Here is a 136507-nt window from a genome sequence, read left to right as displayed (position 1 = left end):
AGATGCTGTGGGGCCCAACTCGCCCTTTGGAAAGAAGCCTGCACGTTGTGCCTTTCAGCTCTAGGGCAAAGTAGCACACCCAGAGCACAAGTCCTACTTCAGCCAGATCAGGCCTGCAAAGAAACTGCGTTTCACAGGCCTTTGGAAGAGATCTTCCCACTAGGCTGTAAGAGCACTGTGCAGAGCGAGTTGTTTCTTAGCTTCCCAAAGAGATGGAAGCAAGATGCTGTGGGGCCCAACTCGCCCTTTGGAAAGAAGCCTGCACGTTGTGCCTTTCAGCTCTAGGGCAAAGTAGCACACCCAGAGCAGAAGTCCTACTTCAGCCAGATCAGGCCTGCAAAGAAACTGCGTTTCACAGGCCTTTGGAAGAGATGTTCCCACTAGGCTGTAAGAGCACTGTGCAGAGCGAGTTGTTTCTTAGCTTCCCAAAGAGCTGGAAGCAAGATGCTGTGGGGCCCAACTCGCCCTTTGGAAAGAAGCCTGCACGTTGTGCCTTTCAGCTCTAGGGCAAAGTAGCACACCCAGAGCAGAAGTCCTACTTCAGCCAGATCAGGCCTGCAAAGAAACTGCGTTTCACAGGCCTTTGGAAGAGATCTTCCCACTAGGCTGTAAGAGCACTGTGCAGAGCGAGTTGTTTCTTAGCTTCCCAAAGAGCTGGAAGCAAGATGCTGTGGGGCCCAACTCGCCCTTTGGAAAGAAGCCTGCACGTTGTGCCTTTCAGCTCTAGGGCAAAGTAGCACACCCAGAGCAGAAGTCCTACTTCAGCCAGATCAGGCCTGCAAAGAAACTGCGTTTCACAGGTCTATGGAAGAGATGTTCCCCGTAGGCTCTAAGAGCACTGTGTAGAGCGAGTTGTTTCTTAGCTTCCCAAAGAGCTGGAAGCAAGATGCTGTGGGGCTCAACTCGCCCTATGGAAAGAAGCCTGCACGTTGTGCCTTTCAGCTCTAGGGCAAAGTAGCACACCCAGAGCACAAGTCCTACTTCAGCCAGATCAGGCCTGCAAAGAAACTGCGTTTCACAGGCCTTTGGAAGAGACGTTCCCGGTAGGCGGTAAGATCACTGAGCAGAGCGAGTTGTTTCTTAGCTTCCCAAAGAGCTGGAAGCAAGATGCTGTGGGGCCCAACTCGCCCTTTGGAAAGAAGCCTGCACGTTGTGCCTTTCAGCTCTAGGGCAAAGTAGCACACCCAGAGCAGAAGTCCTACTTCAGCCAGATCAGGCCTGCAAAGAAACTGCGTTTCACAGGCCTTTGGAAGAGATGTTCCCACTAGGCTGTAAGAGCACTGTGCAGAGCGAGTTGTTTCTTAGCTTCCCAAAGAGAAGGAAGCAAGATGCTGTGGGGCCCAACTCGCCCTTTGGAAAGAAGCCTGCACGTTGTGCCTTTCAGCTCTAGGGCAAAGTAGCACACCCAGAGCAGAAGTCCTACTTCAGCCAGATCAGGCCTGCAAAGAAACTGCGTTTCACAGGCCTTTGGAAGAGATGTTCCCGGTAGGCTGTAAGAGCACTGTGCAGAGCGAGATGTTTCTTAGCTTCCCAAAGAGCTGGAAGCAAGATGCTGTGGGGCCCAACTCGCCCTTTGGAAAGAAGCCTGCACGTTGTGCCTCTCAGCTCTAGGGCAAAGTAGCAGACCCAGAGCAGAAGTCTACTTCAGCCAATTCAGGCCTGCAAAGAAACTGCGTTTCACAGGCCTTTGGAAGAGATGTTCCCACTAGGCTGTAAGAGCACTGTGCAGAGCGAGTTGTTTCTTAGCTTCCCAAAGAGCTGGAAGCAAGATGCTGTGGGGCCCAACTCGCCCTTTGGAAAGAAGCCTGCACGTTGTGCCTTTCAGCTCTAGGGCAAAGTAGCACACCCAGAGCAGAAGTCCTACTTCAGCCAGATCAGGCCTGCAAAGAAACTGCGTTTCACAGGCCTTTGGAAGAGATGTTCCCACTAGGCTGTAAGAGCACTGTGCAGAGCGAGTTGTTTCTTAGCTTCCCAAAGAGCTGGAAGCAAGATGCTGTGGGGCCCAACTCGCCATTTGGAAAGAAGCCTGCACGTTGTGCCTTTCAGCTCTAGGGCAAAGTAGCACACCCAGAGCAGAAGTCCTACTTCAGCCAGATCAGGCCTGCAAAGAAACTGCGTTTCACAGGTCTATGGAAGAGATGTTCCCCGTAGGCTCTAAGAGCACTGTGCAGAGCGAGTTGTTTCTTAGCTTCCCAAAGAGCTGGAAGCAAGATGCTGTGGGGCCCAACTCGCCCTTTGGAAAGAAGCCTGCACGTTGTGCCTTTCAGCTCTAGGGCAAAGTAGCACACCCAGAGCAGAAGTCCTACTTCAGCCAGATCAGGCCTGCAAAGAAACTGCGTTACACAGGCCTTTGGAAGACATGTTTCCGGTATTCTGTAAGAGCTCTGAGCAGAGCGAGTTGTTTCTTAGCTTCCCAAAGAGCTGGAAGCAAGATGCTGTGCGGCCCAACTCGCCCTTGGGAAAGAAGCCTGCACGTTGTGCCTTTCAGCTCTAGGGCAAAGTAGCACACCCAGAGCAGAAGTCCTACTTCAGCCAGATGAGGCCTGCAAAGAAACTGCGTTTCACAGGCCTTTGGAAGAGATGTTCCCACTAGGCTGTAAGAGCACTGTGCAGAGAGAGTTGTTTCTTAGCTTCCCAAAGAGAAGGAAGCAAGATGCTGTGGGGCCCAACTCGCCCTTTGGAAAGAAGCCTGCACGTTGTGCCTTTCAGCTCTAGGGCAAAGTAGCACACCTAGAGCAGAAGTCCTACTTCAGCTACATCAGGCCTGCAAAGAAACTGCGTTTCACAGGCCTTTGGAAGAGATGTTCCCACTAGGCTGTAAGAGCACTGTGCAGAGCGAGTTGTTTCTTAGCTTCCCAAAGAGCTGGAAGCAAGATGCTGTGGGGCCCAACTCGCCCTTTGGAAAGAAGCCTGCACGTTGTGCCTTTCAGCTCTAGGGCAAAGTAGCACACCCAGAGCACAAGTCCTACTTCAGCCAGATCAGGCCTGCAAAGAAACTGCGTTTCACAGGCCTTTGGAAGAGATGTTCCCGGTAGGCTGTAAGAGCACTGTGCAGAGCGAGTTGTTTCTTAGCTTCCCAAAGAGATGGAAGCAAGATGCTGTGGGGCCCAACTCGCCCTTTGGAAAGAAGCCTGCACGTTGTGCCTTTCAGCTCTAGGGCAAAGTAGCACACCCAGAGCAGAAGTCCTACTTCAGCCAGATCAGGCCTGCAAAGAAACTGCGTTTCACAGGCCTTTGGAAGAGATGTTCCCGGTAGGCTGTAAGAGCACTGTGCAGAGCGAGTTGTTTCTTAGCTTCCCAAAGAGCTGGAAGCAAGATGCTGTGGGGCCCAACTCGCCCTTTGGAAAGAAGCCTGCACGTTGTGCCTTTCAGCTCTAGGGCAAAGTAGCACACCTAGAGCAGAAGTCCTACTTCAGCTACATCAGGCCTGCAAAGAAACTGCGTTTCACAGGCCTTTGGAAGAGATCTTCCCACTAGGCTGTAAGAGCACTGTGCAGAGCGAGTTGTTTCTTAGCTTCCCAAAGAGCTGGAAGCAAGATGCTGTGGGGCCCAACTCGCCCTTTGGAAAGAAGCCTGCACGTTGTGCCTTTCAGCTCTAGGGCAAAGTAGCACACCCAGAGCAGAAGTCCTACTTCAGCCAGATCAGGCCTGCAAAGAAACTGCGTTTCACAGGCCTATGGAAGAGATGTTCCCACTAGGCTATAAGAGCACTGTGCAGAGCGAGTTGTTTATTAGCTTCCCAAAGAGCTGGAAGCAAGATGCTGTGGGGCCCAACTCGCCCTTTGGAAAGAAGCCTGCACGTTGTGCCTTTCAGCTCTAGGGCAAAGTAGCACACCCAGAGCAGAAGTCCTACTTCAGCCAGATCAGGCCTGCAAAGAAACAGCGTTTCACAGGCCTTTGGAAGAGATGTTCCCACTAGGCTGTAAGAGCACTGTGCAGAGCGAGTTGTTTCTTAGCTTCCCAAAGAGCTGGAAGCAAGATGCTGTGGGGCCCAACTCGCCCTTTGGAAAGAAGCCTGCACGTTGTGCCTTTCAGCTCTAGGGCAAAGTAGCACACCCAGAGCAGAAGTCCTACTTCAGCCAGATCAGGCCTGCAAAGAAACTGCGTTTCACAGGCCTTTGGAAGAGACGTTCCCGGTAGGCTGTAAGAGCACTGTGCAGAGCGAGTTGTTTCTTAGCTTCCCAAAGAGCTGGAAGCAAGATGCTGTGGGGCCCAACTCGCCCTTTGGAAAGAAGCCTGCACGTTGTGCCTTTCAGCTCTAGGGCAAAGTAGCACACCCAGAGCAGAAGTCCTACTTCAGCCAGATCAGGCCTGCAAAGAAACTGCGTTTCACAGGCCTTTGGAAGAGATGTTCCCGGTAGGCTGTAAGAGCACTGTGCAGAGCGAGTTGTTTCTTAGCTTCCCAAAGAGCTGGAAGCAAGATGCTGTGGGGCCCAACTCGCCCTTTGGAAAGAAGCCTGCACGTTGTGCCTCTCAGCTCTAGGGCAATGTAGAACACCCAGAGCAGAAGTCTACTTCAGCCAGTTCAGGCCTGCAAAGAAACTGCGTTTCACAGGCCTTTGGAATAGATGTTCCCGGTAGGCTGTAAGAGCACTGTGCAGAGCGAGTTGTTTCTTAGCTTCCCAAAGAGCTGGAAGCAAGATGCTGTGGGGCCCAACTCGCCCTTTGGAAAGAAGCCTGCACGTTGTGCCTTTCAGCTCTAGGGCAAAGTAACACACCCAGAGCAGAAGTCCTACTTCAGCCAGATCAGGCCTGCAAAGAAACTGCGTTTCACAGGCCTTTGGAAGACATGTTCCCGGTAGGCTGTAAGAGCACTGTGCAGAGCGAGTTGTTTCTTAGCTTCCCAAAGAGCTGGAAGCAAGATGCTGTGGGGCCCAACTCGCCCTTTGGAAAGAAGCCTGCACGTTGTGCCTTTCAGCTCTAGGGCAAAGTAGCACACCCACAGCAGAAGTCCTACTTCAGCCAGATCAGGCCTGCAAAGAAACTGCGTTTCACAGGCCTTTGGAAGACATGTTCCCGGTAGGCTGTAAGAGCACTGTGCAGAGCGAGTTGTTTCTTAGCTTCCCAAAGAGCTGGAAGCAAGATGCTGTGGGGCCCAACTCGCCCTTTGGAAAGAAGCCTGCACGTTGTGCCTTTCAGCTCTAGGGCAAAGTAGCACACCCAGAGCAGAAGTCCTACTTCAGCCAGATCAGGCCTGCAAAGAAACTGCGTTTCACAGGCCTTTGGAAGAGATGTTCCCGGTAGGCTGTAAGAGCACTGTGCAGAGCGAGTTGTTTCTTAGCTTCCCAAAGAGCTGGAAGCAAGATGCTGTGGGGCCCAACTCGCCCTTTGGAAAGAAGCCTGCACGTTGTGCCTTTCAGCTCTAGGGCAAAGTAGCACACCCAGAGCAGAAGTCCTACTTCAGCCAGATCAGGCCTGCAAAGAAACTGCGTTTCACAGGTCTATGGAAGAGATGTTCCCCGTAGGCTCTAAGAGCACTGTGCAGAGCGAGTTGTTTCTTAGCTTCCCAAAGAGCTGGAAGCAAGATGCTGTGGGGCCCAACTCACCCTTTGTTAAGAAGCCTGCACGTTGTGCCTTTCAGCTCTAGGGCAAAGTAGCACACCCAGAGAACAAGTCCTACTTCAGCCAGATCAGGCCTGCAAAGAAACTGCGTTTCACAGGCCTTTGGAAGAGACGTTCCCGGTAGGCTGTAAGAGCACTGAGCAGAGCGAGTTGTTTCTTAGCTTCCCAAAGAGCTGGAAGCAAGATGCTGTGGGGCCCAACTCGCCCTTTGGAAAGAAGCCTGCACGTTGTGCCTTTCAGCTCTAGGGCAAAGTAGCACACCCAGAGCAGAAGTCCTACTTCAGCCAGATCAGGCCTGCAAAGAAACTGCGTTTCACAGGGCTTTGGAAGACATGTTCCCGGTAGTCTGTAAGAGCACTGTCCAGAGCGAGTTGTATCTTAGCTTCCCAAAGAGCTGGAAGCAAGATGCTGTGCGGCCCAACTCGCCCTTGGGAAAGAAGCCTGCACGTTGTGCCTTTCAGCTCTAGGGCAAAGTAGCACACCCAGAGCAGAAGTCCTACTTCAGCCAGATCAGGCCTGCAAAGAAACTGCGTTTCACAGGCCTTTGGAAGAGATGTTCCCACTAGGCTGTAAGAGCACTGTGCAGAGAGAGTTGTTTCTTAGCTTCCCAAAGAGAAGGAAGCAAGATGCTGTGGGGCCCAACTCGCCCTTTGGAAAGAAGCCTGCACGTTGTGCCTTTCAGCTCTAGGGCAAAGTAGCACACCTAGAGCAGAAGTCCTACTTCAGCTACATCAGGCCAGCAAAGAAACTGCGTTTCACAGGCCTTTGGAAGAGATGTTCCCACTAGGCTGTAAGAGCACTGTGCAGAGCGAGTTGTTTCTTAGCTTCCCAAAGAGCTGGAAGCAAGATGCTGTGGGGCCCAACTCGCCCTTTGGAAAGAAGCCTGCACGTTGTGCCTTTCAGCTCTAGGGCAAAGTAGCACACCCAGAGCACAAGTCCTACTTCAGCCAGATCAGGCCTGCAAAGAAACTGCCTTTCACAGGCCTTTGGAAGACATGTTCCCGGTAGGCTGTAAGAGCACTGTGCAGAGCGAGTTGTTTCTTAGCTTCCCAAAGAGCTGGAAGCAAGATGCTGTGGGGCCCAACTCGCCCTTTGGAAAGAAGCCTGCACGTTGTGCCTTTCAGCTCTAGGGCAAAGTAGCACACCCAGAGCAGAAGTCCTACTTCAGCCAGATCAGGCCTGCAAAGAAACTGCGTTTCACAGACCTTTGGAAGACATGTTCCCACTAGGCTGTAAGAGCACTGTGCAGAGCGAGTTGTTTCTTAGCTTCCCAAAGAGCTGGAAGCAAGATGCTGTGGGGCCCAACTCGCGCTTTGGAAAGAAGCCTGCACGTTGTGCCTTTCAGCTCTAGGGCAAAGTAGCACACCCAGAGCACAAGTCCTACTTCAGCCAGATCAGGCCTGCAAAGAAACTGCGTTTCACAGGCCTTTGGAAGAGATCTTCCCACTAGGCTGTAAGAGCACTGTGCAGAGCGAGTTGTTTCTTAGCTTCCCAAAGAGATGGAAGCAAGATGCTGTGGGGCCCAACTCGCCCTTTGGAAAGAAGCCTGCACGTTGTGCCTTTCAGCTCTAGGGCAAAGTAGCACACCCAGAGCAGAAGTCCTACTTCAGCCAGATCAGGCCTGCAAAGAAACTGCGTTTCACAGGCCTTTGGAAGAGATGTTCCCGGTAGGCTGTAAGAGCACTGTGCAGAGCGAGTTGTTTCTTAGCTTCCCAAAGAGCTGGAAGCAAGATGCTGTGGGGCCCAACTCGCCCTTTGGAAAGAAGCCTGCACGTTGTGCCTTTCAGCTCTAGGGCAAAGTAGCACACCCAGAGCAGAAGTCCTACTTCAGCCAGATCAGGCCTGCAAAGAAACTGCGTTTCACAGGCCTTTGGAAGAGATCTTCCCACTAGGCTGTAAGAGCACTGTGCAGAGCGAGTTGTTTCTTAGCTTCCCAAAGAGCTGGAAGCAAGATGCTGTGGGGCCCAACTCGCCCTTTGGAAAGAAGCCTGCACGTTGTGCCTTTCAGCTCTAGGGCAAAGTAGCACACCCAGAGCAGAAGTCCTACTTCAGCCAGATCAGGCCTGCAAAGAAACTGCGTTTCACAGGTCTATGGAAGAGATGTTCCCCGTAGGCTCTAAGAGCACTGTGTAGAGCGAGTTGTTTCTTAGCTTCCCAAAGAGCTGGAAGCAAGATGCTGTGGGGCTCAACTCGCCCTATGGAAAGAAGCCTGCACGTTGTGCCTTTCAGCTCTAGGGCAAAGTAGCACACCCAGAGCACAAGTCCTACTTCAGCCAGATCAGGCCTGCAAAGAAACTGCGTTTCACAGGCCTTTGGAAGAGACGTTCCCGGTAGGCGGTAAGATCACTGAGCAGAGCGAGTTGTTTCTTAGCTTCCCAAAGAGCTGGAAGCAAGATGCTGTGGGGCCCAACTCGCCCTTTGGAAAGAAGCCTGCACGTTGTGCCTTTCAGCTCTAGGGCAAAGTAGCACACCCAGAGCAGAAGTCCTACTTCAGCCAGATCAGGCCTGCAAAGAAACTGCGTTTCACAGGCCTTTGGAAGAGATGTTCCCACTAGGCTGTAAGAGCACTGTGCAGAGCGAGTTGTTTCTTAGCTTCCCAAAGAGAAGGAAGCAAGATGCTGTGGGGCCCAACTCGCCCTTTGGAAAGAAGCCTGCACGTTGTGCCTTTCAGCTCTAGGGCAAAGTAGCACACCCAGAGCAGAAGTCCTACTTCAGCCAGATCAGGCCTGCAAAGAAACTGCGTTTCACAGGCCTTTGGAAGAGATGTTCCCGGTAGGCTGTAAGAGCACTGTGCAGAGCGAGATGTTTCTTAGCTTCCCAAAGAGCTGGAAGCAAGATGCTGTGGGGCCCAACTCGCCCTTTGGAAAGAAGCCTGCACGTTGTGCCTCTCAGCTCTAGGGCAAAGTAGCAGACCCAGAGCAGAAGTCTACTTCAGCCAATTCAGGCCTGCAAAGAAACTGCGTTTCACAGGCCTTTGGAAGAGATGTTCCCACTAGGCTGTAAGAGCACTGTGCAGAGCGAGTTGTTTCTTAGCTTCCCAAAGAGCTGGAAGCAAGATGCTGTGGGGCCCAACTCGCCCTTTGGAAAGAAGCCTGCACGTTGTGCCTTTCAGCTCTAGGGCAAAGTAGCACACCCAGAGCAGAAGTCCTACTTCAGCCAGATCAGGCCTGCAAAGAAACTGCGTTTCACAGGCCTTTGGAAGAGATGTTCCCACTAGGCTGTAAGAGCACTGTGCAGAGCGAGTTGTTTCTTAGCTTCCCAAAGAGCTGGAAGCAAGATGCTGTGGGGCCCAACTCGCCATTTGGAAAGAAGCCTGCACGTTGTGCCTTTCAGCTCTAGGGCAAAGTAGCACACCCAGAGCAGAAGTCCTACTTCAGCCAGATCAGGCCTGCAAAGAAACTGCGTTTCACAGGTCTATGGAAGAGATGTTCCCCGTAGGCTCTAAGAGCACTGTGCAGAGCGAGTTGTTTCTTAGCTTCCCAAAGAGCTGGAAGCAAGATGCTGTGGGGCCCAACTCGCCCTTTGGAAAGAAGCCTGCACGTTGTGCCTTTCAGCTCTAGGGCAAAGTAGCACACCCAGAGCAGAAGTCCTACTTCAGCCAGATCAGGCCTGCAAAGAAACTGCGTTACACAGGCCTTTGGAAGACATGTTTCCGGTATTCTGTAAGAGCTCTGAGCAGAGCGAGTTGTTTCTTAGCTTCCCAAAGAGCTGGAAGCAAGATGCTGTGCGGCCCAACTCGCCCTTGGGAAAGAAGCCTGCACGTTGTGCCTTTCAGCTCTAGGGCAAAGTAGCACACCCAGAGCAGAAGTCCTACTTCAGCCAGATGAGGCCTGCAAAGAAACTGCGTTTCACAGGCCTTTGGAAGAGATGTTCCCACTAGGCTGTAAGAGCACTGTGCAGAGAGAGTTGTTTCTTAGCTTCCCAAAGAGAAGGAAGCAAGATGCTGTGGGGCCCAACTCGCCCTTTGGAAAGAAGCCTGCACGTTGTGCCTTTCAGCTCTAGGGCAAAGTAGCACACCTAGAGCAGAAGTCCTACTTCAGCTACATCAGGCCTGCAAAGAAACTGCGTTTCACAGGCCTTTGGAAGAGATGTTCCCACTAGGCTGTAAGAGCACTGTGCAGAGCGAGTTGTTTCTTAGCTTCCCAAAGAGCTGGAAGCAAGATGCTGTGGGGCCCAACTCGCCCTTTGGAAAGAAGCCTGCACGTTGTGCCTTTCAGCTCTAGGGCAAAGTAGCACACCCAGAGCACAAGTCCTACTTCAGCCAGATCAGGCCTGCAAAGAAACTGCGTTTCACAGGCCTTTGGAAGAGATCTTCCCACTAGGCTGTAAGAGCACTGTGCAGAGCGAGTTGTTTCTTAGCTTCCCAAAGAGATGGAAGCAAGATGCTGTGGGGCCCAACTCGCCCTTTGGAAAGAAGCCTGCACGTTGTGCCTTTCAGCTCTAGGGCAAAGTAGCACACCCAGAGCAGAAGTCCTACTTCAGCCAGATCAGGCCTGCAAAGAAACTGCGTTTCACAGGCCTTTGGAAGAGATGTTCCCGGTAGGCTGTAAGAGCACTGTGCAGAGCGAGTTGTTTCTTAGCTTCCCAAAGAGCTGGAAGCAAGATGCTGTGGGGCCCAACTCGCCCTTTGGAAAGAAGCCTGCACGTTGTGCCTTTCAGCTCTAGGGCAAAGTAGCACACCTAGAGCAGAAGTCCTACTTCAGCTACATCAGGCCTGCAAAGAAACTGCGTTTCACAGGCCTTTGGAAGAGATCTTCCCACTAGGCTGTAAGAGCACTGTGCAGAGCGAGTTGTTTCTTAGCTTCCCAAAGAGCTGGAAGCAAGATGCTGTGGGGCCCAACTCGCCCTTTGGAAAGAAGCCTGCACGTTGTGCCTTTCAGCTCTAGGGCAAAGTAGCACACCCAGAGCAGAAGTCCTACTTCAGCCAGATCAGGCCTGCAAAGAAACTGCGTTTCACAGGCCTATGGAAGAGATGTTCCCACTAGGCTATAAGAGCACTGTGCAGAGCGAGTTGTTTATTAGCTTCCCAAAGAGCTGGAAGCAAGATGCTGTGGGGCCCAACTCGCCCTTTGGAAAGAAGCCTGCACGTTGTGCCTTTCAGCTCTAGGGCAAAGTAGCACACCCAGAGCAGAAGTCCTACTTCAGCCAGATCAGGCCTGCAAAGAAACAGCGTTTCACAGGCCTTTGGAAGAGATGTTCCCACTAGGCTGTAAGAGCACTGTGCAGAGCGAGTTGTTTCTTAGCTTCCCAAAGAGCTGGAAGCAAGATGCTGTGGGGCCCAACTCGCCCTTTGGAAAGAAGCCTGCACGTTGTGCCTTTCAGCTCTAGGGCAAAGTAGCACACCCAGAGCAGAAGTCCTACTTCAGCCAGATCAGGCCTGCAAAGAAACTGCGTTTCACAGGCCTTTGGAAGAGACGTTCCCGGTAGGCTGTAAGAGCACTGTGCAGAGCGAGTTGTTTCTTAGCTTCCCAAAGAGCTGGAAGCAAGATGCTGTGGGGCCCAACTCGCCCTTTGGAAAGAAGCCTGCACGTTGTGCCTTTCAGCTCTAGGGCAAAGTAGCACACCCAGAGCAGAAGTCCTACTTCAGCCAGATCAGGCCTGCAAAGAAACTGCGTTTCACAGGCCTTTGGAAGAGATGTTCCCGGTAGGCTGTAAGAGCACTGTGCAGAGCGAGTTGTTTCTTAGCTTCCCAAAGAGCTGGAAGCAAGATGCTGTGGGGCCCAACTCGCCCTTTGGAAAGAAGCCTGCACGTTGTGCCTCTCAGCTCTAGGGCAATGTAGAACACCCAGAGCAGAAGTCTACTTCAGCCAGTTCAGGCCTGCAAAGAAACTGCGTTTCACAGGCCTTTGGAATAGATGTTCCCGGTAGGCTGTAAGAGCACTGTGCAGAGCGAGTTGTTTCTTAGCTTCCCAAAGAGCTGGAAGCAAGATGCTGTGGGGCCCAACTCGCCCTTTGGAAAGAAGCCTGCACGTTGTGCCTTTCAGCTCTAGGGCAAAGTAACACACCCAGAGCAGAAGTCCTACTTCAGCCAGATCAGGCCTGCAAAGAAACTGCGTTTCACAGGCCTTTGGAAGACATGTTCCCGGTAGGCTGTAAGAGCACTGTGCAGAGCGAGTTGTTTCTTAGCTTCCCAAAGAGCTGGAAGCAAGATGCTGTGGGGCCCAACTCGCCCTTTGGAAAGAAGCCTGCACGTTGTGCCTTTCAGCTCTAGGGCAAAGTAGCACACCCACAGCAGAAGTCCTACTTCAGCCAGATCAGGCCTGCAAAGAAACTGCGTTTCACAGGCCTTTGGAAGACATGTTCCCGGTAGGCTGTAAGAGCACTGTGCAGAGCGAGTTGTTTCTTAGCTTCCCAAAGAGCTGGAAGCAAGATGCTGTGGGGCCCAACTCGCCCTTTGGAAAGAAGCCTGCACGTTGTGCCTTTCAGCTCTAGGGCAAAGTAGCACACCCAGAGCAGAAGTCCTACTTCAGCCAGATCAGGCCTGCAAAGAAACTGCGTTTCACAGGCCTTTGGAAGAGATGTTCCCGGTAGGCTGTAAGAGCACTGTGCAGAGCGAGTTGTTTCTTAGCTTCCCAAAGAGCTGGAAGCAAGATGCTGTGGGGCCCAACTCGCCCTTTGGAAAGAAGCCTGCACGTTGTGCCTTTCAGCTCTAGGGCAAAGTAGCACACCCAGAGCAGAAGTCCTACTTCAGCCAGATCAGGCCTGCAAAGAAACTGCGTTTCACAGGTCTATGGAAGAGATGTTCCCCGTAGGCTCTAAGAGCACTGTGCAGAGCGAGTTGTTTCTTAGCTTCCCAAAGAGCTGGAAGCAAGATGCTGTGGGGCCCAACTCACCCTTTGTTAAGAAGCCTGCACGTTGTGCCTTTCAGCTCTAGGGCAAAGTAGCACACCCAGAGAACAAGTCCTACTTCAGCCAGATCAGGCCTGCAAAGAAACTGCGTTTCACAGGCCTTTGGAAGAGACGTTCCCGGTAGGCTGTAAGAGCACTGAGCAGAGCGAGTTGTTTCTTAGCTTCCCAAAGAGCTGGAAGCAAGATGCTGTGGGGCCCAACTCGCCCTTTGGAAAGAAGCCTGCACGTTGTGCCTTTCAGCTCTAGGGCAAAGTAGCACACCCAGAGCAGAAGTCCTACTTCAGCCAGATCAGGCCTGCAAAGAAACTGCGTTTCACAGGGCTTTGGAAGACATGTTCCCGGTAGTCTGTAAGAGCACTGTCCAGAGCGAGTTGTATCTTAGCTTCCCAAAGAGCTGGAAGCAAGATGCTGTGCGGCCCAACTCGCCCTTGGGAAAGAAGCCTGCACGTTGTGCCTTTCAGCTCTAGGGCAAAGTAGCACACCCAGAGCAGAAGTCCTACTTCAGCCAGATCAGGCCTGCAAAGAAACTGCGTTTCACAGGCCTTTGGAAGAGATGTTCCCACTAGGCTGTAAGAGCACTGTGCAGAGAGAGTTGTTTCTTAGCTTCCCAAAGAGAAGGAAGCAAGATGCTGTGGGGCCCAACTCGCCCTTTGGAAAGAAGCCTGCACGTTGTGCCTTTCAGCTCTAGGGCAAAGTAGCACACCTAGAGCAGAAGTCCTACTTCAGCTACATCAGGCCAGCAAAGAAACTGCGTTTCACAGGCCTTTGGAAGAGATGTTCCCACTAGGCTGTAAGAGCACTGTGCAGAGCGAGTTGTTTCTTAGCTTCCCAAAGAGCTGGAAGCAAGATGCTGTGGGGCCCAACTCGCCCTTTGGAAAGAAGCCTGCACGTTGTGCCTTTCAGCTCTAGGGCAAAGTAGCACACCCAGAGCACAAGTCCTACTTCAGCCAGATCAGGCCTGCAAAGAAACTGCCTTTCACAGGCCTTTGGAAGACATGTTCCCGGTAGGCTGTAAGAGCACTGTGCAGAGCGAGTTGTTTCTTAGCTTCCCAAAGAGCTGGAAGCAAGATGCTGTGGGGCCCAACTCGCCCTTTGGAAAGAAGCCTGCACGTTGTGCCTTTCAGCTCTAGGGCAAAGTAGCACACCCAGAGCAGAAGTCCTACTTCAGCCAGATCAGGCCTGCAAAGAAACTGCGTTTCACAGACCTTTGGAAGACATGTTCCCACTAGGCTGTAAGAGCACTGTGCAGAGCGAGTTGTTTCTTAGCTTCCCAAAGAGCTGGAAGCAAGATGCTGTGGGGCCCAACTCGCGCTTTGGAAAGAAGCCTGCACGTTGTGCCTTTCAGCTCTAGGGCAAAGTAGCACACCCAGAGCACAAGTCCTACTTCAGCCAGATCAGGCCTGCAAAGAAACTGCGTTTCACAGGCCTTTGGAAGAGATCTTCCCACTAGGCTGTAAGAGCACTGTGCAGAGCGAGTTGTTTCTTAGCTTCCCAAAGAGATGGAAGCAAGATGCTGTGGGGCCCAACTCGCCCTTTGGAAAGAAGCCTGCACGTTGTGCCTTTCAGCTCTAGGGCAAAGTAGCACACCCAGAGCAGAAGTCCTACTTCAGCCAGATCAGGCCTGCAAAGAAACTGCGTTTCACAGGCCTTTGGAAGAGATGTTCCCGGTAGGCTGTAAGAGCACTGTGCAGAGCGAGTTGTTTCTTAGCTTCCCAAAGAGCTGGAAGCAAGATGCTGTGGGGCCCAACTCGCCCTTTGGAAAGAAGCCTGCACGTTGTGCCTTTCAGCTCTAGGGCAAAGTAGCACACCCAGAGCAGAAGTCCTACTTCAGCCAGATCAGGCCTGCAAAGAAACTGCGTTTCACAGGCCTTTGGAAGAGATCTTCCCACTAGGCTGTAAGAGCACTGTGCAGAGCGAGTTGTTTCTTAGCTTCCCAAAGAGCTGGAAGCAAGATGCTGTGGGGCCCAACTCGCCCTTTGGAAAGAAGCCTGCACGTTGTGCCTTTCAGCTCTAGGGCAAAGTAGCACACCCAGAGCAGAAGTCCTACTTCAGCCAGATCAGGCCTGCAAAGAAACTGCGTTTCACAGGTCTATGGAAGAGATGTTCCCCGTAGGCTCTAAGAGCACTGTGTAGAGCGAGTTGTTTCTTAGCTTCCCAAAGAGCTGGAAGCAAGATGCTGTGGGGCTCAACTCGCCCTATGGAAAGAAGCCTGCACGTTGTGCCTTTCAGCTCTAGGGCAAAGTAGCACACCCAGAGCACAAGTCCTACTTCAGCCAGATCAGGCCTGCAAAGAAACTGCGTTTCACAGGCCTTTGGAAGAGACGTTCCCGGTAGGCGGTAAGATCACTGAGCAGAGCGAGTTGTTTCTTAGCTTCCCAAAGAGCTGGAAGCAAGATGCTGTGGGGCCCAACTCGCCCTTTGGAAAGAAGCCTGCACGTTGTGCCTTTCAGCTCTAGGGCAAAGTAGCACACCCAGAGCAGAAGTCCTACTTCAGCCAGATCAGGCCTGCAAAGAAACTGCGTTTCACAGGCCTTTGGAAGAGATGTTCCCACTAGGCTGTAAGAGCACTGTGCAGAGCGAGTTGTTTCTTAGCTTCCCAAAGAGAAGGAAGCAAGATGCTGTGGGGCCCAACTCGCCCTTTGGAAAGAAGCCTGCACGTTGTGCCTTTCAGCTCTAGGGCAAAGTAGCACACCCAGAGCAGAAGTCCTACATCAGCCAAATCAGGCCTGCAAAGAAACTGCGTTTCACAGGCCTTTGGAAGAGATGTTCCCGGTAGGCTGTAAGAGCACTGTGCAGAGCGAGATGTTTCTTAGCTTCCCAAAGAGCTGGAAGCAAGATGCTGTGGGGCCCAACTCGCCCTTTGGAAAGAAGCCTGCACGTTGTGCCTCTCAGCTCTAGGGCAAAGTAGCACACCCAGAGCAGAAGTCTACTTCAGCCAGTTCAGGCCTGCAAAGAAACTGCGTTTCACAGGCCGTTGGAAGAGATGTTCCCACTAGGCTGTAAGAGCACTGTGCAGAGCGAGTTGTTTCTTAGCTTCCCAAAGAGCTGGAAGCAAGATGCTGTGGGGCCCAACTCGCCCTTTGGAAAGAAGCCTGCACGTTGTGCCTTTCAGCTCTAGGGCAAAGTAGCACACCCAGAGCAGAAGTCCTACTTCAGCCAGATCAGGCCTGCAAAGAAACTGCGTTTCACAGGCCTTTGGAACAGATGTTCCCACTAGGCTGTAAGAGCACTGTGCAGAGCGAGTTGTTTCTTAGCTTCCCAAAGAGCTGGAAGCAAGATGCTGTGGGGCCCAACTCGCCATTTGGAAAGAAGCCTGCACGTTGTGCCTTTCAGCTCTAGGGCAAAGTAGCACACCCAGAGCAGAAGTCCTACTTCAGCCAGATCAGGCCTGCAAAGAAACTGCGTTTCACAGGTCTATGGAAGAGATGTTCCCCGTAGGCTCTAAGAGCACTGTGCAGAGCGAGTTGTTTCTTAGCTTCCCAAAGAGCTGGAAGCAAGATGCTGTGGGGCCCAACTCGCCCTTTGGAAAGAAGCCTGCACGTTGTGCCTTTCAGCTCTAGGGCAAAGTAGCACACCCAGAGCAGAAGTCCTACTTCAGCCAGATCAGGCCTGCAAAGAAACTGCGTTTCACAGGCCTTTGGAAGACATGTTTCCGGTATTCTGAAAGAGCTCTGAGCAGAGCGAGTTGTTTCTTAGCTTCCCAAAGAGCTGGAAGCAAGATGCTGTGCGGCCCAACTCGCCCTTGGGAAAGAAGCCTGCACGTTGTGCCTTTCAGCTCTAGGGCAAAGTAGCACACCCAGAGCAGAAGTCCTACTTCAGCCAGATGAGGCCTGCAAAGAAACTGCGTTTCACAGGCCTTTGGAAGAGATGTTCCCACTAGGCTGTAAGAGCACTGTGCAGAGCGAGTTGTTTCTTAGCTTCCCAAAGAGAAGGAAGCAGGATGCTGTGGGGCCCAACTCGCCCTTTGGAAAGAAGCCTGCACGTTGTGCCTTTCAGCTCTAGGGCAAAGTAGCACACCCAGAGCAGAAGTCCTACTTCAGCCAGATCAGGCCTGCAAAGAAACTGCGTTTCACAGGCCTTTGGAAGAGACGTTCCCGGTAGGCTGTAAGAGCACTGTGCAGAGCGAGTTGTTTCTTAGCTTCCCAAAGAGCTGGAAGCAAGATGCTGTGGGGCCCAACTCGCCCTTTGGAAAGAAGCCTGCACGTTGTGCCTTTCAGCTCTAGGGCAAAGTAGCACACCCAGAGCAGAAGTCCTACTTCAGCCAGATCAGGCCTGCAAAGAAACTGCGTTTCACAGGCCTTTGGAAGAGATGTTCCCGGTAGGCTGTAAGAGCACTGTGCAGAGCGAGTTGTTTCTTAGCTTCCCAAAGAGCTGGAAGCAAGATGCTGTGGGGCCCAACTCGCCCTTTGGAAAGAAGCCTGCACGTTGTGCCTCTCAGCTCTAGGGCAATGTAGAACACCCAGAGCAGAAGTCTACTTCAGCCAGTTCAGGCCTGCAAAGAAACTGCGTTTCACAGGCCTTTGGAATAGATGTTCCCGGTAGGCTGTAAGAGCACTGTGCAGAGCGAGTTGTTTCTTAGCTTCCCAAAGAGCTGGAAGCAAGATGCTGTGGGGCCCAACTCGCCCTTTGGAAAGAAGCCTGCACGTTGTGCCTTTCAGCTCTAGGGCAAAGTAACACACCCAGAGCAGAAGTCCTACTTCAGCCAGATCAGGCCTGCAAAGAAACTGCGTTTCACAGGCCTTTGGAAGAGATGTTCCCGGTAGGCTGTAAGAGCACTGTGCAGAGCGAGTTGTTTCTTAGCTTCCCAAAGAGCTGGAAGCAAGATGCTGTGGGGCCCAACTCGCCCTTTGGAAAGAAGCCTGCACGTTGTGCCTTTCAGCTCTAGGGCAAAGTAGCACACCCACAGCAGAAGTCCTACTTCAGCCAGATCAGGCCTGCAAAGAAACTGCGTTTCACAGGCCTTTGGAAGACATGTTCCCACTAGGCTGTAAGAGCACTGTGCAGAGCGAGTTGTTTCTTAGCTTCCCAAAGAGAAGGAAGCAAGATGCTGTGGGGCCCAACTCGCCCTTTGGAAAGAAGCCTGCACGTTGTGCCTTTCAGCTCTAGGGCAAAGTAGCACACCCAGAGCAGAAGTCCTACTTCAGCCAGATCAGGCCTGCAAAGAAACTGCGTTTCACAGGCCTTTGGAAGAGATGTTCCCGGTAGGCTGTAAGAGCACTGTGCAGAGCGAGATGTTTCTTAGCTTCCCAAAGAGCTGGAAGCAAGATGCTGTGGGGCCCAACTCGCCCTTTGGAAAGAAGCCTGCACGTTGTGCCTCTCAGCTCTAGGGCAAAGTAGCACACCCAGAGCAGAAGTCTACTTCAGCCAGTTCAGGCCTGCAAAGAAACTGCGTTTCACAGGCCTTTGGAAGAGATGTTCCCACTAGGCTGTAAGAGCACTGTGCAGAGCGAGTTGTTTCTTAGCTTCCCAAAGAGCTGGAAGCAAGATGCTGTGGGGCCCAACTCGCCCTTTGGAAAGAAGCCTGCACGTTGTGCCTTTCAGCTCTAGGGCAAAGTAGCACACCCAGAGCAGAAGTCCTACTTCAGCCAGATGAGGCCTGCAAAGAAACTGCGTTTCACAGGCCTTTGGAAGAGATGTTCCCACTAGGCTGTAAGAGCACTGTGCAGAGCGAGTTGTTTCTTAGCTTCCCAAAGAGCTGGAAGCAAGATGCTGTGGGGCCCAACTCGCCCTTTGGAAAGAAGCCTGCACGTTGTGCCTTTCAGCTCTAGGGCAAAGTAGCACACCCAGAGCAGAAGTCCTACTTCAGCCAGATCAGGCCTGCAAAGAAACTGCGTTTCACAGGTCTATGGAAGAGATGTTCCCCGTAGGCTCTAAGAGCACTGTGCAGAGCGAGTTGTTTCTTAGCTTCCCAAAGAGCTGGAAGCAAGATGCTGTGGGGCCCAACTCGCCCTTTGGAAAGAAGCCTGCACGTTGTGCCTTTCAGCTCTAGGGCAAAGTAGCACACCCAGAGCAGAAGTCCTACTTCAGCCAGATCAGGCCTGCAAAGAAACTGCGTTTCACAGGCCTTTGGAAGACATGTTTCCGGTATTCTGTAAGAGCTCTGAGCAGAGCGAGTTGTTTCTTAGCTTCCCAAAGAGCTGGAAGCAAGATGCTGTGCGGCCCAACTCGCCCTTGGGAAAGAAGCCTGCACGTTGTGCCTTTCAGCTCTAGGGCAAAGTAGCACACCCAGAGCAGAAGTCCTACTTCAGCCAGATGAGGCCTGCAAAGAAACTGCGTTTCACAGGCCTTTGGAAGAGATGTTCCCACTAGGCTGTAAGAGCACTGTGCAGAGAGAGTTGTTTCTTAGCTTCCCAAAGAGAAGGAAGCAAGATGCTGTGGGGCCCAACTCGCCCTTTGGAAAGAAGCCTGCACGTTGTGCCTTTCAGCTCTAGGGCAAAGTAGCACACCTAGAGCAGAAGTCCTACTTCAGCTACATCAGGCCTGCAAAGAAACTGCGTTTCACAGGCCTTTGGAAGAGATCTTCCCACTAGGCTGTAAGAGCACTGTGCAGAGCGAGTTGTTTCTTAGCTTCCCAAAGAGCTGGAAGCAAGATGCTGTGGGGCCCAACTCGCCCTTTGGAAAGAAGCCTGCACGTTGTGCCTTTCAGCTCTAGGGCAAAGTAGCACACCCAGAGCAGAAGTCCTACTTCAGCCAGATCAGGCCTGCAAAGAAACTGCGTTTCACAGGCCTATGGAAGAGATGTTCCCACTAGGCTATAAGAGCACTGTGCAGAGCGAGTTGTTTATTAGCTTCCCAAAGAGCTGGAAGCAAGATGCTGTGGGGCCCAACTCGCCCTTTGGAAAGAAGCCTGCACGTTGTGCCTTTCAGCTCTAGGGCAAAGTAGCACACCCAGAGCAGAAGTCCTACTTCAGCCAGATCAGGCCTGCAAAGAAACAGCGTTTCACAGGCCTTTGGAAGAGATGTTCCCACTAGGCTGTAAGAGCACTGTGCAGAGCGAGTTGTTTCTTAGCTTCCCAAAGAGCTGGAAGCAAGATGCTGTGGGGCCCAACTCGCCCTTTGGAAAGAAGCCTGCACGTTGTGCCTTTCAGCTCTAGGGCAAAGTAGCACACCCAGAGCAGAAGTCCTACTTCAGCCAGATCAGGCCTGCAAAGAAACTGCGTTTCACAGGCCTTTGGAAGAGACGTTCCCGGTAGGCTGTAAGAGCACTGTGCAGAGCGAGTTGTTTCTTAGCTTCCCAAAGAGCTGGAAGCAAGATGCTGTGGGGCCCAACTCGCCCTTTGGAAAGAAGCCTGCACGTTGTGCCTTTCAGCTCTAGGGCAAAGTAGCACACCCAGAGCAGAAGTCCTACTTCAGCCAGATCAGGCCTGCAAAGAAACTGCGTTTCACAGGCCTTTGGAAGAGATGTTCCCGGTAGGCTGTAAGAGCACTGTGCAGAGCGAGTTGTTTCTTAGCTTCCCAAAGAGCTGGAAGCAAGATGCTGTGGGGCCCAACTCGCCCTTTGGAAAGAAGCCTGCACGTTGTGCCTCTCAGCTCTAGGGCAATGTAGAACACCCAGAGCAGAAGTCTACTTCAGCCAGTTCAGGCCTGCAAAGAAACTGCGTTTCACAGGCCTTTGGAATAGATGTTCCCGGTAGGCTGTAAGAGCACTGTGCAGAGCGAGTTGTTTCTTAGCTTCCCAAAGAGCTGGAAGCAAGATGCTGTGGGGCCCAACTCGCCCTTTGGAAAGAAGCCTGCACGTTGTGCCTTTCAGCTCTAGGGCAAAGTAACACACCCAGAGCAGAAGTCCTACTTCAGCCAGATCAGGCCTGCAAAGAAACTGCGTTTCACAGGCCTTTGGAATAGATGTTCCCGGTAGGCTGTAAGAGCACTGTGCAGAGCGAGTTGTTTCTTAGCTTCCCAAAGAGCTGGAAGCAAGATGCTGTGGGGCCCAACTCGCCCTTTGGAAAGAAGCCTGCACGTTGTGCCTTTCAGCTCTAGGGCAAAGTAGCACACCCACAGCAGAAGTCCTACTTCAGCCAGATCAGGCCTGCAAAGAAACTGCGTTTCACAGGCCTTTGGAAGACATGTTCCCGGTAGGCTGTAAGAGCACTGTGCAGAGCGAGTTGTTTCTTAGCTTCCCAAAGAGCTGGAAGCAAGATGCTGTGGGGCCCAACTCGCCCTTTGGAAAGAAGCCTGCACGTTGTGCCTTTCAGCTCTAGGGCAAAGTAGCACACCCAGAGCAGAAGTCCTACTTCAGCCAGATCAGGCCTGCAAAGAAACTGCGTTTCACAGGCCTTTGGAAGAGATGTTCCCGGTAGGCTGTAAGAGCACTGTGCAGAGCGAGTTGTTTCTTAGCTTCCCAAAGAGCTGGAAGCAAGATGCTGTGGGGCCCAACTCGCCCTTTGGAAAGAAGCCTGCACGTTGTGCCTCTCAGCTCTATGGCAATGTAGCACACCCAGAGCAGAAGTCTACTTCAGCCAGTTCAGGCCTGCAAAGAAACTGCGTTTCACAGGCCTTTGGAAGAGATGTTCCCACTAGGCTGTAAGAGCACTGTGCAGAGCGAGTTGTTTCTTAGCTTCCCAAAGAGCTGGAAGCAAGATGCTGTGGGGCCCAACTCGCCCTTTGGAAAGAAGCCTGCACGTTGTGCCTTTCAGCTCTAGGGCAAAGTAACACACCCAGAGCAGAAGTCCTACTTCAGCCAGATCAGGCCTGCAAAGAAACTGCGTTTCACAGGCCTTTTTAATAGATGTTCCCGGTAGGCTGTAAGAGCACTGTGCAGAGCGAGTTGTTTCTTAGCTTCCCAAAGAGCTGGAAGCAAGATGCTGTGGGGCCCAACTCGCCCTTTGGAAAGAAGCCTGCACGTTGTGCCTTTCAGCTCTAGGGCAAAGTAGCACACCCAGAGCAGAAGTCCTACTTCAGCCAGATCAGGCCTGCAAAGAAACTGCGTTTCACAGGCCTTTGGAAGACATGTTCCCGGTAGGCTGTAAGAGCACTGTGCAGAGCGAGTTGTTTCTTAGCTTCCCAAAGAGCTGGAAGCAAGATGCTGTGGGGCCCAACTCGCCCTTTGGAAAGAAGCCTGCACGTTGTGCCTTTCAGCTCTAGGGCAAAGTAGCACACCCAGAGCAGAAGTCCTACTTCAGCCAGATCAGGCCTGCAAAGAAACTGCGTTTCACAGGCCTTTGGAAGAGATGTTCCCGGTAGGCTGTAAGAGCACTGTGCAGAGCGAGTTGTTTCTTAGCTTCCCAAAGAGCTGGAAGCAAGATGCTGTGGGGCCCAACTCGCCCTTTGGAAAGAAGCCTGCACGTTGTGCCTTTCAGCTCTAGGGCAAAGTAGCACACCCAGAGCAGAAGTCCTACTTCAGCCAGATCAGGCCTGCAAAGAAACTGCGTTTCACAGGTCTATGGAAGAGATGTTCCCCGTAGGCTCTAAGAGCACTGTGCAGAGCGAGTTGTTTCTTAGCTTCCCAAAGAGCTGGAAGCAAGATGCTGTGGGGCCCAACTCACCCTTTGTTATGAAGCCTGCACGTTGTGCCTTTCAGCTCTAGGGCAAAGTAGCACACCCAGAGAACAAGTCCTACTTCAGCCAGATCAGGCCTGCAAAGAAACTGCGTTTCACAGGCCTTTGGAAGAGACGTTCCCGGTAGGCTGTAAGAGCACTGAGCAGAGCGAGTTGTTTCTTAGCTTCCCAAAGAGCTGGAAGCAAGATGCTGTGGGGCCCAACTCGCCCTTTGGAAAGAAGCCTGCACGTTGTGCCTTTCAGCTCTAGGGCAAAGTAGCACACCCAGAGCAGAAGTCCTACTTCAGCCAGATCAGGCCTGCAAAGAAACTGCGTTTCACAGGGCTTTGGAAGACATGTTCCCGGTAGTCTGTAAGAGCACTGTCCAGAGCGAGTTGTATCTTAGCTTCCCAAAGAGCTGGAAGCAAGATGCTGTGCGGCCCAACTCGCCCTTGGGAAAGAAGCCTGCACGTTGTGCCTTTCAGCTCTAGGGCAAAGTAGCACACCCAGAGCAGAAGTCCTACTTCAGCCAGATCAGGCCTGCAAAGAAACTGCGTTTCACAGGCCTTTGGAAGAGATGTTCCCACTAGGCTGTAAGAGCACTGTGCAGAGAGAGTTGTTTCTTAGCTTCCCAAAGAGAAGGAAGCAAGATGCTGTGGGGCCCAACTCGCCCTTTGGAAAGAAGCCTGCACGTTGTGCCTTTCAGCTCTAGGGCAAAGTAGCACACCTAGAGCAGAAGTCCTACTTCAGCTACATCAGGCCAGCAAAGAAACTGCGTTTCACAGGCCTTTGGAAGAGATGTTCCCACTAGGCTGTAAGAGCACTGTGCAGAGCGAGTTGTTTCTTAGCTTCCCAAAGAGCTGGAAGCAAGATGCTGTGGGGCCCAACTCGCCCTTTGGAAAGAAGCCTGCACGTTGTGCCTTTCAGCTCTAGGGCAAAGTAGCACACCCAGAGCACAAGTCCTACTTCAGCCAGATCAGGCCTGCAAAGAAACTGCCTTTCACAGGCCTTTGGAAGACATGTTCCCGGTAGGCTGTAAGAGCACTGTGCAGAGCGAGTTGTTTCTTAGCTTCCCAAAGAGCTGGAAGCAAGATGCTGTGGGGCCCAACTCGCCCTTTGGAAAGAAGCCTGCACGTTGTGCCTTTCAGCTCTAGGGCAAAGTAGCACACCCAGAGCAGAAGTCCTACTTCAGCCAGATCAGGCCTGCAAAGAAACTGCGTTTCACAGACCTTTGGAAGACATGTTCCCACTAGGCTGTAAGAGCACTGTGCAGAGCGAGTTGTTTCTTAGCTTCCCAAAGAGCTGGAAGCAAGATGCTGTGGGGCCCAACTCGCCCTTTGGAAAGAAGCCTGCACGTTGTGCCTTTCAGCTCTAGGGCAAAGTAGCACACCCAGAGCACAAGTCCTACTTCAGCCAGATCAGGCCTGCAAAGAAACTGCGTTTCACAGGCCTTTGGAAGAGATCTTCCCACTAGGCTGTAAGAGCACTGTGCAGAGCGAGTTGTTTCTTAGCTTCCCAAAGAGATGGAAGCAAGATGCTGTGGGGCCCAACTCGCCCTTTGGAAAGAAGCCTGCACGTTGTGCCTTTCAGCTCTAGGGCAAAGTAGCACACCCAGAGCAGAAGTCCTACTTCAGCCAGATCAGGCCTGCAAAGAAACTGCGTTTCACAGGCCTTTGGAAGAGATGTTCCCGGTAGGCTGTAAGAGCACTGTGCAGAGCGAGTTGTTTCTTAGCTTCCCAAAGAGCTGGAAGCAAGATGCTGTGGGGCCCAACTCGCCCTTTGGAAAGAAGCCTGCACGTTGTGCCTTTCAGCTCTAGGGCAAAGTAGCACACCCAGAGCAGAAGTCCTACTTCAGCCAGATCAGGCCTGCAAAGAAACTGCGTTTCACAGGCCTTTGGAAGAGATGTTCCCGGTAGGCTGTAAGAGCACTGTGCAGAGCGAGTTGTTTCTTAGCTTCCCAAAGAGCTGGAAGCAAGATGCTGTGGGGCCCAACTCGCCCTTTGGAAAGAAGCCTGCACGTTGTGCCTTTCAGCTCTAGGGCAAAGTAACACACCCAGAGCAGAAGTCCTACTTCAGCCAGATCAGGCCTGCAAAGAAAGTGCGTTTCACAGGCCTTTGGAATAGATGTTCCCGGTAGGCTGTAAGAGCACTGTGCAGAGCGAGTTGTTTCTTAGCTTCCCAAAGAGCTGGAAGCAAGATGCTGTGGGGCCCAACTCGCCCTTTGGAAAGAAGCCTGCACGTTGTGCCTTTCAGCTCTAGGGCAAAGTAGCACACCCACAGCAGAAGTCCTACTTCAGCCAGATCAGGCCTGCAAAGAAACTGCGTTTCACAGGCCTTTGGAAGACATGTTCCCGGTAGGCTGTAAGAGCACTGTGCAGAGCGAGTTGTTTCTTAGCTTCCCAAAGAGCTGGAAGCAAGATGCTGTGGGGCCCAACTCGCCCTTTGGAAAGAAGCCTGCACGTTGTGCCTTTCAGCTCTAGGGCAAAGTAGCACACCCAGAGCAGAAGTCCTACTTCAGCCAGATCAGGCCTGCAAAGAAACTGCGTTTCACAGGCCTTTGGAAGAGATGTTCCCGGTAGGCTGTAAGAGCACTGTGCAGAGCGAGTTGTTTCTTAGCTTCCCAAAGAGCTGGAAGCAAGATGCTGTGGGGCCCAACTCGCCCTTTGGAAAGAAGCCTGCACGTTGTGCCTCTCAGCTCTAGGGCAATGTAGCACACCCAGAGCAGAAGTCTACTTCAGCCAGTTCAGGCCTGCAAAGAAACTGCGTTTCACAGGCCTGTGGAAGAGATGTTCCCACTAGGCTGTAAGAGCACTGTGCAGAGCGAGTTGTTTCTTAGCTTCCCAAAGAGCTGGAAGCAAGATGCTGTGGGGCCCAACTCGCCCTTTGGAAAGAAGCCTGCACGTTGTGCCTTTCAGCTCTAGGGCAAAGTAACACACCCAGAGCAGAAGTCCTACTTCAGCCAGATCAGGCCTGCAAAGAAACTGCGTTTCACAGGCCTTTGGAAGAGATGTTCCCGGTAGGCTGTAAGAGCACTGTGCAGAGCGAGTTGTTTCTTAGCTTCCCAAAGAGCTGGAAGCAAGATGCTGTGGGGCCCAACTCGCCCTTTGGAAAGAAGCCTGCACGTTGTGCCTTTCAGCTCTAGGGCAAAGTAGCACACCCAGAGCAGAAGTCCTACTTCAGCCAGATCAGGCCTGCAAAGAAACTGCGTTTCACAGACCTTTGGAAGACATGTTCCCACTAGGCTGTAAGAGCACTGTGCAGAGCGAGTTGTTTCTTAGCTTCCCAAAGAGCTGGAAGCAAGATGCTGTGGGGCCCAACTCGCCCTTTGGAAAGAAGCCTGCACGTTGTGCCTTTCAGCTCTAGGGCAAAGTAGCACACCCAGAGCACAAGTCCTACTTCAGCCAGATCAGGCCTGCAAAGAAACTGCGTTTCACAGGCCTTTGGAAGAGATCTTCCCACTACGCTGTAAGAGCACTGTGCAGAGCGAGTTGTTTCTTAGCTTCCCAAAGAGATGGAAGCAAGATGCTGTGGGGCCCAACTCGCCCTTTGGAAAGAAGCCTGCACGTTGTGCCTTTCAGCTCTAGGGCAAAGTAGCACACCCAGAGCAGAAGTCCTACTTCAGCCAGATCAGGCCTGCAAAGAAACTGCGTTTCACAGGCCTTTGGAAGAGATGTTCCCGGTAGGCTGTAAGAGCACTGTGCAGAGCGAGTTGTTTCTTAGCTTTCCAAAGAGCTGGAAGCAAGATGCTGTGGGGCCCAACTCGCCCTTTGGAAAGAAGCCTGCACGTTGTGCCTTTCAGCTCTAGGGCAAAGTAGCACACCCAGAGCAGAAGTCCTACTTCAGCCAGATCAGGCCTGCAAAGAAACTGCGTTTCACAGGCCTTTGGAAGAGATCTTCCCACTAGGCTGTAAGAGCACTGTGCAGAGCGAGTTGTTTCTTAGCTTCCCAAAGAGCTGGAAGCAAGATGCTGTGGGGCCCAACTCGCCCTTTGGAAAGAAGCCTGCACGTTGTGCCTTTCAGCTCTAGGGAAAAGTAGCACACCCAGAGCAGAAGTCCTACTTCAGCCAGATCAGGCCTGCAAAGAAACTGCGTTTCACAGGTCTATGGAAGAGATGTTCCCCGTAGGCTCTAAGAGCACTGTGCAGAGCGAGTTGTTTCTTAGCTTCCCAAAGAGCTGGAAGCAAGATGCTGTGGGGCTCAACTCGCCCTATGGAAAGAAGCCTGCACGTTGTGCCTTTCAGCTCTAGGGCAAAGTAGCACACCCAGAGCACAAGTCCTACTTCAGCCAGATCAGGCCTGCAATGAAACTGCGTTTCACAGGCCTTTGGAAGAGACGTTCCCGGTAGGCGGTAAGATCACTGAGCAGAGCGAGTTGTTTCTTAGCTTCCCAAAGAGCTGGAAGCAAGATGCTGTGGGGCCCAACTCGCCCTTTGGAAAGAAGCCTGCACGTTGTGCCTTTCAGCTCTAGGGCAAAGTAGCACACCCAGAGCAGAAGTCCTACTTCAGCCAGATCAGGCCTGCAAAGAAACTGCGTTTCACAGGCCTTTGGAAGAGATGTTCCCACTAGGCTGTAAGAGCACTGTGCAGAGCGAGTTGTTTCTTAGCTTCCCAAAGAGAAGGAAGCAAGATGCTGTGGGGCCCAACTCGCCCTTTGGAAAGAAGCCTGCACGTTGTGCCTTTCAGCTCTAGGGCAAAGTAGCACACCCAGAGCAGAAGTCCTACTTCAGCCAGATCAGGCCTGCAAAGAAACTGCGTTTCACAGGTCTTTGGAAGAGATGTTCCCGGTAGGCTGTAAGAGCACTGTGCAGAGCGAGTTGTATCTTAGCTTCCCAAAGAGATGGAAGCAAGATGCTGTGGGGCCCAACTCGCCCTTTGGAAAGAAGCCTGCACGTTGTGCCTTTCAGCTCTAGGGCAAAGTAGCACACCCAGAGCAGGAGTCCTACTTCAGCCAGATCAGGCCTGCAAAGAAACTGCGTTTCACAGGCCTATGGAAGAGATGTTCCCACTAGGCTATAAGAGCACTGTGCAGAGCGAGTTGTTTCTTAGCTTCCCAAAGAGCTGGAAGCAAGATGCTGTGGGGCCCAACTCGCCCTTTGGAAAGAAGCCTGCACGTTGTGCCTTTCAGCTCTAGGGCAAAGTAGCTCACCCAGAGCAGAAGTCCTACTTCAGCCAGATCAGGCCTGCAAAGAAACAGCGTTTCACAGGGCTTTGGAAGAGATGTTCCCGCTAGGCTGTAAGAGCACTGTGCAGAGCGAGTTGTTTCTTAGCTTCCCAAAGAGCTGGAAGCAAGATGCTGTGGGGCCCAACTCGCCCTTTGGAAAGAAGCCTGCACGTTGTGCCTTTCAGCTCTAGGGCAAAGTAGCACACCCAGAGCAGAAGTCCTACTTCAGCCAGATCAGGCCTGCAAAGAAACTGCGTTTCACAGGCCTTTGGAATAGACGTTCCCGGTAGGCTGTAAGAGCACTGTGCAGAGCGAGTTGTTTCTTAGCTTCCCAAAGAGCTGGAAGCAAGATGCTGTGGGGCCCAACTCGCCCTTTGGAAAGAAGCCTGCACGTTGTTCCTTTCAGCTCTAGGGCAAAGTAGCACACCCAGAGCAGAAGTCCTACTTCAGCCAGATCAGGCCTGCAAAGAAACTGCGTTTCACAGGCCTTTGGAAGAGATGTTCCCGGTAGGCTGTAAGAGCACTGTGCAGAGCGAGATGTTTCTTAGCTTCCCAAAGAGCTGGAAGCAAGATGCTGTGGGGCCCAACTCGCCCTTTGGAAAGAAGCCTGCACGTTGTGCCTCTCAGCTCTAGGGCAAAGTAGCACACCCAGAGCAGAAGTCCTACTTCAGCCAGATCAGGCCTGCAAAGAAACTGCGTTTCACAGGTCTATGGAAGAGATGTTCCCCGTAGGCTCTAAGAGCACTGTGCAGAGCGAGTTGTTTCTTAGCTTCCCAAAGAGCTGGAAGCAAGATGCTGTGGGGCCCAACTCGCCCTTTGGAAAGAAGCCTGCACGTTGTGCCTTTCAGCTCTAGGGCAAAGTAGCACACCCAGAGCAGAAGTCCTACTTCAGCCAGATCAGGCCTGCAAAGAAACTGCGTTTCACAGGCCTTTGGAAGACATGTTTCCGGTATTCTGTAAGAGCTCTGAGCAGAGCGAGTTGTTTCTTAGCTTCCCAAAGAGCTGGAAGCAAGATGCTGTGCGGCCCAACTCGCCCTTGGGAAAGAAGCCTGCACGTTGTGCCTTTCAGCTCTAGGGCAAAGTAGCACACCCAGAGCAGAAGTCCTACTTCAGCCAGATGAGGCCTGCAAAGAAACTGCGTTTCACAGGCCTTTGGAAGAGATGTTCCCACTAGGCTGTAAGAGCACTGTGCAGAGAGAGTTGTTTCTTAGCTTCCCAAAGAGAAGGAAGCAAGATGCTGTGGGGCCCAACTCGCCCTTTGGAAAGAAGCCTGCACGTTGTGCCTTTCAGCTCTAGGGCAAAGTAGCACACCTAGAGCAGAAGTCCTACTTCAGCTACATCAGGCCTGCAAAGAAACTGCGTTTCACAGGCCTTTGGAAGAGATGTTCCCACTAGGCTGTAAGAGCACTGTGCAGAGCGAGTTGTTTCTTAGCTTCCCAAAGAGCTGGAAGCAAGATGCTGTGGGGCCCAACTCGCCCTTTGGAAAGAAGCCTGCACGTTGTGCCTTTCAGCTCTAGGGCAAAGTAGCACACCCAGAGCAGAAGTCCTACTTCAGCCAGATCAGGCCTGCAAAGAAACTGCGTTTCACAGGCCTTTGGAAGACATGTTTCCGGTATTCTGTAAGAGCTCTGAGCAGAGCGAGTTGTTTCTTAGCTTCCCAAAGAGCTGGAAGCAAGATGCTGTGCGGCCCAACTCGCCCTTGGGAAAGAAGCCTGCACGTTGTGCCTTTCAGCTCTAGGGCAAAGTAGCACACCCAGAGCAGAAGTCCTACTTCAGCCAGATCAGGCCTGCAAAGAAACTGCGTTTCACAGGCCTTTGGAAGAGATGTTCCCGGTAGGCTGTAAGAGCACTGTGCAGAGCGAGTTGTTTCTTAGCTTCCCAAAGAGCTGGAAGCAAGATGCTGTGGGGCCCAACTCGCCCTTTGGAAAGAAGCCTGCACGTTGTGCCTCTCAGCTCTATGGCAATGTAGCACACCCAGAGCAGAAGTCTACTTCAGCCAGTTCAGGCCTGCAAAGAAACTGCGTTTCACAGGCCTTTGGAAGAGATGTTCCCACTAGGCTGTAAGAGCACTGTGCAGAGCGAGTTGTTTCTTAGCTTCCCAAAGAGCTGGAAGCAAGATGCTGTGGGGCCCAACTCGCCCTTTGGAAAGAAGCCTGCACGTTGTGCCTTTCAGCTCTAGGGCAAAGTAACACACCCAGAGCAGAAGTCCTACTTCAGCCAGATCAGGCCTGCAAAGAAACTGCGTTTCACAGGCCTTTGGAAGAGATGTTCCCGGTAGGCTGTAAGAGCACTGTGCAGAGCGAGTTGTTTCTTAGCTTCCCAAAGAGCTGGAAGCAAGATGCTGTGGGGCCCAACTCGCCCTTTGGAAAGAAGCCTGCACGTTGTGCCTTTCAGCTCTAGGGCAAAGTAACACACCCAGAGCAGAAGTCCTACTTCAGCCAGATCAGGCCTGCAAAGAAAGTGCGTTTCACAGGCCTTTGGAATAGATGTTCCCGGTAGGCTGTAAGAGCACTGTGCAGAGCGAGTTGTTTCTTAGCTTCCCAAAGAGCTGGAAGCAAGATGCTGTGGGGCCCAACTCGCCCTTTGGAAAGAAGCCTGCACGTTGTGCCTTTCAGCTCTAGGGCAAAGTAGCACACCCACAGCAGAAGTCCTACTTCAGCCAGATCAGGCCTGCAAAGAAACTGCGTTTCACAGGCCTTTGGAAGACATGTTCCCGGTAGGCTGTAAGAGCACTGTGCAGAGCGAGTTGTTTCTTAGCTTCCCAAAGAGCTGGAAGCAAGATGCTGTGGGGCCCAACTCGCCCTTTGGAAAGAAGCCTGCACGTTGTGCCTTTCAGCTCTAGGGCAAAGTAGCACACCCAGAGCAGAAGTCCTACTTCAGCCAGATCAGGCCTGCAAAGAAACTGCGTTTCACAGGCCTTTGGAAGAGATGTTCCCGGTAGGCTGTAAGAGCACTGTGCAGAGCGAGTTGTTTCTTAGCTTCCCAAAGAGCTGGAAGCAAGATGCTGTGGGGCCCAACTCGCCCTTTGGAAAGAAGCCTGCACGTTGTGCCTCTCAGCTCTAGGGCAATGTAGCACACCCAGAGCAGAAGTCTACTTCAGCCAGTTCAGGCCTGCAAAGAAACTGCGTTTCACAGGCCTTTGGAAGAGATGTTCCCACTAGGCTGTAAGAGCACTGTGCAGAGCGAGTTGTTTCTTAGCTTCCCAAAGAGCTGGAAGCAAGATGCTGTGGGGCCCAACTCGCCCTTTGGAAAGAAGCCTGCACGTTGTGCCTTTCAGCTCTAGGGCAAAGTAACACACCCAGAGCAGAAGTCCTACTTCAGCCAGATCAGGCCTGCAAAGAAACTGCGTTTCACAGGCCTTTGGAAGAGATGTTCCCGGTAGGCTGTAAGAGCACTGTGCAGAGCGAGTTGTTTCTTAGCTTCCCAAAGAGCTGGAAGCAAGATGCTGTGGGGCCCAACTCGCCCTTTGGAAAGAAGCCTGCACGTTGTGCCTTTCAGCTCTAGGGCAAAGTAGCACACCCAGAGCAGAAGTCCTACTTCAGCCAGATCAGGCCTGCAAAGAAACTGCGTTTCACAGACCTTTGGAAGACATGTTCCCACTAGGCTGTAAGAGCACTGTGCAGAGCGAGTTGTTTCTTAGCTTCCCAAAGAGCTGGAAGCAAGATGCTGTGGGGCCCAACTCGCCCTTTGGAAAGAAGCCTGCACGTTGTGCCTTTCAGCTCTAGGGCAAAGTAGCACACCCAGAGCACAAGTCCTACTTCAGCCAGATCAGGCCTGCAAAGAAACTGCGTTTCACAGGCCTTTGGAAGAGATCTTCCCACTACGCTGTAAGAGCACTGTGCAGAGCGAGTTGTTTCTTAGCTTCCCAAAGAGATGGAAGCAAGATGCTGTGGGGCCCAACTCGCCCTTTGGAAAGAAGCCTGCACGTTGTGCCTTTCAGCTCTAGGGCAAAGTAGCACACCCAGAGCAGAAGTCCTACTTCAGCCAGATCAGGCCTGCAAAGAAACTGCGTTTCACAGGCCTTTGGAAGAGATGTTCCCGGTAGGCTGTAAGAGCACTGTGCAGAGCGAGTTGTTTCTTAGCTTTCCAAAGAGCTGGAAGCAAGATGCTGTGGGGCCCAACTCGCCCTTTGGAAAGAAGCCTGCACGTTGTGCCTTTCAGCTCTAGGGCAAAGTAGCACACCCAGAGCAGAAGTCCTACTTCAGCCAGATCAGGCCTGCAAAGAAACTGCGTTTCACAGGCCTTTGGAAGAGATCTTCCCACTAGGCTGTAAGAGCACTGTGCAGAGCGAGTTGTTTCTTAGCTTCCCAAAGAGCTGGAAGCAAGATGCTGTGGGGCCCAACTCGCCCTTTGGAAAGAAGCCTGCACGTTGTGCCTTTCAGCTCTAGGGAAAAGTAGCACACCCAGAGCAGAAGTCCTACTTCAGCCAGATCAGGCCTGCAAAGAAACTGCGTTTCACAGGTCTATGGAAGAGATGTTCCCCGTAGGCTCTAAGAGCACTGTGCAGAGCGAGTTGTTTCTTAGCTTCCCAAAGAGCTGGAAGCAAGATGCTGTGGGGCCCAACTCGCCCTTTGGAAAGAAGCCTGCACGTTGTGCCTTTCAGCTCTAGGGCAAAGTAACACACCCAGAGCAGAAGTCCTACTTCAGCCAGATCAGGCCTGCAAAGAAAGTGCGTTTCACAGGCCTTTGGAATAGATGTTCCCGGTAGGCTGTAAGAGCACTGTGCAGAGCGAGTTGTTTCTTAGCTTCCCAAAGAGCTGGAAGCAAGATGCTGTGGGGCCCAACTCGCCCTTTGGAAAGAAGCCTGCACGTTGTGCCTTTCAGCTCTAGGGCAAAGTAGCACACCCACAGCAGAAGTCCTACTTCAGCCAGATCAGGCCTGCAAAGAAACTGCGTTTCACAGGCCTTTGGAAGACATGTTCCCGGTAGGCTGTAAGAGCACTGTGCAGAGCGAGTTGTTTCTTAGCTTCCCAAAGAGCTGGAAGCAAGATGCTGTGGGGCCCAACTCGCCCTTTGGAAAGAAGCCTGCACGTTGTGCCTTTCAGCTCTAGGGCAAAGTAGCACACCCAGAGCAGAAGTCCTACTTCAGCCAGATCAGGCCTGCAAAGAAACTGCGTTTCACAGGCCTTTGGAAGAGATGTTCCCGGTAGGCTGTAAGAGCACTGTGCAGAGCGAGTTGTTTCTTAGCTTCCCAAAGAGCTGGAAGCAAGATGCTGTGGGGCCCAACTCGCCCTTTGGAAAGAAGCCTGCACGTTGTGCCTTTCAGCTCTAGGGCAAAGTAACACACCCAGAGCAGAAGTCCTACTTCAGCCAGATCAGGCCTGCAAAGAAAGTGCGTTTCACAGGCCTTTGGAATAGATGTTCCCGGTAGGCTGTAAGAGCACTGTGCAGAGCGAGTTGTTTCTTAGCTTCCCAAAGAGCTGGAAGCAAGATGCTGTGGGGCCCAACTCGCCCTTTGGAAAGAAGCCTGCACGTTGTGCCTTTCAGCTCTAGGGCAAAGTAGCACACCCACAGCAGAAGTCCTACTTCAGCCAGATCAGGCCTGCAAAGAAACTGCGTTTCACAGGCCTTTGGAAGACATGTTCCCGGTAGGCTGTAAGAGCACTGTGCAGAGCGAGTTGTTTCTTAGCTTCCCAAAGAGCTGGAAGCAAGATGCTGTGGGGCCCAACTCGCCCTTTGGAAAGAAGCCTGCACGTTGTGCCTTTCAGCTCTAGGGCAAAGTAGCACACCCAGAGCAGAAGTCCTACTTCAGCCAGATCAGGCCTGCAAAGAAACTGCGTTTCACAGGCCTTTGGAAGAGATGTTCCCGGTAGGCTGTAAGAGCACTGTGCAGAGCGAGTTGTTTCTTAGCTTCCCAAAGAGCTGGAAGCAAGATGCTGTGGGGCCCAACTCGCCCTTTGGAAAGAAGCCTGCACGTTGTGCCTCTCAGCTCTAGGGCAATGTAGCACACCCAGAGCAGAAGTCTACTACAGCCAGTTCAGGCCTGCAAAGAAACTGCGTTTCACAGGCCTTTGGAAGAGATGTTCCCACTAGGCTGTAAGAGCACTGTGCAGAGCGAGTTGTTTCTTAGCTTCCCAAAGAGCTGGAAGCAAGATGCTGTGGGGCCCAACTCGCCCTTTGGAAAGAAGCCTGCACGTTGTGCCTTTCAGCTCTAGGGCAAAGTAACACACCCAGAGCAGAAGTCCTACTTCAGCCAGATCAGGCCTGCAAAGAAACTGCGTTTCACAGGCCTTTGGAAGAGATGTTCCCGGTAGGCTGTAAGAGCACTGTGCAGAGCGAGTTGTTTCTTAGCTTCCCAAAGAGCTGGAAGCAAGATGCTGTGGGGCCCAACTCGCCCTTTGGAAAGAAGCCTGCACGTTGTGCCTTTCAGCTCTAGGGCAAAGTAGCACACCCAGAGCAGAAGTCCTACTTCAGCCAGATCAGGCCTGCAAAGAAACTGCGTTTCACAGACCTTTGGAAGACATGTTCCCACTAGGCTGTAAGAGCACTGTGCAGAGCGAGTTGTTTCTTAGCTTCCCAAAGAGCTGGAAGCAAGATGCTGTGGGGCCCAACTCGCCCTTTGGAAAGAAGCCTGCACGTTGTGCCTTTCAGCTCTAGGGCAAAGTAGCACACCCAGAGCACAAGTCCTACTTCAGCCAGATCAGGCCTGCAAAGAAACTGCGTTTCACAGGCCTTTGGAAGAGATCTTCCCACTACGCTGTAAGAGCACTGTGCAGAGCGAGTTGTTTCTTAGCTTCCCAAAGAGATGGAAGCAAGATGCTGTGGGGCCCAACTCGCCCTTTGGAAAGAAGCCTGCACGTTGTGCCTTTCAGCTCTAGGGCAAAGTAGCACACCCAGAGCAGAAGTCCTACTTCAGCCAGATCAGGCCTGCAAAGAAACTGCGTTTCACAGGCCTTTGGAAGAGATGTTCCCGGTAGGCTGTAAGAGCACTGTGCAGAGCGAGTTGTTTCTTAGCTTTCCAAAGAGCTGGAAGCAAGATGCTGTGGGGCCCAACTCGCCCTTTGGAAAGAAGCCTGCACGTTGTGCCTTTCAGCTCTAGGGCAAAGTAGCACACCCAGAGCAGAAGTCCTACTTCAGCCAGATCAGGCCTGCAAAGAAACTGCGTTTCACAGGCCTTTGGAAGAGATCTTCCCACTAGGCTGTAAGAGCACTGTGCAGAGCGAGTTGTTTCTTAGCTTCCCAAAGAGCTGGAAGCAAGATGCTGTGGGGCCCAACTCGCCCTTTGGAAAGAAGCCTGCACGTTGTGCCTTTCAGCTCTAGGGAAAAGTAGCACACCCAGAGCAGAAGTCCTACTTCAGCCAGATCAGGCCTGCAAAGAAACTGCGTTTCACAGGTCTATGGAAGAGATGTTCCCCGTAGGCTCTAAGAGCACTGTGCAGAGCGAGTTGTTTCTTAGCTTCCCAAAGAGCTGGAAGCAAGATGCTGTGGGGCTCAACTCGCCCTATGGAAAGAAGCCTGCACGTTGTGCCTTTCAGCTCTAGGGCAAAGTAGCACACCCAGAGCAGAAGTCCTACTTCAGCCAGATCAGGCCTGCAAAGAAACTGCGTTTCACAGGCCTTTGGAAGAGACGTTCCCGGTAGGCGGTAAGATCACTGAGCAGAGCGAGTTGTTTCTTAGCTTCCCAAAGAGCTGGAAGCAAGATGCTGTGGGGCCCAACTCGCCCTTTGGAAAGAAGCCTGCACGTTGTGCCTTTCAGCTCTAGGGCAAAGTAGCACACCCAGAGCAGAAGTCCTACTTCAGCCAGATCAGGCCTGCAAAGAAACTGCGTTTCACAGGCCTTTGGAAGAGATGTTCCCACTAGGCTGTAAGAGCACTGTGCAGAGCGAGTTGTTTCTTAGCTTCCCAAAGAGAAGGAAGCAAGATGCTGTGGGGCCCAACTCGCCCTTTGGAAAGAAGCCTGCACGTTGTGCCTTTCAGCTCTAGGGCAAAGTAGCACACCCAGAGCAGAAGTCCTACTTCAGCCAGATCAGGCCTGCAAAGAAACTGCGTTTCACAGGTCTTTGGAAGAGATGTTCCCGGTAGGCTGTAAGAGCACTGTGCAGAGCGAGTTGTATCTTAGCTTCCCAAAGAGATGGAAGCAAGATGCTGTGGGGCCCAACTCGCCCTTTGGAAAGAAGCCTGCACGTTGTGCCTTTCAGCTCTAGGGCAAAGTAGCACACCCAGAGCAGGAGTCCTACTTCAGCCAGATCAGGCCTGCAAAGAAACTGCGTTTCACAGGCCTATGGAAGAGATGTTCCCACTAGGCTATAAGAGCACTGTGCAGAGCGAGTTGTTTCTTAGCTTCCCAAAGAGCTGGAAGCAAGATGCTGTGGGGCCCAACTCGCCCTTTGGAAAGAAGCCTGCACGTTGTGCCTTTCAGCTCTAGGGCAAAGTAGCTCACCCAGAGCAGAAGTCCTACTTCAGCCAGATCAGGCCTGCAAAGAAACAGCGTTTCACAGGGCTTTGGAAGAGATGTTCCCGCTAGGCTGTAAGAGCACTGTGCAGAGCGAGTTGTTTCTTAGCTTCCCAAAGAGCTGGAAGCAAGATGCTGTGGGGCCCAACTCGCCCTTTGGAAAGAAGCCTGCACGTTGTGCCTTTCAGCTCTAGGGCAAAGTAGCACACCCACAGCAGAAGTCCTACTTCAGCCAGATCAGGCCTGCAAAGAAACTGCGTTTCACAGGCCTTTGGAAGACATGTTCCCGGTAGGCTGTAAGAGCACTGTGCAGAGCGAGTTGTTTCTTAGCTTCCCAAAGAGCTGGAAGCAAGATGCTGTGGGGCCCAACTCGCCCTTTGGAAAGAAGCCTGCACGTTGTGCCTTTCAGCTCTAGGGCAAAGTAGCACACCCAGAGCAGAAGTCCTACTTCAGCCAGATCAGGCCTGCAAAGAAACTGCGTTTCACAGGCCTTTGGAAGAGATGTTCCCGGTAGGCTGTAAGAGCACTGTGCAGAGCGAGTTGTTTCTTAGCTTCCCAAAGAGCTGGAAGCAAGATGCTGTGGGGCCCAACTCGCCCTTTGGAAAGAAGCCTGCACGTTGTGCCTCTCAGCTCTAGGGCAATGTAGCACACCCAGAGCAGAAGTCTACTACAGCCAGTTCAGGCCTGCAAAGAAACTGCGTTTCACAGGCCTTTGGAAGAGATGTTCCCACTAGGCTGTAAGAGCACTGTGCAGAGCGAGTTGTTTCTTAGCTTCCCAAAGAGCTGGAAGCAAGATGCTGTGGGGCCCAACTCGCCCTTTGGAAAGAAGCCTGCACGTTGTGCCTTTCAGCTCTAGGGCAAAGTAACACACCCAGAGCAGAAGTCCTACTTCAGCCAGATCAGGCCTGCAAAGAAACTGCGTTTCACAGGCCTTTGGAAGAGATGTTCCCGGTAGGCTGTAAGAGCACTGTGCAGAGCGAGTTGTTTCTTAGCTTCCCAAAGAGCTGGAAGCAAGATGCTGTGGGGCCCAACTCGCCCTTTGGAAAGAAGCCTGCACGTTGTGCCTTTCAGCTCTAGGGCAAAGTAGCACACCCAGAGCAGAAGTCCTACTTCAGCCAGATCAGGCCTGCAAAGAAACTGCGTTTCACAGACCTTTGGAAGACATGTTCCCACTAGGCTGTAAGAGCACTGTGCAGAGCGAGTTGTTTCTTAGCTTCCCAAAGAGCTGGAAGCAAGATGCTGTGGGGCCCAACTCGCCCTTTGGAAAGAAGCCTGCACGTTGTGCCTTTCAGCTCTAGGGCAAAGTAGCACACCCAGAGCACAAGTCCTACTTCAGCCAGATCAGGCCTGCAAAGAAACTGCGTTTCACAGGCCTTTGGAAGAGATCTTCCCACTACGCTGTAAGAGCACTGTGCAGAGCGAGTTGTTTCTTAGCTTCCCAAAGAGATGGAAGCAAGATGCTGTGGGGCCCAACTCGCCCTTTGGAAAGAAGCCTGCACGTTGTGCCTTTCAGCTCTAGGGCAAAGTAGCACACCCAGAGCAGAAGTCCTACTTCAGCCAGATCAGGCCTGCAAAGAAACTGCGTTTCACAGGCCTTTGGAAGAGATGTTCCCGGTAGGCTGTAAGAGCACTGTGCAGAGCGAGTTGTTTCTTAGCTTTCCAAAGAGCTGGAAGCAAGATGCTGTGGGGCCCAACTCGCCCTTTGGAAAGAAGCCTGCACGTTGTGCCTTTCAGCTCTAGGGCAAAGTAGCACACCCAGAGCAGAAGTCCTACTTCAGCCAGATCAGGCCTGCAAAGAAACTGCGTTTCACAGGCCTTTGGAAGAGATCTTCCCACTAGGCTGTAAGAGCACTGTGCAGAGCGAGTTGTTTCTTAGCTTCCCAAAGAGCTGGAAGCAAGATGCTGTGGGGCCCAACTCGCCCTTTGGAAAGAAGCCTGCACGTTGTGCCTTTCAGCTCTAGGGAAAAGTAGCACACCCAGAGCAGAAGTCCTACTTCAGCCAGATCAGGCCTGCAAAGAAACTGCGTTTCACAGGTCTATGGAAGAGATGTTCCCCGTAGGCTCTAAGAGCACTGTGCAGAGCGAGTTGTTTCTTAGCTTCCCAAAGAGCTGGAAGCAAGATGCTGTGGGGCTCAACTCGCCCTATGGAAAGAAGCCTGCACGTTGTGCCTTTCAGCTCTAGGGCAAAGTAGCACACCCAGAGCACAAGTCCTACTTCAGCCAGATCAGGCCTGCAAAGAAACTGCGTTTCACAGGCCTTTGGAAGAGACGTTCCCGGTAGGCGGTAAGATCACTGAGCAGAGCGAGTTGTTTCTTAGCTTCCCAAAGAGCTTGAAGCAAGATGCTGTGGGGCCCAACTCGCCCTTTGGAAAGAAGCCTGCACGTTGTGCCTTTCAGCTCTAGGGCAAAGTAGCACACCCAGAGCAGAAGTCCTACTTCAGCCAGATCAGGCCTGCAAAGAAACTGCGTTTCACAGGCCTTTGGAAGAGATGTTCCCACTAGGCTGTAAGAGCACTGTGCAGAGCGAGTTGTTTCTTAGCTTCCCAAAGAGAAGGAAGCAAGATGCTGTGGGGCCCAACTCGCCCTTTGGAAAGAAGCCTGCACGTTGTGCCTTTCAGCTCTAGGGCAAAGTAGCACACCCAGAGCAGAAGTCCTACTTCAGCCAGATCAGGCCTGCAAAGAAACTGCGTTTCACAGGTCTTTGGAAGAGATGTTCCCGGTAGGCTGTAAGAGCACTGTGCAGAGCGAGTTGTATCTTAGCTTCCCAAAGAGATGGAAGCAAGATGCTGTGGGGCCCAACTCGCCCTTTGGAAAGAAGCCTGCACGTTGTGCCTTTCAGCTCTAGGGCAAAGTAGCACACCCAGAGCAGGAGTCCTACTTCAGCCAGATCAGGCCTGCAAAGAAACTGCGTTTCACAGGCCTATGGAAGAGATGTTCCCACTAGGCTATAAGAGCACTGTGCAGAGCGAGTTGTTTCTTAGCTTCCCAAAGAGCTGGAAGCAAGATGCTGTGGGGCCCAACTCGCCCTTTGGAAAGAAGCCTGCACGTTGTGCCTTTCAGCTCTAGGGCAAAGTAGCTCACCCAGAGCAGAAGTCCTACTTCAGCCAGATCAGGCCTGCAAAGAAACAGCGTTTCACAGGGCTTTGGAAGAGATGTTCCCGCTAGGCTGTAAGAGCACTGTGCAGAGCGAGTTGTTTCTTAGCTTCCCAAAGAGCTGGAAGCAAGATGCTGTGGGGCCCAACTCGCCCTTTGGAAAGAAGCCTGCACGTTGTGCCTTTCAGCTCTAGGGCAAAGTAGCACACCCAGAGCAGAAGTCCTACTTCAGCCAGATCAGGCCTGCAAAGAAACTGCGTTTCACAGGCCTTTGGAATAGACGTTCCCGGTAGGCTGTAAGAGCACTGTGCAGAGCGAGTTGTTTCTTAGCTTCCCAAAGAGCTGGAAGCAAGATGCTGTGGGGCCCAACTCGCCCTTTGGAAAGAAGCCTGCACGTTGTTCCTTTCAGCTCTAGGGCAAAGTAGCACACCCAGAGCAGAAGTCCTACTTCAGCCAGATCAGGCCTGCAAAGAAACTGCGTTTCACAGGCCTTTGGAAGAGATGTTCCCGGTAGGCTGTAAGAGCACTGTGCAGAGCGAGATGTTTCTTAGCTTCCCAAAGAGCTGGAAGCAAGATGCTGTGGGGCCCAACTCGCCCTTTGGAAAGAAGCCTGCACGTTGTGCCTCTCAGCTCTAGGGCAAAGTAGCACACCCAGAGCAGAAGTCCTACTTCAGCCAGATCAGGCCTGCAAAGAAACTGCGTTTCACAGGTCTATGGAAGAGATGTTCCCCGTAGGCTCTAAGAGCACTGTGCAGAGCGAGTTGTTTCTTAGCTTCCCAAAGAGCTGGAAGCAAGATGCTGTGGGGCCCAACTCGCCCTTTGGAAAGAAGCCTGCACGTTGTGCCTTTCAGCTCTAGGGCAAAGTAGCACACCCAGAGCAGAAGTCCTACTTCAGCCAGATCAGGCCTGCAAAGAAACTGCGTTTCACAGGCCTTTGGAAGACATGTTTCCGGTATTCTGTAAGAGCTCTGAGCAGAGCGAGTTGTTTCTTAGCTTCCCAAAGAGCTGGAAGCAAGATGCTGTGCGGCCCAACTCGCCCTTGGGAAAGAAGCCTGCACGTTGTGCCTTTCAGCTCTAGGGCAAAGTAGCACACCCAGAGCAGAAGTCCTACTTCAGCCAGATGAGGCCTGCAAAGAAACTGCGTTTCACAGGCCTTTGGAAGAGATGTTCCCACTAGGCTGTAAGAGCACTGTGCAGAGAGAGTTGTTTCTTAGCTTCCCAAAGAGAAGGAAGCAAGATGCTGTGGGGCCCAACTCGCCCTTTGGAAAGAAGCCTGCACGTTGTGCCTTTCAGCTCTAGGGCAAAGTAGCACACCTAGAGCAGAAGTCCTACTTCAGCTACATCAGGCCTGCAAAGAAACTGCGTTTCACAGGCCTTTGGAAGAGATGTTCCCACTAGGCTGTAAGAGCACTGTGCAGAGCGAGTTGTTTCTTAGCTTCCCAAAGAGCTGGAAGCAAGATGCTGTGGGGCCCAACTCGCCCTTTGGAAAGAAGCCTGCACGTTGTGCCTTTCAGCTCTAGGGCAAAGTAGCACACCCAGAGCAGAAGTCCTACTTCAGCCAGATCAGGCCTGCAAAGAAACTGCGTTTCACAGGCCTTTGGAAGACATGTTTCCGGTATTCTGTAAGAGCTCTGAGCAGAGCGAGTTGTTTCTTAGCTTCCCAAAGAGCTGGAAGCAAGATGCTGTGCGGCCCAACTCGCCCTTGGGAAAGAAGCCTGCACGTTGTGCCTTTCAGCTCTAGGGCAAAGTAGCACACCCAGAGCAGAAGTCCTACTTCAGCCAGATGAGGCCTGCCAAGAAACTGCGTTTCACAGGCCTTTGGAAGAGATGTTCCCACTAGGCTGTAAGAGCACTGTGCAGAGAGAGTTGTTTCTTAGCTTCCCAAAGAGAAGGAAGCAAGATGCTGTGGGGCCCAACTCGCCCTTTGGAAAGAAGCCTGCACGTTGTGCCTTTCAGCTCTAGGGCAAAGTAGCACACCTAGAGCAGAAGTCCTACTTCAGCTACATCAGGCCTGCAAAGAAACTGCGTTTCACAGGCCTTTGGAAGAGATGTTCCCACTAGGCTGTAAGAGCACTGTGCAGAGCGAGTTGTTTCTTAGCTTCCCAAAGAGCTGGAAGCAAGATGCTGTGGGGCCCAACTCGCCCTTTGGAAAGAAGCCTGCACGTTGTGCCTTTCAGCTCTAGGGCAAAGTAGCACACCCAGAGCAGAAGTCCTACTTCAGCCAGATCAGGCCTGCAAAGAAACTGCGTTTCACAGGCCTTTGGAAGACATGTTTCCGGTATTCTGTAAGAGCTCTGAGCAGAGCGAGTTGTTTCTTAGCTTCCCAAAGAGCTGGAAGCAAGATGCTGTGCGGCCCAACTCGCCCTTGGGAAAGAAGCCTGCACGTTGTGCCTTTCAGCTCTAGGGCAAAGTAGCACACCCAGAGCAGAAGTCCTACTTCAGCCAGATGAGGCCTGCAAAGAAACTGCGTTTCACAGGCCTTTGGAAGAGATGTTCCCACTAGGCTGTAAGAGCACTGTGCAGAGAGAGTTGTTTCTTAGCTTCCCAAAGAGAAGGAAGCAAGATGCTGTGGGGCCCAACTCGCCCTTTGGAAAGAAGCCTGCACGTTGTGCCTTTCAGCTCTAGGGCAAAGTAGCACACCTAGAGCAGAAGTCCTACTTCAGCTACATCAGGCCTGCAAAGAAACTGCGTTTCACAGGCCTTTGGAAGAGATCTTCCCACTAGGCTGTAAGAGCACTGTGCAGAGCGAGTTGTTTCTTAGCTTCCCAAAGAGCTGGAAGCAAGATGCTGTGGGGCCCAACTCGCCCTTTGGAAAGAAGCCTGCACGTTGTGCCTTTCAGCTCTAGGGCAAAGTAGCACACCCAGAGCAGAAGTCCTACTTCAGCCAGATCAGGCCTGCAAAGAAACTGCGTTTCACAGGCCTTTGGAAGACATGTTTCCGGTATTCTGTAAGAGCTCTGAGCAGAGCGAGTTGTTTCTTAGCTTCCCAAAGAGCTGGAAGCAAGATGCTGTGCGGCCCAACTCGCCCTTGGGAAAGAAGCCTGCACGTTGTGCCTTTCAGCTCTAGGGCAAAGTAGCACACCCAGAGCAGAAGTCCTACTTCAGCCAGATGAGGCCTGCAAAGAAACTGCGTTTCACAGGCCTTTGGAAGAGATGTTCCCACTAGGCTGTAAGAGCACTGTGCAGAGAGAGTTGTTTCTTAGCTTCCCAAAGAGAAGGAAGCAAGATGCTGTGGGGCCCATCTCGCCCTTTGGAAAGAAGCCTGCACGTTGTGCCTTTCAGCTCTAGGGCAAAGTAGCACACCTAGAGCAGAAGTCCTACTTCAGCTACATCAGGCCTGCAAAGAAACTGCGTTTCACAGGCCTTTGGAAGAGATGTTCCCACTAGGCTGTAAGAGCACTGTGCAGAGCGAGTTGTTTCTTAGCTTCCCAAAGAGCTGGAAGCAAGATGCTGTGGGGCCCAACTCGCCCTTTGGAAAGAAGCCTGCACGTTGTGCCTTTCAGCTCTAGGGCAAAGTAGCACACCCAGAGCAGAAGTCCTACTTCAGCCAGATCAGGCCTGCAAAGAAACTGCGTTTCACAGGCCTTTGGAAGAGACGTTCCCGGTAGGCTGTAAGAGCACTGTGCAGAGCGAGTTGTTTCTTAGCTTCCCAAAGAGCTGGAAGCAAGATGCTGTGGGGCCCAACTCGCCCTTTGGAAAGAAGCCTGCACGTTGTGCCTTTCAGCTCTAGGGCAAAGTAGCACACCCAGAGCAGAAGTCCTACTTCAGCCAGATCAGGCCTGCAAAGAAACTGCGTTTCACAGGCCTTTGGAAGAGATGTTCCCGGTAGGCTGTAAGAGCACTGTGCAGAGCGAGTTGTTTCTTAGCTTCCCAAAGAGCTGGAAGCAAGATGCTGTGGGGCCCAACTCGCCCTTTGGAAAGAAGCCCGCACGTTGTGCCTCTCAGCTCTAGGGCAATGTAGAACACCCAGAGCAGAAGTCTACTTCAGCCAGTTCAGGCCTGCAAAGAAACTGCGTTTCACAGGCCTTTGGAATAGATGTTCCCGGTAGGCTGTAAGAGCACTGTGCAGAGCGAGTTGTTTCTTAGCTTCCCAAAGAGCTGGAAGCAAGATGCTGTGGGGCCCAACTCGCCCTTTGGAAAGAAGCCTGCACGTTGTGCCTTTCAGCTCTAGGGCAAAGTAACACACCCAGAGCAGAAGTCCTACTTCAGCCAGATCAGGCCTGCAAAGAAAGTGCGTTTCACAGGCCTTTGGAATAGATGTTCCCGGTAGGCTGTAAGAGCACTGTGCAGAGCGAGTTGTTTCTTAGCTTCCCAAAGAGCTGGAAGCAAGATGCTGTGGGGCCCAACTCGCCCTTTGGAAAGAAGCCTGCACGTTGTGCCTTTCAGCTCTAGGGCAAAGTAGCACACCCACAGCAGAAGTCCTACTTCAGCCAGATCAGGCCTGCAAAGAAACTGCGTTTCACAGGCCTTTGGAAGACATGTTCCCGGTAGGCTGTAAGAGCACTGTGCAGAGCGAGTTGTTTCTTAGCTTCCCAAAGAGCTGGAAGCAAGATGCTGTGGGGCCCAACTCGCCCTTTGGAAAGAAGCCTGCACGTTGTGCCTTTCAGCTCTAGGGCAAAGTAGCACACCCAGAGCAGAAGTCCTACTTCAGCCAGATCAGGCCTGCAAAGAAACTGCGTTTCACAGGTCTATGGAAGAGATGTTCCCCGTAGGCTCTAAGAGCACTGTGCAGAGCGAGTTGTTTCTTAGCTTCCCAAAGAGCTGGAAGCAAGATGCTGTGCGGCCCAACTCGCCCTTTGGAAAGAAGCCTGCACGTTGTGCCTTTCAGCTCTAGGGCAAAGTAACACACCCAGAGCAGAAGTCCTACTTCAGCCAGATCAGGCCTGCAAAGAAACTGCGTTTCACAGGCCTTTGGAATAGATGTTCCCGGTAGGCTGTAAGAGCACTGTGCAGAGCGAGTTGTTTCTTAGCTTCCCAAAGAGCTGGAAGCAAGATGCTGTGGGGCCCAACTCGCCCTTTGGAAAGAAGCCTGCACGTTGTGCCTTTCAGCTCTAGGGCAAAGTAGCACACCCACAGCAGAAGTCCTACTTCAGCCAGATCAGGCCTGCAAAGAAACTGCGTTTCACAGGCCTTTGGAAGAGATGTTCCCGGTAGGCTGTAAGAGCACTGTGCAGAGCGAGTTGTTTCTTAGCTTCCCAAAGAGCTGGAAGCAAGATGCTGTGGGGCCCAACTCGCCCTTTGGAAAGAAGCCTGCACGTTGTGCCTTTCAGCTCTAGGGCAAAGTAGCACACCCAGAGCAGAAGTCCTACTTCAGCCAGATCAGGCCTGCAAAGAAACTGCGTTTCACAGGCCTTTGGAAGAGATGTTCCCGGTAGGCTGTAAGAGCACTGTGCAGAGCGAGTTGTTTCTTAGCTTCCCAAAGAGCTGGAAGCAAGATGCTGTGGGGCCCAACTCGCCCTTTGGAAAGAAGCCTGCACGTTGTGCCTCTCAGCTCTAGGGCAATGTAGCACACCCAGAGCAGAAGTCTACTTCAGCCAGTTCAGGCCTGCAAAGAAACTGCGTTTCACAGGCCTTTGGAAGAGATGTTCCCACTAGGCTGTAAGAGCACTGTGCAGAGCGAGTTGTTTCTTAGCTTCCCAAAGAGCTGGAAGCAAGATGCTGTGGGGCCCAACTCGCCCTTTGGAAAGAAGCCTGCACGTTGTGCCTTTCAGCTCTAGGGCAAAGTAGCACACCCAGAGCAGAAGTCCTACTTCAGCCAGATCAGGCCTGCAAAGAAACTGCGTTTCACAGGCCTTTGGAAGAGACGTTCCCGGTAGGCTGTAAGAGCACTGTGCAGAGCGAGTTGTTTCTTAGCTTCCCAAAGAGCTGGAAGCAAGATGCTGTGGGGCCCAACTCGCCCTTTGGAAAGAAGCCTGCACGTTGTGCCTTTCAGCTCTAGGGCAAAGTAGCACACCCAGAGCAGAAGTCCTACTTCAGCCAGATCAGGCCTGCAAAGAAACTGCGTTTCACAGGCCTATGGAAGAGATGTTCCCACTAGGCTGTAAGAGCACTGTGCAGAGCGAGTTGTTTCTTAGCTTCCCAAAGAGCTGGAAGCAAGATGCTGTGGGGCCCAACTCGCCCTTTGGAAAGAAGCCTGCACGTTGTGCCTTTCAGCTCTAGGGCAAAGTAGCACACCCAGAGCAGAAGTCCTACTTCAGCCAGATCAGGCCTGCAAAGAAACTGCGTTTCACAGGCCTTTGGAATAGACGTTCCCGGTAGGCTGTAAGAGCACTGTGCAGAGCGAGTTGTTTCTTAGCTTCCCAAAGAGCTGGAAGCAAGATGCTGTGGGGCCCAACTCGCCCTTTGGAAAGAAGCCTGCACGTTGTGCCTTTCAGCTCTAGGGCAAAGTAGCACACCCAGAGCAGAAGTCCTACTTCAGCCAGATCAGGCCTGCAAAGAAACTGCGTTTCACAGGCCTTTGGAAGAGATGTTCCCGGTAGGCTGTAAGAGCACTGTGCAGAGCGAGATGTTTCTTAGCTTCCCAAAGAGCTGGAAGCAAGATGCTGTGGGGCCCAACTCGCCCTTTGGAAAGAAGCCTGCACGTTGTGCCTCTCAGCTCTAGGGCAAAGTAGCACACCCAGAGCAGAAGTCCTACTTCAGCCAGATCAGGCCTGCAAAGAAACTGCGTTTCACAGGTCTATGGAAGAGATGTTCCCCGTAGGCTCTAAGAGCACTGTGCAGAGCGAGTTGTTTCTTAGCTTCCCAAAGAGCTGGAAGCAAGATGCTGTGGGGCCCAACTCGCCCTTTGGAAAGAAGCCTGCACGTTGTGCCTTTCAGCTCTAGGGCAAAGTAGCACACCCAGAGCAGAAGTCCTACTTCAGCCAGATCAGGCCTGCAAAGAAACTGCGTTTCACAGGCCTTTGGAAGACATGTTTCCGGTATTCTGTAAGAGCTCTGAGCAGAGCGAGTTGTTTCTTAGCTTCCCAAAGAGCTGGAAGCAAGATGCTGTGCGGCCCAACTCGCCCTTGGGAAAGAAGCCTGCACGTTGTGCCTTTCAGCTCTAGGGCAAAGTAGCACACCCAGAGCAGAAGTCCTACTTCAGCCAGATCAGGCCTGCAAAGAAACTGCGTTTCACAGGCCTTTGGAAGAGATGTTCCCACTAGGCTGTAAGAGCACTGTGCAGAGAGAGTTGTTTCTTAGCTTCCCAAAGAGAAGGAAGCAAGATGCTGTGGGGCCCAACTCGCCCTTTGGAAAGAAGCCTGCACGTTGTGCCTTTCAGCTCTAGGGCAAAGTAGCACACCTAGAGCAGAAGTCCTACTTCAGCTACATCAGGCCTGCAAAGAAACTGCGTTTCACAGGCCTTTGGAAGAGATGTTCCCACTAGGCTGTAAGAGCACTGTGCAGAGCGAGTTGTTTCTTAGCTTCCCAAAGAGCTGGAAGCAAGATGCTGTGGGGCCCAACTCGCCCTTTGGAAAGAAGCCTGCACGTTGTGCCTTTCAGCTCTAGGGCAAAGTAGCACACCCAGAGCAGAAGTCCTACTTCAGCCAGATCAGGCCTGCAAAGAAACTGCGTTTCACAGGCCTTTGGAAGACATGTTTCCGGTATTCTGTAAGAGCTCTGAGCAGAGCGAGTTGTTTCTTAGCTTCCCAAAGAGCTGGAAGCAAGATGCTGTGCGGCCCAACTCGCCCTTGGGAAAGAAGCCTGCACGTTGTGCCTTTCAGCTCTAGGGCAAAGTAGCACACCCAGAGCAGAAGTCCTACTTCAGCCAGATGAGGCCTGCAAAGAAACTGCGTTTCACAGGCCTTTGGAAGAGATGTTCCCACTAGGCTGTAAGAGCACTGTGCAGAGAGAGTTGTTTCTTAGCTTCCCAAAGAGAAGGAAGCAAGATGCTGTGGGGCCCAACTCGCCCTTTGGAAAGAAGCCTGCACGTTGTGCCTTTCAGCTCTAGGGCAAAGTAGCACACCTAGAGCAGAAGTCCTACTTCAGCTACATCAGGCCTGCAAAGAAACTGCGTTTCACAGGCCTTTGGAAGAGATGTTCCCACTAGGCTGTAAGAGCACTGTGCAGAGCGAGTTGTTTCTTAGCTTCCCAAAGAGCTGGAAGCAAGATGCTGTGGGGCCCAACTCGCCCTTTGGAAAGAAGCCTGCACGTTGTGCCTTTCAGCTCTAGGGCAAAGTAGCACACCCAGAGCAGAAGTCCTACTTCAGCCAGATCAGGCCTGCAAAGAAACTGCGTTTCACAGGCCTTTGGAAGACATGTTTCCGGTATTCTGTAAGAGCTCTGAGCAGAGCGAGTTGTTTCTTAGCTTCCCAAAGAGCTGGAAGCAAGATGCTGTGCGGCCCAACTCGCCCTTGGGAAAGAAGCCTGCACGTTGTGCCTTTCAGCTCTAGGGCAAAGTAGCACACCCAGAGCAGAAGTCCTACTTCAGCCAGATGAGGCCTGCAAAGAAACTGCGTTTCACAGGCCTTTGGAAGAGATGTTCCCACTAGGCTGTAAGAGCACTGTGCAGAGAGAGTTGTTTCTTAGCTTCCCAAAGAGAAGGAAGCAAGATGCTGTGGGGCCCAACTCGCCCTTTGGAAAGAAGCCTGCACGTTGTGCCTTTCAGCTCTAGGGCAAAGTAGCACACCTAGAGCAGAAGTCCTACTTCAGCTACATCAGGCCTGCAAAGAAACTGCGTTTCACAGGCCTTTGGAAGAGATGTTCCCACTAGGCTGTAAGAGCACTGTGCAGAGCGAGTTGTTTCTTAGCTTCCCAAAGAGCTGGAAGCAAGATGCTGTGGGGCCCAACTCGCCCTTTGGAAAGAAGCCTGCACGTTGTGCCTTTCAGCTCTAGGGCAAAGTAGCACACCCAGAGCAGAAGTTCTACTTCAGCCAGATCAGGCCTGCAAAGAAACTGCGTTTCACAGGCCTTTGGAAGACATGTTTCCGGTATTCTGTAAGAGCTCTGAGCAGAGCGAGTTGTTTCTTAGCTTCCCAAAGAGCTGGAAGCAAGATGCTGTGCGGCCCAACTCGCCCTTGGGAAAGAAGCCTGCACGTTGTGCCTTTCAGCTCTAGGGCAAAGTAGCACACCCAGAGCAGAAGTCCTACTTCAGCCAGATGAGGCCTGCAAAGAAACTGCGTTTCACAGGCCTTTGGAAGAGATGTTCCCGGTAGGCTGTAAGAGCACTGTGCAGAGCGAGTTGTTTCTTAGCTTCCCAAAGAGCTGGAAGCAAGATGCTGTGGGGCCCAACTCGCCCTTTGGAAAGAAGCCTGCACGTTGTGCCTTTCAGCTCTAGGGCAAAGTAACACACCCAGAGCAGAAGTCCTACTTCAGCCAGATCAGGCCTGCAAAGAAAGTGCGTTTCACAGGCCTTTGGAATAGATGTTCCCGGTAGGCTGTAAGAGCACTGTGCAGAGCGAGTTGTTTCTTAGCTTCCCAAAGAGCTGGAAGCAAGATGCTGTGGGGCCCAACTCGCCCTTTGGAAAGAAGCCTGCACGTTGTGCCTTTCAGCTCTAGGGCAAAGTAGCACACCCACAGCAGAAGTCCTACTTCAGCCAGATCAGGCCTGCAAAGAAACTGCGTTTCACAGGCCTTTGGAAGACATGTTCCCGGTAGGCTGTAAGAGCACTGTGCAGAGCGAGTTGTTTCTTAGCTTCCCAAAGAGCTGGAAGCAAGATGCTGTGGGGCCCAACTCGCCCTTTGGAAAGAAGCCTGCACGTTGTGCCTTTCAGCTCTAGGGCAAAGTAGCACACCCAGAGCAGAAGTCCTACTTCAGCCAGATCAGGCCTGCAAAGAAACTGCGTTTCACAGGCCTTTGGAAGAGATGTTCCCGGTAGGCTGTAAGAGCACTGTGCAGAGCGAGTTGTTTCTTAGCTTCCCAAAGAGCTGGAAGCAAGATGCTGTGGGGCCCAACTCGCCCTTTGGAAAGAAGCCTGCACGTTGTGCCTCTCAGCTCTATGGCAATGTAGCACACCCAGAGCAGAAGTCTACTTCAGCCAGTTCAGGCCTGCAAAGAAACTGCGTTTCACAGGCCTTTGGAAGAGATGTTCCCACTAGGCTGTAAGAGCACTGTGCAGAGCGAGTTGTTTCTTAGCTTCCCAAAGAGCTGGAAGCAAGATGCTGTGGGGCCCAACTCGCCCTTTGGAAAGAAGCCTGCACGTTGTGCCTTTCAGCTCTAGGGCAAAGTAACACACCCAGAGCAGAAGTCCTACTTCAGCCAGATCAGGCCTGCAAAGAAACTGCGTTTCACAGGCCTTTGGAATAGATGTTCCCGGTAGGCTGTAAGAGCACTATGCAGAGCGAGTTGTTTCTTAGCTTCCCAAAGAGCTGGAAGCAAGATGCTGTGGGGCCCAACTCGCCCATTGGAAAGAAGCCTGCACGTTGTGCCTTTCAGCTCTAGGGCAAAGTAACACACCCAGAGCAGAAGTCCTACTTCAGCCAGATCAGGCCTGCAAAGAAAGTGCGTTTCACAGGCCTTTGGAATAGATGTTCCCGGTAGGCTGTAAGAGCACTGTGCAGAGCGAGTTGTTTCTTAGCTTCCCAAAGAGCTGGAAGCAAGATGCTGTGGGGCCCAACTCGCCCTTTGGAAAGAAGCCTGCACGTTGTGCCTTTCAGCTCTAGGGCAAAGTAGCACACCCACAGCAGAAGTCCTACTTCAGCCAGATCAGGCCTGCAAAGAAACTGCGTTTCACAGGCCTTTGGAAGACATGTTCCCGGTAGGCTGTAAGAGCACTGTGCAGAGCGAGTTGTTTCTTAGCTTCCCAAAGAGCTGGAAGCAAGATGCTGTGGGGCCCAACTCGCCCTTTGGAAAGAAGCCTGCACGTTGTGCCTTTCAGCTCTAGGGCAAAGTAGCACACCCAGAGCAGAAGTCCTACTTCAGCCAGATCAGGCCTGCAAAGAAACTGCGTTTCACAGGCCTTTGGAAGAGATGTTCCCGGTAGGCTGTAAGAGCACTGTGCAGAGCGAGTTGTTTCTTAGCTTCCCAAAGAGCTGGAAGCAAGATGCTGTGGGGCCCAACTCGCCCTTTGGAAAGAAGCCTGCACGTTGTGCCTCTCAGCTCTATGGCAATGTAGCACACCCAGAGCAGAAGTCTACTTCAGCCAGTTCAGGCCTGCAAAGAAACTGCGTTTCACAGGCCTTTGGAAGAGATGTTCCCACTAGGCTGTAAGAGCACTGTGCAGAGCGAGTTGTTTCTTAGCTTCCCAAAGAGCTGGAAGCAAGATGCTGTGGGGCCCAACTCGCCCTTTGGAAAGAAGCCTGCACGTTGTGCCTTTCAGCTCTAGGGCAAAGTAACACACCCAGAGCAGAAGTCCTACTTCAGCCAGATCAGGCCTGCAAAGAAACTGCGTTTCACAGGCCTTTGGAATAGATGTTCCCGGTAGGCTGTAGGAGCACTGTGCAGAGCGAGTTGTTTCTTAGCTTCCCAAAGAGCTGGAAGCAAGATGCTGTGGGGCCCAACTCGCCCTTTGGAAAGAAGCCTGCACGTTGTGCCTTTCAGCTCTAGGGCAAAGTAGCACACCTAGAGCAGAAGTCCTACTTCAGCTACATCAGGCCTGCAAAGAAACTGCGTTTCACAGGCCTTTGGAAGAGATGTTCCCACTAGGCTGTAAGAGCACTGTGCAGAGCGAGTTGTTTCTTAGCTTCCCAAAGAGCTGGAAGCAAGATGCTGTGGGGCCCAACTCGCCCTTTGGAAAGAAGCCTGCACGTTGTGCCTTTCAGCTCTAGGGCAAAGTAGCACACCCAGAGCAGAAGTCCTACTTCAGCCAGATCAGGCCTGCAAAGAAACTGCGTTTCACAGGCCTTTGGAAGAGACGTTCCCGGTAGGCTGTAAGAGCACTGTGCAGAGCGAGTTGTTTCTTAGCTTCCCAAAGAGCTGGAAGCAAGATGCTGTGGGGCCCAACTCGCCCTTTGGAAAGAAGCCTGCACGTTGTGCCTTTCAGCTCTAGGGCAAAGTAGCACACCCAGAGCAGAAGTCCTACTTCAGCCAGATCAGGCCTGCAAAGAAACTGCGTTTCACAGGCCTTTGGAAGAGATGTTCCCGGTAGGCTGTAAGAGCACTGTGCAGAGCGAGTTGTTTCTTAGCTTCCCAAAGAGCTGGAAGCAAGATGCTGTGGGGCCCAACTCGCCCTTTGGAAAGAAGCCCGCACGTTGTGCCTCTCAGCTCTAGGGCAATGTAGAACACCCAGAGCAGAAGTCTACTTCAGCCAGTTCAGGCCTGCAAAGAAACTGCGTTTCACAGGCCTTTGGAAGAGATGTTCCCGGTAGGCTGTAAGAGCACTGTGCAGAGCGAGTTGTTTCTTAGCTTCCCAAAGAGCTGGAAGCAAGATGCTGTGGGGCCCAACTCGCCCTTTGGAAAGAAGCCTGCACGTTGTGCCTTTCAGCTCTAGGGCAAAGTAACACACCCAGAGCAGAAGTCCTACTTCAGCCAGATCAGGCCTGCAAAGAAAGTGCGTTTCACAGGCCTTTGGAATAGATGTTCCCGGTAGGCTGTAAGAGCACTGTGCAGAGCGAGTTGTTTCTTAGCTTCCCAAAGAGCTGGAAGCAAGATGCTGTGGGGCCCAACTCGCCCTTTGGAAAGAAGCCTGCACGTTGTGCCTTTCAGCTCTAGGGCAAAGTAGCACACCCACAGCAGAAGTCCTACTTCAGCCAGATCAGGCCTGCAAAGAAACTGCGTTTCACAGGCCTTTGGAAGACATGTTCCCGGTAGGCTGTAAGAGCACTGTGCAGAGCGAGTTGTTTCTTAGCTTCCCAAAGAGCTGGAAGCAAGATGCTGTGGGGCCCAACTCGCCCTTTGGAAAGAAGCCTGCACGTTGTGCCTTTCAGCTCTAGGGCAAAGTAGCACACCCAGAGCAGAAGTCCTACTTCAGCCAGATCAGGCCTGCAAAGAAACTGCGTTTCACAGGCCTTTGGAAGAGATGTTCCCGGTAGGCTGTAAGAGCACTGTGCAGAGCGAGTTGTTTCTTAGCTTCCCAAAGAGCTGGAAGCAAGATGCTGTGGGGCCCAACTCGCCCTTTGGAAAGAAGCCTGCACGTTGTGCCTCTCAGCTCTATGGCAATGTAGCACACCCAGAGCAGAAGTCTACTTCAGCCAGTTCAGGCCTGCAAAGAAACTGCGTTTCACAGGCCTTTGGAAGAGATGTTCCCACTAGGCTGTAAGAGCACTGTGCAGAGCGAGTTGTTTCTTAGCTTCCCAAAGAGCTGGAAGCAAGATGCTGTGGGGCCCAACTCGCCCTTTGGAAAGAAGCCTGCACGTTGTGCCTTTCAGCTCTAGGGCAAAGTAACACACCCAGAGCAGAAGTCCTACTTCAGCCAGATCAGGCCTGCAAAGAAACTGCGTTTCACAGGCCTTTGGAATAGATGTTCCCGGTAGGCTGTAAGAGCACTATGCAGAGCGAGTTGTTTCTTAGCTTCCCAAAGAGCTGGAAGCAAGATGCTGTGGGGCCCAACTCGCCCATTGGAAAGAAGCCTGCACGTTGTGCCTTTCAGCTCTAGGGCAAAGTAACACACCCAGAGCAGAAGTCCTACTTCAGCCAGATCAGGCCTGCAAAGAAAGTGCGTTTCACAGGCCTTTGGAATAGATGTTCCCGGTAGGCTGTAAGAGCACTGTGCAGAGCGAGTTGTTTCTTAGCTTCCCAAAGAGCTGGAAGCAAGATGCTGTGGGGCCCAACTCGCCCTTTGGAAAGAAGCCTGCACGTTGTGCCTTTCAGCTCTAGGGCAAAGTAGCACACCCACAGCAGAAGTCCTACTTCAGCCAGATCAGGCCTGCAAAGAAACTGCGTTTCACAGGCCTTTGGAAGACATGTTCCCGGTAGGCTGTAAGAGCACTGTGCAGAGCGAGTTGTTTCTTAGCTTCCCAAAGAGCTGGAAGCAAGATGCTGTGGGGCCCAACTCGCCCTTTGGAAAGAAGCCTGCACGTTGTGCCTTTCAGCTCTAGGGCAAAGTAGCACACCCAGAGCAGAAGTCCTACTTCAGCCAGATCAGGCCTGCAAAGAAACTGCGTTTCACAGGCCTTTGGAAGAGATGTTCCCGGTAGGCTGTAAGAGCACTGTGCAGAGCGAGTTGTTTCTTAGCTTCCCAAAGAGCTGGAAGCAAGATGCTGTGGGGCCCAACTCGCCCTTTGGAAAGAAGCCTGCACGTTGTGCCTCTCAGCTCTATGGCAATGTAGCACACCCAGAGCAGAAGTCTACTTCAGCCAGTTCAGGCCTGCAAAGAAACTGCGTTTCACAGGCCTTTGGAAGAGATGTTCCCACTAGGCTGTAAGAGCACTGTGCAGAGCGAGTTGTTTCTTAGCTTCCCAAAGAGCTGGAAGCAAGATGCTGTGGGGCCCAACTCGCCCTTTGGAAAGAAGCCTGCACGTTGTGCCTTTCAGCTCTAGGGCAAAGTAACACACCCAGAGCAGAAGTCCTACTTCAGCCAGATCAGGCCTGCAAAGAAACTGCGTTTCACAGGCCTTTGGAATAGATGTTCCCGGTAGGCTGTAGGAGCACTGTGCAGAGCGAGTTGTTTCTTAGCTTCCCAAAGAGCTGGAAGCAAGATGCTGTGGGGCCCAACTCGCCCTTTGGAAAGAAGCCTGCACGTTGTGCCTTTCAGCTCTAGGGCAAAGTAGCACACCCAGAGCAGAAGTCCTACTTCAGCCAGATCAGGCCTGCAAAGAAACTGCGTTTCACAGGCCTTTGGAAGACATGTTCCCGGTAGGCTGTAAGAGCACTGTGCAGAGCGAGTTGTTTCTTAGCTTCCCAAAGAGCTGGAAGCAAGATGCTGTGCGGCCCAACTCGCCCTTTGGAAAGAAGCCTGCACGTTGTGCCTTTCAGCTCTAGGGCAAAGTAGCACACCCAGAGCAGAAGTCCTACTTCAGCCAGATCAGGCCTGCAAAGAAACTGCGTTTCACAGGCCTTTGGAAGAGATGTTCCCGGTAGGCTGTAAGAGCACTGTGCAGAGCGAGTTGTTTCTTAGCTTCCCAAAGAGCTGGAAGCAAGATGCTGTGGGGCCCAACTCGCCCTTTGGAAAGAAGCCTGCACGTTGTGCCTTTCAGCTCTAGGGCAAAGTAGCACACCCAGAGCAGAAGTCCTACTTCAGCCAGATCAGGCCTGCAAAGAAACTGCGTTTCACAGGTCTATGGAAGAGATGTTCCCCGTAGGCTCTAAGAGCACTGTGCAGAGCGAGTTGTTTCTTAGCTTCCCAACGAGCTGGAAGCAAGATGCTGTGGGGCCCAACTCACCCTTTGTTAAGAAGCCTGCACGTTGTGCCTTTCAGCTCTAGGGCAAATTAGCACACCCAGAGCACAAGTCCTACTTCAGCCAGATCAGGCCTGCAAAGAAACTGCGTTTCACAGGCCTTTGGAAGAGACGTTCCCGGTAGGCTGTAAGTGCACTGAGCAGAGCGAGTTGTTTCTTAGCTTCCCAAAGAGCTGGAAGCAAGATGCTGTGGGGCCCAACTCGCCCTTTGGAAAGAAGCCTGCACGTTGTGCCTTTCAGCTCTAGGGCAAAGTAGCACACCCAGAGCAGAAGTCCTACTTCAGCCAGATCAGGCCTGCAAAGAAACTGCGTTTCACAGGCCTTTGGAAGACATGTTCCCGGTAGTCTGTAAGAGCACTGTCCAGAGCGAGTTGTATCTTAGCTTCCCAAAGAGCTGGAAGCAAGATGCTGTGCGGCCCAACTCGCCCTTGGGAAAGAAGCCTGCACGTTGTGCCTTTCAGCTCTAGGGCAAAGTAGCACACCCAGAGCAGAAGTCCTACTTCAGCCAGATCAGGCCTGCAAAGAAACTGCGTTTCACAGGCCTTTGGAAGAGATGTTCCCACTAGGCTGTAAGAGCACTGTGCAGAGAGAGTTGTTTCTTAGCTTCCCAAAGAGAAGGAAGCAAGATGCTGTGGGGCCCAACTCGCCCTTTGGAAAGAAGCCTGCACGTTGTGCCTTTCAGCTCTAGGGCAAAGTAGCACACCCAGAGCAGAAGTCCTACTTCAGCCAGATCAGGCCTGCAAAGAAACTGCGTTTCACAGGCCTTTGGAAGAGATGTTCCCGGTAGGCTGTAAGAGCACTGTGCAGAGCGAGTTGTTTCTTAGCTTCCCAAAGAGCTGGAAGCAAGATGCTGTGGGGCCCAACTCGCCCTTTGGAAAGAAGCCTGCACGTTGTGCCTTTCAGCTCTAGGGCAAAGTAGCACACCCAGAGCAGAAGTCCTACTTCAGCCAGATCAGGCCTGCAAAGAAACTGCGTTTCACAGGCCTTTGGAAGAGATGTTCCCGGTAGGCTGTAAGAGCACTGTGCAGAGCGAGTTGTTTCTTAGCTTCCCAAAGAGCTGGAAGCAAGATGCTGTGGGGCCCAACTCGCCCTTTGGAAAGAAGCCTGCACGTTGTGCCTCTCAGCTCTAGGGCAATGTAGAACACCCAGAGCAGAAGTCTACTTCAGCCAGTTCAGGCCTGCAAAGAAACTGCGTTTCACAGGCCTTTGTAATAGATGTTCCCGGTAGGCTGTAAGAGCTCTGTGCAGAGCGAGTTGTTTCTTAGCTTCCCAAAGAGCTGGAAGCAAGATGCTGTGGGGCCCAACTCGCCCTTTGGAAAGAAGCCTGCACGTTGTGCCTTTCAGCTCTTGGGCAAAGTAACACACCCAGAGCAGAAGTCCTACTTCAGCCAGATCAGGCCTGCAAAGAAAGTGCGTTTCACAGGCCTTTGGAATAGATGTTCCCGGTAGGCTGTAAGAGCACTGTGCAGAGCGAGTTGTTTCTTAGCTTCCCAAAGAGCTGGAAGCAAGATGCTGTGGGGCCCAACTCGCCCTTTGGAAAGAAGCCTGCACGTTGTGCCTTTCAGCTCTAGGGCAAAGTAGCACACCCACAGCAGAAGTCCTACTTCAGCCAGATCAGGCCTGCAAAGAATCTGCGTTTCACAGGCCTTTGGAAGACATGTTCCCGGTAGGCTGTAAGAGCACTGTGCAGAGCGAGTTGTTTCTTAGCTTCCCAAAGAGCTGGAAGCAAGATGCTGTGGGGCCCAACTCGCCCTTTGGAAAGAAGCCTGCACGTTGTGCCTTTCAGCTCTAGGGCAAAGTAGCACACCCAGAGCAGAAGTCCTACTTCAGCCAGATCAGGCCTGCAAAGAAACTGCGTTTCACAGGCCTTTGGAAGAGATGTTCCCGGTAGGCTGTAAGAGCACTGTGCAGAGCGAGTTGTTTCTTAGCTTCCCAAAGAGCTGGAAGCAAGATGCTGTGGGGCCCAACTCGCCCTTTGGAAAGAAGCCTGCACGTTGTGCCTCTCAGCTCTAGGGCAATGTAGCACACCCAGAGCAGAAGTCTACTTCAGCCAGTTCAGGCCTGCAAAGAAACTGCGTTTCACAGGCCTTTGGAAGAGATGTTCCCACTAGGCTGTAAGAGCACTGTGCAGAGCGAGTTGTTTCTTAGCTTCCCAAAGAGCTGGAAGCAAGATGCTGTGGGGCCCAACTCGCCCTTTGGAAAGAAGCCTGCACGTTGTGCCTTTCAGCTCTAGGGCAAAGTAACACACCCAGAGCAGAAGTCCTACTTCAGCCAGATCAGGCCTGCAAAGAAACTGCGTTTCACAGGCCTTTGGAATAGATGTTCCCGGTAGGCTGTAAGAGCACTGTGCAGAGCGAGTTGTTTCTTAGCTTCCCAAAGAGCTGGAAGCAAGATGCTGTGGGGCCCAACTCGCCCTTTGGAAAGAAGCCTGCACGTTGTGCCTTTAAGCTCTAGGGCAAAGTAGCACACCCAGAGCAGAAGTCCTACTTCAGCCAGATCAGGCCTGCAAAGAAACTGCGTTTCACAGGCCTTTGGAAGACATGTTCCCGGTAGGCTGTAAGAGCACTGTGCAGAGCGAGTTGTTTCTTAGCTTCCCAAAGAGCTGGAAGCAAGATGCTGTGGGGCCCAACTCGCCCTTTGGAAAGAAGCCTGCACGTTGTGCCTTTCAGCTCTAGGGCAAAGTAGCACACCCAGAGCAGAAGTCCTACTTCAGCCAGATCAGGCCTGCAAAGAAACTGCGTTTCACAGGCCTTTGGAAGACATGTTCCCGGTAGGCTGTAAGAGCACTGTGCAGAGCGAGTTGTTTCTTAGCTTCCCAAAGAGCTGGAAGCAAGATGCTGTGGGGCCCAACTCGCCCTTTGGAAAGAAGCCTGCACGTTGTGCCTTTCAGCTCTAGGGCAAAGTAGCACACCCAGAGCAGAAGTCCTACTTCAGCCAGATCAGGCCTGCAAAGAAACTGCGTTTCACAGGTCTATGGAAGAGATGTTCCCCGTAGGCTCTAAGAGCACTGTGCAGAGCGAGTTGTTTCTTAGCTTCCCAAAGAGCTGGAAGCAAGATGCTGTGCGGCCCAACTCGCCCTTTGGAAAGAAGCCTGCACGTTGTGCCTTTCAGCTCTAGGGCAAAGTAGCACACCCAGAGCAGAAGTCCTACTTCAGCCAGATCAGGCCTGCAAAGAAACTGCGTTTCACAGGCCTTTGGAAGAGATGTTCCCGGTAGGCTGTAAGAGCACTGTGCAGAGCGAGTTGTTTCTTAGCTTCCCAAAGAGCTGGAAGCAAGATGCTGTGGGGCCCAACTCGCCCTTTGGAAAGAAGCCTGCACGTTGTGCCTCTCAGCTCTATGGCAATGTAGCACACCCAGAGCAGAAGTCTACTTCAGCCAGTTCAGGCCTGCAAAGAAACTGCGTTTCACAGGCCTTTGGAAGAGATGTTCCCACTAGGCTGTAAGAGCACTGTGCAGAGCGAGTTGTTTCTTAGCTTCCCAAAGAGCTGGAAGCAAGATGCTGTGGGGCCCAACTCGCCCTTTGGAAAGAAGCCTGCACGTTGTGCCTTTCAGCTCTAGGGCAAAGTAACACACCCAGAGCAGAAGTCCTACTTCAGCCAGATCAGGCCTGCAAAGAAACTGCGTTTCACAGGCCTTTGGAATAGATGTTCCCGGTAGGCTGTAAGAGCACTGTGCAGAGCGAGTTGTTTCTTAGCTTCCCAAAGAGCTGGAAGCAAGATGCTGTGGGGCCCAACTCGCCCTTTGGAAAGAAGCCTGCACGTTGTGCCTTTCAGCTCTAGGGCAAAGTAGCACACCCAGAGCAGAAGTCCTACTTCAGCCAGATCAGGCCTGCAAAGAAACTGCGTTTCACAGGCCTTTGGAAGACATGTTCCCGGTAGGCTGTAAGAGCACTGTGCAGAGCGAGTTGTTTCTTAGCTTCCCAAAGAGCTGGAAGCAAGATGCTGTGGGGCCCAACTCGCCCTTTGGAAAGAAGCCTGCACGTTGTGCCTTTCAGCTCTAGGGCAAAGTAGCACACCCAGAGCAGAAGTCCTACTTCAGCCAGATCAGGCCTGCAAAGAAACTGCGTTTCACAGGCCTTTGGAAGAGATGTTCCCGGTAGGCTGTAAGAGCACTGTGCAGAGCGAGTTGTTTCTTAGCTTCCCAAAGAGCTGGAAGCAAGATGCTGTGGGGCCCAACTCGCCCTTTGGAAAGAAGCCTGCACGTTGTGCCTTTCAGCTCTAGGGCAAAGTAGCACACCCAGAGCAGAAGTCCTACTTCAGCCAGATCAGGCCTGCAAAGAAACTGCGTTTCACAGGCCTTTGGAAGAGACGTTCCCGGTAGGCTGTAAGTGCACTGAGCAGAGCGAGTTGTTTCTTAGCTTCCCAAAGAGCTGGAAGCAAGATGCTGTGGGGCCCAACTCGCCCTTTGGAAAGAAGCCTGCACGTTGTGCCTTTCAGCTCTAGGGCAAAGTAGCACACCCAGAGCAGAAGTCCTACTTCAGCCAGATCAGGCCTGCAAAGAAACTGCGTTTCACAGGCCTTTGGAAGACATGTTCCCGGTAGTCTGTAAGAGCACTGTCCAGAGCGAGTTGTATCTTAGCTTCCCAAAGAGCTGGAAGCAAGATGCTGTGCGGCCCAACTCGCCCTTGGGAAAGAAGCCTGCACGTTGTGCCTTTCAGCTCTAGGGCAAAGTGGCACACCCAGAGCAGAAGTCCTACTTCAGCCAGATCAGGCCTGCAAAGAAACTGCGTTTCACAGGCCTTTGGAAGAGATGTTCCCACTAGGCTGTAAGAGCACTGTGCAGAGAGAGTTGTTTCTTAGCTTCCCAAAGAGAAGGAAGCAAGATGCTGTGGGGCCCAACTCGCCCTTTGGAAAGAAGCCTGCACGTTGTGCCTTTCAGCTCTAGGGCAAAGTAGCACACCCAGAGCAGAAGTCCTACTTCAGCCAGATCAGGCCTGCAAAGAAACTGCGTTTCACAGGCCTTTGGAAGAGATGTTCCCGGTAGGCTGTAAGAGCACTGTGCAGAGCGAGTTGTTTCTTAGCTTCCCAAAGAGCTGGAAGCAAGATGCTGTGGGGCCCAACTCGCCCTTTGGAAAGAAGCCTGCACGTTGTGCCTTTCAGCTCTAGGGCAAAGTAGCACACCCAGAGCAGAAGTCCTACTTCAGCCAGATCAGGCCTGCAAAGAAACTGCGTTTCACAGGCCTTTGGAAGAGATGTTCCCGGTAGGCTGTAAGAGCACTGTGCAGAGCGAGTTGTTTCTTAGCTTCCCAAAGAGCTGGAAGCAAGATGCTGTGGGGCCCAACTCGCCCTTTGGAAAGAAGCCTGCACGTTGTGCCTCTCAGCTCTAGGGCAATGTAGAACACCCAGAGCAGAAGTCTACTTCAGCCAGTTCAGGCCTGCAAAGAAACTGCGTTTCACAGGCCTTTGTAATAGATGTTCCCGGTAGGCTGTAAGAGCTCTGTGCAGAGCGAGTTGTTTCTTAGCTTCCCAAAGAGCTGGAAGCAAGATGCTGTGGGGCCCAACTCGCCCTTTGGAAAGAAGCCTGCACGTTGTGCCTTTCAGCTCTTGGGCAAAGTAACACACCCAGAGCAGAAGTCCTACTTCAGCCAGATCAGGCCTGCAAAGAAAGTGCGTTTCACAGGCCTTTGGAATAGATGTTCCCGGTAGGCTGTAAGAGCACTGTGCAGAGCGAGTTGTTTCTTAGCTTCCCAAAGAGCTGGAAGCAAGATGCTGTGGGGCCCAACTCGCCCTTTGGAAAGAAGCCTGCACGTTGTGCCTTTCAGCTCTAGGGCAAAGTAGCACACCCACAGCAGAAGTCCTACTTCAGCCAGATCAGGCCTGCAAAGAATCTGCGTTTCACAGGCCTTTGGAAGACATGTTCCCGGTAGGCTGTAAGAGCACTGTGCAGAGCGAGTTGTTTCTTAGCTTCCCAAAGAGCTGGAAGCAAGATGCTGTGGGGCCCAACTCGCCCTTTGGAAAGAAGCCTGCACGTTGTGCCTTTCAGCTCTAGGGCAAAGTAGCACACCCAGAGCAGAAGTCCTACTTCAGCCAGATCAGGCCTGCAAAGAAACTGCGTTTCACAGGCCTTTGGAAGAGATGTTCCCGGTAGGCTGTAAGAGCACTGTGCAGAGCGAGTTGTTTCTTAGCTTCCCAAAGAGCTGGAAGCAAGATGCTGTGGGGCCCAACTCGCCCTTTGGAAAGAAGCCTGCACGTTGTGCCTCTCAGCTCTAGGGCAATGTAGCACACCCAGAGCAGAAGTCTACTTCAGCCAGTTCAGGCCTGCAAAGAAACTGCGTTTCACAGGCCTTTGGAAGAGATGTTCCCACTAGGCTGTAAGAGCACTGTGCAGAGCGAGTTGTTTCTTAGCTTCCCAAAGAGCTGGAAGCAAGATGCTGTGGGGCCCAACTCGCCCTTTGGAAAGAAGCCTGCACGTTGTGCCTTTCAGCTCTAGGGCAAAGTAACACACCCAGAGCAGAAGTCCTACTTCAGCCAGATCAGGCCTGCAAAGAAACTGCGTTTCACAGGCCTTTGGAATAGATGTTCCCGGTAGGCTGTAAGAGCACTGTGCAGAGCGAGTTGTTTCTTAGCTTCCCAAAGAGCTGGAAGCAAGATGCTGTGGGGCCCAACTCGCCCTTTGGAAAGAAGCCTGCACGTTGTGCCTTTCAGCTCTAGGGCAAAGTAGCACACCCAGAGCAGAAGTCCTACTTCAGCCAGATCAGGCCTGCAAAGAAACTGCGTTTCACAGGCCTTTGGAAGACATGTTCCCGGTAGGCTGTAAGAGCACTGTGCAGAGCGAGTTGTTTCTTAGCTTCCCAAAGAGCTGGAAGCAAGATGCTGTGGGGCCCAACTCGCCCTTTGGAAAGAAGCCTGCACGTTGTGCCTTTCAGCTCTAGGGCAAAGTAGCACACCCAGAGCAGAAGTCCTACTTCAGCCAGATCAGGCCTGCAAAGAAACTGCGTTTCACAGGCCTTTGGAAGAGATGTTCCCGGTAGGCTGTAAGAGCACTGTGCAGAGCGAGTTGTTTCTTAGCTTCCCAAAGAGCTGGAAGCAAGATGCTGTGGGGCCCAACTCGCCCTTTGGAAAGAAGCCTGCACGTTGTGCCTTTCAGCTCTAGGGCAAAGTAGCACACCCAGAGCAGAAGTCCTACTTCAGCCAGATCAGGCCTGCAAAGAAACTGCGTTTCACAGGTCTATGGAAGAGATGTTCCCCGTAGGCTCTAAGAGCACTGTGCAGAGCGAGTTGTTTCTTAGCTTCCCAAAGAGCTGGAAGCAAGATGCTGTGCGGCCCAACTCGCCCTTTGGAAAGAAGCCTGCACGTTGTGCCTTTCAGCTCTAGGGCAAAGTAACACACCCAGAGCAGAAGTCCTACTTCAGCCAGATCAGGCCTGCAAAGAAAGTGCGTTTCACAGGCCTTTGGAATAGATGTTCCCGGTAGGCTGTAAGAGCACTGTGCAGAGCGAGTTGTTTCTTAGCTTCCCAAAGAGCTGGAAGCAAGATGCTGTGGGGCCCAACTCGCCCTTTGGAAAGAAACCTGCACGTTGTGCCTTTCAGCTCTAGGGCAAAGTAGCACACCCACAGCAGAAGTCCTACTTCAGCCAGATCAGGCCTGCAAAGAAACTGCGTTTCACAGGCCTTTGGAAGACATGTTCCCGGTAGGCTGTAAGAGCACTGTGCAGAGCGAGTTGTTTCTTAGCTTCCCAAAGAGCTGGAAGCAAGATGCTGTGGGGCCCAACTCGCCCTTTGGAAAGAAGCCTGCACGTTGTGCCTTTCAGCTCTAGGGCAAAGTAGCACACCCAGAGCAGAAGTCCTACTTCAGCCAGATCAGGCCTGCAAAGAAACTGCGTTTCACAGGCCTTTGGAAGAGATGTTCCCGGTAGGCTGTAAGAGCACTGTGCAGAGCGAGTTGTTTCTTAGCTTCCCAAAGAGCTGGAAGCAAGATGCTGTGGGGCCCAACTCGCCCTTTGGAAAGAAGCCTGCACGTTGTGCCTCTCAGCTCTAGGGCAATGTAGCACACCCAGAGCAGAAGTCTACTTCAGCCAGTTCAGGCCTGCAAAGAAACTGCGTTTCACAGGCCTTTGGAAGAGATGTTCCCACTAGGCTGTAAGAGCACTGTGCAGAGCGAGTTGTTTCTTAGCTTCCCAAAGAGCTGGAAGCAAGATGCTGTGGGGCCCAACTCGCCCTTTGGAAAGAAGCCTGCACGTTGTGCCTTTCAGCTCTAGGGCAAAGTAACACACCCAGAGCAGAAGTCCTACTTCAGCCAGATCAGGCCTGCAAAGAAACTGCGTTTCACAGGTCTATGGAAGAGATGTTCCCCGTAGGCTCTAAGAGCACTGTGCAGAGCGAGTTGTTTCTTAGCTTCCCAAAGAGCTGGAAGCAAGATGCTGTGGGGCCCAACTCACCCTTTGTTAAGAAGCCTGCACGTTGTGCCTTTCAGCTCTAGGGCAAAGTAGCACACCCAGAGAACAAGTCCTACTTCAGCCAGATCAGGCCTGCAAAGAAACTGCGTTTCACAGGCCTTTGGAAGAGACGTTCCCGGTAGGCTGTAAGAGCACTGAGCAGAGCGAGTTGTTTCTTAGCTTCCCAAAGAGCTGGAAGCAAGATGCTGTGGGGCCCAACTCGCCCTTTGGAAAGAAGCCTGCACGTTGTGCCTTTCAGCTCTAGGGCAAAGTAGCACACCCAGAGCAGAAGTCCTACTTCAGCCAGATCAGGCCTGCAAAGAAACTGCGTTTCACAGGCCTTTGGAAGACATGTTCCCGGTAGTCTGTAAGAGCACTGTCCAGAGCGAGTTGTATCTTAGCTTCCCAAAGAGCTGGAAGCAAGATGCTGTGCGGCCCAACTCGCCCTTGGGAAAGAAGCCTGCACGTTGTGCCTTTCAGCTCTAGGGCAAAGTAGCACACCCAGAGCAGAAGTCCTACTTCAGCCAGATCAGGCCTGCAAAGAAACTGCGTTTCACAGGCCTTTGGAAGAGATGTTCCCACTAGGCTGTAAGAGCACTGTGCAGAGAGAGTTGTTTCTTAGCTTCCCAAAGAGAAGGAAGCAAGATGCTGTGGGGCCCAACTCGCCCTTTGGAAAGAAGCCTGCACGTTGTGCCTTTCAGCTCTAGGGCAAAGTAGCACACCTAGAGCAGAAGTCCTACTTCAGCTACATCAGGCCAGCAAAGAAACTGCGTTTCACAGGCCTTTGGAAGAGATGTTCCCACTAGGCTGTAAGAGCACTGTGCAGAGCGAGTTGTTTCTTAGCTTCCCAAAGAGCTGGAAGCAAGATGCTGTGGGGCCCAACTCGCCCTTTGGAAAGAAGCCTGCACGTTGTGCCTTTCAGCTCTAGGGCAAAGTAGCACACCCAGAGCACAAGTCCTACTTCAGCCAGATCAGGCCTGCAAAGAAACTGCCTTTCACAGGCCTTTGGAAGACATGTTCCCGGTAGGCTGTAAGAGCACTGTGCAGAGCGAGTTGTTTCTTAGCTTCCCAAAGAGCTGGAAGCAAGATGCTGTGGGGCCCAACTCGCCCTTTGGAAAGAAGCCTGCACGTTGTGCCTTTCAGCTCTAGGGCAAAGTAGCACACCCAGAGCAGAAGTCCTACTTCAGCCAGATCAGGCCTGCAAAGAAACTGCGTTTCACAGGCCTTTGGAAGACATGTTCCCACTAGGCTGTAAGAGCACTGTGCAGAGCGAGTTGTTTCTTAGCTTCCCAAAGAGCTGGAAGCAAGATGCTGTGGGGCCCAACTAGCCCTTTGGAAAGAAGCCTGCACGTTGTGCCTTTCAGCTGTAGGGCAAAGTAGCACACCCAGAGCAGAAGTCCTACTTCAGCCAGATAAGGCCTGCAAAGAAACTGCGTTTCACAGGCCTTTGGAAGAGATGTTCCCGGTAGGCTGTAAGAGCACTGTGCAGAGCGAGTTGTTTCTTAGCTTCCCAAAGAGATGGAAGCAAGATGCTGTGGGGCCCAACTCACCCTTTGGACAGAAGCCTGCACGTTGTGCCTTTCAGCTCTAGGGCAAAGTAGCACACCCAGAGCAGAAGTCCTACTTCAGCCAGATCAGGCCTGCAAAGAAACTGCGTTTCACAGGTCTATGGAATAGATGTTCCCCGTAGGCTCTAAGAGCACTGTGCAGAGCGAGTTGTTTCTTAGCTTCCCAAAGAGCTGGAAGCAAGATGCTGTGGGGCCCAACTCGCCCTTTGGAAAGAAGCCTGCACGTTGTGCCTTTCAGCTCTAGGGCAAATTAGCACACCCAGAGCACAAGTCCTACTTCAGCCAGATCAGGCCTGCAAAGAAACTGCGTTTCACAGGCCTTTGGAAGAGACGTTCCCGGTAGGCGGTAAGAGCACTGAGCAGAGCGAGTTGTTTCTTAGCTTCCCAAAGAGATGGAAGCAAGATGCTGTGGGGCCCAACTCGCCCTTTGGAAAGAAGCCTGCACGTTGTGCCTTTCTGCTCTAGGGCAAAGTAGCACACCCAGAGCAGAAGTCCTACTTCAGCCAGATCAGGCCTGCAAAGAAACTGCGTTTCACAGGCCTTTGGAAGACATGTTCCCGGTAGTCTGTAAGAGCACTGTCCAGAGCGAGTTGTATCTTAGCTTCCCAAAGAGCTGGAAGCAAGATGCTGTGCGGCCCAACTCGCCCTTGGGAAAGAAGCCTGCACGTTGTGCCTTTCAGCTCTAGGGCAAAGTAGCACACCCAGAGCAGAAGTCCTACTTCAGCCAGATCAGGCCTGCAAAGAAACTGCGTTTCACAGGCCTTTGGAAGAGATGTTCCCACTAGGCTGTAAGAGCACTGTGCAGAGAGAGTTGTTTCTTAGCTTCCCAAAGAGAAGGAAGCAAGATGCTGTGGGGCCCAACTCGCCCTTTGGAAAGAAGCCTGCACGTTGTGCCTTTCAGCTCTAGGGCAAAGTAGCACACCCACAGCAGAAGTCCTACTTCAGCCAGATCAGGCCTGCAAAGAAACTGCGTTTCACAGGCCTTTGGAAGAGATGTTCCCGGTAGGCTGTAAGAGCACTGTGCAGAGCGAGTTGTTTCTTAGCTTCCCAAAGAGCTGGAAGCAAGATGCTGTGGGGCCCAACTCGCCCTTTGGAAAGAAGCCTGCACGTTGTGCCTTTCAGCTCTAGGGCAAAGTAGCACACCCAGAGCAGAAGTCCTACTTCAGCCAGATCAGGCCTGCAAAGAAACTGCGTTTCACAGGCCTTTGGAAGAGATGTTCCCGGTAGGCTGTAAGAGCACTGTGCAGAGCGAGTTGTTTCTTAGCTTCCCAAAGAGCTGGAAGCAAGATGCTGTGGGGCCCAACTCGCCCTTTGGAAAGAAGCCTGCACGTTGTGCCTCTCAGCTCTATGGCAATGTAGCACACCCAGAGCAGAAGTCTACTTCAGCCAGTTCAGGCCTGCAAAGAAACTGCGTTTCACAGGCCTTTGGAAGAGATGTTCCCACTAGGCTGTAAGAGCACTGTGCAGAGCGAGTTGTTTCTTAGCTTCCCAAAGAGCTGGAAGCAAGATGCTGTGGGGCCCAACTCGCCCTTTGGAAAGAAGCCTGCACGTTGTGCCTTTCAGCTCTAGGGCAAAGTAACACACCCAGAGCAGAAGTCCTACTTCAGCCAGATCAGGCCTGCAAAGAAACTGCGTTTCACAGGCCTTTGGAATAGATGTTCCCGGTAGGCTGTAAGAGCACTGTGCAGAGCGAGTTGTTTCTTAGCTTCCCAAAGAGCTGGAAGCAAGATGCTGTGGGGCCCAACTCGCCCTTTGGAAAGAAGCCTGCACGTTGTGCCTTTCAGCTCTAGGGCAAAGTAGCACACCCAGAGCAGAAGTCCTACTTCAGCCAGATCAGGCCTGCAAAGAAACTGCGTTTCACAGGCCTTTGGAAGACATGTTCCCGGTAGGCTGTAAGAGCACTGTGCAGAGCGAGTTGTTTCTTAGCTTCCCAAAGAGCTGGAAGCAAGATGCTGTGGGGCCCAACTCGCCCTTTGGAAAGAAGCCTGCACGTTGTGCCTTTCAGCTCTAGGGCAAAGTAGCACACCCAGAGCAGAAGTCCTACTTCAGCCAGATCAGGCCTGCAAAGAAACTGCGTTTCACAGGCCTTTGGAAGAGATGTTCCCGGTAGGCTGTAAGAGCACTGTGCAGAGCGAGTTGTTTCTTAGCTTCCCAAAGAGCTGGAAGCAAGATGCTGTGGGGCCCAACTCGCCCTTTGGAAAGAAGCCTGCACGTTGTGCCTTTCAGCTCTAGGGCAAAGTAGCACACCCAGAGCAGAAGTCCTACTTCAGCCAGATCAGGCCTGCAAAGAAACTGCGTTTCACAGGTCTATGGAAGAGATGTTCCCCGTAGGCTCTAAGAGCACTGTGCAGAGCGAGTTGTTTCTTAGCTTCCCAACGAGCTGGAAGCAAGATGCTGTGGGGCCCAACTCACCCTTTGTTAAGAAGCCTGCACGTTGTGCCTTTCAGCTCTAGGGCAAATTAGCACACCCAGAGCACAAGTCCTACTTCAGCCAGATCAGGCCTGCAAAGAAACTGCGTTTCACAGGCCTTTGGAAGAGACGTTCCCGGTAGGCTGTAAGTGCACTGAGCAGAGCGAGTTGTTTCTTAGCTTCCCAAAGAGCTGGAAGCAAGATGCTGTGGGGCCCAACTCGCCCTTTGGAAAGAAGCCTGCACGTTGTGCCTTTCAGCTCTAGGGCAAAGTAGCACACCCAGAGCAGAAGTCCTACTTCAGCCAGATCAGGCCTGCAAAGAAACTGCGTTTCACAGGCCTTTGGAAGACATGTTCCCGGTAGTCTGTAAGAGCACTGTCCAGAGCGAGTTGTATCTTAGCTTCCCAAAGAGCTGGAAGCAAGATGCTGTGCGGCCCAACTCGCCCTTGGGAAAGAAGCCTGCACGTTGTGCCTTTCAGCTCTAGGGCAAAGTAGCACACCCAGAGCAGAAGTCCTACTTCAGCCAGATCAGGCCTGCAAAGAAACTGCGTTTCACAGGCCTTTGGAAGAGATGTTCCCACTAGGCTGTAAGAGCACTGTGCAGAGAGAGTTGTTTCTTAGCTTCCCAAAGAGAAGGAAGCAAGATGCTGTGGGGCCCAACTCGCCCTTTGGAAAGAAGCCTGCACGTTGTGCCTTTCAGCTCTAGGGCAAAGTAGCACACCCAGAGCAGAAGTCCTACTTCAGCCAGATCAGGCCTGCAAAGAAACTGCGTTTCACAGGCCTTTGGAAGAGATGTTCCCGGTAGGCTGTAAGAGCACTGTGCAGAGCGAGTTGTTTCTTAGCTTCCCAAAGAGCTGGAAGCAAGATGCTGTGGGGCCCAACTCGCCCTTTGGAAAGAAGCCTGCACGTTGTGCCTTTCAGCTCTAGGGCAAAGTAGCACACCCAGAGCAGAAGTCCTACTTCAGCCAGATCAGGCCTGCAAAGAAACTGCGTTTCACAGGCCTTTGGAAGAGATGTTCCCGGTAGGCTGTAAGAGCACTGTGCAGAGCGAGTTGTTTCTTAGCTTCCCAAAGAGCTGGAAGCAAGATGCTGTGGGGCCCAACTCGCCCTTTGGAAAGAAGCCTGCACGTTGTGCCTCTCAGCTCTAGGGCAATGTAGAACACCCAGAGCAGAAGTCTACTTCAGCCAGTTCAGGCCTGCAAAGAAACTGCGTTTCACAGGCCTTTGTAATAGATGTTCCCGGTAGGCTGTAAGAGCTCTGTGCAGAGCGAGTTGTTTCTTAGCTTCCCAAAGAGCTGGAAGCAAGATGCTGTGGGGCCCAACTCGCCCTTTGGAAAGAAGCCTGCACGTTGTGCCTTTCAGCTCTTGGGCAAAGTAACACACCCAGAGCAGAAGTCCTACTTCAGCCAGATCAGGCCTGCAAAGAAAGTGCGTTTCACAGGCCTTTGGAATAGATGTTCCCGGTAGGCTGTAAGAGCACTGTGCAGAGCAAGTTGTTTCTTAGCTTCCCAAAGAGCTGGAAGCAAGATGCTGTGGGGCCCAACTCGCCCTTTGGAAAGAAGCCTGCACGTTGTGCCTTTCAGCTCTAGGGCAAAGTAGCACACCCACAGCAGAAGTCCTACTTCAGCCAGATCAGGCCTGCAAAGAATCTGCGTTTCACAGGCCTTTGGAAGACATGTTCCCGGTAGGCTGTAAGAGCACTGTGCAGAGCGAGTTGTTTCTTAGCTTCCCAAAGAGCTGGAAGCAAGATGCTGTGGGGCCCAACTCGCCCTTTGGAAAGAAGCCTGCACGTTGTGCCTTTCAGCTCTAGGGCAAAGTAGCACACCCAGAGCAGAAGTCCTACTTCAGCCAGATCAGGCCTGCAAAGAAACTGCGTTTCACAGGCCTTTGGAAGAGATGTTCCCGGTAGGCTGTAAGAGCACTGTGCAGAGCGAGTTGTTTCTTAGCTTCCCAAAGAGCTGGAAGCAAGATGCTGTGGGGCCCAACTCGCCCTTTGGAAAGAAGCCTGCACGTTGTGCCTCTCAGCTCTAGGGCAATGTAGCACACCCAGAGCAGAAGTCTACTTCAGCCAGTTCAGGCCTGCAAAGAAACTGCGTTTCACAGGCCTTTGGAAGAGATGTTCCCACTAGGCTGTAAGAGCACTGTGCAGAGCGAGTTGTTTCTTAGCTTCCCAAAGAGCTGGAAGCAAGATGCTGTGGGGCCCAACTCGCCCTTTGGAAAGAAGCCTGCACGTTGTGCCTTTCAGCTCTAGGGCAAAGTAACACACCCAGAGCAGAAGTCCTACTTCAGCCAGATCAGGCCTGCAAAGAAACTGCGTTTCACAGGCCTTTGGAATAGATGTTCCCGGTAGGCTGTAAGAGCACTGTGCAGAGCGAGTTGTTTCTTAGCTTCCCAAAGAGCTGGAAGCAAGATGCTGTGGGGCCCAACTCGCCCTTTGGAAAGAAGCCTGCACGTTGTGCCTTTCAGCTCTAGGGCAAAGTAGCACACCCAGAGCAGAAGTCCTACTTCAGCCAGATCAGGCCTGCAAAGAAACTGCGTTTCACAGGCCTTTGGAAGACATGTTCCCGGTAGGCTGTAAGAGCACTGTGCAGAGCGAGTTGTTTCTTAGCTTCCCAAAGAGCTGGAAGCAAGATGCTGTGGGGCCCAACTCGCCCTTTGGAAAGAAGCCTGCACGTTGTGCCTTTCAGCTCTAGGGCAAAGTAGCACACCCAGAGCAGAAGTCCTACTTCAGCCAGATCAGGCCTGCAAAGAAACTGCGTTTCACAGGCCTTTGGAAGAGATGTTCCCGGTAGGCTGTAAGAGCACTGTGCAGAGCGAGTTGTTTCTTAGCTTCCCAAAGAGCTGGAAGCAAGATGCTGTGGGGCCCAACTCGCCCTTTGGAAAGAAGCCTGCACGTTGTGCCTTTCAGCTCTAGGGCAAAGTAGCACACCCAGAGCAGAAGTCCTACTTCAGCCAGATCAGGCCTGCAAAGAAACTGCGTTTCACAGGTCTATGGAAGAGATGTTCCCCGTAGGCTCTAAGAGCACTGTGCAGAGCGAGTTGTTTCTTAGCTTCCCAAAGAGCTGGAAGCAAGATGCTGTGCGGCCCAACTCGCCCTTTGGAAAGAAGCCTGCACGTTGTGCCTTTCAGCTCTAGGGCAAAGTAACACACCCAGAGCAGAAGTCCTACTTCAGCCAGATCAGGCCTGCAAAGAAAGTGCGTTTCACAGGCCTTTGGAATAGATGTTCCCGGTAGGCTGTAAGAGCACTGTGCAGAGCGAGTTGTTTCTTAGCTTCCCAAAGAGCTGGAAGCAAGATGCTGTGGGGCCCAACTCGCCCTTTGGAAAGAAGCCTGCACGTTGTGCCTTTCAGCTCTAGGGCAAAGTAGCACACCCACAGCAGAAGTCCTACTTCAGCCAGATCAGGCCTGCAAAGAAACTGCGTTTCACAGGCCTTTGGAAGACATGTTCCCGGTAGGCTGTAAGAGCACTGTGCAGAGCGAGTTGTTTCTTAGCTTCCCAAAGAGCTGGAAGCAAGATGCTGTGGGGCCCAACTCGCCCTTTGGAAAGAAGCCTGCACGTTGTGCCTTTCAGCTCTAGGGCAAAGTAGCACACCCAGAGCAGAAGTCCTACTTCAGCCAGATCAGGCCTGCAAAGAAACTGCGTTTCACAGGCCTTTGGAAGAGATGTTCCCGGTAGGCTGTAAGAGCACTGTGCAGAGCGAGTTGTTTCTTAGCTTCCCAAAGAGCTGGAAGCAAGATGCTGTGGGGCCCAACTCGCCCTTTGGAAAGAAGCCTGCACGTTGTGCCTCTCAGCTCTAGGGCAATGTAGCACACCCAGAGCAGAAGTCTACTTCAGCCAGTTCAGGCCTGCAAAGAAACTGCGTTTCACAGGCCTTTGGAAGAGATGTTCCCACTAGGCTGTAAGAGCACTGTGCAGAGCGAGTTGTTTCTTAGCTTCCCAAAGAGCTGGAAGCAAGATGCTGTGGGGCCCAACTCGCCCTTTGGAAAGAAGCCTGCACGTTGTGCCTTTCAGCTCTAGGGCAAAGTAACACACCCAGAGCAGAAGTCCTACTTCAGCCAGATCAGGCCTGCAAAGAAACTGCGTTTCACAGGTCTATGGAAGAGATGTTCCCCGTAGGCTCTAAGAGCACTGTGCAGAGCGAGTTGTTTCTTAGCTTCCCAAAGAGCTGGAAGCAAGATGCTGTGGGGCCCAACTCACCCTTTGTTAAGAAGCCTGCACGTTGTGCCTTTCAGCTCTAGGGCAAAGTAGCACACCCAGAGAACAAGTCCTACTTCAGCCAGATCAGGCCTGCAAAGAAACTGCGTTTCACAGGCCTTTGGAAGAGACGTTCCCGGTAGGCTGTAAGAGCACTGAGCAGAGCGAGTTGTTTCTTAGCTTCCCAAAGAGCTGGAAGCAAGATGCTGTGGGGCCCAACTCGCCCTTTGGAAAGAAGCCTGCACGTTGTGCCTTTCAGCTCTAGGGCAAAGTAGCACACCCAGAGCAGAAGTCCTACTTCAGCCAGATCAGGCCTGCAAAGAAACTGCGTTTCACAGGCCTTTGGAAGACATGTTCCCGGTAGTCTGTAAGAGCACTGTCCAGAGCGAGTTGTATCTTAGCTTCCCAAAGAGCTGGAAGCAAGATGCTGTGCGGCCCAACTCGCCCTTGGGAAAGAAGCCTGCACGTTGTGCCTTTCAGCTCTAGGGCAAAGTAGCACACCCAGAGCAGAAGTCCTACTTCAGCCAGATCAGGCCTGCAAAGAAACTGCGTTTCACAGGCCTTTGGAAGAGATGTTCCCACTAGGCTGTAAGAGCACTGTGCAGAGAGAGTTGTTTCTTAGCTTCCCAAAGAGAAGGAAGCAAGATGCTGTGGGGCCCAACTCGCCCTTTGGAAAGAAGCCTGCACGTTGTGCCTTTCAGCTCTAGGGCAAAGTAGCACACCTAGAGCAGAAGTCCTACTTCAGCTACATCAGGCCAGCAAAGAAACTGCGTTTCACAGGCCTTTGGAAGAGATCTTCCCACTAGGCTGTAAGAGCACTGTGCAGAGCGAGTTGTTTCTTAGCTTCCCAAAGAGCTGGAAGCAAGATGCTGTGGGGCCCAACTCGCCCTTTGGAAAGAAGCCTGCACGTTGTGCCTTTCAGCTCTAGGGCAAAGTAGCACACCCAGAGCACAAGTCCTACTTCAGCCAGATCAGGCCTGCAAAGAAACTGCCTTTCACAGGCCTTTGGAAGACATGTTCCCGGTAGGCTGTAAGAGCACTGTGCAGAGCGAGTTGTTTCTTAGCTTCCCAAAGAGCTGGAAGCAAGATGCTGTGGGGCCCAACTCGCCCTTTGGAAAGAAGCCTGCACGTTGTGCCTTTCAGCTCTAGGGCAAAGTAGCACACCCAGAGCAGAAGTCCTACTTCAGCCAGATCAGGCCTGCAAAGAAACTGCGTTTCACAGGCCTTTGGAAGACATGTTCCCACTAGGCTGTAAGAGCACTGTGCAGAGCGAGTTGTTTCTTAGCTTCCCAAAGAGCTGGAAGCAAGATGCTGTGGGGCCCAACTAGCCCTTTGGAAAGAAGCCTGCACGTTGTGCCTTTCAGCTGTAGGGCAAAGTAGCACACCCAGAGCAGAAGTCCTACTTCAGCCAGATAAGGCCTGCAAAGAAACTGCGTTTCACAGGCCTTTGGAAGAGATGTTCCCGGTAGGCTGTAAGAGCACTGTGCAGAGCGAGTTGTTTCTTAGCTTCCCAAAGAGATGGAAGCAAGATGCTGTGGGGCCCAACTCACCCTTTGGACAGAAGCCTGCACGTTGTGCCTTTCAGCTCTAGGGCAAAGTAGCACACCCAGAGCAGAAGTCCTACTTCAGCCAGATCAGGCCTGCAAAGAAACTGCGTTTCACAGGTCTATGGAATAGATGTTCCCCGTAGGCTCTAAGAGCACTGTGCAGAGCGAGTTGTTTCTTAGCTTCCCAAAGAGCTGGAAGCAAGATGCTGTGGGGCCCAACTCGCCCTTTGGAAAGAAGCCTGCACGTTGTGCCTTTCAGCTCTAGGGCAAATTAGCACACCCAGAGCACAAGTCCTACTTCAGCCAGATCAGGCCTGCAAAGAAACTGCGTTTCACAGGCCTTTGGAAGAGACGTTCCCGGTAGGCGGTAAGAGCACTGAGCAGAGCGAGTTGTTTCTTAGCTTCCCAAAGAGATGGAAGCAAGATGCTGTGGGGCCCAACTCGCCCTTTGGAAAGAAGCCTGCACGTTGTGCCTTTCTGCTCTAGGGCAAAGTAGCACACCCAGAGCAGAAGTCCTACTTCAGCCAGATCAGGCCTGCAAAGAAACTGCGTTTCACAGGCCTTTGGAAGACATGTTCCCGGTAGTCTGTAAGAGCACTGTCCAGAGCGAGTTGTATCTTAGCTTCCCAAAGAGCTGGAAGCAAGATGCTGTGCGGCCCAACTCGCCCTTGGGAAAGAAGCCTGCACGTTGTGCCTTTCAGCTCTAGGGCAAAGTAGCACACCCAGAGCAGAAGTCCTACTTCAGCCAGATCAGGCCTGCAAAGAAACTGCGTTTCACAGGCCTTTGGAAGAGATGTTCCCACTAGGCTGTAAGAGCACTGTGCAGAGAGAGTTGTTTCTTAGCTTCCCAAAGAGAAGGAAGCAAGATGCTGTGGGGCCCAACTCGCCCTTTGGAAAGAAGCCTGCACGTTGTGCCTTTCAGCTCTAGGGCAAAGTAGCACACCCACAGCAGAAGTCCTACTTCAGCCAGATCAGGCCTGCAAAGAAACTGCGTTTCACAGGCCTTTGGAAGAGATGTTCCCGGTAGGCTGTAAGAGCACTGTGCAGAGCGAGTTGTTTCTTAGCTTCCCAAAGAGCTGGAAGCAAGATGCTGTGGGGCCCAACTCGCCCTTTGGAAAGAAGCCTGCACGTTGTGCCTTTCAGCTCTAGGGCAAAGTAGCACACCCAGAGCAGAAGTCCTACTTCAGCCAGATCAGGCCTGCAAAGAAACTGCGTTTCACAGGCCTTTGGAAGAGATGTTCCCGGTAGGCTGTAAGAGCACTGTGCAGAGCGAGTTGTTTCTTAGCTTCCCAAAGAGCTGGAAGCAAGATGCTGTGGGGCCCAACTCGCCCTTTGGAAAGAAGCCTGCACGTTGTGCCTCTCAGCTCTATGGCAATGTAGCACACCCAGAGCAGAAGTCTACTTCAGCCAGTTCAGGCCTGCAAAGAAACTGCGTTTCACAGGCCTTTGGAAGAGATGTTCCCACTAGGCTGTAAGAGCACTGTGCAGAGCGAGTTGTTTCTTAGCTTCCCAAAGAGCTGGAAGCAAGATGCTGTGGGGCCCAACTCGCCCTTTGGAAAGAAGCCTGCACGTTGTGCCTTTCAGCTCTAGGGCAAAGTAACACACCCAGAGCAGAAGTCCTACTTCAGCCAGATCAGGCCTGCAAAGAAACTGCGTTTCACAGGCCTTTTTAATAGATGTTCCCGGTAGGCTGTAAGAGCACTGTGCAGAGCGAGTTGTTTCTTAGCTTCCCAAAGAGCTGGAAGCAAGATGCTGTGGGGCCCAACTCGCCCTTTGGAAAGAAGCCTGCACGTTGTGCCTTTCAGCTCTAGGGCAAAGTAGCACACCCAGAGCAGAAGTCCTACTTCAGCCAGATCAGGCCTGCAAAGAAACTGCGTTTCACAGGCCTTTGGAAGACATGTTCCCGGTAGGCTGTAAGAGCACTGTGCAGAGCGAGTTGTTTCTTAGCTTCCCAAAGAGCTGGAAGCAAGATGCTGTGGGGCCCAACTCGCCCTTTGGAAAGAAGCCTGCACGTTGTGCCTTTCAGCTCTAGGGCAAAGTAGCACACCCAGAGCAGAAGTCCTACTTCAGCCAGATCAGGCCTGCAAAGACACTGCGTTTCACAGGCCTTTGGAAGAGATGTTCCCGGTAGGCTGTAAGAGCACTGTGCAGAGCGAGTTGTTTCTTAGCTTCCCAAAGAGCTGGAAGCAAGATGCTGTGGGGCCCAACTCGCCCTTTGGAAAGAAGCCTGCACGTTGTGCCTTTCAGCTCTAGGGCAAAGTAGCACACCCAGAGCAGAAGTCCTACTTCAGCCAGATCAGGCCTGCAAAGAAACTGCGTTTCACAGGTCTATGGAAGAGATGTTCCCCGTAGGCTCTAAGAGCACTGTGCAGAGCGAGTTGTTTCTTAGCTTCCCAAAGAGCTGGAAGCAAGATGCTGTGGGGCCCAACTCACCCTTTGTTAAGAAGCCTGCACGTTGTGCCTTTCAGCTCTAGGGCAAAGTAGCACACCCAGAGAACAAGTCCTACTTCAGCCAGATCAGGCCTGCAAAGAAACTGCGTTTCACAGGCCTTTGGAAGAGACGTTCCCGGTAGGCTGTAAGAGCACTGAGCAGAGCGAGTTGTTTCTTAGCTTCCCAAAGAGCTGGAAGCAAGATGCTGTGGGGCCCAACTCGCCCTTTGGAAAGAAGCCAGCACGTTGTGCCCTTCAGCTCTAGGGCAAAGTAGCACACCCAGAGCAGAAGTCCTACTTCAGCCAGATCAGGCCTGCAAAGAAACTGCGTTTCACAGGCCTTTGGAAGACATGTTCCCGGTAGTCTGTAAGAGCACTGTCCAGAGCGAGTTGTATCTTAGCTTCCCAAAGAGCTGGAAGCAAGATGCTGTGCGGCCCAACTCGCCCTTGGGAAAGAAGCCTGCACGTTGTGCCTTTCAGCTCTAGGGCAAAGTAGCACACACAGAGCAGAAGTCCTACTTCAGCCAGATCAGGCCTGCAAAGAAACTGCGTTTCACAGGCCTTTGGAAGAGATGTTCCCACTAGGCTGTAAGAGCACTGTGCAGAGAGAGTTGTTTCTTAGCTTCCCAAAGAGCTGGAAGCAAGATGCTGTGGGGCCCAACTCGCCCTTTGGAAAGAAGCCTGCACGTTGTGCCTTTCAGCTCTAGGGCAAAGTAGCACACCCAGAGCAGAAGTCCTACTTCAGCCAGATCAGGCCTGCAAAGAAACTGCGTTTCACAGGCCTTTGGAAGAGATCTTCCCACTAGGCTGTAAGAGCACTGTGCAGAGCGAGTTGTTTCTTAGCTTCCCAAAGAGCTGGAAGCAAGATGCTGTGGGGCCCAACTCGCCCTTTGGAAAGAAGCCTGCACGTTGTGCCTTTCAGCTCTAGGGCAAAGTAGCACACCCAGAGCAGAAGTCCTACTTCAGCCAGATCAGGCCTGCAAAGAAACTGCGTTTCACAGGCCTTTGGAAGAGATGTTCCCGCTAGGCTGTAAGAGCACTGTGCAGAGCGAGTTGTTTCTTAGCTTCCCAAAGAGCTGGAAGCAAGATGCTGTGGGGCCCAACTCGCCCTTTGGAAAGAAGCCTGCACGTTGTGCCTTTCAGCTCTAGGGCAAAGTAGCACACCCAGAGCAGAAGTCCTACTTCAGCCAGATCAGGCCTGCAAAGAAACTGCGTTTCACAGGCCTTTGGAAGAGATGTTCCCGGTAGGCTGTAAGAGCACTGTGCAGAGCGAGTTGTTTCTTAGCTTCCCAAAGAGCTGGAAGCAAGATGCTGTGGGGCGCAACTCGCCCTTTGGAAAGAAGCCTGCACGTTGTGCCTCTCAGCTCTAGGGAAATGTAGCACACCCAGAGCAGAAGTCTACTTCAGCCAGTTCAGGCCTGCAAAGAAACTGCGTTTCACAGGCCTTTGGAAGAGATGTTCCCTCTAGGCTGTAAGAGCACTGTGCAGAGAGAGTTGTTTCTTAGCTTCCTAAAGAGAAGGAAGCAAGATGCTGTGGGGCCCAACTCGCCCTTTGGAAAGAAGCCTGCACGTTGTGCCTTTCAGCTCTAGGGCAAAGTAGCACACCTAGAGCAGAAGTCCTACTTCAGCTACATCAGGCCTGCAAAGAAACTGCGTTTCACAGGCCTTTGGAAGAGATGTTCCCGGTAGGCTGTAAGAGCACTGTGCAGAGCGAGTTGTTTCTTAGCTTCCCAAAGAGCTGGAAGCAAGATGCTGTGGGGCCCAACTCGCCCTTTGGAAAGAAGCCTGCACGTTGTGCCTTTCAGCTCTAGGGCAAAGTAGCACACCCAGAGCAGAAGTCCTACTTCAGCCAGATAAGGCCTGCAAAGAAACTGCGTTTCACAGGCCTTTGGAAGACATGTTCCCTCTAGGCTGTAAGAGCACTGTGCAGAGCGAGTTGTTTCTTAGCTTCCCAAAGAGCTGGAAGCAAGATGCTGTGGGGCCCAACTCGCCCTTTGGAAAGAAGCCTGCACGTTGTGCCTTTCAGCTCTAGGGCAAAGTAGCACACCCAGAGCAGAAGTCCTACTTCAGCCAGATCAGGCCTGCAAAGAAACTGCGTTTCACAGGCCTTTGGAAGAGATGTTCCCTCTAGGCTGTAAGAGCACTGTGCAGAGCGAGTTGTTTCTTAGCTTCCCAAAGAGATGGAAGCAAGATGCTGTGGGGCCCAACTCGCCCTTTGGAAAGAAGCCTGCACGTTGTGCCTTTCATCTCTAGGGCAAAGTAGCACACCCAGAGCAGAAGTCCTACTTCAGCCAGATCAGGCCTGCAAAGAAACAGCGTTTCACAGGCCTTTGGAAGACATGTTCCCGGTAGGCTGTAAGAGCACTGTGCAGAGCGAGTTGTTTCTTAGCTTCCCAAAGAGCTGGAAGCAAGATGCTGTGCGGCCCAACTCGCCCTTTGGAAAGAAGCCTGCACGTTGTGCCTTTCAGCTCTAGGGCAAAGTAGCACACCCAGAGCAGAAGTCCTACTTCAGCCAGATCAGGCCTGCAAAGAAACTGCGTTTCACAGGCCTTTGGAAGAGATGTTCCCACTAGGCTGTAAGAGCACTGTGCAGAGAGAGTTGTTTCTTAGCTTCCGAAAGAGAAGGAAGCAAGATGCTGTGGGGCCCAACTCGCCCTTTGGAAAGAAGCCTGCACGTTGTGCCTTTCAGCTCTAGGGCAAAGTAGCACACCCAGAGCAGAAGTCCTACTTCAGCTACATCAGGCCTGCAAAGAAACTGCGTTTCACAGGCCTTTGGAAGAGATGTTCCCGGTAGGCTGTAAGAGCACTGTGCAGAGCGAGTTGTTTCTTAGCTTCCCAAAGAGCTGGAAGCAAGATGCTGTGGGGCCCAACTCGCCCTTTGGAAAGAAGCCTGCACGTTGTGCCTTTCAGCTCTAGGGCAAAGTAGCACACCCAGAGCAGAAGTCCTACTTCAGCCAGATCAGGCCTGCAAAGAAACTGCGTTTCACAGGCCTTTGGAAGAGATGTTCCCGGTAGGCTGTAAGAGCACTGTGCAGAGCGAGTTGTTTCTTAGCTTCCCAAAGAGCTGGAAGCAAGATGCTGTGGGGCGCAACTCGCCCTTTGGAAAGAAGCCTGCACGTTGTGCCTCTCAGCTCTAGGGAAATGTAGCACACCCAGAGCAGAAGTCTACTTCAGCCAGTTCAGGCCTGCAAAGAAACTGCGTTTCACAGGCCTTTGGAAGAGATGTTCCCGGTAGGCTGTAAGAGCACTGTGCAGAGCGAGTTGTTTCTTAGCTTCCCAAAGAGCTGGAAGCAAGATGCTGTGGGGCGCAACTCGCCCTTTGGAAAGAAGCCTGCACGTTGTGCCTCTCAGCTCTAGGGAAATGTAGCACACCCAGAGCAGAAGTCTACTTCAGCCAGTTCAGGCCTGCAAAGAAACTGCGTTTCACAGGCCTTTGGAAGAGACGTTCCCGGTAGGCGGTAAGAGCACTGAGCAGAGCGAGTTGTTTCTTAGCTTCCCAAAGAGATGGAAGCAAGATGCTGTGGGGCCCAACTCGCCCTTTGGAAAGAAGCCTGCACGTTGTGCCTTTCTGCTCTAGGGCAAAGTAGCACACCCAGAGCAGAAGTCCTACTTCAGCCAGATCAGGCCTGCAAAGAAACTGCGTTTCACAGGCCTTTGGAAGACATGTTCCCGGTAGTCTGTAAGAGCACTGTCCAGAGCGAGTTGTATCTTAGCTTCCCAAAGAGCTGGAAGCAAGATGCTGTGCGGCCCAACTCGCCCTTGGGAAAGAAGCCTGCACGTTGTGCCTTTCAGCTCTAGGGCAAAGTAGCACACCCAGAGCAGAAGTCCTACTTCAGCCAGATCAGGCCTGCAAAGAAACTGCGTTTCACAGGCCTTTGGAAGAGATGTTCCCACTAGGCTGTAAGAGCACTGTGCAGAGAGAGTTGTTTCTTAGCTTCCCAAAGAGAAGGAAGCAAGATGCTGTGGGGCCCAACTCGCCCTTTGGAAAGAAGCCTGCACGTTGTGCCTTTCAGCTCTAGGGCAAAGTAGCACACCCACAGCAGAAGTCCTACTTCAGCCAGATCAGGCCTGCAAAGAAACTGCGTTTCACAGGCCTTTGGAAGAGATGTTCCCGGTAGGCTGTAAGAGCACTGTGCAGAGCGAGTTGTTTCTTAGCTTCCCAAAGAGCTGGAAGCAAGATGCTGTGGGGCCCAACTCGCCCTTTGGAAAGAAGCCTGCACGTTGTGCCTTTCAGCTCTAGGGCAAAGTAGCACACCCAGAGCAGAAGTCCTACTTCAGCCAGATCAGGCCTGCAAAGAAACTGCGTTTCACAGGCCTTTGGAAGAGATGTTCCCGGTAGGCTGTAAGAGCACTGTGCAGAGCGAGTTGTTTCTTAGCTTCCCAAAGAGCTGGAAGCAAGATGCTGTGGGGCCCAACTCGCCCTTTGGAAAGAAGCCTGCACGTTGTGCCTCTCAGCTCTATGGCAATGTAGCACACCCAGAGCAGAAGTCTACTTCAGCCAGTTCAGGCCTGCAAAGAAACTGCGTTTCACAGGCCTTTGGAAGAGATGTTCCCACTAGGCTGTAAGAGCACTGTGCAGAGCGAGTTGTTTCTTAGCTTCCCAAAGAGCTGGAAGCAAGATGCTGTGGGGCCCAACTCGCCCTTTGGAAAGAAGCCTGCACGTTGTGCCTTTCAGCTCTAGGGCAAAGTAACACACCCAGAGCAGAAGTCCTACTTCAGCCAGATCAGGCCTGCAAAGAAACTGCGTTTCACAGGCCTTTTTAATAGATGTTCCCGGTAGGCTGTAAGAGCACTGTGCAGAGCGAGTTGTTTCTTAGCTTCCCAAAGAGCTGGAAGCAAGATGCTGTGGGGCCCAACTCGCCCTTTGGAAAGAAGCCTGCACGTTGTGCCTTTCAGCTCTAGGGCAAAGTAGCACACCCAGAGCAGAAGTCCTACTTCAGCCAGATCAGGCCTGCAAAGAAACTGCGTTTCACAGGCCTTTGGAAGACATGTTCCCGGTAGGCTGTAAGAGCACTGTGCAGAGCGAGTTGTTTCTTAGCTTCCCAAAGAGCTGGAAGCAAGATGCTGTGGGGCCCAACTCGCCCTTTGGAAAGAAGCCTGCACGTTGTGCCTTTCAGCTCTAGGGCAAAGTAGCACACCCAGAGCAGAAGTCCTACTTCAGCCAGATCAGGCCTGCAAAGAAACTGCGTTTCACAGGCCTTTGGAAGAGATGTTCCCGGTAGGCTGTAAGAGCACTGTGCAGAGCGAGTTGTTTCTTAGCTTCCCAAAGAGCTGGAAGCAAGATGCTGTGGGGCCCAACTCGCCCTTTGGAAAGAAGCCTGCACGTTGTGCCTTTCAGCTCTAGGGCAAAGTAGCACACCCAGAGCAGAAGTCCTACTTCAGCCAGATCAGGCCTGCAAAGAAACTGCGTTTCACAGGTCTATGGAAGAGATGTTCCCCGTAGGCTCTAAGAGCACTGTGCAGAGCGAGTTGTTTCTTAGCTTCCCAAAGAGCTGGAAGCAAGATGCTGTGGGGCCCAACTCACCCTTTGTTAAGAAGCCTGCACGTTGTGCCTTTCAGCTCTAGGGCAAAGTAGCACACCCAGAGAACAAGTCCTACTTCAGCCAGATCAGGCCTGCAAAGAAACTGCGTTTCACAGGCCTTTGGAAGAGACGTTCCCGGTAGGCTGTAAGAGCACTGAGCAGAGCGAGTTGTTTCTTAGCTTCCCAAAGAGCTGGAAGCAAGATGCTGTGGGGCCCAACTCGCCCTTTGGAAAGAAGCCTGCACGTTGTGCCTTTCAGCTCTAGGGCAAAGTAGCACACCCAGAGCAGAAGTCCTACTTCAGCCAGATCAGGCCTGCAAAGAAACTGCGTTTCACAGGCCTTTGGAAGACATGTTCCCGGTAGTCTGTAAGAGCACTGTCCAGAGCGAGTTGTATCTTAGCTTCCCAAAGAGCTGGAAGCAAGATGCTGTGCGGCCCAACTCGCCCTTGGGAAAGAAGCCTGCACGTTGTGCCTTTCAGCTCTAGGGCAAAGTAGCACACACAGAGCAGAAGTCCTACTTCAGCCAGATCAGGCCTGCAAAGAAACTGCGTTTCACAGGCCTTTGGAAGAGATGTTCCCACTAGGCTGTAAGAGCACTGTGCAGAGAGAGTTGTTTCTTAGCTTCCCAAAGAGCTGGAAGCAAGATGCTGTGGGGCCCAACTCGCCCTTTGGAAAGAAGCCTGCAGGTTGTGCCTTTCAGCTCTAGGGCAAAGTAGCACACCCAGAGCAGAAGTCCTACTTCAGCCAGATCAGGCCTGCAAAGAAACTGCGTTTCACAGGCCTTTGGAAGAGATCTTCCCACTAGGCTGTAAGAGCACTGTGCAGAGCGAGTTGTTTCTTAGCTTCCCAAAGAGCTGGAAGCAAGATGCTGTGGGGCCCAACTCGCCCTTTGGAAAGAAGCCTGCACGTTGTGCCTTTCAGCTCTAGGGCAAAGTAGCACACCCAGAGCAGAAGTCCTACTTCAGCCAGATCAGGCCTGCAAAGAAACTGCGTTTCACAGGCCTTTGGAAGAGATGTTCCCGCTAGGCTGTAAGAGCACTGTGCAGAGCGAGTTGTTTCTTAGCTTCCCAAAGAGCTGGAAGCAAGATGCTGTGGGGCCCAACTCGCCCTTTGGAAAGAAGCCTGCACGTTGTGCCTTTCAGCTCTAGGGCAAAGTAGCACACCCAGAGCAGAAGTCCTACTTCAGCCAGATCAGGCCTGCAAAGAAACTGCGTTTCACAGGCCTTTGGAAGAGATGTTCCCGGTAGGCTGTAAGAGCACTGTGCAGAGCGAGTTGTTTCTTAGCTTCCCAAAGAGCTGGAAGCAAGATGCTGTGGGGCGCAACTCGCCCTTTGGAAAGAAGCCTGCACGTTGTGCCTCTCAGCTCTAGGGAAATGTAGCACACCCAGAGCAGAAGTCTACTTCAGCCAGTTCAGGCCTGCAAAGAAACTGCGTTTCACAGGCCTTTGGAAGAGATGTTCCCGGTAGGCTGTAAGAGCACTGTGCAGAGCGAGTTGTTTCTTAGCTTCCCAAAGAGCTGGAAGCAAGATGCTGTGGGGCCCAACTCGCCCTTTGGAAAGAAGCCTGCACGTTGTGCCTTTCAGCTCTGGGGCAAAGTAACACACCCAGAGCAGAAGTCCTACTTCAGCCAGATCAGGCCTGCAAAGAAACTGCGTTTCACAGGCCTTTGGAATAGATGTTCCCGGTAGAATGTAAGAGCACTGTGCAGAGCGAGTTGTTTCTTAGCTTCCCAAAGAGCTGGAAGCAAGATGCTGTGGGGCCCAACTCGCCCTTTGGAAAGAAGCCTGCACGTTGTGCCTTTCAGCTCTAGGGCAAAGTAGCACACCCAGAGCAGAAGTCCTACTTCAGCCAGATCAGGCCTGCAAAGAAACTGCGTTTCACAGGCCTTTGGAAGAGATCTTCCCACTAGGCTGTAAGAGCACTGTGCAGAGCGAGTTGTTTCTTAGCTTCCCAAAGAGCTGGAAGCAAGATGCTGTGGGGCCCAACTCGCCCTTTGGAAAGAAGCCTGCACGTTGTGCCTTTCAGCTCTAGGGCAAAGTAGCACACCCAGAGCAGAAGTCCTACTTCAGCCAGATCAGGCCTGCAAAGAAACTGCGTTTCACAGGTCTATGGAAGAGATGTTCCCCGTAGGCTCTAAGAGCACTGTGCAGAGCGAGTTGTTTCTTAGCTTCCCAAAGAGCTGGAAGCAAGATGCTGTGGGGCCCTACTCGCCCTTTGGAAAGAAGCCTGCACGTTGTGCCTTTCAGCTCTAGGGCAAAGTAGCACACACAGAGCAGAAGTCCTACTTCAGCCAGATCAGGCCTGCAAAGAAACTGCGTTTCACAGGCCTTTGGAAGAGATGTTCCCACTAGGCTGTAAGAGCACTGTGCAGAGCGAGTTGTTTCTTAGCTTCCCAAAGAGCTGGAAGCAAGATGCTGTGGGGCCCAACTCGCCCTTTGGAAAGAAGCCTGCACGTTGTGCCTTTCAGCTCTAGGGCAAAGTAGCACACCCAGAGCAGAAGTCCTACTTCAGCCAGATCAGGCCTGCAAAGAAACTGCGTTTCACAGGTCTATGGAAGAGATGTTCCCCGTAGGCTCTAAGAGCACTGTGCAGAGCGAGTTGTTTCTTAGCTTCCCAAAGAGCTGGAAGCAAGATGCTGTGGGGCCCTACTCGCCCTTTGGAAAGAAGCCTGCACGTTGTGCCTTTCAGCTCTAGGGCAAAGTAGCACACACAGAGCAGAAGTCCTACTTCAGCCAGATCAGGCCTGCAAAGAAACTGCGTTTCACAGGCCTTTGGAAGAGATGTTCCCACTAGGCTGTAAGAGCACTGTGCAGAGCGAGTTGTTTCTTAGCTTCCCAAAGAGAAGGAAGCAAGATGCTGTGGGGCCCAACTCGCCCTTTGGAAAGAAGCCTGCACGTTGTGCCTTTCAGCTCTAGGGCAAAGTAGCACACCCAGAGCAGAAGTCCTACTTCAGCTACATCAGGCCTGCAAAGAAACTGCGTTTCACAGGCCTTTGGAAGAGATCTTCCCACTAGGCTGTAAGAGCACTGTGCAGAGCGAGTTGTTTCTTAGCTTCCCAAAGAGCTGGAAGCAAGATGCTGTGGGGCCCAACTCGCCCTTTGGAAAGAAGACTGCACGTTGTGCCTTTCAGCTCTAGGGCAAAGTAGCACACCCAGAGCAGAAGTCCTACTTCAGCCAGATCAGGCCTGCAAAGAAACTGCGTTTCACAGGCCTTTGGAAGAGATGTTCCTGGTAGGCTGTAAGAGCACTGTGCAGAGCGAGTTGTTTCTTAGCTTCCCAAAGAGCTGGAAGCAAGATGCTGTGGGGCCCAACTCGCCCTTTGGAAAGAAGCCTGCACGTTGTGCCTTTCAGCTCTAGGGCAAAGTAGCACACCCAGAGCAGAAGTCCTACTTCAGCCAGATCAGGCCTGCAAAGAAACTGCGTTTCGCAGGCCTATGGAAGAGATGTTCCCACTAGGCTGTAAGAGCACTGTGCAGAGCGAGTTGTTTCTTAGCTTCCCAAAGAGCTGGAAGCAAGATGCTGTGCGGCCCAACTCGCCCTTTGGAAAGAAGCCTGCACGTTGTGCCTTTCAGCTCTAGGGCAAAGTAGCACACCCAGAGCAGAAGTCCTACTTCAGCCAGATCAGGCCTGCAAAGAAACTGCGTTTCACAGGCCTTTGGAAGAGATGTTCCCTCTAGGCTGTAAGAGCACTGTGCAGAGAGAGTTGTTTCTTAGCTTCCTAAAGAGAAGGAAGCAAGATGCTGTGGGGCCCAACTCGCCCTTTGGAAAGAAGCCTGCACGTTGTGCCTTTCAGCTCTAGGGCAAAGTAGCACACCTAGAGCAGAAGTCCTACTTCAGCTACATCAGGCCTGCAAAGAAACTGCGTTTCACAGGCCTTTGGAAGAGATGTTCCCGGTAGGCTGTAAGAGCACTGTGCAGAGCGAGTTGTTTCTTAGCTTCCCAAAGAGCTGGAAGCAAGATGCTGTGGGGCCCAACTCGCCCTTTGGAAAGAAGCCTGCACGTTGTGCCTTTCAGCTCTAGGGCAAAGTAGCACACCCAGAGCAGAAGTCCTACTTCAGCCAGATAAGGCCTGCAAAGAAACTGCGTTTCACAGGCCTTTGGAAGACATGTTCCCTCTAGGCTGTAAGAGCACTGTGCAGAGCGAGTTGTTTCTTAGCTTCCCAAAGAGCTGGAAGCAAGATGCTGTGGGGCCCAACTCGCCCTTTGGAAAGAAGCCTGCACGTTGTGCCTTTCAGCTCTAGGGCAAAGTAGCACACCCAGAGCAGAAGTCCTACTTCAGCCAGATCAGGCCTGCAAAGAAACTGCGTTTCACAGGCCTTTGGAAGAGATGTTCCCTCTAGGCTGTAAGAGCACTGTGCAGAGCGAGTTGTTTCTTAGCTTCCCAAAGAGATGGAAGCAAGATGCTGTGGGGCCCAACTCGCCCTTTGGAAAGAAGCCTGCACGTTGTGCCTTTCATCTCTAGGGCAAAGTAGCACACCCAGAGCAGAAGTCCTACTTCAGCCAGATCAGGCCTGCAAAGAAACAGCGTTTCACAGGCCTTTGGAAGACATGTTCCCGGTAGGCTGTAAGAGCACTGTGCAGAGCGAGTTGTTTCTTAGCTTCCCAAAGAGCTGGAAGCAAGATGCTGTGCGGCCCAACTCGCCCTTTGGAAAGAAGCCTGCACGTTGTGCCTTTCAGCTCTAGGGCAAAGTAGCACACCCAGAGCAGAAGTCCTACTTCAGCCAGATCAGGCCTGCAAAGAAACTGCGTTTCACAGGCCTTTGGAAGAGATGTTCCCACTAGGCTGTAAGAGCACTGTGCAGAGAGAGTTGTTTCTTAGCTTCCGAAAGAGAAGGAAGCAAGATGCTGTGGGGCCCAACTCGCCCTTTGGAAAGAAGCCTGCACGTTGTGCCTTTCAGCTCTAGGGCAAAGTAGCACACCCAGAGCAGAAGTCCTACTTCAGCTACATCAGGCCTGCAAAGAAACTGCGTTTCACAGGCCTTTGGAAGAGATGTTCCCGGTAGGCTGTAAGAGCACTGTGCAGAGCGAGTTGTTTCTTAGCTTCCCAAAGAGCTGGAAGCAAGATGCTGTGGGGCCCAACTCGCCCTTTGGAAAGAAGCCTGCACGTTGTGCCTTTCAGCTCTAGGGCAAAGTAGCACACCCAGAGCAGAAGTCCTACTTCAGCCAGATCAGGCCTGCAAAGAAACTGCGTTTCACAGGCCTTTGGAAGACATGTTCCCGAAAGGCTGTAAGAGCACTGTGCAGAGCGAGTTGTTTCTTAGCTTCCCAAAGAGCTGGAAGCAAGATGCTGTGGGGCCCAACTCGCCCTTTGGAAAGAAGCCTGCACGTTGTGCCTTTCAGCTCTAGGGCAAAGTAGCACACCCAGAGCAGACGTCCTACTTCAGCCAGATCAGGCCTGCAAAGAAACTGCGTTTCACAGGCCTTTGGAAGAGATGTTCCCGCTAGGCTGTAAGAGCACTGTGCAGAGCGAGTTGTTTCTTAGCTTCCCAAAGAGCTGGAAGCAAGATGCTGTGGGGCCCAACTCGCCCTTTGGAAAGAAGCCTGCACGTTGTGCCTTTCAGCTCTAGGGCAAAGTAGCACACCCAGAGCAGAAGTCCTACTTCAGCCAGATCAGGCCTGCAAAGAAACTGCGTTTCACAGGCCTTTGGAAGAGATCTTCCCACTAGGCTGTAAGAGCACTGTGCAGAGCGAGTTGTTTCTTAGCTTCCCAAAGAGCTGGAAGCAAGATGCTGTGGGGCCCAACTCGCCCTTTGGAAAGAAGCCTGCACGTTGTGCCTTTCAGCTCTAGGGCAAAGTAGCACACCCAGAGCAGAAGTCCTACTTCAGCCAGATCAGGCCTGCAAAGAAACTGCGTTTCACAGGCCTTTGGAAGAGATGTTCCCGCTAGGCTGTAAGAGCACTGTGCAGAGCGAGTTGTTTCTTAGCTTCCCAAAGAGCTGGAAGCAAGATGCTGTGGGGCCCAACTCGCCCTTTGGAAAGAAGCCTGCACGTTGTGCCTTTCAGCTCTAGGGCAAAGTAGCACACCCAGAGCAGAAGTCCTACTTCAGCCAGATCAGGCCTGCAAAGAAACTGCGTTTCACAGGCCTTTGGAAGAGATGTTCCCGGTAGGCTGTAAGAGCACTGTGCAGAGCGAGTTGTTTCTTAGCTTCCCAAAGAGCTGGAAGCAAGATGCTGTGGGGCGCAACTCGCCCTTTGGAAAGAAGCCTGCACGTTGTGCCTCTCAGCTCTAGGGAAATGTAGCACACCCAGAGCAGAAGTCTACTTCAGCCAGTTCAGGCCTGCAAAGAAACTGCGTTTCACAGGCCTTTGGAAGAGATGTTCCCGGTAGGCTGTAAGAGCACTGTGCAGAGCGAGTTGTTTCTTAGCTTCCCAAAGAGCTGGAAGCAAGATGCTGTGGGGCCCAACTCGCCCTTTGGAAAGAAGCCTGCACGTTGTGCCTTTCAGCTCTGGGGCAAAGTAACACACCCAGAGCAGAAGTCCTACTTCAGCCAGATCAGGCCTGCAAAGAAACTGCGTTTCACAGGCCTTTGGAATAGATGTTCCCGGTAGAATGTAAGAGCACTGTGCAGAGCGAGTTGTTTCTTAGCTTCCCAAAGAGCTGGAAGCAAGATGCTGTGGGGCCCAACTCGCCCTTTGGAAAGAAGCCTGCACGTTGTGCCTTTCAGCTCTAGGGCAAAGTAGCACACCCAGAGCAGAAGTCCTACTTCAGCCAGATCAGGCCTGCAAAGAAACTGCGTTTCACAGGCCTTGGAAGAGATCTTCCCACTAGGCTGTAAGAGCACAGTGCAGAGCGAGTTGTTTCTTAGCTTCCCAAAGAGCTGGAAGCAAGATGCTGTGGGGCCCAACTCGCCCTTTGGAAAGAAGCCTGCACGTTGTGCCTTTCAGCTCTAGGGCAAAGTAGCACACCCAGAGCAGAAGTCCTACTTCAGCCAGATCAGGCCTGCAAAGAAACTGCGTTTCACTGGTCTATGGAAGAGATGTTCCCCGTAGGCTCTAAGAGCACTGTGCAGAGCGAGTTGTTTCTTAGCTTCCCAAAGAGCTGGAAGCAAGATGCTGTGGGGCCCTACTCGCCCTTTGGAAAGAAGCCTGCACGTTGTGCCTTTCAGCTCTAGGGCAAAGTAGCACACACAGAGCAGAAGTCCTACTTCAGCCAGATCAGGCCTGCAAAGAAACTGCGTTTCACAGGCCTTTGGAAGAGATGTTCCCACTAGGCTGTAAGAGCACTGTGCAGAGCGAGTTGTTTCTTAGCTTCCCAAAGAGCTGGAAGCAAGATGCTGTGGGGCCCAACTCGCCCTTTGGAAAGAAGCCTGCACGTTGTGCCTTTCAGCTCTAGGGCAAAGTAGCACACCCAGAGCAGAAGTCCTACTTCAGCCAGATCAGGCCTGCAAAGAAACTGCGTTTCACAGGTCTATGGAAGAGATGTTCCCCGTAGGCTCTAAGAGCACTGTGCAGAGCGAGTTGTTTCTTAGCTTCCCAAAGAGCTGGAAGCAAGATGCTGTGGGGCCCTACTCGCCCTTTGGAAAGAAGCCTGCACGTTGTGCCTTTCAGCTCTAGGGCAAAGTAGCACACCCAGAGCAGAAGTCCTACTTCAGCCAGATCAGGCCTGCAAAGAAACTGCGTTTCACAGGCCTTTGGAAGAGATGTTCCCACTAGGCTGTAAGAGCACTGTGCAGAGCGAGTTGTTTCTTAGCTTCCCAAAGAGAAGGAAGCAAGATGCTGTGGGGCCCAACTCGCCCTTTGGAAAGAAGCCTGCACGTTGTGCCTTTCAGCTCTAGGGCAAAGTAGCACACCCAGAGCAGAAGTCCTACTTCAGCTACATCAGGCCTGCAAAGAAACTGCGTTTCACAGGCCTTTGGAAGAGATCTTCCCACTAGGCTGTAAGAGCACTGTGCAGAGCGAGTTGTTTCTTAGCTTCCCAAAGAGCTGGAAGCAAGATGCTGTGGGGCCCAACTCGCCCTTTGGAAAGAAGACTGCACGTTGTGCCTTTCAGCTCTAGGGCAAAGTAGCACACCCAGAGCAGAAGTCCTACTTCAGCCAGATCAGGCCTGCAAAGAAACTGCGTTTCACAGGCCTTTGGAAGAGATGTTCCTGGTAGGCTGTAAGAGCACTGTGCAGAGCGAGTTGTTTCTTAGCTTCCCAAAGAGCTGGAAGCAAGATGCTGTGGGGCCCAACTCGCCCTTTGGAAAGAAGCCTGCACGTTGTGCCTTTCAGCTCTAGGGCAAAGTAGCACACCCAGAGCAGAAGTCCTACTTCAGCCAGATCAGGCCTGCAAAGAAACTGCGTTTCGCAGGCCTATGGAAGAGATGTTCCCACTAGGCTGTAAGAGCACTGTGCAGAGCGAGTTGTTTCTTAGCTTCCCAAAGAGCTGGAAGCAAGATGCTGTGGGGCCCAACTCGCCCTTTGGAAAGAAGCCTGCACGTTGTGCCTTTCAGCTCTAGGGCAAAGTAGCACACCCAGAGCAGAAGTCCTACTTCAGCCAGATCAGGCCTGCAAAGAAACTCCGTTTCACAGGCCTTTGGAAGAGATGTTCCCTCTAGGCTGTAAGAGCACTGTGCAGAGCGAGTTGTTTCTTAGCTTCCCAAAGAGCTGGAAGCAAGATGCTGTGGGGCCCAACTCGCCCTTTGGAAAGAAGCCTGCACGTTGTGCCTTTCAGCTCTAGGGCAAAGTAGCACACCCAGAGCAGAAGTCCTACTTCAGCCAGATCAGGCCTGCAAAGAAACAGCGTTTCACAGGCCTTTGGAAGACATGTTCCCGGTAGGCTGTAAGAGCACTGTGCAGAGCGAGTTGTTTCTTAGCTTCCCAAAGAGCTGGAAGCAAGATGCTGTGCGGCCCAACTCGCCCTTTGGAAAGAAGCCTGCACGTTGTGCCTTTCAGCTCTAGGGCAAAGTAGCACACCCAGAGCAGAAGTCCTACTTCAGCCAGATCAGGCCTGCAAAGAAACTGCGTTTCACAGGCCTTTGGAAGAGATGTTCCCACTAGGCTGTAAGAGCACTGTGCAGAGCGAGTTGTTTCTTAGCTTCCCAAAGAGCTGGAAGCAAGATGCTGTGGGGCCCAACTCGCCCTTTGGAAAGAAGCCTGCACGTTGTGCCTTTCAGCTCTAGGGCAAAGTAACACACCCAGAGCAGAAGTCCTACTTCAGCCAGATCAGGCCTGCAAAGAAACTGCGTTTCACAGGCCTTTTTAATAGATGTTCCCGGTAGGCTGTAAGAGCACTGTGCAGAGCGAGTTGTTTCTTAGCTTCCCAAAGAGCTGGAAGCAAGATGCTGTGGGGCCCAACTCGCCCTTTGGAAAGAAGCCTGCACGTTGTGCCTTTCAGCTCTAGGGCAAAGTAGCACACCCAGAGCAGAAGTCCTACTTCAGCCAGATCAGGCCTGCAAAGAAACTGCGTTTCACAGGCCTTTGGAAGACATGTTCCCGGTAGGCTGTAAGAGCACTGTGCAGAGCGAGTTGTTTCTTAGCTTCCCAAAGAGCTGGAAGCAAGATGCTGTGGGGCCCAACTCGCCCTTTGGAAAGAAGCCTGCACGTTGTGCCTTTCAGCTCTAGGGCAAAGTAGCACACCCAGAGCAGAAGTCCTACTTCAGCCAGATCAGGCCTGCAAAGAAACTGCGTTTCACAGGCCTTTGGAAGAGATGTTCCCGGTAGGCTGTAAGAGCACTGTGCAGAGCGAGTTGTTTCTTAGCTTCCCAAAGAGCTGGAAGCAAGATGCTGTGGGGCCCAACTCGCCCTTTGGAAAGAAGCCTGCACGTTGTGCCTTTCAGCTCTAGGGCAAAGTAGCACACCCAGAGCAGAAGTCCTACTTCAGCCAGATCAGGCCTGCAAAGAAACTGCGTTTCACAGGTCTATGGAAGAGATGTTCCCCGTAGGCTCTAAGAGCACTGTGCAGAGCGAGTTGTTTCTTAGCTTCCCAAAGAGCTGGAAGCAAGATGCTGTGGGGCCCAACTCACCCTTTGTTAAGAAGCCTGCACGTTGTGCCTTTCAGCTCTAGGGCAAAGTAGCACACCCAGAGAACAAGTCCTACTTCAGCCAGATCAGGCCTGCAAAGAAACTGCGTTTCACAGGCCTTTGGAAGAGACGTTCCCGGTAGGCTGTAAGAGCACTGAGCAGAGCGAGTTGTTTCTTAGCTTCCCAAAGAGCTGGAAGCAAGATGCTGTGGGGCCCAACTCGCCCTTTGGAAAGAAGCCTGCACGTTGTGCCTTTCAGCTCTAGGGCAAAGTAGCACACCCAGAGCAGAAGTCCTACTTCAGCCAGATCAGGCCTGCAAAGAAACTGCGTTTCACAGGCCTTTGGAAGACATGTTCCCGGTAGTCTGTAAGAGCACTGTCCAGAGCGAGTTGTATCTTAGCTTCCCAAAGAGCTGGAAGCAAGATGCTGTGCGGCCCAACTCGCCCTTGGGAAAGAAGCCTGCACGTTGTGCCTTTCAGCTCTAGGGCAAAGTAGCACACCCAGAGCAGAAGTCCTACTTCAGCCAGATCAGGCCTGCAAAGAAACTGCGTTTCACAGGCCTTTGGAAGAGATGTTCCCACTAGGCTGTAAGAGCACTGTGCAGAGAGAGTTGTTTCTTAGCTTCCCAAAGAGAAGGAAGCAAGATGCTGTGGGGCCCAACTCGCCCTTTGGAAAGAAGCCTGCACGTTGTGCCTTTCAGCTCTAGGGCAAAGTAGCACACCTAGAGCAGAAGTCCTACTTCAGCTACATCAGGCCAGCAAAGAAACTGCGTTTCACAGGCCTTTGGAAGAGATGTTCCCACTAGGCTGTAAGAGCACTGTGCAGAGCGAGTTGTTTCTTAGCTTCCCAAAGAGCTGGAAGCAAGATGCTGTGGGGCCCAACTCGCCCTTTGGAAAGAAGCCTGCACGTTGTGCCTTTCAGCTCTAGGGCAAAGTAGCACACCCAGAGCACAAGTCCTACTTCAGCCAGATCAGGCCTGCAAAGAAACTGCCTTTCACAGGCCTTTGGAAGACATGTTCCCGGTAGGCTGTAAGAGCACTGTGCAGAGCGAGTTGTTTCTTAGCTTCCCAAAGAGCTGGAAGCAAGATGCTGTGGGGCCCAACTCGCCCTTTGGAAAGAAGCCTGCACGTTGTGCCTTTCAGCTCTAGGGCAAAGTAGCACACCCAGAGCAGAAGTCCTACTTCAGCCAGATCAGGCCTGCAAAGAAACTGCGTTTCACAGGCCTTTGGAAGACATGTTCCCACTAGGCTGTAAGAGCACTGTGCAGAGCGAGTTGTTTCTTAGCTTCCCAAAGAGCTGGAAGCAAGATGCTGTGGGGCCCAACTCGCCCTTTGGAAAGAAGCCTGCACGTTGTGCCTTTCAGCTGTAGGGCAAAGTAGCACACCCAGAGCAGAAGTCCTACTTCAGCCAGATAAGGCCTGCAAAGAAACTGCGTTTCACAGGCCTTTGGAAGAGATGTTCCCGGTAGGCTGTAAGAGCACTGTGCAGAGCGAGTTGTTTCTTAGCTTCCCAAAGAGATGGAAGCAAGATGCTGTGGGGCCCAACTCACCCTTTGGACAGAAGCCTGCACGTTGTGCCTTTCAGCTCTAGGGCAAAGTAGCACACCCAGAGCAGAAGTCCTACTTCAGCCAGATCAGGCCTGCAAAGAAACTGCGTTTCACAGGTCTATGGAATAGATGTTCCCCGTAGGCTCTAAGAGCACTGTGCAGAGCGAGTTGTTTCTTAGCTTCCCAAAGAGCTGGAAGCAAGATGCTGTGGGGCCCAACTCGCCCTTTGGAAAGAAGCCTGCACGTTGTGCCTTTCAGCTCTAGGGCAAATTAGCACACCCAGAGCACAAGTCCTACTTCAGCCAGATCAGGCCTGCAAAGAAACTGCGTTTCACAGGCCTTTGGAAGAGACGTTCCCGGTAGGCGGTAAGAGCACTGAGCAGAGCGAGTTGTTTCTTAGCTTCCCAAAGAGATCGAAGCAAGATGCTGTGGGGCCCAACTCGCCCTTTGGAAAGAAGCCTGCACGTTGTGCCTTTCTGCTCTAGGGCAAAGTAGCACACCCAGAGCAGAAGTCCTACTTCAGCCAGATCAGGCCTGCAAAGAAACTGCGTTTCACAGGCCTTTGGAAGACATGTTCCCGGTAGTCTGTAAGAGCACTGTCCAGAGCGAGTTGTATCTTAGCTTCCCAAAGAGCTGGAAGCAAGATGCTGTGCGGCCCAACTCGCCCTTGGGAAAGAAGCCTGCACGTTGTGCCTTTCAGCTCTAGGGCAAAGTAGCACACCCAGAGCAGAAGTCCTACTTCAGCCAGATCAGGCCTGCAAAGAAACTGCGTTTCACAGGCCTTTGGAAGAGATGTTCCCACTAGGCTGTAAGAGCACTGTGCAGAGAGAGTTGTTTCTTAGCTTCCCAAAGAGAAGGAAGCAAGATGCTGTGGGGCCCAACTCGCCCTTTGGAAAGAAGCCTGCACGTTGTGCCTTTCAGCTCTAGGGCAAAGTAGCACACCCACAGCAGAAGTCCTACTTCAGCCAGATCAGGCCTGCAAAGAAACTGCGTTTCACAGGCCTTTGGAAGAGATGTTCCCGGTAGGCTGTAAGAGCACTGTGCAGAGCGAGTTGTTTCTTAGCTTCCCAAAGAGCTGGAAGCAAGATGCTGTGGGGCCCAACTCGCCCTTTGGAAAGAAGCCTGCACGTTGTGCCTTTCAGCTCTAGGGCAAAGTAGCACACCCAGAGCAGAAGTCCTACTTCAGCCAGATCAGGCCTGCAAAGAAACTGCGTTTCACAGGCCTTTGGAAGAGATGTTCCCGGTAGGCTGTAAGAGCACTGTGCAGAGCGAGTTGTTTCTTAGCTTCCCAAAGAGCTGGAAGCAAGATGCTGTGGGGCCCAACTCGCCCTTTGGAAAGAAGCCTGCACGTTGTGCCTCTCAGCTCTATGGCAATGTAGCACACCCAGAGCAGAAGTCTACTTCAGCCAGTTCAGGCCTGCAAAGAAACTGCGTTTCACAGGCCTTTGGAAGAGATGTTCCCACTAGGCTGTAAGAGCACTGTGCAGAGCGAGTTGTTTCTTAGCTTCCCAAAGAGCTGGAAGCAAGATGCTGTGGGGCCCAACTCGCCCTTTGGAAAGAAGCCTGCACGTTGTGCCTTTCAGCTCTAGGGCAAAGTAACACACCCAGAGCAGAAGTCCTACTTCAGCCAGATCAGGCCTGCAAAGAAACTGCGTTTCACAGGCCTTTTTAATAGATGTTCCCGGTAGGCTGTAAGAGCACTGTGCAGAGCGAGTTGTTTCTTAGCTTCCCAAAGAGCTGGAAGCAAGATGCTGTGGGGCCCAACTCGCCCTTTGGAAAGAAGCCTGCACGTTGTGCCTTTCAGCTCTAGGGCAAAGTAGCACACCCAGAGCAGAAGTCCTACTTCAGCCAGATCAGGCCTGCAAAGAAACTGCGTTTCACAGGCCTTTGGAAGAGATGTTCCCGGTAGGCTGTAAGAGCACTGTGCAGAGCGAGTTGTTTCTTAGCTTCCCAAAGAGCTGGAAGCAAGATGCTGTGGGGCCCAACTCGCCCTTTGGAAAGAAGCCTGCACGTTGTGCCTTTCAGCTCTAGGGCAAAGTAGCACACCCAGAGCAGAAGTCCTACTTCAGCCAGATCAGGCCTGCAAAGAAACTGCGTTTCACAGGTCTATGGAAGAGATGTTCCCCGTAGGCTCTAAGAGCACTGTGCAGAGCGAGTTGTTTCTTAGCTTCCCAAAGAGCTGGAAGCAAGATGCTGTGGGGCCCAACTCACCCTTTGTTAAGAAGCCTGCACGTTGTGCCTTTCAGCTCTAGGGCAAAGTAGCACACCCAGAGAACAAGTCCTACTTCAGCCAGATCAGGCCTGCAAAGAAACTGCGTTTCACAGGCCTTTGGAAGAGACGTTCCCGGTAGGCTGTAAGAGCACTGAGCAGAGCGAGTTGTTTCTTAGCTTCCCAAAGAGCTGGAAGCAAGATGCTGTGGGGTCCAACTCGCCCTTTGGAAAGAAGCCTGCACGTTGTGCCTTTCAGCTCTAGGGCAAAGTAGCACACCCAGAGCAGAAGTCCTACTTCAGCCAGATCAGGCCTGCAAAGAAACTGCGTTTCACAGGCCTTTGGAAGACATGTTCCCGGTAGTCTGTAAGAGCACTGTCCAGAGCGAGTTGTATCTTAGCTTCCCAAAGAGCTGGAAGCAAGATGCTGTGCGGCCCAACTCGCCCTTGGGAAAGAAGCCTGCACGTTGTGCCTTTCAGCTCTAGGGCAAAGTAGCACACCCAGAGCAGAAGTCCTACTTCAGCCAGATCAGGCCTGCAAAGAAACTGCGTTTCACAGGCCTTTGGAAGAGATGTTCCCACTAGGCTGTAAGAGCACTGTGCAGAGAGAGTTGTTTCTTAGCTTCCCAAAGAGCTGGAAGCAAGATGCTGTGGGGCCCAACTCGCCCTTTGGAAAGAAGCCTGCAGGTTGTGCCTTTCAGCTCTAGGGCAAAGTAGCACACCCAGAGCAGAAGTCCTACTTCAGCCAGATCAGGCCTGCAAAGAAACTGCGTTTCACAGGCCTTTGGAAGAGATCTTCCCACTAGGCTGTAAGAGCACTGTGCAGAGCGAGTTGTTTCTTAGCTTCCCAAAGAGCTGGAAGCAAGATGCTGTGGGGCCCAACTCGCCCTTTGGAAAGAAGCCTGCACGTTGTGCCTTTCAGCTCTAGGGCAAAGTAGCACACCCAGAGCAGAAGTCCTACTTCAGCCAGATCAGGCCTGCAAAGAAACTGCGTTTCACAGGCCTTTGGAAGAGATGTTCCCGCTAGGCTGTAAGAGCACTGTGCAGAGCGAGTTGTTTCTTAGCTTCCCAAAGAGCTGGAAGCAAGATGCTGTGGGGCCCAACTCGCCCTTTGGAAAGAAGCCTGCACGTTGTGCCTTTCAGCTCTAGGGCAAAGTAGCACACCCAGAGCAGAAGTCCTACTTCAGCCAGATCAGGCCTGCAAAGAAACTGTGTTTCACAGGCCTTTGGAAGAGATGTTCCCGGTAGGCTGTAAGAGCACTGTGCAGAGCGAGTTGTTTCTTAGCTTCCCAAAGAGCTGGAAGCAAGATGCTGTGGGGCGCAACTCGCCCTTTGGAAAGAAGCCTGCACGTTGTGCCTCTCAGCTCTAGGGAAATGTAGCACACCCAGAGCAGAAGTCTACGTCAGCCAGTTCAGGCCTGCAAAGAAACTGCGTTTCACAGGCCTTTGGAAGAGATGTTCCCGGTAGGCTGTAAGAGCACTGTGCAGAGCGAGTTGTTTCTTAGCTTCCCAAAGAGCTGGAAGCAAGATGCTGTGGGGCCCAACTCGCCCTTTGGAAAGAAGCCTGCACGTTGTGCCTTTCAGCTCTGGGGCAAAGTAACACACCCAGAGCAGAAGTCCTACTTCAGCCAGATCAGGCCTGCAAAGAAACTGCGTTTCACAGGCCTTTGGAATAGATGTTCCCGGTAGAATGTAAGAGCACTGTGCAGAGCGAGTTGTTTCTTAGCTTCCCAAAGAGCTGGAAGCAAGATGCTGTGGGGCCCAACTCGCCCTTTGGAAAGAAGCCTGCACGTTGTGCCTTTCAGCTCTAGGGCAAAGTAGCACACCCAGAGCAGAAGTCCTACTTCAGCCAGATCAGGCCTGCAAAGAAACTGCGTTTCACAGGCCTTTGGAAGAGATCTTCCCACTAGGCTGTAAGAGCACTGTGCAGAGCGAGTTGTTTCTTAGCTTCCCAAAGAGCTGGAAGCAAGATGCTGTGGGGCCCAACTCGCCCTTTGGAAAGAAGCCTGCACGTTGTGCCTTTCAGCTCTAGGGCAAAGTAGCACACCCAGAGCAGAAGTCCTACTTCAGCCAGATCAGGCCTGCAAAGAAACTGCGTTTCACAGGTCTATGGAAGAGATGTTCCCCGTAGGCTCTAAGAGCACTGTGCAGAGCGAGTTGTTTCTTAGCTTCCCAAAGAGCTGGAAGCAAGATGCTGTGGGGCCCTACTCGCCCTTTGGAAAGAAGCCTGCACGTTGTGCCTTTCAGCTCTAGGGCAAAGTAGCACACACAGAGCAGAAGTCCTACTTCAGCCAGATCAGGCCTGCAAAGAAACTGCGTTTCACAGGCCTTTGGAAGAGATGTTCCCACTAGGCTGTAAGAGCACTGTGCAGAGCGAGTTGTTTCTTAGCTTCCCAAAGAGCTGGAAGCAAGATGCTGTGGGGCCCAACTCGCCCTTTGGAAAGAAGCCTGCACGTTGTGCCTTTCAGCTCTAGGGCAAAGTAGCACACCCAGAGCAGAAGTCCTACTTCAGCCAGATCAGGCCTGCAAAGAAACTGCGTTTCACAGGTCTATGGAAGAGATGTTCCCCGTAGGCTCTAAGAGCACTGTGCAGAGCGAGTTGTTTCTTAGCTTCCCAAAGAGCTGGAAGCAAGATGCTGTGGGGCCCAACTCGCCCTTTGGAAAGAAGCCTGCACGTTGTGCCTTTCAGCTCTAGGGCAAAGTAGCACACCCAGAGCAGACGTCCTACTTCAGCCAGATCAGGCCTGCAAAGAAACTGCGTTTCACAGGCCTTTGGAAGAGATGTTCCCGCTAGGCTGTAAGAGCACTGTGCAGAGCGAGTTGTTTCTTAGCTTCCCAAAGAGCTGGAAGCAAGATGCTGTGGGGCCCAACTCGCCCTTTGGAAAGAAGCCTGCACGTTGTGCCTTTCAGCTCTAGGGCAAAGTAGCACACCCAGAGCAGAAGTCCTACTTCAGCCAGATCAGGCCTGCAAAGAAACTGCGTTTCACAGGCCTTTGGAAGAGATCTTCCCACTAGGCTGTAAGAGCACTGTGCAGAGCGAGTTGTTTCTTAGCTTCCCAAAGAGCTGGAAGCAAGATGCTGTGGGGCCCAACTCGCCCTTTGGAAAGAAGCCTGCACGTTGTGCCTTTCAGCTCTAGGGCAAAGTAGCACACCCAGAGCAGAAGTCCTACTTCAGCCAGATCAGGCCTGCAAAGAAACTGCGTTTCACAGGCCTTTGGAAGAGATGTTCCCGCTAGGCTGTAAGAGCACTGTGCAGAGCGAGTTGTTTCTTAGCTTCCCAAAGAGCTGGAAGCAAGATGCTGTGGGGCCCAACTCGCCCTTTGGAAAGAAGCCTGCACGTTGTGCCTTTCAGCTCTAGGGCAAAGTAGCACACCCAGAGCAGAAGTCCTACTTCAGCCAGATCAGGCCTGCAAAGAAACTGCGTTTCACAGGCCTTTGGAAGAGATGTTCCCGGTAGGCTGTAAGAGCACTGTGCAGAGAGAGTTGTTTCTTAGCTTCCCAAAGAGCTGGAAGCAAGATGCTGTGGGGCGCAACTCGCCCTTTGGAAAGAAGCCTGCACGTTGTGCCTCTCAGCTCTAGGGAAATGTAGCACACCCAGAGCAGAAGTCTACTTCAGCCAGTTCAGGCCTGCAAAGAAACTGCGTTTCACAGGCCTTTGGAAGAGATGTTCCCGGTAGGCTGTAAGAGCACTGTGCAGAGCGAGTTGTTTCTTAGCTTCCCAAAGAGCTGGAAGCAAGATGCTGTGGGGCCCAACTCGCCCTTTGGAAAGAAGCCTGCACGTTGTGCCTTTCAGCTCTGGGGCAAAGTAACACACCCAGAGCAGAAGTCCTACTTCAGCCAGATCAGGCCTGCAAAGAAACTGCGTTTCACAGGCCTTTGGAATAGATGTTCCCGGTAGAATGTAAGAGCACTGTGCAGAGCGAGTTGTTTCTTAGCTTCCCAAAGAGCTGGAAGCAAGATGCTGTGGGGCCCAACTCGCCCTTTGGAAAGAAGCCTGCACGTTGTGCCTTTCAGCTCTAGGGCAAAGTAGCACACCCAGAGCAGAAGTCCTACTTCAGCCAGATCAGGCCTGCAAAGAAACTGCGTTTCACAGGCCTTGGAAGAGATCTTCCCACTAGGCTGTAAGAGCACAGTGCAGAGCGAGTTGTTTCTTAGCTTCCCAAAGAGCTGGAAGCAAGATGCTGTGGGGCCCAACTCGCCCTTTGGAAAGAAGCCTGCACGTTGTGCCTTTCAGCTCTAGGGCAAAGTAGCACACCCAGAGCAGAAGTCCTACTTCAGCCAGATCAGGCCTGCAAAGAAACTGCGTTTCACTGGTCTATGGAAGAGATGTTCCCCGTAGGCTCTAAGAGCACTGTGCAGAGCGAGTTGTTTCTTAGCTTCCCAAAGAGCTGGAAGCAAGATGCTGTGGGGCCCTACTCGCCCTTTGGAAAGAAGCCTGCACGTTGTGCCTTTCAGCTCTAGGGCAAAGTAGCACACACAGAGCAGAAGTCCTACTTCAGCCAGATCAGGCCTGCAAAGAAACTGCGTTTCACAGGCCTTTGGAAGAGATGTTCCCACTAGGCTGTAAGAGCACTGTGCAGAGCGAGTTGTTTCTTAGCTTCCCAAAGAGCTGGAAGCAAGATGCTGTGGGGCCCAACTCGCCCTTTGGAAAGAAGCCTGCACGTTGTGCCTTTCAGCTCTAGGGCAAAGTAGCACACCCAGAGCAGAAGTCCTACTTCAGCCAGATCAGGCCTGCAAAGAAACTGCGTTTCACAGGTCTATGGAAGAGATGTTCCCCGTAGGCTCTAAGAGCACTGTGCAGAGCGAGTTGTTTCTTAGCTTCCCAAAGAGCTGGAAGCAAGATGCTGTGGGGCCCTACTCGCCCTTTGGAAAGAAGCCTGCACGTTGTGCCTTTCAGCTCTAGGGCAAAGTAGCACACCCAGAGCAGAAGTCCTACTTCAGCCAGATCAGGCCTGCAAAGAAACTGCGTTTCACAGGCCTTTGGAAGAGATGTTCCCACTAGGCTGTAAGAGCACTGTGCAGAGCGAGTTGTTTCTTAGCTTCCCAAAGAGAAGGAAGCAAGATGCTGTGGGGCCCAACTCGCCCTTTGGAAAGAAGCCTGCACGTTGTGCCTTTCAGCTCTAGGGCAAAGTAGCACACCCAGAGCAGAAGTCCTACTTCAGCTACATCAGGCCTGCAAAGAAACTGCGTTTCACAGGCCTTTGGAAGAGATCTTCCCACTAGGCTGTAAGAGCACTGTGCAGAGCGAGTTGTTTCTTAGCTTCCCAAAGAGCTGGAAGCAAGATGCTGTGGGGCCCAACTCGCCCTTTGGAAAGAAGACTGCACGTTGTGCCTTTCAGCTCTAGGGCAAAGTAGCACACCCAGAGCAGAAGTCCTACTTCAGCCAGATCAGGCCTGCAAAGAAACTGCGTTTCACAGGCCTTTGGAAGAGATGTTCCTGGTAGGCTGTAAGAGCACTGTGCAGAGCGAGTTGTTTCTTAGCTTCCCAAAGAGCTGGAAGCAAGATGCTGTGGGGCCCAACTCGCCCTTTGGAAAGAAGCCTGCACGTTGTGCCTTTCAGCTCTAGGGCAAAGTAGCACACCCAGAGCAGAAGTCCTACTTCAGCCAGATCAGGCCTGCAAAGAAACTGCGTTTCGCAGGCCTATGGAAGAGATGTTCCCACTAGGCTGTAAGAGCACTGTGCAGAGCGAGTTGTTTCTTAGCTTCCCAAAGAGCTGGAAGCAAGATGCTGTGGGGCCCAACTCGCCCTTTGGAAAGAAGCCTGCACGTTGTGCCTTTCAGCTCTAGGGCAAAGTAGCACACCCAGAGCAGAAGTCCTACTTCAGCCAGATCAGGCCTGCAAAGAAACTGCGTTTCACAGGCCTTTGGAAGAGATGTTCCCTCTAGGCTGTAAGAGCACTGTGCAGAGCGAGTTGTTTCTTAGCTTCCCAAAGAGCTGGAAGCAAGATGCTGTGGGGCCCAACTCGCCCTTTGGAAAGAAGCCTGCACGTTGTGCCTTTCAGCTCTAGGGCAAAGTAGCACACCCAGAGCAGAAGTCCTACTTCAGCCAGATCAGGCCTGCAAAGAAACAGCGTTTCACAGGCCTTTGGAAGACATGTTCCCGGTAGGCTGTAAGAGCACTGTGCAGAGCGAGTTGTTTCTTAGCTTCCCAAAGAGCTGGAAGCAAGATGCTGTGCGGCCCAACTCGCCCTTTGGAAAGAAGCCTGCACGTTGTGCCTTTCAGCTCTAGGGCAAAGTAGCACACCCAGAGCAGAAGTCCTACTTCAGCCAGATCAGGCCTGCAAAGAAACTGCGTTTCACAGGCCTTTGGAAGAGATGTTCCCACTAGGCTGTAAGAGCACTGTGCAGAGCGAGTTGTTTCTTAGCTTCCCAAAGAGCTGGAAGCAAGATGCTGTGGGGCCCAACTCGCCCTTTGGAAAGAAGCCTGCACGTTGTGCCTTTCAGCTCTAGGGCAAAGTAACACACCCAGAGCAGAAGTCCTACTTCAGCCAGATCAGGCCTGCAAAGAAACTGCGTTTCACAGGCCTTTTTAATAGATGTTCCCGGTAGGCTGTAAGAGCACTGTGCAGAGCGAGTTGTTTCTTAGCTTCCCAAAGAGCTGGAAGCAAGATGCTGTGGGGCCCAACTCGCCCTTTGGAAAGAAGCCTGCACGTTGTGCCTTTCAGCTCTAGGGCAAAGTAGCACACCCAGAGCAGAAGTCCTACTTCAGCCAGATCAGGCCTGCAAAGAAACTGCGTTTCACAGGCCTTTGGAAGACATGTTCCCGGTAGGCTGTAAGAGCACTGTGCAGAGCGAGTTGTTTCTTAGCTTCCCAAAGAGCTGGAAGCAAGATGCTGTGGGGCCCAACTCGCCCTTTGGAAAGAAGCCTGCACGTTGTGCCTTTCAGCTCTAGGGCAAAGTAGCACACCCAGAGCAGAAGTCCTACTTCAGCCAGATCAGGCCTGCAAAGAAACTGCGTTTCACAGGCCTTTGGAAGAGATGTTCCCGGTAGGCTGTAAGAGCACTGTGCAGAGCGAGTTGTTTCTTAGCTTCCCAAAGAGCTGGAAGCAAGATGCTGTGGGGCCCAACTCGCCCTTTGGAAAGAAGCCTGCACGTTGTGCCTTTCAGCTCTAGGGCAAAGTAGCACACCCAGAGCACAAGTCCTACTTCAGCCAGATCAGGCCTGCAAAGAAACTGCCTTTCACAGGCCTTTGGAAGACATGTTCCCGGTAGGCTGTAAGAGCACTGTGCAGAGCGAGTTGTTTCTTAGCTTCCCAAAGAGCTGGAAGCAAGATGCTGTGGGGCCCAACTCGCCCTTTGGAAAGAAGCCTGCACGTTGTGCCTTTCAGCTCTAGGGCAAAGTAGCACACCCAGAGCAGAAGTCCTACTTCAGCCAGATCAGGCCTGCAAAGAAACTGCGTTTCACAGGCCTTTGGAAGACATGTTCCCACTAGGCTGTAAGAGCACTGTGCAGAGCGAGTTGTTTCTTAGCTTCCCAAAGAGCTGGAAGCAAGATGCTGTGGGGCCCAACTCGCCCTTTGGAAAGAAGCCTGCACGTTGTGCCTTTCAGCTGTAGGGCAAAGTAGCACACCCAGAGCAGAAGTCCTACTTCAGCCAGATAAGGCCTGCAAAGAAACTGCGTTTCACAGGCCTTTGGAAGAGATGTTCCCCGTAGGCTGTAAGAGCACTGTGCAGAGCGAGTTGTTTCTTAGCTTCCCAAAGAGATGGAAGCAAGATGCTGTGGGGCCCAACTCACCCTTTGGACAGAAGCCTGCACGTTGTGCCTTTCAGCTCTAGGGCAAAGTAGCACACCCAGAGCAGAAGTCCTACTTCAGCCAGATCAGGCCTGCAAAGAAACTGCGTTTCACAGGTCTATGGAATAGATGTTCCCCGTAGGCTCTAAGAGCACTGTGCAGAGCGAGTTGTTTCTTAGCTTCCCAAAGAGCTGGAAGCAAGATGCTGTGGGGCCCAACTCGCCCTTTGGAAAGAAGCCTGCACGTTGTGCCTTTCAGCTCTAGGGCAAATTAGCACACCCAGAGCACAAGTCCTACTTCAGCCAGATCAGGCCTGCAAAGAAACTGCGTTTCACAGGCCTTTGGAAGAGACGTTCCCGGTAGGCGGTAAGAGCACTGAGCAGAGCGAGTTGTTTCTTAGCTTCCCAAAGAGATGGAAGCAAGATGCTGTGGGGCCCAACTCGCCCTTTGGAAAGAAGCCTGCACGTTGTGCCTTTCTGCTCTAGGGCAAAGTAGCACACCCAGAGCAGAAGTCCTACTTCAGCCAGATCAGGCCTGCAAAGAAACTGCGTTTCACAGGCCTTTGGAAGACATGTTCCCGGTAGTCTGTAAGAGCACTGTCCAGAGCGAGTTGTATCTTAGCTTCCCAAAGAGCTGGAAGCAAGATGCTGTGCGGCCCAACTCGCCCTTGGGAAAGAAGCCTGCACGTTGTGCCTTTCAGCTCTAGGGCAAAGTAGCACACCCAGAGCAGAAGTCCTACTTCAGCCAGATCAGGCCTGCAAAGAAACTGCGTTTCACAGGCCTTTGGAAGAGATGTTCCCACTAGGCTGTAAGAGCACTGTGCAGAGAGAGTTGTTTCTTAGCTTCCCAAAGAGAAGGAAGCAAGATGCTGTGGGGCCCAACTCGCCCTTTGGAAAGAAGCCTGCACGTTGTGCCTTTCAGCTCTAGGGCAAAGTAGCACACCCACAGCAGAAGTCCTACTTCAGCCAGATCAGGCCTGCAAAGAAACTGCGTTTCACAGGCCTTTGGAAGAGATGTTCCCGGTAGGCTGTAAGAGCACTGTGCAGAGCGAGTTGTTTCTTAGCTTCCCAAAGAGCTGGAAGCAAGATGCTGTGGGGCCCAACTCGCCCTTTGGAAAGAAGCCTGCACGTTGTGCCTTTCAGCTCTAGGGCAAAGTAGCACACCCAGAGCAGAAGTCCTACTTCAGCCAGATCAGGCCTGCAAAGAAACTGCGTTTCACAGGCCTTTGGAAGAGATGTTCCCGGTAGGCTGTAAGAGCACTGTGCAGAGCGAGTTGTTTCTTAGCTTCCCAAAGAGCTGGAAGCAAGATGCTGTGGGGCCCAACTCGCCCTTTGGAAAGAAGCCTGCACGTTGTGCCTCTCAGCTCTATGGCAATGTAGCACACCCAGAGCAGAAGTCTACTTCAGCCAGTTCAGGCCTGCAAAGAAACTGCGTTTCACAGGCCTTTGGAAGAGATGTTCCCACTAGGCTGTAAGAGCACTGTGCAGAGCGAGTTGTTTCTTAGCTTCCCAAAGAGCTGGAAGCAAGATGCTGTGGGGCCCAACTCGCCCTTTGGAAAGAAGCCTGCACGTTGTGCCTTTCAGCTCTAGGGCAAAGTAACACACCCAGAGCAGAAGTCCTACTTCAGCCAGATCAGGCCTGCAAAGAAACTGCGTTTCACAGGCCTTTTTAATAGATGTTCCCGGTAGGCTGTAAGAGCACTGTGCAGAGCGAGTTGTTTCTTAGCTTCCCAAAGAGCTGGAAGCAAGATGCTGTGGGGCCCAACTCGCCCTTTGGAAAGAAGCCTGCACGTTGTGCCTTTCAGCTCTAGGGCAAAGTAGCACACCCAGAGCAGAAGTCCTACTTCAGCCAGATCAGGCCTGCAAAGAAACTGCGTTTCACAGGCCTTTGGAAGAGATGTTCCCGGTAGGCTGTAAGAGCACTGTGCAGAGCGAGTTGTTTCTTAGCTTCCCAAAGAGCTGGAAGCAAGATGCTGTGGGGCCCAACTCGCCCTTTGGAAAGAAGCCTGCACGTTGTGCCTTTCAGCTCTAGGGCAAAGTAGCACACCCAGAGCAGAAGTCCTACTTCAGCCAGATCAGGCCTGCAAAGAAACTGCGTTTCACAGGTCTATGGAAGAGATGTTCGCCGTAGGCTCTAAGAGCACTGTGCAGAGCGAGTTGTTTCTTAGCTTCCCAAAGAGCTGGAAGCAAGATGCTGTGGGGCCCTACTCGCCCTTTGGAAAGAAGCCTGCACGTTGTGCCTTTCAGCTCTAGGGCAAAGTAGCACACACAGAGCAGAAGTCCTACTTCAGCCAGATCAGGCCTGCAAAGAAACTGCGTTTCACAGGCCTTTGGAAGAGATGTTCCCACTAGGCTGTAAGAGCACTGTGCAGAGCGAGTTGTTTCTTAGCTTCCCAAAGAGCTGGAAGCAAGATGCTGTGGGGCCCAACTCGCCCTTTGGAAAGAAGCCTGCACGTTGTGCCTTTCAGCTCTAGGGCAAAGTAGCACACCCAGAGCAGAAGTCCTACTTCAGCCAGATCAGGCCTGCAAAGAAACTGCGTTTCACAGGTCTATGGAAGAGATGTTCCCCGTAGGCTCTAAGAGCACTGTGCAGAGCGAGTTGTTTCTTAGCTTCCCAAAGAGCTGGAAGCAAGATGCTGTGGGGCCCTACTCGCCCTTTGGAAAGAAGCCTGCACGTTGTGCCTTTCAGCTCTAGGGCAAAGTAGCACACACAGAGCAGAAGTCCTACTTCAGCCAGATCAGGCCTGCAAAGAAACTGCGTTTCACAGGCCTTTGGAAGAGATGTTCCCACTAGGCTGTAAGAGCACTGTGCAGAGCGAGTTGTTTCTTAGCTTCCCAAAGAGAAGGAAGCAAGATGCTGTGGGGCCCAACTCGCCCTTTGGAAAGAAGCCTGCACGTTGTGCCTTTCAGCTCTAGGGCAAAGTAGCACACCCAGAGCAGAAGTCCTACTTCAGCTACATCAGACCTGCAAAGAAACTGCGTTTCACAGGCCTTTGGAAGAGATCTTCCCACTAGGCTGTAAGAGCACTGTGCAGAGCGAGTTGTTTCTTAGCTTCCCAAAGAGCTGGAAGCAAGATGCTGTGGGGCCCAACTCGCCCTTTGGAAAGAAGACTGCACGTTGTGCCTTTCAGCTCTAGGGCAAAGTAGCACACCCAGAGCAGAAGTCCTACTTCAGCCAGATCAGGCCTGCAAAGAAACTGCGTTTCGCAGGCCTATGGAAGAGATGTTCCCACTAGGCTGTAAGAGCACTGTGCAGAGCGAGTTGTTTCTTAGCTTCCCAAAGAGCTGGAAGCAAGATGCTGTGGGGCCCAACTCGCCCTTTGGAAAGAAGCCTGCACGTTGTGCCTTTCAGCTCTAGGGCAAAGTAGCACACCCAGAGCAGAAGTCCTACTTCAGCCAGATCAGGCCTGCAAAGAAACTGCGTTTCACAGGCCTTTGGAAGAGATGTTCCCTCTAGGCTGTAAGAGCACTGTGCAGAGCGAGTTGTTTCTTAGCTTCCCAAAGAGATGGAAGCAAGATGCTGTGGGGCCCAACTCGCCCTTTGGAAAGAAGCCTGCACGTTGTGCCTTTCAGCTCTAGGGCAAAGTAGCACACCCAGAGCAGAAGTCCTACTTCAGCCAGATCAGGCCTGCAAAGAAACAGCGTTTCACAGGCCTTTGGAAGACATGTTCCCGGTAGGCTGTAAGAGCACTGTGCAGAGCGAGTTGTTTCTTAGCTTCCCAAAGAGCTGGAAGCAAGATGCTGTGCGGCCCAACTCGCCCTTTGGAAAGAAGCCTGCACGTTGTGCCTTTCAGCTCTAGGGCAAAGTAGCACACCCAGAGCAGAAGTCCTACTTCAGCCAGATCAGGCCTGCAAAGAAACTGCGTTTCACAGGCCTTTGGAAGAGATGTTCCCACTAGGCTGTAAGAGCACTGTGCAGAGAGAGTTGTTTCTTAGCTTCCTAAAGAGAAGGAAGCAAGATGCTGTGGGGCCCAACTCGCCCTTTGGAAAGAAGCCTGCACGTTGTGCCTTTCAGCTCTAGGGCAAAGTAGCACACCTAGAGCAGAAGTCCTACTTCAGCTACATCAGGCCTGCAAAGAAACTGCGTTTCACAGGCCTTTGGAAGAGATGTTCCCGGTAGGCTGTAAGAGCACTGTGCAGAGCGAGTTGTTTCTTAGCTTCCCAAAGAGCTGGAAGCAAGATGCTGTGGGGCCCAACTCGCCCTTTGGAAAGAAGCCTGCACGTTGTGCCTTTCAGCTCTAGGGCAAAGTAGCACACCCAGAGCAGAAGTCCTACTTCAGCCAGATAAGGCCTGCAAAGAAACTGCGTTTCACAGGCCTTTGGAAGACATGTTCCCGAAAGGCTGTAAGAGCACTGTGCAGAGCGAGTTGTTTCTTAGCTTCCCAAAGAGCTGGAAGCAAGATGCTGTGGGGCCCAACTCGCCCTTTGGAAAGAAGCCTGCACGTTGTGCCTTTCAGCTCTAGGGCAAAGTAGCACACCCAGAGCAGAAGTCCTACTTCAGCCAGATCAGGCCTGCAAAGAAACTGCGTTTCGCAGGCCTATGGAAGAGATGTTCCCACTAGGCTGTAAGAGCACTGTGCAGAGCGAGTTGTTTCTTAGCTTCCCAAAGAGCTGGAAGCAAGATGCTGTGGGGCCCAACTCGCCCTTTGGAAAGAAGCCTGCACGTTGTGCCTTTCAGCTCTAGGGCAAAGTAGCACACCCAGAGCAGAAGTCCTACTTCAGCCAGATCAGGCCTGCAAAGAAACTGCGTTTCACAGGCCTTTGGAAGAGATGTTCCCTCTAGGCTGTAAGAGCACTGTGCAGAGCGAGTTGTTTCTTAGCTTCCCAAAGAGATGGAAGCAAGATGCTGTGGGGCCCAACTCGCCCTTTGGAAAGAAGCCTGCACGTTGTGCCTTTCATCTCTAGGGCAAAGTAGCACACCCAGAGCAGAAGTCCTACTTCAGCCAGATCAGGCCTGCAAAGAAACAGCGTTTCACAGGCCTTTGGAAGACATGTTCCCGGTAGTCTGTAAGAGCACTGTGCAGAGCGAGTTGTTTCTTAGCTTCCCAAAGAGCTGGAAGCAAGATGCTGTGCGGCCCAACTCGCCCTTTGGAAAGAAGCCTGCACGTTGTGCCTTTCAGCTCTAGGGCAAAGTAGCACACCCAGAGCAGAAGTCCTACTTCAGCCAGATCAGGCCTGCAAAGAAACTGCGTTTCACAGGCCTTTGGAAGAGATGTTCCCACTAGGCTGTAAGAGCACTGTGCAGAGAGAGTTGTTTCTTAGCTTCCGAAAGAGAAGGAAGCAAGATGCTGTGGGGCCCAACTCGCCCTTTGGAAAGAAGCCTGCACGTTGTGCCTTTCAGCTCTAGGGCAAAGTAGCACACCCAGAGCAGAAGTCCTACTTCAGCTACATCAGGCCTGCAAAGAAACTGCGTTTCACAGGCCTTTGGAAGAGATGTTCCCGGTAGGCTGTAAGAGCACTGTGCAGAGCGAGTTGTTTCTTAGCTTCCCAAAGAGCTGGAAGCAAGATGCTGTGGGGCCCAACTCGCCCTTTGGAAAGAAGCCTGCACGTTGTGCCTTTCAGCTCTAGGGCAAAGTAGCACACCCAGAGCAGAAGTCCTACTTCAGCCAGATCAGGCCTGCAAAGAAACTGCGTTTCACAGGCCTTTGGAAGACATGTTCCCGAAAGGCTGTAAGAGCACTGTGCAGAGCGAGTTGTTTCTTAGCTTCCCAAAGAGCTGGAAGCAAGATGCTGTGGGGCCCAACTCGCCCTTTGGAAAGAAGCCTGCACGTTGTGCCTTTCAGCTCTAGGGCAAAGTAGCACACCCAGAGCAGACGTCCTACTTCAGCCAGATCAGGCCTGCAAAGAAACTGCGTTTCACAGGCCTTTGGAAGAGATGTTCCCGCTAGGCTGTAAGAGCACTGTGCAGAGCGAGTTGTTTCTTAGCTTCCCAAAGAGCTGGAAGCAAGATGCTGTGGGGCCCAACTCGCCCTTTGGAAAGAAGCCTGCACGTTGTGCCTTTCAGCTCTAGGGCAAAGTAGCACACCCAGAGCAGAAGTCCTACTTCAGCCAGATCAGGCCTGCAAAGAAACTGCGTTTCACAGGCCTTTGGAAGAGATGTTCCCACTAGGCTGTAAGAGCACTGTGCAGAGCGAGTTGTTTCTTAGCTTCCCAAAGAGATGGAAGCAAGATGCTGTGGGGCCCAACTCGCCCTTGGGAAAGAAGCCTGCACGTTGTGCCTTTCAGCTCTAGGGCAAAGTAGCACACCCAGAGCAGAAGTCCTACTTCAGCCAGATCAGGCCTGCAAAGAAACTGCGTTTCACAGGCCTTTGGAAGAGACGTTCCCGGTAGGCGGTAAGAGCACTGAGCAGAGCGAGTTGTTTCTTAGCTTCCCAAAGAGATGGAAGCAAGATGCTGTGGGGCCCAACTCGTCCTTTGGAAAGAAGCCTGCACGTTGTGCCTTTCAGCTCTAGGGCAAAGTAGCACACCCAGAGCAGAAGTCCTACTTCAGCCAGATCAGGCCTGCAAAGAAACTGCGTTTCACAGGCCTTTGGAAGAGATGTTCCCACTAGGCTGTAAGAGCACTGTGCAGAGAGAGTTGTTTCTTAGCTTCCCAAAGAGAAGGAAGCAAGATGCTGTGGGGCCCAACTCGCCCTTTGGAAAGAAGCCTGCACGTTGTGCCTTTCAGCTCTAGGGCAAAGTAGCACACACAGAGCAGAAGTCCTACTTCAGCCAGATCAGGCCTGCAAAGAAACTGCGTTTCACAGGCCTTTGGAAGAGATGTTCCCGGTAGGCTGTAAGAGCACTGTGCAGAGCGAGTTGTTTCTTAGCTTCCCAAAGAGCTGGAAGCAAGATGCTGTGGGGCCCAACTCGCCCTTTGGAAAGAAGCCTGCACGTTGTGCCTTTCAGCTCTAGGGCAAAGTAGCACACCCAGAGCAGAAGTCCTACTTCAGCCAGATCAGGCCTGCAAAGAAACTGCGTTTCACAGGCCTTTGGAAGACATGTTCCCACTAGGCTGTAAGAGCACTGTGCAGAGCGAGTTGTTTCTTAGCTTCCCAAAGAGCTGGAAGCAAGATGCTGTGGGGCCCAACTCGCCCTTTGGAAAGAAGCCTGCACGTTGTGCCTTTCAGCTCTAGGGCAAAGTAGCACACCCAGAGCAGAAGTCCTACTTCAGCCAGATCAGGCCTGCAAAGAAACTGCGTTTCACAGGCCTTTGGAAGAGATGTTCCCGGTAGGCTGTAAGAGCACTGTGGAGAGCGAGTTGTTTCTTAGCTTCCCAAAGAGCTGGAAGCAAGATGCTGTGGGGCCCAACTCGCCCTTTGGAAAGAAGCCTGCACGTTGTGCCTTTCAGCTCTAGGGCAAAGTAGCACACCCAGAGCAGAAGTCCTACTTCAGCCAGATCAGGCCTGCAAAGAAACTGCGTTTCGCAGGCCTATGGAAGAGATGTTCCCACTAGGCTGTAAGAGCACTGTGCAGAGCGAGTTGTTTCTTAGCTTCCCAAAGAGCTGGAAGCAAGATGCTGTGGGGCCCAACTCGCCCTTTGGAAAGAAGCCTGCACGTTGTGCCTTTCAGCTCTAGGGCAAAGTAGCACACCCAGAGCAGAAGTCCTACTTCAGCCAGATCAGGCCTGCAAAGAAACTGCGTTTCACAGGCCTTTGGAAGAGATGTTCCCTCTAGGCTGTAAGAGCACTGTGCAGAGCGAGTTGTTTCTTAGCTTCCCAAAGAGCTGGAAGCAAGATGCTGTGGGGCCCAACTCGCCCTTTGGAAAGAAGCCTGCACGTTGTGCCTTTCAGCTCTAGGGCAAAGTAGCACACCCAGAGCAGAAGTCCTACTTCAGCCAGATCAGGCCTGCAAAGAAACAGCGTTTCACAGGCCTTTGGAAGACATGTTCCCGGTAGGCTGTAAGAGCACTGTGCAGAGCGAGTTGTTTCTTAGCTTCCCAAAGAGCTGGAAGCAAGATGCTGTGCGGCCCAACTCGCCCTTTGGAAAGAAGCCTGCACGTTGTGCCTTTCAGCTCTAGGGCAAAGTAGCACACCCAGAGCAGAAGTCCTACTTCAGCCAGATCAGGCCTGCAAAGAAACTGCGTTTCACAGGCCTTTGGAAGAGATGTTCCCACTAGGCTGTAAGAGCACTGTGCAGAGAGAGTTGTTTCTTAGCTTCCCAAAGAGCTGGAAGCAAGATGCTGTGCGGCCCAACTCGCCCTTTGGAAAGAAGCCTGCACGTTGTGCCTTTCAGCTCTGGGGCAAAGTAACACACCCAGAGCAGAAGTCCTACTTCAGCCAGATCAGGCCTGCAAAGAAACTGCGTTTCACAGGCCTTTGGAATAGATGTTCCCGGTAGAATGTAAGAGCACTGTGCAGAGCGAGTTGTTTCTTAGCTTCCCAAAGAGCTGGAAGCAAGATGCTGTGGGGCCCAACTCGCCCTTTGGAAAGAAGCCTGCACGTTGTGCCTTTCAGCTCTAGGGCAAAGTAGCACACCCAGAGCAGAAGTCCTACTTCAGCCAGATCAGGCCTGCAAAGAAACTGCGTTTCACAGGCCTTTGGAAGAGATCTTCCCACTAGGCTGTAAGAGCACTGTGCAGAGCGAGTTGTTTCTTAGCTTCCCAAAGAGCTGGAAGCAAGATGCTGTGGGGCCCAACTCGCCCTTTGGAAAGAAGCCTGCACGTTGTGCCTTTCAGCTCTAGGGCAAAGTAGCACACCCAGAGCACAAGTCCTACTTCAGCCAGATCAGGCCTGCAAAGAAACTGCGTTTCACAGGTCTATGGAAGAGATGTTCCCCGTAGGCTCTAAGAGCACTGTGCAGAGCGAGTTGTTTCTTAGCTTCCCAAAGAGCTGGAAGCAAGATGCTGTGGGGCCCAACTCGCCCTTTGGAAAGAAGCCTGCACGTTGTGCCTTTCAGCTCTAGGGCAAAGTAGCACACACAGAGAAGAAGTCCTACTTCAGCCAGATCAGGCCTGCAAAGAAACTGCGTTTCACAGGCCTTTGGAAGAGATGTTCCCACTAGGCTGTAAGAGCACTGTGCAGAGCGAGTTGTTTCTTAGCTTCCCAAAGAGAAGGAAGTAAGATGCTGTGGGGCCCAACTCGCCCTTTGGAAAGAAGCCTGCACGTTGTGCCTTTCAGCTCTAGGGCAAAGTAGCACACCCAGAGCAGAAGTCCTACTTCAGCTACATCAGGCCTGCAAAGAAACTGCGTTTCACAGGCCTTTGGAAGAGATCTTCCCACTAGGCTGTAAGAGCACTGTGCAGAGCGAGTTGTTTCTTAGCTTCCCAAAGAGCTGGAAGCAAGATGCTGTGGGGCCCAACTCGCCCTTTGGAAAGAAGACTGCACGTTGTGCCTTTCAGCTCTAGGGCAAAGTAGCACACCCAGAGCAGAAGTCCTACTTCAGCCAGATCAGGCCTGCAAAGAAACTGCGTTTCACAGGCCTTTGGAAGAGATGTTCCTGGTAGGCTGTAAGAGCACTCTGCAGAGCGAGTTGTTTCTTAGCTTCCCAAAGAGCTGGAAGCAAGATGCTGTGGGGCCCAACTCGCCCTTTGGAAAGAAGCCTGCACGTTGTGCCTTTCAGCTCTAGGGCAAAGTAGCACACCCAGAGCAGAAGTCCTACTTCAGCCAGATCAGGCCTGCAAAGAAACTGCGTTTCGCAGGCCTATGGAAGAGATGTTCCCACTAGGCTGTAAGAGCACTGTGCAGAGCGAGTTGTTTCTTAGCTTCCCAAAGAGCTGGAAGCAAGATGCTGTGGGGCCCAACTCGCCCTTTGGAAAGAAGCCTGCACGTTGTGCCTTTCAGCTCTAGGGCAAAGTAGCACACCCAGAGCAGAAGTCCTACTTCAGCCAGATCAGGCCTGCAAAGAAACTGCATTTCACAGGCCTTTGGAAGAGATGTTCCCTCTAGGCTGTAAGAGCACTGTGCAGAGCGAGTTGTTTCTTAGCTTCCCAAAGAGCTGGAAGCAAGATGCTGTGGGGCCCAACTCGCCCTTTGGAAAGAAGCCTGCACGTTGTGCCTTTCAGCTCTAGGGCAAAGTAGCACACCCAGAGCAGAAGTCCTACTTCAGCCAGATCAGGCCTGCAAAGAAACAGCGTTTCACAGGCCTTTGGAAGACATGTTCCCGGTAGGCTGTAAGAGCACTGTGCAGAGCGAGTTGTTTCTTAGCTTCCCAAAGAGCTGGAAGCAAGATGCTGTGCGGCCCAACTCGCCCTTTGGAAAGAAGCCTGCACGTTGTGCCTTTCAGCTCTAGGGCAAAGTAGCACACCCAGAGCAGAAGTCCTACTTCAGCCAGATCAGGCCTGCAAAGAAACTGCGTTTCACAGGCCTTTGGAAGAGATGTTCCCACTAGGCTGTAAGAGCACTGTGCAGAGAGAGTTGTTTCTTAGCTTCCGAAAGAGAAGGAAGCAAGATGCTGTGGGGCCCAACTCGCCCTTTGGAAAGAAGCCTGCACGTTGTGCCTTTCAGCTCTAGGGCAAAGTAGCACACCTAGAGCAGAAGTCCTACTTCAGCTACATCAGGCCTGCAAAGAAACTGCGTTTCACAGGCCTTTGGAAGAGATGTTCCCGGTAGGCTGTAAGAGCACTGTGCAGAGCGAGTTGTTTCTTAGCTTCCCAAAGAGCTGGAAGCAAGATGCTGTGGGGCCCAACTCGCCCTTTGGAAAGAAGCCTGCACGTTGTGCCTTTCAGCTCTAGGGCAAAGTAGCACACCCAGAGCAGAAGTCCTACTTCAGCCAGATAAGGCCTGCAAAGAAACTGCGTTTCACAGGCCTTTGGAAGACATGTTCCCGAAAGGCTGTAAGAGCACTGTGCAGAGCGAGTTGTTTCTTAGCTTCCCAAAGAGCTGGAAGCAAGATGCTGTGGGGCCCAACTCGCCCTTTGGAAAGAAGCCTGCACGTTGTGCCTTTCAGCTCTAGGGCAAAGTAGCACACCCAGAGCAGAAGTCCTACTTCAGCCAGATCAGGCCTGCAAAGAAACTGCGTTTCGCAGGCCTATGGAAGAGATGTTCCCACTAGGCTGTAAGAGCACTGTGCAGAGCGAGTTGTTTCTTAGCTTCCCAAAGAGCTGGAAGCAAGATGCTGTGGGGCCCAACTCGCCCTTTGGAAAGAAGCCTGCACGTTGTGCCTTTCAGCTCTAGGGCAAAGTAGCACACCAAGAGCAGAAGTCCTACTTCAGCCAGATCAGGCCTGCAAAGAAACTGCGTTTCACAGGCCTTTGGAAGAGATGTTCCCTCTAGGCTGTAAGAGCACTGTGCAGAGCGAGTTGTTTCTTCGCTTACCAAAGAGATGGAAGCAAGATGCTGTGGGGCCCAACTCGTCCTTTGGAAAGAAGCCTGCACGTTGTGCCTTTCAGCTCTAGGGCAAAGTAGCACACCCAGAGCAGAAGTCCTACTTCAGCCAGATCAGGCCTGCAAAGAAACTGCGTTTCACAGGCCTTTGGAAGAGATGTTCCCGGTAGGCTGTAAGAGCACTGTGCAGAGCGAGTTGTTTCTTAGCTTCCCAAAGAGCTGGAAGCAAGATGCTGTGGGGCCCAACTCGCCCTTTGGAAAGAAGCCTGCACGTTGTGCCTTTCAGCTCTAGGGCAAAGTAGCACACCCAGAGCAGAAGTCCTACTTCAGCCAGATCAGGCCTGCAAAGAAACTGCGTTTCACAGGCCTTTGGAAGAGATGTTCCCGGTAGGCTGTAAGAGCACTGTGCAGAGCGAGTTGTTTCTTAGCTTCCCAAAGAGCTGGAAGCAAGATGCTGTGGGGCCCAACTCGCCCTTTGGAAAGAAGCCTGCACGTTGTGCCTTTCAGCTCTAGGGCAAAGTAGCACACCCAGAGCAGAAGTCCTACTTCAGCCAGATCAGGCCTGCAAAGAAACTGCGTTTCACAGGCCTTTGGAAGAGATGTTCCCGGTAGGCTGTAAGAGCACTGTGCAGAGCGAGTTGTTTCTTAGCTTCCCAAAGAGCTGGAAGCAAGATGCTGTGGGGCCCAACTCGCCCTTTGGAAAGAAGCCTGCACGTTGTGCCTTTCAGCTCTAGGGCAAAGTAGCACACCCAGAGCAGAAGTCCTACTTCAGCCAGATCAGGCCTGCAAAGAAACTGCGTTTCACAGGCCTTTGGAAGACATGTTCCCACTAGGCTGTAAGAGCACTGTGCAGAGCGAGTTGTTTCTTAGCTTCCCAAAGAGCTGGAAGCAAGATGCTGTGGGGCCCAACTCGCCCTTTGGAAAGAAGCCTGCACGTTGTGCCTTTCAGCTCTAGGGCAAAGTAGCACACCCAGAGCAGAAGTCCTACTTCAGCCAGATCAGGCCTGCAAAGAAACTGCGTTTCACAGGCCTTTGGAAGAGATGTTCCCGGTAGGCTGTAAGAGCACTGTGCAGAGCGAGTTGTTTCTTAGCTTCCCAAAGAGCTGGAAGCAAGATGCTGTGGGGCCCAACTCGCCCTTTGGAAAGAAGCCTGCACGTTGTGCCTTTCAGCTCTAGGGCAAAGTAGCACACCCAGAGCAGAAGTCCTACTTCAGCCAGATCAGGCCTGCAAAGAAACTGCGTTTCGCAGGCCTATGGAAGAGATGTTCCCTCTAGGCTGTAAGAGCACTGTGCAGAGCGAGTTGTTTCTTAGCTTCCCAAAGAGATGGAAGCAAGATGCTGTGGGGCCCAACTCGTCCTTTGGAAAGAAGCCTGCACGTTGTGCCTTTCAGCTCTAGGGCAAAGTAGCACACCCAGAGCAGAAGTCCTACTTCAGCCAGATCAGGCCTGCAAAGAAACTGCGTTTCACAGGCCTTTGGAAGAGATGTTCCCGGTAGGCTGTAAGAGCACTGTGCAGAGCGAGTTGTTTCTTAGCTTCCCAAAGAGCTTGAAGCAAGATGCTGTGGGGCCCAACTCGCCCTTTGGAAAGAAGCCTGCACGTTGTGCCTTTCAGCTCTAGGGCAAAGTAGCACACCCAGAGCAGAAGTCCTACTTCAGCCAGATCAGGCCTGCAAAGAAACTGCGTTTCACAGGCCTTTGGAAGACATGTTCCCACTAGGCTGTAAGAGCACTGTGCAGAGCGAGTTGTTTCTTAGCTTCCCAAAGAGCTGGAAGCAAGATGCTGTGGGGCCCAACTCGCCCTTTGGAAAGAAGCCTGCACGTTGTGCCTTTCAGCTCTAGGGCAAAGTAGCACACCCAGAGCAGAAGTCCTACTTCAGCCAGATCAGGCCTGCAAAGAAACTGCGTTTCACAGGCCTTTGGAAGAGATGTTCCCGGTAGGCTGTAAGAGCACTGTGCAGAGCGAGTTGTTTCTTAGCTTCCCAAAGAGCTGGAAGCAAGATGCTGTGGGGCCCAACTCGCCCTTTGGAAAGAAGCCTGCACGTTGTGCCTTTCAGCTCTAGGGCAAAGTAGCACACCCAGAGCAGAAGTCCTACTTCAGCCAGATCAGGCCTGCAAAGAAACTGCGTTTCGCAGGCCTATGGAAGAGATGTTCCCACTAGGCTGTAAGAGCACTGTGCAGAGCGAGTTGTTTCTTAGCTTCCCAAAGAGCTGGAAGCAAGATGCTGTGGGGCCCAACTCGCCCTTTGGAAAGAAGCCTGCACGTTGTGCCTTTCAGCTCTAGGGCAAAGTAGCACACCCAGAGCAGAAGTCCTACTTCAGCCAGATCAGGCCTGCAAAGAAACTGCGTTTCACAGGCCTTTGGAAGAGATGTTCCCTCTAGGCTGTAAGAGCACTGTGCAGAGCGAGTTGTTTCTTAGCTTCCCAAAGAGATGGAAGCAAGATGCTGTGGGGCCCAACTCGCCCTTTGGAAAGAAGCCTGCACGTTGTGCCTTTCAGCTCTAGGGCAAAGTAGCACACCCAGAGCAGAAGTCCTACTTCAGCCAGATCAGGCCTGCAAAGAAACAGCGTTTCACAGGCCTTTGGAAGACATGTTCCCGGTAGGCTGTAAGAGCACTGTGCAGAGCGAGTTGTTTCTTAGCTTCCCAAAGAGCTGGAAGCAAGATGCTGTGCGGCCCAACTCGCCCTTTGGAAAGAAGCCTGCACGTTGTGCCTTTCAGCTCTAGGGCAAAGTAGCACACCCAGAGCAGAAGTCCTACTTCAGCCAGATCAGGCCTGCAAAGAAACTGCGTTTCACAGGCCTTTGGAAGAGATGTTCCCACTAGGCTGTAAGAGCACTGTGCAGAGAGAGTTGTTTCTTAGCTTCCGAAAGAGAAGGAAGCAAGATGCTGTGGGGCCCAACTCGCCCTTTGGAAAGAAGCCTGCACGTTGTGCCTTTCAGCTCTAGGGCAAAGTAGCACACCTAGAGCAGAAGTCCTACTTCAGCTACATCAGGCCTGCAAAGAAACTGCGTTTCACAGGCCTTTGGAAGAGATGTTCCCGGTAGGCTGTAAGAGCACTGTGCAGAGCGAGTTGTTTCTTAGCTTCCCAAAGAGCTGGAAGCAAGATGCTGTGGGGCCCAACTCGCCCTTTGGAAAGAAGCCTGCACGTTGTGCCTTTCAGCTCTAGGGCAAAGTAGCACACCCAGAGCAGAAGTCCTACTTCAGCCAGATAAGGCCTGCAAAGAAACTGCGTTTCACAGGCCTTTGGAAGACATGTTCCCGAAAGGCTGTAAGAGCACTGTGCAGAGCGAGTTGTTTCTTAGCTTCCCAAAGAGCTGGAAGCAAGATGCTGTGGGGCCCAACTCGCCCTTTGGAAAGAAGCCTGCACGTTGTGCCTTTCAGCTCTAGGGCAAAGTAGCACACCCAGAGCAGAAGTCCTACTTCAGCCAGATCAGGCCTGCAAAGAAACTGCGTTTCACAGGCCTTTGGAAGAGATGTTCCCGCTAGGCTGTAAGAGCACTGTGCAGAGCGAGTTGTTTCTTAGCTTCCCAAAGAGCTGGAAGCAAGATGCTGTGGGGCCCAACTCGCCCTTTGGAAAGAAGCCTGCACGTTGTGCCTTTCAGCTCTAGGGCAAAGTAGCACACCCAGAGCAGAAGTCCTACTTCAGCCAGATCAGGCCTGCAAAGAAACTGTGTTTCACAGGCCTTTGGAAGAGATGTTCCCGGTAGGCTGTAAGAGCACTGTGCAGAGCGAGTTGTTTCTTAGCTTCCCAAAGAGCTGGAAGCAAGATGCTGTGGGGCGCAACTCGCCCTTTGGAAAGAAGCCTGCACGTTGTGCCTCTCAGCTCTAGGGAAATGTAGCACACCCAGAGCAGAAGTCTACTTCAGCCAGTTCAGGCCTGCAAAGAAACTGCGTTTCACAGGCCTTTGGAAGAGATGTTCCCGGTAGGCTGTAAGAGCACTGTGCAGAGCGAGTTGTTTCTTAGCTTCCCAAAGAGCTGGAAGCAAGATGCTGTGGGGCCCAACTCGCCCTTTGGAAAGAAGCCTGCACGTTGTGCCTTTCAGCTCTGGGGCAAAGTAACACACCCAGAGCAGAAGTCCTACTTCAGCCAGATCAGGCCTGCAAAGAAACTGCGTTTCACAGGCCTTTGGAATAGATGTTCCCGGTAGAATGTAAGAGCACTGTGCAGAGCGAGTTGTTTCTTAGCTTCCCAAAGAGCTGGAAGCAAGATGCTGTGGGGCCCAACTCGCCCTTTGGAAAGAAGCCTGCACGTTGTGCCTTTCAGCTCTAGGGCAAAGTAGCACACCCAGAGCAGAAGTCCTACTTCAGCCAGATCAGGCCTGCAAAGAAACTGCGTTTCACAGGCCTTTGGAAGAGATCTTCCCACTAGGCTGTAAGAGCACTGTGCAGAGCGAGTTGTTTCTTAGCTTCCCAAAGAGCTGGAAGCAAGATGCTGTGGGGCCCAACTCGCCCTTTGGAAAGAAGCCTGCACGTTGTGCCTTTCAGCTCTAGGGCAAAGTAGCACACCCAGAGCAGAAGTCCTACTTCAGCCAGATCAGGCCTGCAAAGAAACTGCGTTTCACAGGTCTATGGAAGAGATGTTCCCCGTAGGCTCTAAGAGCACTGTGCAGAGCGAGTTGTTTCTTAGCTTCCCAAAGAGCTGGAAGCAAGATGCTGTGGGGCCCTACTCGCCCTTTGGAAAGAAGCCTGCACGTTGTGCCTTTCAGCTCTAGGGCAAAGTAGCACACACAGAGCAGAAGTCCTACTTCAGCCAGATCAGGCCTGCAAAGAAACTGCGTTTCACAGGCCTTTGGAAGAGATGTTCCCACTAGGCTGTAAGAGCACTGTGCAGAGCGAGTTGTTTCTTAGCTTCCCAAAGAGCTGGAAGCAAGATGCTGTGGGGCCCAACTCGCCCTTTGGAAAGAAGCCTGCACGTTGTGCCTTTCAGCTCTAGGGCAAAGTAGCACACCCAGAGCAGAAGTCCTACTTCAGCCAGATCAGGCCTGCAAAGAAACTGCGTTTCACAGGTCTATGGAAGAGATGTTCCCCGTAGGCTCTAACAGCACTGTGCAGAGCGAGTTGTTTCTTAGCTTCCCAAAGAGCTGGAAGCAAGATGCTGTGGGGCCCTACTCGCCCTTTGGAAAGAAGCCTGCACGTTGTGCCTTTCAGCTCTAGGGCAAAGTAGCACACACAGAGCAGAAGTCCTACTTCAGCCAGATCAGGCCTGCAAAGAAACTGCGTTTCACAGGCCTTTGGAAGAGATGTTCCCACTAGGCTGTAAGAGCACTGTGCAGAGCGAGTTGTTTCTTAGCTTCCCAAAGAGAAGGAAGCAAGATGCTGTGGGGCCCAACTCGCCCTTTGGAAAGAAGCCTGCACGTTGTGCCTTTCAGCTCTAGGGCAAAGTAGCACACCCAGAGCAGAAGTCCTACTTCAGCTACATCAGACCTGCAAAGAAACTGCGTTTCACAGGCCTTTGGAAGAGATCTTCCCACTAGGCTGTAAGAGCACTGTGCAGAGCGAGTTGTTTCTTAGCTTCCCAAAGAGCTGGAAGCAAGATGCTGTGGGGCCCAACTCGCCCTTTGGAAAGAAGACTGCACGTTGTGCCTTTCAGCTCTAGGGCAAAGTAGCACACCCAGAGCAGAAGTCCTACTTCAGCCAGATCAGGCCTGCAAAGAAACTGCGTTTCACAGGCCTTTGGAAGAGATGTTCCTGGTAGGCTGTAAGAGCACTGTGCAGAGCGAGTTGTTTCTTAGCTTCCCAAAGAGCTGGAAGCAAGATGCTGTGGGGCCCAACTCGCCCTTTGGAAAGAAGCCTGCACGTTGTGCCTTTCAGCTCTAGGGCAAAGTAGCACACCCAGAGCAGAAGTCCTACTTCAGCCAGATCAGGCCTGCAAAGAAACTGCGTTTCGCAGGCCTATGGAAGAGATGTTCCCACTAGGCTGTAAGAGCACTGTGCAGAGCGAGTTGTTTCTTAGCTTCCCAAAGAGCTGGAAGCAAGATGCTGTGCGGCCCAACTCGCCCTTTGGAAAGAAGCCTGCACGTTGTGCCTTTCAGCTCTAGGGCAAAGTAGCACACCCAGAGCAGAAGTCCTACTTCAGCCAGATCAGGCCTGCAAAGAAACTGCGTTTCACAGGCCTTTGGAAGAGATGTTCCCTCTAGGCTGTAAGAGCACTGTGCAGAGAGAGTTGTTTCTTAGCTTCCTAAAGAGAAGGAAGCAAGATGCTGTGGGGCCCAACTCGCCCTTTGGAAAGAAGCCTGCACGTTGTGCCTTTCAGCTCTAGGGCAAAGTAGCACACCTAGAGCAGAAGTCCTACTTCAGCTACATCAGGCCTGCAAAGAAACTGCGTTTCACAGGCCTTTGGAAGAGATGTTCCCGGTAGGCTGTAAGAGCACTGTGCAGAGCGAGTTGTTTCTTAGCTTCCCAAAGAGCTGGAAGCAAGATGCTGTGGGGCCCAACTCGCCCTTTGGAAAGAAGCCTGCACGTTGTGCCTTTCAGCTCTAGGGCAAAGTAGCACACCCAGAGCAGAAGTCCTACTTCAGCCAGATAAGGCCTGCAAAGAAACTGCGTTTCACAGGCCTTTGGAAGACATGTTCCCTCTAGGCTGTAAGAGCACTGTGCAGAGCGAGTTGTTTCTTAGCTTCCCAAAGAGCTGGAAGCAAGATGCTGTGGGGCCCAACTCGCCCTTTGGAAAGAAGCCTGCACGTTGTGCCTTTCAGCTCTAGGGCAAAGTAGCACACCCAGAGCAGAAGTCCTACTTCAGCCAGATCAGGCCTGCAAAGAAACTGCGTTTCACAGGCCTTTGGAAGAGATGTTCCCTCTAGGCTGTAAGAGCACTGTGCAGAGCGAGTTGTTTCTTAGCTTCCCAAAGAGATGGAAGCAAGATGCTGTGGGGCCCAACTCGCCCTTTGGAAAGAAGCCTGCACGTTGTGCCTTTCATCTCTAGGGCAAAGTAGCACACCCAGAGCAGAAGTCCTACTTCAGCCAGATCAGGCCTGCAAAGAAACAGCGTTTCACAGGCCTTTGGAAGACATGTTCCCGGTAGGCTGTAAGAGCACTGTGCAGAGCGAGTTGTTTCTTAGCTTCCCAAAGAGCTGGAAGCAAGATGCTGTGCGGCCCAACTCGCCCTTTGGAAAGAAGCCTGCACGTTGTGCCTTTCAGCTCTAGGGCAAAGTAGCACACCCAGAGCAGAAGTCCTACTTCAGCCAGATCAGGCCTGCAAAGAAACTGCGTTTCACAGGCCTTTGGAAGAGATGTTCCCACTAGGCTGTAAGAGCACTGTGCAGAGAGAGTTGTTTCTTAGCTTCCGAAAGAGAAGGAAGCAAGATGCTGTGGGGCCCAACTCGCCCTTTGGAAAGAAGCCTGCACGTTGTGCCTTTCAGCTCTAGGGCAAAGTAGCACACCCAGAGCAGAAGTCCTACTTCAGCTACATCAGGCCTGCAAAGAAACTGCGTTTCACAGGCCTTTGGAAGAGATGTTCCCGGTAGGCTGTAAGAGCACTGTGCAGAGCGAGTTGTTTCTTAGCTTCCCAAAGAGCTGGAAGCAAGATGCTGTGGGGCCCAACTCGCCCTTTGGAAAGAAGCCTGCACGTTGTGCCTTTCAGCTCTAGGGCAAAGTAGCACACCCAGAGCAGAAGTCCTACTTCAGCCAGATCAGGCCTGCAAAGAAACTGCGTTCACAGGCCTTTGGAAGACATGTTCCCGAAAGGCTGTAAGAGCACTGTGCAGAGCGAGTTGTTTCTTAGCTTCCCAAAGAGCTGGAAGCAAGATGCTGTGGGGCCCAACTCGCCCTTTGGAAAGAAGCCTGCACGTTGTGCCTTTCAGCTCTAGGGCAAAGTAGCACACCCAGAGCAGACGTCCTACTTCAGCCAGATCAGGCCTGCAAAGAAACTGCGTTTCACAGGCCTTTGGAAGAGATGTTCCCGCTAGGCTGTAAGAGCACTGTGCAGAGCGAGTTGTTTCTTAGCTTCCCAAAGAGCTGGAAGCAAGATGCTGTGGGGCCCAACTCGCCCTTTGGAAAGAAGCCTGCACGTTGTGCCTTTCAGCTCTAGGGCAAAGTAGCACACCCAGAGCAGAAGTCCTACTTCAGCCAGATCAGGCCTGCAAAGAAACTGCGTTTCACAGGCCTTTGGAAGAGATCTTCCCACTAGGCTGTAAGAGCACTGTGCAGAGCGAGTTGTTTCTTAGCTTCCCAAAGAGCTGGAAGCAAGATGCTGTGGGGCCCAACTCGCCCTTTGGAAAGAAGCCTGCACGTTGTGCCTTTCAGCTCTAGGGCAAAGTAGCACACCCAGAGCAGAAGTCCTACTTCAGCCAGATCAGGCCTGCAAAGAAACTGCGTTTCACAGGCCTTTGGAAGAGATGTTCCCGCTAGGCTGTAAGAGCACTGTGCAGAGCGAGTTGTTTCTTAGCTTCCCAAAGAGCTGGAAGCAAGATGCTGTGGGGCCCAACTCGCCCTTTGGAAAGAAGCCTGCACGTTGTGCCTTTCAGCTCTAGGGCAAAGTAGCACACCCAGAGCAGAAGTCCTACTTCAGCCAGATCAGGCCTGCAAAGAAACTGCGTTTCACAGGCCTTTGGAAGAGATGTTCCCGGTAGGCTGTAAGAGCACTGTGCAGAGCGAGTTGTTTCTTAGCTTCCCAAAGAGCTGGAAGCAAGATGCTGTGGGGCGCAACTCGCCCTTTGGAAAGAAGCCTGCACGTTGTGCCTCTCAGCTCTAGGGAAATGTAGCACACCCAGAGCAGAAGTCTACTTCAGCCAGTTCAGGCCTGCAAAGAAACTGCGTTTCACAGGCCTTTGGAAGAGATGTTCCCGGTAGGCTGTAAGAGCACTGTGCAGAGCGAGTTGTTTCTTAGCTTCCCAAAGAGCTGGAAGCAAGATGCTGTGGGGCCCAACTCGCCCTTTGGAAAGAAGCCTGCACGTTGTGCCTTTCAGCTCTGGGGCAAAGTAACACACCCAGAGCAGAAGTCCTACTTCAGCCAGATCAGGCCTGCAAAGAAACTGCGTTTCACAGGCCTTTGGAATAGATGTTCCCGGTAGAATGTAAGAGCACTGTGCAGAGCGAGTTGTTTCTTAGCTTCCCAAAGAGCTGGAAGCAAGATGCTGTGGGGCCCAACTCGCCCTTTGGAAAGAAGCCTGCACGTTGTGCCTTTCAGCTCTAGGGCAAAGTAGCACACCCAGAGCAGAAGTCCTACTTCAGCCAGATCAGGCCTGCAAAGAAACTGCGTTTCACAGACCTTTGGAAGAGATCTTCCCACTAGGCTGTAAGAGCACAGTGCAGAGCGAGTTGTTTCTTAGCTTCCCAAAGAGCTGGAAGCAAGATGCTGTGGGGCCCAACTCGCCCTTTGGAAAGAAGCCTGCACGTTGTGCCTTTCAGCTCTAGGGCAAAGTAGCACACCCAGAGCAGAAGTCCTACTTCAGCCAGATCAGGCCTGCAAAGAAACTGCGTTTCACTGGTCTATGGAAGAGATGTTCCCCGTAGGCTCTAAGAGCACTGTGCAGAGCGAGTTGTTTCTTAGCTTCCCAAAGAGCTGGAAGCAAGATGCTGTGGGGCCCTACTCGCCCTTTGGAAAGAAGCCTGCACGTTGTGCCTTTCAGCTCTAGGGCAAAGTAGCACACACAGAGCAGAAGTCCTACTTCAGCCAGATCAGGCCTGCAAAGAAACTGCGTTTCACAGGCCTTTGGAAGAGATGTTCCCACTAGGCTGTAAGAGCACTGTGCAGAGCGAGTTGTTTCTTAGCTTCCCAAAGAGCTGGAAGCAAGATGCTGTGGGGCCCAACTCGCCCTTTGGAAAGAAGCCTGCACGTTGTGCCTTTCAGCTCTAGGGCAAAGTAGCACACCCAGAGCAGAAGTCCTACTTCAGCCAGATCAGGCCTGCAAAGAAACTGCGTTTCACAGGTCTATGGAAGAGATGTTCCCCGTAGGCTCTAAGAGCACTGTGCAGAGCGAGTTGTTTCTTAGCTTCCCAAAGAGCTGGAAGCAAGATGCTGTGGGGCCCTACTCGCCCTTTGGAAAGAAGCCTGCACGTTGTGCCTTTCAGCTCTAGGGCAAAGTAGCACACACAGAGCAGAAGTCCTACTTCAGCCAGATCAGGCCTGCAAAGAAACTGCGTTTCACAGGCCTTTGGAAGAGATGTTCCCTCTAGGCTGTAAGAGCACTGTGCAGAGCGAGTTGTTTCTTAGCTTCCCAAAGAGAAGGAAGCAAGATGCTGTGGGGCCCAACTCGCCCTTTGGAAAGAAGCCTGCACGTTGTGCCTTTCAGCTCTAGGGCAAAGTAGCACACCCAGAGCAGAAGTCCTACTTCAGCTACATCAGGCCTGCAAAGAAACTGCGTTTCACAGGCCTTTGGAAGAGATCTTCCCACTAGGCTGTAAGAGCACTGTGCAGAGCGAGTTGTTTCTTAGCTTCCCAAAGAGCTGGAAGCAAGATGCTGTGGGGCCCAACTCGCCCTTTGGAAAGAAGACTGCACGTTGTGCCTTTCAGCTCTAGGGCAAAGTAGCACACCCAGAGCAGAAGTCCTACTTCAGCCAGATCAGGCCTGCAAAGAAACTGCGTTTCACAGGCCTTTGGAAGAGATGTTCCTGGTAGGCTGTAAGAGCACTGTGCAGAGCGAGTTGTTTCTTAGCTTCCCAAAGAGCTGGAAGCAAGATGCTGTGGGACCCAACTCGCCCTTTGGAAAGAAGCCTGCACGTTGTGCCTTTCAGCTCTAGGGCAAAGTAGCACACCCAGAGCAGAAGTCCTACTTCAGCCAGATCAGGCCTGCAAAGAAACTGCGTTTCGCAGGCCTATGGAAGAGATGTTCCCACTAGGCTGTAAGAGCACTGTGCAGAGCGAGTTGTTTCTTAGCTTCCCAAAGAGCTGGAAGCAAGATGCTGTGGGGCCCAACTCGCCCTTTGGAAAGAAGCCTGCACGTTGTGCCTTTCAGCTCTAGGGCAAAGTAGCACACCCAGAGCAGAAGTCCTACTTCAGCCAGATCAGGCCTGCAAAGAAACTGCGTTTCACAGGCCTTTGGAAGAGATGTTCCCTCTAGGCTGTAAGAGCACTGTGCAGAGCGAGTTGTTTCTTAGCTTCCCAAAGAGATGGAAGCAAGATGCTGTGGGGCCCAACTCGCCCTTTGGAAAGAAGCCTGCACGTTGTGCCTTTCAGCTCTAGGGCAAAGTAGCACACCCAGAGCAGAAGTCCTACTTCAGCCAGATCAGGCCTGCAAAGAAACAGCGTTTCACAGGCCTTTGGAAGACATGTTCCCGGTAGGCTGTAAGAGCACTGTGCAGAGCGAGTTGTTTCTTAGCTTCCCAAAGAGCTGGAAGCAAGATGCTGTGCGGCCCAACTCGCCCTTTGGAAAGAAGCCTGCACGTTGTGCCTTTCAGCTCTAGGGCAAAGTAGCACACCCAGAGCAGAAGTCCTACTTCAGCCAGATCAGGCCTGCAAAGAAACTGCGTTTCACAGGCCTTTGGAAGAGATGTTCCCACTAGGCTGTAAGAGCACTGTGCAGAGAGAGTTGTTTCTTAGCTTCCTAAAGAGAAGGAAGCAAGATGCTGTGGGGCCCAACTCGCCCTTTGGAAAGAAGCCTGCACGTTGTGCCTTTCAGCTCTAGGGCAAAGTAGCACACCTAGAGCAGAAGTCCTACTTCAGCTACATCAGGCCTGCAAAGAAACTGCGTTTCACAGGCCTTTGGAAGAGATGTTCCCGGTAGGCTGTAAGAGCACTGTGCAGAGCGAGTTGTTTCTTAGCTTCCCAAAGAGCTGGAAGCAAGATGCTGTGGGGCCCAACTCGCCCTTTGGAAAGAAGCCTGCACGTTGTGCCTTTCAGCTCTAGGGCAAAGTAGCACACCCAGAGCAGAAGTCCTACTTCAGCCAGATAAGGCCTGCAAAGAAACTGCGTTTCACAGGCCTTTGGAAGACATGTTCCCGAAAGGCTGTAAGAGCACTGTGCAGAGCGAGTTGTTTCTTAGCTTCCCAAAGAGCTGGAAGCAAGATGCTGTGGGGCCCAACTCGCCCTTTGGAAAGAAGCCTGCACGTTGTGCCTTTCAGCTCTAGGGCAAAGTAGCACACCCAGAGCAGAAGTCCTACTTCAGCCAGATCAGGCCTGCAAAGAAACTGCGTTTCGCAGGCCTATGGAAGAGATGTTCCCACTAGGCTGTAAGAGCACTGTGCAGAGCGAGTTGTTTCTTAGCTTCCCAAAGAGCTGGAAGCAAGATGCTGTGGGGCCCAACTCGCCCTTTGGAAAGAAGCCTGCACGTTGTGCCTTTCAGCTCTAGGGCAAAGTAGCACACCCAGAGCAGAAGTCCTACTTCAGCCAGATCAGGCCTGCAAAGAAACTGCGTTTCACAGGCCTTTGGAAGAGATGTTCCCTCTAGGCTGTAAGAGCACTGTGCAGAGCGAGTTGTTTCTTAGCTTCCCAAAGAGATGGAAGCAAGATGCTGTGGGGCCCAACTCGCCCTTTGGAAAGAAGCCTGCACGTTGTGCCTTTCATCTCTAGGGCAAAGTAGCACACCCAGAGCAGAAGTCCTACTTCAGCCAGATCAGGCCTGCAAAGAAACAGCGTTTCACAGGCCTTTGGAAGACATGTTCCCGGTAGGCTGTAAGAGCACTGTGCAGAGCGAGTTGTTTCTTAGCTTCCCAAAGAGCTGGAAGCAAGATGCTGTGCGGCCCAACTCGCCCTTTGGAAAGAAGCCTGCACGTTGTGCCTTTCAGCTCTAGGGCAAAGTAGCACACCCAGAGCAGAAGTCCTACTTCAGCCAGATCAGGCCTGCAAAGAAACTGCGTTTCACAGGCCTTTGGAAGAGATGTTCCCACTAGGCTGTAAGAGCACTGTGCAGAGAGAGTTGTTTCTTAGCTTCCGAAAGAGAAGGAAGCAAGATGCTGTGGGGCCCAACTCGCCCTTTGGAAAGAAGCCTGCACGTTGTGCCTTTCAGCTCTAGGGCAAAGTAGCACACCCAGAGCAGAAGTCCTACTTCAGCTACATCAGGCCTGCAAAGAAACTGCGTTTCACAGGCCTTTGGAAGAGATGTTCCCGGTAGGCTGTAAGAGCACTGTGCAGAGCGAGTTGTTTCTTAGCTTCCCAAAGAGCTGGAAGCAAGATGCTGTGGGGCCCAACTCGCCCTTTGGAAAGAAGCCTGCACGTTGTGCCTTTCAGCTCTAGGGCAAAGTAGCACACCCAGAGCAGAAGTCCTACTTCAGCCAGATCAGGCCTGCAAAGAAACTGCGTTTCACAGGCCTTTGGAAGACATGTTCCCGAAAGGCTGTAAGAGCACTGTGCAGAGCGAGTTGTTTCTTAGCTTCCCAAAGAGCTGGAAGCAAGATGCTGTGGGGCCCAACTCGCCCTTTGGAAAGAAGCCTGCACGTTGTGCCTTTCAGCTCTAGGGCAAAGTAGCACACCCAGAGCAGACGTCCTACTTCAGCCAGATCAGGCCTGCAAAGAAACTGCGTTTCACAGGCCTTTGGAAGAGATGTTCCCGCTAGGCTGTAAGAGCACTGTGCAGAGCGAGTTGTTTCTTAGCTTCCCAAAGAGCTGGAAGCAAGATGCTGTGGGGCCCAACTCGCCCTTTGGAAAGAAGCCTGCACGTTGTGCCTTTCAGCTCTAGGGCAAAGTAGCACACCCAGAGCAGAAGTCCTACTTCAGCCAGATCAGGCCTGCAAAGAAACTGCGTTTCACAGGCCTTTGGAAGAGATGTTCCCACTAGGCTGTAAGAGCACTGTGCAGAGCGAGTTGTTTCTTAGCTTCCCAAAGAGATGGAAGCAAGATGCTGTGGGGCCCAACTCGCCCTTGGGAAAGAAGCCTGCACGTTGTGCCTTTCAGCTCTAGGGCAAAGTAGCACACCCAGAGCAGAAGTCCTACTTCAGCCAGATCAGGCCTGCAAAGAAACTGCGTTTCACAGGCCTTTGGAAGAGACGTTCCCGGTAGGCGGTAAGAGCACTGAGCAGAGCGAGTTGTTTCTTAGCTTCCCAAAGAGATGGAAGCAAGATGCTGTGGGGCCCAACTCGTCCTTTGGAAAGAAGCCTGCACGTTGTGCCTTTCAGCTCTAGGGCAAAGTAGCACACCCAGAGCAGAAGTCCTACTTCAGCCAGATCAGGCCTGCAAAGAAACTGCGTTTCACAGGCCTTTGGAAGAGATGTTCCCACTAGGCTGTAAGAGCACTGTGCAGAGAGAGTTGTTTCTTAGCTTCCCAAAGAGAAGGAAGCAAGATGCTGTGGGGCCCAACTCGCCCTTTGGAAAGAAGCCTGCACGTTGTGCCTTTCAGCTCTGGGGCAAAGTAACACACCCAGAGCAGAAGTCCTACTTCAGCCAGATCAGGCCTGCAAAGAAACTGCGTTTCACAGGCCTTTGGAATAGATGTTCCCGGTAGAATGTAAGAGCACTGTGCAGAGCGAGTTGTTTCTTAGCTTCCCAAAGAGCTGGAAGCAAGATGCTGTGGGGCCCAACTCGCCCTTTGGAAAGAAGCCTGCACGTTGTGCCTTTCAGCTCTAGGGCAAAGTAGCACACCCAGAGCAGAAGTCCTACTTCAGCCAGATCAGGCCTGCAAAGAAACTGCGTTTCACAGGCCTTTGGAAGACATGTTCCCACTAGGCTGTAAGAGCACTGTGCAGAGCGAGTTGTTTCTTAGCTTCCCAAAGAGCTGGAAGCAAGATGCTGTGGGGCCCAACTCGCCCTTTGGAAAGAAGCCTGCACGTTGTGCCTTTCAGCTCTAGGGCAAAGTAGCACACCCAGAGCAGAAGTCCTACTTCAGCCAGATCAGGCCTGCAAAGAAACTGCGTTTCACAGGCCTTTGGAAGAGATGTTCCCGGTAGGCTGTAAGAGCACTGTGGAGAGCGAGTTGTTTCTTAGCTTCCCAAAGAGCTGGAAGCAAGATGCTGTGGGGCCCAACTCGCCCTTTGGAAAGAAGCCTGCACGTTGTGCCTTTCAGCTCTAGGGCAAAGTAGCACACCCAGAGCAGAAGTCCTACTTCAGCCAGATCAGGCCTGCAAAGAAACTGCGTTTCGCAGGCCTATGGAAGAGATGTTCCCACTAGGCTGTAAGAGCACTGTGCAGAGCGAGTTGTTTCTTAGCTTCCCAAAGAGCTGGAAGCAAGATGCTGTGGGGCCCAACTCGCCCTTTGGAAAGAAGCCTGCACGTTGTGCCTTTCAGCTCTAGGGCAAAGTAGCACACCCAGAGCAGAAGTCCTACTTCAGCCAGATCAGGCCTGCAAAGAAACTGCGTTTCACAGGCCTTTGGAAGAGATGTTCCCTCTAGGCTGTAAGAGCACTGTGCAGAGCGAGTTGTTTCTTAGCTTCCCAAAGAGCTGGAAGCAAGATGCTGTGGGGCCCAACTCGCCCTTTGGAAAGAAGCCTGCACGTTGTGCCTTTCAGCTCTAGGGCAAAGTAGCACACCCAGAGCAGAAGTCCTACTTCAGCCAGATCAGGCCTGCAAAGAAACAGCGTTTCACAGGCCTTTGGAAGACATGTTCCCGGTAGGCTGTAAGAGCACTGTGCAGAGCGAGTTGTTTCTTAGCTTCCCAAAGAGCTGGAAGCAAGATGCTGTGCGGCCCAACTCGCCCTTTGGAAAGAAGCCTGCACGTTGTGCCTTTCAGCTCTAGGGCAAAGTAGCACACCCAGAGCAGAAGTCCTACTTCAGCCAGATCAGGCCTGCAAAGAAACTGCGTTTCACAGGCCTTTGGAAGAGATGTTCCCACTAGGCTGTAAGAGCACTGTGCAGAGAGAGTTGTTTCTTAGCTTCCCAAAGAGAAGGAAGCAAGATGCTGTGGGGCCCAACTCGCCCTTTGGAAAGAAGCCTGCACGTTGTGCCTTTCAGCTCTGGGGCAAAGTAACACACCCAGAGCAGAAGTCCTACTTCAGCCAGATCAGGCCTGCAAAGAAACTGCGTTTCACAGGCCTTTGGAATAGATGTTCCCGGTAGAATGTAAGAGCACTGTGCAGAGCGAGTTGTTTCTTAGCTTCCCAAAGAGCTGGAAGCAAGATGCTGTGGGGCCCAACTCGCCCTTTGGAAAGAAGCCTGCACGTTGTGCCTTTCAGCTCTAGGGCAAAGTAGCACACCCAGAGCAGAAGTCCTACTTCAGCCAGATCAGGCCTGCAAAGAAACTGCGTTTCACTGGTCTATGGAAGAGATGTTCCCCGTAGGCTCTAAGAGCACTGTGCAGAGCGAGTTGTTTCTTAGCTTCCCAAAGAGCTGGAAGCAAGATGCTGTGGGGCCCTACTCGCCCTTTGGAAAGAAGCCTGCACGTTGTGCCTTTCAGCTCTAGGGCAAAGTAGCACACACAGAGCAGAAGTCCTACTTCAGCCAGATCAGGCCTGCAAAGAAACTGCGTTTCACAGGCCTTTGGAAGAGATGTTCCCACTAGGCTGTAAGAGCACTGTGCAGAGCGAGTTGTTTCTTAGCTTCCCAAAGAGCTGGAAGCAAGATGCTGTGGGGCCCAACTCGCCCTTTGGAAAGAAGCCTGCACGTTGTGCCTTTCAGCTCTAGGGCAAAGTAGCACACCCAGAGCAGAAGTCCTACTTCAGCCAGATCAGGCCTGCAAAGAAACTGCGTTTCACAGGTCTATGGAAGAGATGTTCCCCGTAGGCTCTAAGAGCACTGTGCAGAGCGAGTTGTTTCTTAGCTTCCCAAAGAGCTGGAAGCAAGATGCTGTGGGGCCCTACTCGCCCTTTGGAAAGAAGCCTGCACGTTGTGCCTTTCAGCTCTAGGGCAAAGTAGCACACACAGAGCAGAAGTCCTACTTCAGCCAGATCAGGCCTGCAAAGAAACTGCGTTTCACAGGCCTTTGGAAGAGATGTTCCCTCTAGGCTGTAAGAGCACTGTGCAGAGCGAGTTGTTTCTTAGCTTCCCAAAGAGAAGGAAGCAAGATGCTGTGGGGCCCAACTCGCCCTTTGGAAAGAAGCCTGCACGTTGTGCCTTTCAGCTCTAGGGCAAAGTAGCACACCCAGAGCAGAAGTCCTACTTCAGCTACATCAGGCCTGCAAAGAAACTGCGTTTCACAGGCCTTTGGAAGAGATCTTCCCACTAGGCTGTAAGAGCACTGTGCAGAGCGAGTTGTTTCTTAGCTTCCCAAAGAGCTGGAAGCAAGATGCTGTGGGGCCCAACTCGCCCTTTGGAAAGAAGACTGCACGTTGTGCCTTTCAGCTCTAGGGCAAAGTAGCACACCCAGAGCAGAAGTCCTACTTCAGCCAGATCAGGCCTGCAAAGAAACTGCGTTTCACAGGCCTTTGGAAGAGATGTTCCTGGTAGGCTGTAAGAGCACTGTGCAGAGCGAGTTGTTTCTTAGCTTCCCAAAGAGCTGGAAGCAAGATGCTGTGGGACCCAACTCGCCCTTTGGAAAGAAGCCTGCACGTTGTGCCTTTCAGCTCTAGGGCAAAGTAGCACACCCAGAGCAGAAGTCCTACTTCAGCCAGATCAGGCCTGCAAAGAAACTGCGTTTCGCAGGCCTATGGAAGAGATGTTCCCACTAGGCTGTAAGAGCACTGTGCAGAGCGAGTTGTTTCTTAGCTTCCCAAAGAGCTGGAAGCAAGATGCTGTGGGGCCCAACTCGCCCTTTGGAAAGAAGCCTGCACGTTGTGCCTTTCAGCTCTAGGGCAAAGTAGCACACCCAGAGCAGAAGTCCTACTTCAGCCAGATCAGGCCTGCAAAGAAACTGCGTTTCACAGGCCTTTGGAAGAGATGTTCCCTCTAGGCTGTAAGAGCACTGTGCAGAGCGAGTTGTTTCTTAGCTTCCCAAAGAGATGGAAGCAAGATGCTGTGGGGCCCAACTCGCCCTTTGGAAAGAAGCCTGCACGTTGTGCCTTTCAGCTCTAGGGCAAAGTAGCACACCCAGAGCAGAAGTCCTACTTCAGCCAGATCAGGCCTGCAAAGAAACAGCGTTTCACAGGCCTTTGGAAGACATGTTCCCGGTAGGCTGTAAGAGCACTGTGCAGAGCGAGTTGTTTCTTAGCTTCCCAAAGAGCTGGAAGCAAGATGCTGTGCGGCTCAACTCGCCCTTTGGAAAGAAGCCTGCACGTTGTGCCTTTCAGCTCTAGGGCAAAGTAGCACACCCAGAGCAGAAGTCCTACTTCAGCCAGATCAGGCCTGCAAAGAAACTGCGTTTCACAGGCCTTTGGAAGAGATGTTCCCACTAGGCTGTAAGAGCACTGTGCAGAGAGAGTTGTTTCTTAGCTTCCTAAAGAGAAGGAAGCAAGATGCTGTGGGGCCCAACTCGCCCTTTGGAAAGAAGCCTGCACGTTGTGCCTTTCAGCTCTAGGGCAAAGTAGCACACCTAGAGCAGAAGTCCTACTTCAGCTACATCAGGCCTGCAAAGAAACTGCGTTTCACAGGCCTTTGGAAGAGATGTTCCCGGTAGGCTGTAAGAGCACTGTGCAGAGCGAGTTGTTTCTTAGCTTCCCAAAGAGCTGGAAGCAAGATGCTGTGGGGCCCAACTCGCCCTTTGGAAAGAAGCCTGCACGTTGTGCCTTTCAGCTCTAGGGCAAAGTAGCACACCCAGAGCAGAAGTCCTACTTCAGCCAGATAAGGCCTGCAAAGAAACTGCGTTTCACAGGCCTTTGGAAGACATGTTCCCGAAAGGCTGTAAGAGCACTGTGCAGAGCGAGTTGTTTCTTAGCTTCCCAAAGAGCTGGAAGCAAGATGCTGTGGGGCCCAACTCGCCCTTTGGAAAGAAGCCTGCACGTTGTGCCTTTCAGCTCTAGGGCAAAGTAGCACACCCAGAGCAGAAGTCCTACTTCAGCCAGATCAGGCCTGCAAAGAAACTGCGTTTCGCAGGCCTATGGAAGAGATGTTCCCACTAGGCTGTAAGAGCACTGTGCAGAGCGAGTTGTTTCTTAGCTTCCCAAAGAGCTGGAAGCAAGATGCTGTGGGGCCCAACTCGCCCTTTGGAAAGAAGCCTGCACGTTGTGCCTTTCAGCTCTAGGGCAAAGTAGCACACCCAGAGCAGAAGTCCTACTTCAGCCAGATCAGGCCTGCAAAGAAACTGCGTTTCACAGGCCTTTGGAAGAGATGTTCCCTCTAGGCTGTAAGAGCACTGTGCAGAGCGAGTTGTTTCTTAGCTTCCCAAAGAGATGGAAGCAAGATGCTGTGGGGCCCAACTCGCCCTTTGGAAAGAAGCCTGCACGTTGTGCCTTTCATCTCTAGGGCAAAGTAGCACACCCAGAGCAGAAGTCCTACTTCAGCCAGATCAGGCCTGCAAAGAAACAGCGTTTCACAGGCCTTTGGAAGACATGTTCCCGGTAGGCTGTAAGAGCACTGTGCAGAGCGAGTTGTTTCTTAGCTTCCCAAAGAGCTGGAAGCAAGATGCTGTGCGGCCCAACTCGCCCTTTGGAAAGAAGCCTGCACGTTGTGCCTTTCAGCTCTAGGGCAAAGTAGCACACCCAGAGCAGAAGTCCTACTTCAGCCAGATCAGGCCTGCAAAGAAACTGCGTTTCACAGGCCTTTGGAAGAGATGTTCCCACTAGGCTGTAAGAGCACTGTGCAGAGAGAGTTGTTTCTTAGCTTCCGAAAGAGAAGGAAGCAAGATGCTGTGGGGCCCAACTCGCCCTTTGGAAAGAAGCCTGCACGTTGTGCCTTTCAGCTCTAGGGCAAAGTAGCACACCCAGAGCAGAAGTCCTACTTCAGCCAGATCAGGCCTGCAAAGAAACTGCGTTTCACAGGCCTTTGGAAGAGATGTTCCCGGTAGGCTGTAAGAGCACTGTGCAGAGCGAGTTGTTTCTTAGCTTCCCAAAGAGCTGGAAGCAAGATGCTGTGGGGCCCAACTCGCCCTTTGGAAAGAAGCCTGCACGTTGTGCCTCTCAGCTCTATGGCAATGTAGCACACCCAGAGCAGAAGTCTACTTCAGCCAGTTCAGGCCTGCAAAGAAACTGCGTTTCACAGGCCTTTGGAAGAGATGTTCCCACTAGGCTGTAAGAGCACTGTGCAGAGCGAGTTGTTTCTTAGCTTCCCAAAGAGCTGGAAGCAAGATGCTGTGGGGCCCAACTCGCCCTTTGGAAAGAAGCCTGCACGTTGTGCCTTTCAGCTCTAGGGCAAAGTAACACACCCAGAGCAGAAGTCCTACTTCAGCCAGATCAGGCCTGCAAAGAAACTGCGTTTCACAGGCCTTTGGAATAGATGTTCCCGGTAGGCTGTAAGAGCACTATGCAGAGCGAGTTGTTTCTTAGCTTCCCAAAGAGCTGGAAGCAAGATGCTGTGGGGCCCAACTCGCCCATTGGAAAGAAGCCTGCACGTTGTGCCTTTCAGCTCTAGGGCAAAGTAACACACCCAGAGCAGAAGTCCTACTTCAGCCAGATCAGGCCTGCAAAGAAAGTGCGTTTCACAGGCCTTTGGAATAGATGTTCCCGGTAGGCTGTAAGAGCACTGTGCAGAGCGAGTTGTTTCTTAGCTTCCCAAAGAGCTGGAAGCAAGATGCTGTGGGGCCCAACTCGCCCTTTGGAAAGAAGCCTGCACGTTGTGCCTTTCAGCTCTAGGGCAAAGTAGCACACCCACAGCAGAAGTCCTACTTCAGCCAGATCAGGCCTGCAAAGAAACTGCGTTTCACAGGCCTTTGGAAGACATGTTCCCGGTAGGCTGTAAGAGCACTGTGCAGAGCGAGTTGTTTCTTAGCTTCCCAAAGAGCTGGAAGCAAGATGCTGTGGGGCCCAACTCGCCCTTTGGAAAGAAGCCTGCACGTTGTGCCTTTCAGCTCTAGGGCAAAGTAGCACACCCAGAGCAGAAGTCCTACTTCAGCCAGATCAGGCCTGCAAAGAAACTGCGTTTCACAGGCCTTTGGAAGAGATGTTCCCGGTAGGCTGTAAGAGCACTGTGCAGAGCGAGTTGTTTCTTAGCTTCCCAAAGAGCTGGAAGCAAGATGCTGTGGGGCCCAACTCGCCCTTTGGAAAGAAGCCTGCACGTTGTGCCTCTCAGCTCTATGGCAATGTAGCACACCCAGAGCAGAAGTCTACTTCAGCCAGTTCAGGCCTGCAAAGAAACTGCGTTTCACAGGCCTTTGGAAGAGATGTTCCCACTAGGCTGTAAGAGCACTGTGCAGAGCGAGTTGTTTCTTAGCTTCCCAAAGAGCTGGAAGCAAGATGCTGTGGGGCCCAACTCGCCCTTTGGAAAGAAGCCTGCACGTTGTGCCTTTCAGCTCTAGGGCAAAGTAACACACCCAGAGCAGAAGTCCTACTTCAGCCAGATCAGGCCTGCAAAGAAACTGCGTTTCACAGGCCTTTGGAATAGATGTTCCCGGTAGGCTGTAGGAGCACTGTGCAGAGCGAGTTGTTTCTTAGCTTCCCAAAGAGCTGGAAGCAAGATGCTGTGGGGCCCAACTCGCCCTTTGGAAAGAAGCCTGCACGTTGTGCCTTTCAGCTCTAGGGCAAAGTAGCACACCCAGAGCAGAAGTCCTACTTCAGCCAGATCAGGCCTGCAAAGAAACTGCGTTTCACAGGCCTTTGGAAGACATGTTCCCGGTAGGCTGTAAGAGCACTGTGCAGAGCGAGTTGTTTCTTAGCTTCCCAAAGAGCTGGAAGCAAGATGCTGTGCGGCCCAACTCGCCCTTTGGAAAGAAGCCTGCACGTTGTGCCTTTCAGCTCTAGGGCAAAGTAGCACACCCAGAGCAGAAGTCCTACTTCAGCCAGATCAGGCCTGCAAAGAAACTGCGTTTCACAGGCCTTTGGAAGAGATGTTCCCGGTAGGCTGTAAGAGCACTGTGCAGAGCGAGTTGTTTCTTAGCTTCCCAAAGAGCTGGAAGCAAGATGCTGTGGGGCCCAACTCGCCCTTTGGAAAGAAGCCTGCACGTTGTGCCTTTCAGCTCTAGGGCAAAGTAGCACACCCAGAGCAGAAGTCCTACTTCAGCCAGATCAGGCCTGCAAAGAAACTGCGTTTCACAGGTCTATGGAAGAGATGTTCCCCGTAGGCTCTAAGAGCACTGTGCAGAGCGAGTTGTTTCTTAGCTTCCCAACGAGCTGGAAGCAAGATGCTGTGGGGCCCAACTCACCCTTTGTTAAGAAGCCTGCACGTTGTGCCTTTCAGCTCTAGGGCAAATTAGCACACCCAGAGCACAAGTCCTACTTCAGCCAGATCAGGCCTGCAAAGAAACTGCGTTTCACAGGCCTTTGGAAGAGACGTTCCCGGTAGGCTGTAAGTGCACTGAGCAGAGCGAGTTGTTTCTTAGCTTCCCAAAGAGCTGGAAGCAAGATGCTGTGGGGCCCAACTCGCCCTTTGGAAAGAAGCCTGCACGTTGTGCCTTTCAGCTCTAGGGCAAAGTAGCACACCCAGAGCAGAAGTCCTACTTCAGCCAGATCAGGCCTGCAAAGAAACTGCGTTTCACAGGCCTTTGGAAGACATGTTCCCGGTAGTCTGTAAGAGCACTGTCCAGAGCGAGTTGTATCTTAGCTTCCCAAAGAGCTGGAAGCAAGATGCTGTGCGGCCCAACTCGCCCTTGGGAAAGAAGCCTGCACGTTGTGCCTTTCAGCTCTAGGGCAAAGTAGCACACCCAGAGCAGAAGTCCTACTTCAGCCAGATCAGGCCTGCAAAGAAACTGCGTTTCACAGGCCTTTGGAAGAGATGTTCCCACTAGGCTGTAAGAGCACTGTGCAGAGAGAGTTGTTTCTTAGCTTCCCAAAGAGAAGGAAGCAAGATGCTGTGGGGCCCAACTCGCCCTTTGGAAAGAAGCCTGCACGTTGTGCCTTTCAGCTCTAGGGCAAAGTAGCACACCCAGAGCAGAAGTCCTACTTCAGCCAGATCAGGCCTGCAAAGAAACTGCGTTTCACAGGCCTTTGGAAGAGATGTTCCCGGTAGGCTGTAAGAGCACTGTGCAGAGCGAGTTGTTTCTTAGCTTCCCAAAGAGCTGGAAGCAAGATGCTGTGGGGCCCAACTCGCCCTTTGGAAAGAAGCCTGCACGTTGTGCCTTTCAGCTCTAGGGCAAAGTAGCACACCCAGAGCAGAAGTCCTACTTCAGCCAGATCAGGCCTGCAAAGAAACTGCGTTTCACAGGCCTTTGGAAGAGATGTTCCCGGTAGGCTGTAAGAGCACTGTGCAGAGCGAGTTGTTTCTTAGCTTCCCAAAGAGCTGGAAGCAAGATGCTGTGGGGCCCAACTCGCCCTTTGGAAAGAAGCCTGCACGTTGTGCCTCTCAGCTCTAGGGCAATGTAGAACACCCAGAGCAGAAGTCTACTTCAGCCAGTTCAGGCCTGCAAAGAAACTGCGTTTCACAGGCCTTTGTAATAGATGTTCCCGGTAGGCTGTAAGAGCTCTGTGCAGAGCGAGTTGTTTCTTAGCTTCCCAAAGAGCTGGAAGCAAGATGCTGTGGGGCCCAACTCGCCCTTTGGAAAGAAGCCTGCACGTTGTGCCTTTCAGCTCTTGGGCAAAGTAACACACCCAGAGCAGAAGTCCTACTTCAGCCAGATCAGGCCTGCAAAGAAAGTGCGTTTCACAGGCCTTTGGAATAGATGTTCCCGGTAGGCTGTAAGAGCACTGTGCAGAGCGAGTTGTTTCTTAGCTTCCCAAAGAGCTGGAAGCAAGATGCTGTGGGGCCCAACTCGCCCTTTGGAAAGAAGCCTGCACGTTGTGCCTTTCAGCTCTAGGGCAAAGTAGCACACCCACAGCAGAAGTCCTACTTCAGCCAGATCAGGCCTGCAAAGAATCTGCGTTTCACAGGCCTTTGGAAGACATGTTCCCGGTAGGCTGTAAGAGCACTGTGCAGAGCGAGTTGTTTCTTAGCTTCCCAAAGAGCTGGAAGCAAGATGCTGTGGGGCCCAACTCGCCCTTTGGAAAGAAGCCTGCACGTTGTGCCTTTCAGCTCTAGGGCAAAGTAGCACACCCAGAGCAGAAGTCCTACTTCAGCCAGATCAGGCCTGCAAAGAAACTGCGTTTCACAGGCCTTTGGAAGAGATGTTCCCGGTAGGCTGTAAGAGCACTGTGCAGAGCGAGTTGTTTCTTAGCTTCCCAAAGAGCTGGAAGCAAGATGCTGTGGGGCCCAACTCGCCCTTTGGAAAGAAGCCTGCACGTTGTGCCTCTCAGCTCTAGGGCAATGTAGCACACCCAGAGCAGAAGTCTACTTCAGCCAGTTCAGGCCTGCAAAGAAACTGCGTTTCACAGGCCTTTGGAAGAGATGTTCCCACTAGGCTGTAAGAGCACTGTGCAGAGCGAGTTGTTTCTTAGC

The sequence above is a fragment of the Equus caballus genome, chromosome 9, assembly GCF_041296265.1.
Source record: "Equus caballus isolate H_3958 breed thoroughbred chromosome 9, TB-T2T, whole genome shotgun sequence".
NCBI lineage: Eukaryota > Metazoa > Chordata > Mammalia > Perissodactyla > Equidae > Equus > Equus caballus.
The sequence above is the reverse complement of the archived record's forward strand: the minus strand, read 5'-3'. Positions refer to the sequence as shown.